This window comes from Lethenteron reissneri, chromosome 62 (genome assembly GCF_015708825.2).
Source record: "Lethenteron reissneri isolate LAM-NWPU_2019-01 chromosome 62, ASM1570882v1, whole genome shotgun sequence".
NCBI lineage: Eukaryota > Metazoa > Chordata > Hyperoartia > Petromyzontiformes > Petromyzontidae > Lethenteron > Lethenteron reissneri.
The window spans coordinates 1,645,496-1,789,674 of NC_083840.1; the positions used below are offsets into that span (position 1 = coordinate 1,645,496).

The 144,179-nt window shown below is 48.9% G+C and overlaps 2 protein-coding genes across 5 annotated transcripts; both read right to left on the bottom strand.

The window, feature by feature from the left end:
• Positions 1-12,984: 12,984 nt before the first annotated feature.
• Positions 12,985-76,438, bottom strand: TMPRSS15 (transmembrane serine protease 15). 3 transcript variants are annotated; one of them, XM_061576797.1, is made up of 25 exons: positions 75,939-76,438; positions 68,251-68,384; positions 66,665-66,771; positions 62,599-62,771; positions 61,545-61,766; positions 58,783-58,899; positions 56,614-56,722; positions 55,305-55,414; positions 51,975-52,118; positions 50,669-50,812; positions 46,928-47,027; positions 44,584-44,737; positions 41,543-41,666; positions 38,290-38,379; positions 36,450-36,581; positions 33,403-33,543; positions 32,070-32,180; positions 31,263-31,416; positions 28,718-28,813; positions 26,630-26,679; positions 23,786-23,999; positions 21,263-21,444; positions 19,850-19,945; positions 17,480-17,625; positions 12,985-16,570 (listed from the first exon to the last, which is right to left on the bottom strand). In XM_061576797.1, exons 1-25 carry the CDS (start codon positions 76,063-76,065, stop codon positions 16,409-16,411), a joined length of 3,339 nt encoding a protein of 1,112 aa, XP_061432781.1. In that variant the 5' UTR covers positions 76,066-76,438; the 3' UTR covers positions 12,985-16,408. The 3 variants fall into 3 exon arrangements, with proteins under 3 accessions (XP_061432781.1, XP_061432782.1, XP_061432780.1); XM_061576798.1 differs by having other exon boundaries at positions 66,665-66,732; positions 68,251-68,387; XM_061576796.1 differs by having other exon boundaries at positions 68,251-68,387.
• A 36,057-nt stretch (positions 76,439-112,495) lies between these two features.
• LOC133358546 (cornifelin homolog) lies at positions 112,496-121,663 on the bottom strand. 2 transcript variants are annotated; one of them, XM_061576910.1, is made up of 4 exons: positions 121,606-121,663; positions 118,822-118,939; positions 115,179-115,315; positions 112,496-113,843 (listed from the first exon to the last, which is right to left on the bottom strand). In XM_061576910.1, the coding sequence occupies exons 2-4, from the start codon at positions 118,937-118,939 to the stop codon at positions 113,697-113,699; spliced, it is 402 nt and encodes a 133-aa protein (XP_061432894.1). In that variant the 5' UTR covers positions 121,606-121,663; the 3' UTR covers positions 112,496-113,696. The 2 variants fall into 2 exon arrangements, with proteins under 2 accessions (XP_061432894.1, XP_061432895.1); XM_061576911.1 differs by lacking the exon at positions 121,606-121,663 and adding an exon at positions 119,156-119,223.
• Positions 121,664-144,179: the final 22,516 nt, after the last annotated feature.

The window sequence follows — 144,179 nt, forward strand, 5'->3', positions numbered from 1 at the left end:
CACATTTATACTGGTTGAATGGGCCTCCGCAAAAATTAGCTTAAAAGCAGATATAACTAATACTCTTCCACGATGGCTGGATATCCTGGCATAGGTGCATGCACACACATTTTACCCAACTATATGGCAGCTATAATACGTATTTTTGGGTTAGATCGTGTAAATATAACTGTGTCGTTAAACCCAACACCATCCGACACAGCCAATTAGAAAGGTTTGTCACGTAAACAGAACATGCCATTTAGTTACTCGTACAGCATGCAGGTGTGTTGGAGAGTAAATGCACAACATTTACAATCCGAGCACTACGTTCATGGATTACATTGGTCGCGAAAGGATACATATATGCCAGCTGCTGATCAAATTTAATATATTTGTACTTCTTAACATTCCTGGGTGGATAAAGGCATGGGGTGGATTTAGGGTTAATTAATTAAATGCATGCCAGGAAATCGAACAAAACTGTTTTTTTTATAGAAAACTTATTTAAAGGCCAAGGCCATCCGTGCTTTCTTGTGCAGCACACGCAGGGAAAGCAGATGAAATTCTTCTTCTATTTCATGATCGACAACTTCCTCATCGCTCTCCTCAAGCCTATTGCTGCCCTCAAAATCGTACGAGTGTGCTGAGGGTAAGCACTCAGGCTCCACTACACGAGGGAAGGGAGGCGTGCGTGGGTCACACAGAGCGGGCAGAGTGGCATCATCATCATCGCTAAAGGAATCCTCATCGTCATCCAGATCGATTCTGCTGGACAACCGGGAATGGGTGTTCAGCATCTGCTTCTTCATCATCAGGATGGATTTGACTCTCAGGAGTTCGTTAACCTTAATCACCAATTCCTCCAGCAGGCACACAGTGCGGTGGTGAATAAACGATGATGCTGGTGGTGCTGCTGTTGATGTTGGCTGGGAGGAGGTGTCGAGGCCCAGAGCCACGATGGCGTCCACAGCAGATGTTATCCTCTCTACGTGGGACCCCTTCTCTGCTGCACGTCGCTTCATGCGACCTTTTTCTTCCAACACAAAACGCAGGCGCACTTTGGCCTTGGCCTGTGCCGCCTTCACTTCCTCCTCGCGATTATTTAAATTCGTCTTCAGCTCTTCAATCCTCACCTTGGTGTTCCAGATTTCCTTCACGGCAAGTACATGCATGTCACAACGAGCAAGCTGATACTCCTCATCCTCCTCATCATGGTGAATTGGCAGTTCTATGAGAGGCAAACTGCTGGGGGTCTGTGTAACCCGGTTTTCAGTCGTCTGATTCTCCATGAATATTCTCATTTCCTTCTTGGCTGTAACTCTTAATTCTCGGCGCAAATTATTGGAGTGAAAAGAGATTTTCTCCTGTGTAGATGCCTCTAATAGCTGCTTAATCTGGGCAGCAATTCCCTTTTTTTCAATCAGAGCCTTTCGTGTCGTGGCCTTGCAGAAAGATGCCATCTTCTTTAGTCTATTCATTTCTGAAGAGAGACTCTTCTGACACTTGCTGCTTCGGTTGTGCTCCATTCTGAGATCCTCCAATTCGGATCTGAGGTTTGCCAGGACGTCCTTTAACTGGTCGAACCGTGCTGTGGCAACCACGAACTTCTTCTGGGTTTTGGAAGTACGCCTGATACGGTCACTGTCGAGGCTGTGTCTCGCTTGAGCCAACCTTTTCCCCTCAGTCAGGAGGGCAATTTCCCTATTAATGGCTGCATCCAGCTCCTGTTTCTTCTTCTGCTTTCGCATTGTCTTGCTCGATAGCTCGGCGAGCTTCCTCTCCAGTACCTTGTGGGAGGTCCAGTCTAGAAATGGAGCCATATTCTTTCTGATAGCAACGGGCTCATTCCATGGCTTGGAACGATTGTTACGCACCTCTCCACGGCTGGCCAAACCACTCTCCCCTGGGCGTAGTAGTGGAGGCATGTGGACAGGAGGCATAGGAGGAATAGAATTCAGATGAGGCTTTGGCATTTTCGAAAGACTGCTTATCATAAGACCCTCTTTCTGAATGTACTGTGAGACGCAGTAAGACGTCTTTGTCTGTCGGTGAGGTTGCCTATAGAACTCTGCTACTTCTGATGATGACGTTGGTAAAGATGTGACTGATATAATTGGAAGTAGGCGAGCCTCTACTTATCGTTCTGGCTGCAGGAAGTGATGATGTCACAGGATGCACGTGATTTCCTTGACGTGGCACACTCAGCATCACGTGGTGTGCAGCCAATTGTGACGCAACAATAGGATGTGTGATTGAATGCGTGCGTTTATGTAAATGTTTATTTTAATGTGTGTGTGCTTGCATTTTTGTAAGCGTTCTTTTGAATTATTCCTTCCAGCAAAAAATTAATCCACCATCAAAGTGCTATGAGGGATTATTTTTATTGTTTGCATATGTATGTGTGTGTTTTTGTTTGTATTTGTATGTGTCTGCGTGTGTTTGTCTATATATGTGTTTTGGCTTTACTACCCGGCTTTGCCCGCGACTTGGAATCTTGTTTTGTAATAATTTCATATTCCCTTATATTTCACTGAAAAAAAAGAGATGTGTCGCGTGGTAACACTGTGGGGTATTGTGAGTAATGCATCACGTGGTAACAATGTGGGGGTATTGCGAGTAATGTATCCCGTGGTAACACTGAGGGGGTATTGTGAGTAATGTATCACGTGGTAACACCTTGGGGGTATTGTGAGTAATGTTTAATGCGGCAACACTGTGGGGGTATTGTGAGTAATGTATTATGTTGCAACACTGTGGGTATTATAAGTAATGTATCACGTAGTAACACTGTGGGGGTATTGTGAGTAATGTATCACGTGGTAACACTATGGGGGCTTTACCCCACTTATATGTAACGTCGCGTTGACTTAGAAATTCCAGACAGAATAAGCTGTGCTAATTCCATGACGCCAGAGCTCAGTGTTCGAGAGTTTTTGCTGCTTCACACAAACAAACAGATGTATTTTCTGCATCATAATAAATATTATAACACACAAACCAAAGCGAAACGACTGGCAATTGTGATAATAGGTTTCCCCCTTCTTTTTGGCAACAAAACAGGTGTTAAGATGGTAAAACACCCAAACTGAAACCTTTGACAAGGAGGGTTACGACACATTTATAAATATCGCGATCTCAACACAAAAACGTTGATTATGAATCTTAACACCTGTTTTGTTACCAGAAAAAAGGGGAAAAACCTATTATCATATTTTGGTGCTGGCAAAGGAGGTCCCATGATACTGGCAATAATTAACAACACCAAATCTTTAACGCTCATGGGTATGACCTCCCCGTCATATGGTGGGACATGCTTCACCTAACGTCTTCAAGGGAGGACTACCGTAGGCTCACAGGGAATGGACGAACAAGGACATGGCACAGACATTAACGCGCAATGTGTACGAGTGTGAGAGTGAGTGGATGGGTGAGAGTGGGTTGGTGAGTGTGAGAGTGGGTGGGAGAGTGTGAGAGTGGGTATGTAAGCTAGGCGCTGCGGTGGTTAGGAGATGTCAACTGCCACGCCTGGCGTACAGGAGGTTGTGGGTTCGATCCTGACCCTGACGCTTGCTGCTGCTGTAGATTTGGAGTTTGCGTGTCATCTCGTGGTCCTCGTGGTCGCGTGGAATTTTTTTCCAGTTTTTCCCTCCGCATTAGAAAAGTGCGTTTCGCGTATCTGGCTGCGATACATCTCCACGTAACGATGATGATAAGCCACTTCGTTGAGCTATCGCTTGTGGCCAGGCCTCTTCTGACAAAGAGCTCCACGGCTAAGGGGCCGTCCATATATGACGTCACGCACCTGGGGGGGGGGGGTCAGACATTTGTGACGATGTGTGACGAGGGGGGGGGGGTTGAGAAATGTGACTTCACATCAAATTGCGCAACTTTAAATAAATATAGACAACACGTTCTACTTAATTAAATAGACTTTTTAATAAATGTTTTCTCCTACAACATCAGAGTGCAGCGCCACATTAAATACGCACTACAATGACAATAGTTTAAAGCGATTTGAAGCATGTTTTATTTTAAAATCGGAAATCGTTTTTTTTGGGGGGGGGGCATAGCTTTGTGACGTCGTTTTTGAGGGGGGGTCTGACTTTTGTGTCAAAAATCGTCAAAAATCGCGTGTCGTCATTTATGGACGGCCCCATATCTCTTAAAGTACGTAAGTCGAGGAGTTTATGTATTTTAATTTTCCATTCTTTACATTTACCGTACAATTTATAATTGAAACACTAGAAAATATCGATCATGCTCACGGAAAAAATGATGTCGCACGTGGCATGTTGTAATCCAGCACTGGAGGCAGCAGCAGCAGCAGCGAGGAGTTGGTGGGTCGCACGCACAGAGATGTCGCGAAACCACCCCCCGCCTCCCCCGCCATCGGGGAGGAGCCGTACCCTGGCTCGCCAGGTGAAGGCAAGTGTGGCAAAAGCGTGGACTCCCACCTGGTCAATCTGTGCGGGGTAGAGAGTTTCCCCCTTTGCACGCAACGGGTTTTTTTTCTCCTATCACGTGTGAACAGTTGCCATTAATCGGTCGATAACACCGTTATATATATATAGAGGACCGCAGAGCTTGGGGCAATTCGTTTGTAACGGCGGCTGCTCACCACCGTGTGGCTGCTGCGGCTGTCCTTCCTGGTTTCTCCCGTCTCGTCCGGATGCGGGCGAGCGATAGATTGGACAGGCGGGCGATCGAGCGGGCAAGCGAGCGGGCGGGCGGGCGAGCGATCGATCGATTGGGCGGGTGATCAATCGGGCGGGCGGGTACGCGAGCGATTGAGCGAGCGGCAGTGGCACCGCATTGCAAGTTGACTATCATTCTTTAAAAGATGTGGTCATTCAGGTTGAGGTTCACACTCTGGCGCCCACCTCTCTCGAGGCACCTTCAGTAGCTGCTGCTGCTGCCTGCAGTGGTGACTGCGGCTCAACAGAGACAAAGCCCACGCGTGAGCACGAGGACTCACGGGCCTCTTACACCACCACACACTCCCTTGTTAGACCCTTGCGTTTAGGCCAGTGTCGGAGCCCCTTGCGTGCGTGCGAGTGTGTGCGCGAGTTTTAATACGAAGAGAAGTGACGCGCTTTGAGGAGTTGACGACGTCACGCCGGTGTTTATAACGACCTGGGTTGATCAGTGGACCAATTCGTGGAGGAGTTCCACGGGACAGCGCTGAGCTTAGAGACAAGTACAATGTGTGTGTCTGTCTGTGTGTCTGTGTGTGTGTCTGTGTGTGTGTGTGCGACCCGTGGCACCTGGGTCTGCCCCGTGACCTTACCAGCAGGCGTTCGACACTCCACGTGGCCTCAAGGTGCACATGGCCTGGCACAGGCGGCGTGGTGACGTCACCGCCACTTCGTGACGAATGGCGGTTGTTGTGCGCGCGTGTGTCTGTATGTGTGTGTTTGTGGACGGTGGGCACAGTAGGGGGCAACAGGGGGTGCATCTGCCAGTCATCTCAGTCAACCCATGGCACCTGCAGGGTTTTTCCTTGACCCCTTGCCAGCGAGCATTCGACACTCCACGTGACTTCCAAGTGCACCTAGCCTGCCACAGGCGCCCTTGTGACATCACCACCACTTAGTGGCGAATGGCGGGTGTTATGGAGTGGTGGCGCAGCGGTTCGCACACTCCGCTACGAACATGGCGACCCGAGTTAGATTTCCGCTCACGGCCATCACCAGTGACGATTATCTGAACCAGTTATGGGCCTCCCATAGGTCGGCTCAACCTCAAACTGAGTAACTGGTGCGGTGTGGAAGCATCGCCACTAGGGAGACAAAGGCGGCCGCGCGTGGTGCTGGCCACCCACTCCATCGTGTGCCGTGCCGGCCTTTATAGGTGCTGCTCGCAAACAGCACTTGCCCCAACAGTCTGTTACAGGCTATACGGGGATCTTTGATTTATGGATTGGTGGCGCAGCGGTTAGCACACTCTGCTACGAACCCGAACCAAGATAAATTCCCTCTCACGGCCCAACATCTATCCAAGGGGGCAAATATTTAAACCGGATTTGGGCCACCTCCTCTAGGTCAACTCAGCCATAAATGATTACTAGGTGCGAGGTGTAAATAACCAACACCGCTGGAAAGACAAAGGTGGCTGTGTACCTCGGGGAACTAGGCCCCACACAGGGTGATTAGGTTATACGGGGGTAGAAATCTTCATATTTTGTGTGCGACTTGAGGTTGTTTTAAATGAGACTCGGATTAGCTTCGCTTTGTGTGCGCGTGGTGTTTTTCTACTCTTTATAAAAGTCATCGGATGAACTCATCGTCGCCGTGTCTTGCTGTTACACACACGGCCACAGGGTGCCCCCTCCCCCCCCCCAATCGGTGTGGTCCTCCCCCACATCCTAATTGGTGTGGTCACCCATCCCTCAATCGGTGTGGGTTTACTCTCCAACACACCGGTTCGCTGCACGAGTAACGAATTGGAATCTTTTGTTTACATGACAAACCTTACTAATTGGCTGTCGGTTGGTGGTGGTGGCGGCTTTAACAAACACGTTTATACTGGTAGGAACGAAGTGGACCAGACCACCAATAGATTAATGTGTCCGTCCGTCCGTCCGACTGTCCGTCCGTCCGTCCGTGTATCAACATCGCCCCCTACTGCAAACACTTGGCATGACCCTACAAAAACCTTTAGACTCAGTGACGCTATCCTGGTAGCAACATCGCTCCCTACTGCAAACACTTGGCATGACACATGTAACATTCCCTTATTCCCTGAGATAGCTTTTAATTAAAACTTTGAAATTAAATAAAAAAACTCACAGCGCCCTAAAGCCTACAGCTAGGCCTAAAGCCTAGAACTAGTCCTGAAACTCTCCCTTCGTATCGTACCCCCGCGTGTGTGAAAGGGAGTTATGTTTAACAATGTTACATTCCCTCATGTTTTTAAATAGAAACATTTAAATTTAAAGCTTTTACATAAATCATTAAAACATTTAAATTAAAAATTAACTCACAGCGCCCTAAAGCCTACAGCTAGGCCTAAAGCCTAGAACTAGGCCTCAATCTCTCCCTTCGTATCGTCCGATTTGGTGTAGCAACATCGCCCCCTACTGCAAACACTTGGCAGGACCCTACAAAAACCTTTTGACTCAGTGGGGCTTTCCTGGCTTAACAAGTGTAATAATAAACTTCGCTTCAAATTTACTTTACTGAAACGCAGCACGTTTTTTTTTAACACAGAGACAAGATACATTTATTAACACAGAGACAAGATACATTTAATCGCCTTATTTGTGCACGAAAAGCACGGCGCGAGGCCTAGTGCGGCAGGCTTCGCGAGACCTAGTGCGCCAGGCTTTGCGAGGCCTACTGCGGAAAAGGCTTCGCGAGGCCTACTGCAGAGAAGGCATCGCAAGGCCTACTGCAGAGAAGGCTTCGCGAGGCCTACTGCAGAGAAGGCTTCGCGAGGCCTACTGCAGGGAAGGCTTCGCGAGGCCTACTGCAGAGAAGGCTTCGCGAGGCCTACTGCAGGGAAGGCTTCGCGAGGCCTAGTGCAGAAGGCTTCGCGAGGCCTACTGCAGGAGGCTTCGCGAGGCCTAGTGCAGGAGGCTTCGCGAGGCCTACTACAGGGAAGGCATCGCATGGCCTACTGCAGAGAAGGCTTCGCGAGGCCTGCAGAGAAGGCTTCGCGAGGCCTATTGCAGAGAAGGCTTCGTGAGGCCTACTGCAGGAGGACTTCGCGAGGCCTATTGCAGAGAAGGCTTCGCGAGGCCTAGTGCAGAAGGCTTCGCGAGGCCTACTGCGACAGGCTTCGCGAGGCCTAGTGCAGGAGGCTTCGCGAGGCCTACTGCGATAGGCTTCGCGAGGCCGTCCCTCTGTCTGACAAGATGGCCGCCCGCTCCCCCTGCGATCCGTGAACTAAATGAACTAAACAAGATGGCCGTCGCATCCGGCGCAGCCAATGACATCGCCTGTTGCAATCCTTGCTCTGTGTGCGTGCGAGTCAGTGGGGAGGGGGGTGTTGACGTCATTGCTCTGTGTGCGCGCGAGTCGGTGGGGAGGGGGGTGTTGACGTCATTGCTTACCCCCCAAGCACAAATCATTTTCTTTTTAACTCCTCTATACCCGGTCGATATCCCTGTACCGGTATTAGTATTATTCCTCCCAGCCCACCCCGCAGGGTCCTGTTATTCACGCAATCTAAGCCAAAAGAACCCCTCTATTATGGACGATGCTGATTTTGATGCCAATGCCAGCTGTAAGCGATGATGACATTCGCACTTGGAGCCTTCATCAGCAAGCCGAGCGCATGGCTATTGTGGGTTTGAATGCAGTCTTAAGTGGACGCCCACCACCACAGTGGAGGAATGTCCGGCGCATCTCACAGGTGACGGATCAGATGGCCAATGGGAAAATCGGCTCCAAAAGGAGGTTCTGGTGTGAAGGAAATGGGAGTGCATTCTCCGTTCCGTCACGATGTAGTCCCGCAGATGTTCTGGCTTGGACCCGGCATGCATCCATAATGTTGCGTGGATGCACCGATGCCCGAACAGCGTGTTAGTGATTACGAGCCCATGGGCTGCACAAAAGTCGAGCAACCTTCCGTTATTATTGAGCTGATCTGGCCCATGCCTTCCAATCTCTCCAGCTCGGGTGCCTCCGTTATGACCCTCTCGAGCATAAAATTATGACTCTATCCCGAGGGGCCAATTTATCCAGCACACGGGACAGGTCATAGAAGGCATCTGACTGATCGGACTTGTCTGCATAACTCCACTGAAGTTAATCTTCGGTGGGAGTGTAAGCCATCACCACATCTCGCCTCCACGCTTATTTTGTTCAGAAACAGAGCCACTCTTTGTTGTTTGGCAGTTTCTTGCCCCGATTGGAGCACTTCATGAATACTGAATACTGGAGCCAGAACCAGTCCACCGGACCTGCTGTATTTCACAGAGGCCTGGTCCAGTTCCCGTCAAAGGAATTACAGCCTTTTCTCTGCAGTGAGTTTTCAGAAAATTCCACGTGGACAACCACAGCGGTTACCTGTTTCTGGAGGGGTACAGCCCAGAAAGCGTCAAACGCCTGTACCCCAGGGGTGGGTTTATGGCCGGCACGGGACAAAGGGGTGGGTGACCAGCACCTCGCCCGGCCGCCTTTGTCTCCCAAGTGACGATGTTAACACACCCCGCACCAGGTATTTATTTGAGGCTGAGTTGACCTAGGAGAGGCACAGGGACGGTTTAGACAACCGTCACTGGTGTTGGCCGTGAGCGGGAATCTATCTTGGGTCGTCGGGTTTGTAGGGCAATGCGTTTACCGCTTACGCGGTTGTCTGGCTTGACTACCCGAATGTGAAATTGTAAGTTGTTGCTCTGCATCTACATCAGCAGCCATATGACAATAAAACGTTTTGATTTAGCCATGTTTGTTTGTTGTAGTACAGAGTTAGCCTGATAACTCTCATCTACATTGTCTTATGGTTGTTAGTGTTTGACTTGCATCCCACTCGGATTTTTGCACACAGCGTTGATATACGGTGTTTTTTCTGGAAGACTTTGCTGTTTTTTCCAGGATTTTTCTGTTGCGTGTAGTCACTTTAAAATGTTTCTTGTTCATGTTTTTGTTTTGTTACGGTTGCACCCGAGTCAAGAGCCGCATGGCTCACAGGGTTATACCTAATAAATGAAACTGAAACTGAAGAAGGATTTGTGTGTGTACAATTGTAGTGACCGAAAAAATACCCTCAGCCATTGTGCAGCCTAACGGCTATTCACAGATAAACCAAGGTCTCCAATTGGCGGAAAGAGGCCTCTACCGGGATTGGTCGGGAGGCAGGGCTTTTGAAGTGATTGGAGGGGCCAATTTATCCAGCACCGAAGTTACCGAACACAAGATTTATGAAATATATCATGATGCAATGCTACTTTAATTAAATCTAAATCTAGAACTAATAATTCACAGCCTGCAGTAAGAGTCGCTAAATATCAAATCTTTAGGTGTTACTTAGTAATTACTAGCGGAAAGTACCCTGCGTTGCTCGGGCGAAAAAGGCAGACACACACACGTGGACTTACATACAGACATCGACCCACACACCTAGAAACACATCGACTTACACGCACACACACATGGACTTACATAGACATCGACTTTAGACACACATTTAGTTACACATACAAATCGACTCACACACACATAGACTTATACATATCGACTCGCATATACATACATAGACTCAACAACAACAACCGCCATTCGGCACTAAGTGGCGGTGACGTCACCACAACGCTTGTGCCAGGCTATGTGCACCTTGAGGGCACGTGAAGTGTCGAATTCCCACTGGTAGGAGGTGATGGGGCAGACCCAGATGCCACAGGTCGACTGACTGAGACGTATGGCTGATGCACCACCTGTGCCCCCTCCTGTGGCAACTTACTGTGCTTTAGCCACCCGGCGCTCTGCTCGTTGTTGTGAGCGTCGCTCCTCCGCCCACCGTTGTTGTTGGAGGACGATTGCCTCCAAGTGGCCAGTAGCGTCGTTCACGAGCCTCCTCCACAGAGGCCGATCTTGAGACTACTGGTACCAGTCATCGTGGAGTCCACTCAGCTGCACATCCTCCTGTAGCACATCATCCCATCTCTTCTGTAGCCCGTGCTGTGCGTGTTTAGCCCCCACGATCCAGCCGAACAAAAGCTGTTCAGGCATGCGGTGGCTGGGCATGCGGGCTACATGGGCCAGCCAACGCAGCCTTGGCTGCCGGAGGAGCTTACAGATGGGACTTTGTCTACATCTTTAAAGGATGTGAGCTCGTCACACAATCCAGCGTGGTTAGACCCAGGATGGATCGTAGGCAGGCCAGCCTAAATGTTTGTAACCGGTGAAGCTTTTCCATTAGGGGGGTCCACGTTTTGCATGCGTAGAGAAGGGAGGGAATGACTTTGGTCGAGAAGACCTGAAGCTTCGTGCGGAGCGACAGAGCATGTAGCTTGCACACAGCATTACGCAACCGATGAAAAGACAATGCCGCTGGACTGATTCAGAGTGAGACCTCTGCTGTTAAACCGGAAGCAATCATGAGCACACTGCCCAGGTATGGGAAACTCTCCACTCTCTCCACAACCGGCCCATCACCAATTGGGAGTTGTGGGGGTGGAGTGTCCGATGGTACAAAATACCCAGGCAGGTGCTTAGTTTTGGTGGGGCTGATGGCAAGGCCCCACATCCTAGTGGCAAGCTCCAGGTTCAGCAGCAACGTCTCCAACTCGTCCTCTGAGTGAGCAGCAATTAGCAGATCATGGGCATATATAACATGGTTGAGCAATAGGGAGCCATCCCTTGACCGCACCCGGGCATCGATCAGCCTCCTATTGTATCTGTAGCAGATTGAAGGCTTCACGAAGTGGTAAAAGAGATGTAACATAATGTGGGAGCCAGAGGACATCCCTGTTGCACCCAAAGGTGTAGAGGGAATGGCTCAGACTCCCGGCCATGTAGTTTGACCCGGTCGGCAAAGAATATGAAATCCTGCAGTCACTGAAGATAAGTAATGTAATAGGAAAGTGAGATTTGAAAAATTTGGTGTATTTGAACGTGAGTTGACACAATAATAAATAGCACATTTTAACGTGAGTTTACACAAGAATAAAGATGAAAGCAATGGGCAAGTTATAAGCCAAACAATTAGGTGTACGATTTGTATGGTGTGTATGGCATCGTGACGAATGCAAATTTAAAGAAATGTTTGTAGCTATGTGACGTAACAGAAAGAGGCAAAGAATATGAAATCGTGCAGTGACGAAAGCTGTAAGTGAAGAGAAGTAATGTAATAGCAAGAAGGTGATATTTACAAGAATGGGTGTATTAGAACTTGAGTTAACACAGAATAAAGATGAGATTTGAACGTGAGTTCACACAAGATAATGAAGATGTAAGTAATGGGCAATAAACCGAAAAGATTCGTTGATCGATGTATATGGTGTGTATGGCATAGTGTCAAAAGTAAAATGTATTGAAATGTTTGTAGGTACGTGACATAACCGAAATAGGCAAAGAATCTGAATTCCTGCAGTCACAAAACTTGTAAGTGAAGATAAGTAATGTAAGGTGGTATTTGCATAAAGAGGTGTATTTGAACGTGAGTTGACAGAATAATAAAGCTGAAAGTAACGGGCAAGTTAAAGGAAAAAGAAATATGTTGTGAGCACACAAACAAAAATAATTGAATATTTCCAAGGTGATTAATAAAACAACAGTTTACACTTTACACCATGGGAACCTCATTTGCCAGTAAAAATATAATTGTTTTTTACCCTTCTATCTGGCAACAAAACTGACAAAAAAAGTGTCAGTTTTGTTGCCAGATAGAAGGGTAAAAAACCAATTATCAAAACAACAGTTTTGTACGTACGTGATTTTAGCGTAAGAAGCAAGGAAATTTGTACTTACCATAGGCGTGGTGAGGCCTAGTCTCGTGCAGAGCCCCCGTCCTGGTCTATATTGGCGAGGCGGCGGAGGTGGCACTACCCCCACCCCCCTCCCCCCCCAGCATCCCCCGGCCCGTGCAACAATAATGCAGTGTAAGCAGTATAATATAATTATCTACGGACTCTATAGTATGGGGGGGGGGCGAAGAGGACATCAGAATGTGAAGAAAAATCGGCAGCGTGATGTGTATATTTATTGCATGTTAAACGCGTAAAATAAAATGTCCCCCGTGAGCTCGACCGAACGCGCATCACTTGGCAGGGTCTGCCCCCCGCCCAGGCAATTGTCGTCAGTTGGTACGGTCGATGTAGCGCAATAAGTAAATAATGAAAAAATTAATGCCACAAATGTGTTAATTAAACTACTTTAAAAAACGGAAGAGCCTATTCCCACCGCGGGGCTAAGGGCGTGCTGCCTGGCGAGAGCCAAATCCCTCGCAAGCGCACGTGCGGAGACTTTTATATATATTAAAAAAAGAAGAAAGAAAAGATGCTACAGGCCCGGCACTAGCTTAATCCGACACTGAGAGAGACTACTTGAATAATAACACTTTCTAACAAAATGTTTTTTATTTGTTTGTTCCTGGGTGGTAAGTAGTATTTCCCTAATTGCTTATGCCTGAAAAGTACAGAAAATGGCTATTATTCCCCACAAACTTTGCTTTTGTGACCAGGACAATGATATTTTGAAATTTACCTATTTTACAGAACATTCCAGATAGATTCAGTGCTGAGTAAACTTGCAGTGATTTCTAGAACATTCTAGAACGTTCCAGTAATATAAATAGTATAAATACAGGGCCTTAAGCCCACCAGTTCTGTTTAGTTCCAGCTACCCAAGTGGATACATATCAGCAATTTTCTGAGATGGCATCAAGAGGCTGCAAGCATTCGGCAGATGCATTTTACTATGTCTGTGGTCAATTTACAAAGACAAGAGCGAAAAAGTACTATGTGGAAGCATCTGATAAGATGTGTGAGGCCTACAAGGCATATTTCGGCAAGCCTGTCGGGGATCAAGGCAAACCCTGCGCACTTCATTTCACCTGTGAGCAATGCAAAAAAACAATGGAAGGTAAGATGTACAATTTTTGCTCGGAATTTGATGTTATAATTTTTTTTTTTAATTCAATTGTAAAAGTTTTTAATTTTAAAATATTTCAAAATGTTCAATGTTATTGAAAAAATATATCATACATAAAAAATGTTGCAAGAATCTCTTACACATTAGTCAATAATCTGTGGGAACCCAATGACCACTCAAGCAACTGCTACTTCTGCATGGTGGACCCTTCCAAACGTCGGACTGGCAGGAATGCACCTGCTATCACGTATCCGGACCTTCCTTCATCCATCGCCCCGGTGCCACACTGCCATGAGCGTCTCGTACCCACTCCTCCGGAGCGAGAGCAGCCGTCTTTAGAAAAGAGGAGCAAGTCAGAGAGCGAGGAAGACATTGTAGATCCAGATGACAATTTCAGAGGTGGAGCTGAGGAGAGAAACCTCAACGACTTTATCAGAGATCTTGGTCTCAACAAGTCCAATGCCGAGCTTTTGTCGTCTTGGCTCAAGCAGTGGAACTTGTTGGATGAATGTGTGCAAGTCGAAGATCAGAGGAAGCGTCACCAACCTTTTTTCAGCTTCTTCACCCGTCAAGAGTTTTGCTCTGCCTCTGCCACAATGTGACCAGTCTGTTCGAGGCAAACGGAATCGCCTGTAACCAGAATGAGTGGCGCCTCTTCGTTGACAGCTCATCCATGAGCCTCAAAGCCGTGCTGCTCCATAATGGTAACAAGTACCCGTCTCTTCCCCTGGCTCACTCGGTGCACCTCAAAGAGGATTACAACAGCATCAAGACCTTGCTGGACGCTTTGAAGTATGATGAGTACGGCTGGAAGGTCATCGTTGACTTTAAAGTGGTGGTATTCCTGATGGGTCTCCAAGGCGGTTTTACCAAGTTTCCCTGCTATCTTTGCCTTTGAGACAGCAGGGACACCAAGGCGCACTACCACAGGTGGGACTGTCCACAGCAGACTGAGTTCTCTGTGGGGAGGAACAACGTCAAGTGGGAGCCACTGGTGAACCCCCGGAAGGTGCTGATGCCACGACTGCACATCAAATTGGGTTTATGAAATAATTTGTCAGAGCTGTAGATAAGGAGTCGGCAGCCTTCAAGTACCTTCAAGACTTAATCCCTAAGCTGTCTGAGGCAAAGGTCAAAGCTGCTGTCTTCATCGGACCACAGATAAAAATCCTGGAGTGCAATGAATTCCCCAAGAAGCTCACTAGTAAGGAGAAAGCGGCTTGAAACAACTTTGTCACAGTGGTTTGTGGCTTCCTGGGCAATCACAAAGTCGAAAACTACGTGGAGCTGGTTGAGACTGGTGAAGAACTATGGCACAATGGGATGTAGGATGTCCCTCAAAGTCCATATCCTCGATGCTCATCTTGATAAATTCAAGGAGGACATAGAAGCGTACTCGGAGGAGCAAGGCGAGCGCTTCCACCAGGATGTACTGGAATTTGAACGCCGCTACCAAGGACAGTATGACGAGAACATGATAGGAGACTGCATTTGGGGGCTGATTCGTGAAAGTGATTTACGGTATAATCATAAATCTTGAAAAACTACTCACATAAATCTTTTGTCGTCATTTTTGTATTACTTTAGTATACATACGTAAATTTGTATCCATATGTTGTTTTTTTCGGACTTTATGTGAGCAAAAATACACAAATTCGCCCGTTTTCTCATGGAAAATAGGTAAATTTAAAAATATCACTGTCCTGGTCAAAAAAGCAATGTTTGTCCCGAATAATAGCCATTATCTGTACTTTTGAGGCATAAGAAATTAGGAAAGAATACTTACGACCCAGGAACAAAAATTGTGTTACATCGTGTGTTGAATGCCTTCTTTAACAATGTAGTCAGTGCAGTGCTTCAAGGGGCAGGCGGGGGTCACGTGCATTATATACAACAACAAGGAAAGGACGCGAGGCGCACAGCACCTCGACACAACTCCACGTGGCCGAGTGTCGTGCAGGGGTAGAGGAGAAACACAGGAGACGTGCCGTGTGAGTGAGTCGGTGGGAGTGGATGGGGTGTGAGTGAGTCAGTGTATGATGTGTGAGTGAGTCAGTGTATGATGTGTGAGTGAGTCAGTGTATTATGAGTGAGTGTGTGATGTGTGAGTGAGTGTATGATGTGTGAGTGAGTCAGTGTATGATGTGTGAGTGATTCAGTGTATGATGAGTGAGTGAGTCAATGTATGATGAGTGAGTGTGTGATGTGTGAGTGAGTGTATGATGTGTGAGTGAGTTAGTGTATGATGTGTGAGTGAGTCAGTGTATGATGTGTGAGTGAGTCAGTGTATTATGAATGAGTGAGTCAGTGTATGATGAGTGAGTGAGTCAGTGTATGATGTGTGAGTGAGTTGTTGATGAGTGAATGAGTCAGTGTATGATGTGTGAGTGAGTCAGTGTATGCTGTGTGAGTGAGTGTATGATGTCTGAGTGAGTCAATGTATGTTGTGTGAGTGAGTCAGTGTACGCTGAATGAGTGAGTCAGTGTATGATGAGTGAGTGAGTCAGTGTATGATGTGTGAGTGAGTCGGTGTATGATGTGTGAGTGAGTCAGTGTATTATGAGTGAGTGAGTCAGTGTATGATGAGTGAGTGAGTCAGTGTATGTGTGAGTGAGTCAATGTATGTTGTGTGAGTGAGTCAGTGTATGCTGAGTGAGTGAGTCAGTGTATGCTGAATGAGTGAGTCAGTGTATGATGAGTGAGTGAGTCATTGTATGATGTGTGAGTGAGTCGGTGTATGATGTGTGAGTGAGTCAGTGTATTATGAGTGAGTGAGTCAGTGTATGATGTGTGAGTGAGTCGGTGTATGATGTGTGAGTGAGTCAGTGTATTATGAGTGAGTGAGTCATTGTATGATGTGTGAGTGAGTCGGTGTATGATGTGTGAGTGAGTCAGTGGTAGTGAAGGAAGTCAGAGAGCCAGGCGGCGTGCGTGGAGATGCGGGCGTAGACCCCCGGGCGTCGGGGATTCCCGCAGCCGACTCCGAACGAGACGACGCCCTCCAGGAACCAGCGCCCGTCCCGCTCGCACGACAGGGGCCCCCCAGAGTCGCCCTGCAGCCCCCCACAAAGACAAAGATCCCCCGAGTAGCCTTAGCAGACTGTTGCGGTGAGTGCTGTTAGTGATCTGCGCCTAAGAAGGCTGGCACAGGGCACGGGGGGGTTGGGTGGTCAACACTACGCCCGGCCGTCTTTGTCTCCCCAGTGACGATGTTTATGCACCGCACCGGGTACTCATTTTAAGGCTGAGTCGACCTAGGGGAGGCCCATGACCGCTTCAGATAAGCGTTATCGGTGTTAGCCATGAGCGGGAATCGAACTCGTGTCGTTGGGTTCGCAGCGCAGCGCGCTAACCGCTGTCCCGCCGCTCTCCACACACATTTACACGCACGCACACTCAACACCACATGGACAACTGCATTTCTTCGGCCGCATCAGGCAATGGAGAGATACGCACTTTTAAATCATCTAGGTTGATAACAAACTTCTTTAGGACTGCTTTTCGTGTCTTAAGAATCACACGTGGACCGATAGAGTCGCACAGTGACACACACCGTTTGCTGGCCTTCATCTGCACCTCCGATTGGCGCAGTTGGCTACGTATGGTGCAAAAGAGGTTGAACGTAATCCATCATCACTCCCTGCTGAGGCCAATAACATAAGTGCCACCCTCTGTGGTAGTCTAACAGCCCCACACAAATACACACAGATCCTCACCCCCCCTCCCCATATAGCCACTAACAGACTGTTGGGGCCAAGTGCCGTTAGAGAGTTGCCCCAATTAAAACCAGCACGGCACACGAACACCACGCTCCGGCCGCCTTTGTCTCCTCCAATGCTGATGTTCAGAACACGCAGTGGTTGTGACGCCGCGGGGTCAGTTGACCGTGCGCGTGCATGAGAGGGGAGAGGGAGGGGAGAGGGAGTGGAGGGGAGGGAGGGATGCGAGGGAGGGAGGCTCACGTGGCAGTGGTCGACACCTCCCTCCTCCTCGTAGCCGGCACACACCATGTCGGCGGAGATGTTGTAGCGGTCCTGCAGCAGCGGCCGGCAGTGTTCGTTAGAGAGGAGCGGAACGGCAGCCTCCTGCAGCACGGCCGCGGGGGAGCCTGGCAGCAGACGCAGGCAACGGGGGGGGGGGGGGGGGGGGCGGATAGATTCCACGTGGAGGAGGAATCCTCGATCCCCTCTCAACAGAGTCCGCCGGAGAGGGTTGCTCAAGCTGCGGGAGTCCAAGACCACGTCCCTGCGAGTGAACGAACGATGTACGCGTGCTCACGCACGTTGATTAACTTGTGAATAACCAAAGCAATTATAACTGATATCCATTGTAACTTCTGTGAAGTGCGTCCACAGCATCGGGCCGTTGGAGTGCAGGGTCCAGTGAGCGTCACACTAGAGCAGTGGTCCTCAAGGTGTGGTCACCCGGTACCACCGGTGGGCTGTGGGGGTCCTCCAGGTGGTTCCGCGGGGACTGTGATAACAAACGCAACTTGATCCGTAAAATAATGGCAATCTATATATATAAAATCGTGCATGTCTGTCTGTCTGTGTATGTGTGTGTGGATTTCGGACCATACGCACTTTCATTGGACGGCGGTTGCCCCTGGCAACAGCTAACGACGCCTTCGCCGCTTTCATTGGACGGCGGTTGCCCCTGGCAACGAGTAGCAACTTTTCGCCGCGGGGTGGACGCCATTTTTAATAGCGCGGGGGGGGGGGGGGGGGGGGGACTGGCACCCGTACCCAGCGTTCGCCGGGTTGGAAAATCAGGCAAGGTGGGAGACTCTGCACGGTGCTAGGCCTCGACACCCAACACGCCACTCTGAGGTAAATTCATAAAAATTTCACGTCCTCTACAGAGTGGCGAGGGAGGCAGAGTGGCGAGGGAGGGAGAGTGGCGAGGGAGGGACTCAGCCTCAAAACGAGTAACTGGTGTGGCGTATTAACATCACCACTGGGGAGACAAAGGCGGCCGGGCGTGGTGGATCCAAGTCCCGGGCAAAGCCGGGTCATGACTATGTGTGTATGTGTTTATGTGTATGTCTGTGTGTCTGTATGTATGTGTGTATGTATGTGTCTGTATGTGTTTGTGTGTATGTATGTGTGTGTCTGTATGTATGTGTGTGTGTATTGTGTATGTGTTTGTGTGTATGTATGTGTGTGTTTGTATGTATGTGTATGTCTGTGTGTATGCATGTGTGTGTATGTGTGTGTATGTGTTTGTGTGTATGTGGGTGTATGTATGTGTGTGTATGTGTTTGTATGTGTTTGTGTGTTTACGCTCGCATTACACAAATGTGTTGCAGGTCTAAGGCGTTCCTCGCGCAGCATTGCCGCTTTATTATTGCAGTCGTTTACTGCCGTACGCACCCTCAAAGTCGTGTGTGTCTGCAGCAAACGCGTGTATGTGTACCTATGGACGCGCGCGCGTGTGTAGTGTAGGGGGAACGGTAGTGTAGTGCTTAGCGTGCTGTCTCTGTCTGTGTGTGTGTGTCTGTGTGTGTGTGTCTGTGTGTGTGTCTGTGTGTGTGCGTGTGTGGTGTGTGGGGAGCGGTAGTGTAGTGGTTAGCGTGCTGTCTGTGTGTCTGTCTGTGTCTGTCTGTGTGTGTCTGCGTGTGTCTATGTGTGGGTGTCTGTGTGTGTGTCTGTGCGTCTGTGTGTGTGAGGAGCGGTGGGTGTAGTGGTTAACGCTACGCTGCGCTACCAACCCGGCGAACCGAGTTCGATTCCCGCTCATGGCCACCACCGGTCAAGATTATTTGAACCTCCCATAGGTCGACTCAGCCTCAAACGAGTAACTGGTGTGGCGTATTAACATCGCCACTGGGGAGACAAAGGCGGCCGGCCGTGGTGGATACAAGTCCCGGGCGAAGCCGGGTAGTACAGCTAGTGTTTTATAAAACCTTTGGTATCGGGACATTCATTAATCTTTTACTTCATTAAAGAAGTGAAGTGAGGTCAACTACCCCAATTAAACTTCCCTAACGCTAATAATCTAAATGCACCACCTCTAAAATAAAACTGCTTTTATGTTGCGGTAATACGAATCATAGTTTTTGTTTGTATCCTGGTATTTGGAGAGAGAAGTGGAATGCGTTTTGGTCACCAGGGGTAAGGTGCTAGATGGTGGTGGTTTACCACCGCCAGTTTTGTTAAAGTCAAAGCCACAGACCCCCCCGCCCCTCACAACATAAACCGCCGGTACTCGTTACACGACGGGCTTAGTGGCCTCGTGGGTCCTCATCGGTCCTCGTCGGCCTGCCGATGTGGGACCGTGTGCGGGAGCGAGCGGTGGGTTGCCGCCCCCCCAAGCCCCCCCGCCCCCCTCACCTCCTTCGAAGGTGGATCCCCACCCCACCACCCAGCAGCGCGACCCCGCCGGGAACTCCCACGCGGGCTCCGTGAGGCATACCGGCTGCACGTGACCTACAGTCAGTGGCACGTCACACACACACCACGTGGCACGTCACACACACCACGTGGCACGTCACACACACACACCACGTGGCACGTCACACACACCACGTGGCACGTCACACACACACACCACGTGGCACGTCACACACACACCACGTGGCACATCACACACACACACACACCACGTGGCACGTCACACACACACACACCACGTGGCACGTCACACACACACACACCGCCTGGCACGTCACACACACACCACGTGGCACGTCACACACACACCACGTGGCACGTCACACACACACCATGTGGCACATCACACACACACCATGTGGCACATCACACACACCACGTGGCACGTCACACACACACATCACGTGGCACATCACACACACACCACGTGGCACGTCACACACACACACCACGTGGCACGTCACACACACACACACCGCCTGGCACGTCACACACACACCACGTGGCACGTCACACACACACCACGTGGCACGTCACACACACACCATGTGGCACATCACACACACACCATGTGGCACATCACACACACCACGTGGCACGTCACACACACACACACCACGTGGCACATCACACACACACCACGTGGCACGTCACACACACACACCACGTGGCACGTCACACACACACCACGTGGCACGTCACACACACACCACGTGGCACATCACACACACCACGTGGCACGTCACACACACACACCACGTGGCACGTTACACACACACCACGTGGCACATCACACACACACACCACGTGGCACGTCACACACACACACACCGCCTGGCACGTCACACACACACACCACGTGGCACATCACACACACACCACGTGGCACGTCACACACACACACCACGTGGCACGTCACACACACACACACCACGTAGCACGTCACACACACCACGTGGCACATCACACACACCACGTGGCACGTCACACACACACCACGTGGCACATCACACAAACACCATGTGGCACATCACACACACACCACGTGGCACATCACACACACACCACGTGGCACATCACACATCACGTGGCACATCACACACACCGCGTGGCACGTCACACACACCACGTGGCACATCACACACACACCACGTGACACATCACACACACACCATGTGGCACATCACACACACACCATGTGGCACATCACACACACATCACGTGGCAGGTCACACACACACACCACGTGGCACATCACACACACACACATCATCACACAAACCGCTTGCCACGAGAGCGCCCCCCCCCCCCCCCCCCCCCGCTAGTGAAGTGCTTCTTCCGGGGTGCCCTCACCCGTGAAGGCGATGGGCTCGGACAGCCGCAGCACGGCCACGTCGTGCCTCTTGGTGGCCTGGTTGTACCCCGAGTGGATGTGGATCTCCGCGATCGACGCCCTCACGACGGGCGGCGACGCCGCCTGCAGCCGGTCGCGGACCCCGAGGTACACAGTCCACGTGCCCGGGTCCCAGTCTTTCCTGCATCGCGCCACCAAATGTAAAAGGTGTGGGGGGCACGCGCTGGTGGGGGGCACGCGCTGGTGGGGGGCACGTGCCGGTGGGGGGTAGCATATTATAAGCCACACGCGGCGTTATGAGACACATAGGAGGCCCAGTCGGCCACAAGGGGGGCCCCCGAATGAACAGATAAACGCACAAGTACAAGCATATTCAGAAAAAACATTTTAACTAAATACGTATAAAAAAATTCCCTGCGGTCCACCATGAACGCATCTGGCTGTCGTAGTATCAACAGAGCAGCGTCAAGTTGCGCGATCCACCCCCTTTGAGGAAGTCCTAGACCGATGGGGCCGGCATGTAACAAGACGCACAACGTGTGAGTATTGTTACCTTTACATCTGCTTATTATAATATTTGAGTTGCACCGTGTATTGGGTTTGGATTCTAAACCCAATACACGGTGCAACTAAAATACGAATATATAAGTACAGATAGTCCCTGAGTTACGATGGTGCGACTTACGATATTTCGATCTTACGATGGCGATAGCGATACGACAAAATTGTAAAATATTTCAAATTTCGCGTGGCAGGTAAACGCAGCAGCGAACGATACGTTCAATGCATGTATAATACGTAGCTTTAGCGATTTCATTTTAGGGTTACCACGATATGATACGTTCATTGCACGTGAAAAGTTTTGATAGCAGATAGGACTGTTTCCTGAAAATTTTTTTTTATTAAATTGCAGTTCATATAGGTAGGCTAGGAATTTACCTTGTTTTATTTTACTGTGGAATACAGTATTGTAACTAATAAATACATACAGTATATAGTTGACACAGTACGGTACTGTAAATTGCTCTGTTTTGCTAAATTATCCCCATTCTTTAAGACTCATGGGTAGGCTAGGCCATCTTCGACTTACGATATTTTTGACTTACGATGGGGTCGCCGTAACGCATCTCCATCGTAAGTAGAGCACTACCTGTATAGCCTACACATTATTGTATACGGGATACAAAAAAAAACATCCGTATAGAAGAGTGGAATTGATGTGTGTGTGAGAGCCTCTATCAGACACGAGTGTACGTTATGGCATGGAAAGGGAGAGACAGTCAGGAGATGACAGTCCAGAGAAACCCGGGAAGGCACGTGACGAGGAGAGAATATTGAGGGGTGGCCGACAGGTGACGAGAAGTACGCTACGGGTGGTGTGAGGGCCCTAGAACCTTCCTGGGAAGATCCCGAAAGGGGCGGAGCAGAGGGCGGAGGGAGGCCCCGCTCAGGGGATCAAAACTGATCCAAGGGGGGCAATCGCGGCCGTCTACAGCAGGGGTGGGGAACGTCCGGCCCGCGAAATCATTTGGTGTGGCCCTGCCAAGGCAACCGCAGGCGGGACTCGATATTCAACAAATCTAGGAGCAAACCTGGAAAAGCAGTTGCGAGTAGCAGCAACATCATCAATACCAGCTAACATCACACGCCTCGCCAAAGAGAAGCAGTTCCAGCCCATCGCATTAGGGGCGAGTTAATTAAATGTTTGACCAAATATAACAGGCACATTTTTAAGTTGATCATTTTGTATGGCCCGCGAATGATGTTATGAATATCCAAATGGCCATTGGCAGAAAGAAGGTTCCTCAGCCCTGCTGTAGAGGAATGGGACCCGCCGTGCAACACTTCTTAGATCTTCGATCATCACGTACAGCATCGTGGGTCAGGCAGGATGATACTGACTGACCACATTATGTAGTTACCCTGTTGTGGTATCGTACCCCGTTGGACTCTAGGTAACCCGTTGTGGTTTATGCAAGGGGCCGTTTATAAATGACGTCACACGATTTTGGACGATTTTTGACCCCACCCCCCTCGTCACACGGCGTCACAAAAAGTCAGACCGCCCCTCAAATATGACGTCACAAAGCTCTGCCCCTCCCCCCAAAAACCATATTTCCATTTTGAAAATAAAACATGGTTCAAATCGCTTTAAACTATTGTCATTGTAGTGCCTATTTAATGTGGCGCTGCACTCTGATGTTGTAGGAGAAAACATTTATTTAAAAGTCTATTTAATTAAGTAAAACGTGTTGTCTATATGTATTTAATGTTGCGCATTTTGATATGATGTCACATTTCTCAAACCTCGTCACACATCGTCACAAATGTCTGACCCCCCCCCCCTAGGTGCGTGAGGTCATTTATGGACGGCCCCTAAGTGCACTGTTGAGAAATAAACGTGTCGCCTCCAAGTCAAGTTTGTGCCTCCACTGAAACCACTACACAGGCTACACAGAGGCGGGCGGGGGGGGAGTCTTTGGCTCACATCATCATCATCGCGCCGCGCGTTGCGCTCTCACCCGATGACGCAGTGGGCGGCCGTGACGAGCCAGCGGGCCGAGAGGAGCGCCGCGCCGCACAGGAACCTCTCCTGGTGGTAGAGGGCGGCTGCCCAGGGCCACGCTCCGGCCTCCGCATCGCCCCCTCCCACGATGCGCCCCGACGGGGAGAACGCCGCTGGGCCCCTCGACGTGGGGCCAGGCTCGTCCGGAACCAGCGGGCGGCGTCCACAGTCTTGTGAGAGTGTTTGTGAGAGTGTTTGTGAGTGTTTGTGAGAGTGTTTGTGAGAGTGTTTGTGTGTTTGTGAGAGTGTGAGTGTGTTTGTGAGAGTATTTGTGAGTGTGTTTGTGAGTGTGTTTGTGAGAGTATTTGTGAGTGTGTTTGTGAGTGTGTTTGTGAGTGTGTTTGTGAGAGTGTTTGTGAGTGTGTTTGTGTGTTTGTGAGAGTGTTTGTGTTTGTGAGTGTGTTTGTGAGTGTTTGTGAGAGTGTTTGTGAGAGTGTTTGTGAGAGTGTGAGAGTGTTTGTGAGAGTGTTTGTGAGTGTGTTTGTGAGAGTATTTGTGAGAGTGTTTGTGAGTGTGTATGTGAGTGTTTGTGAGTGTGTTTGTGAGTGTGTTTGTGAGAGTGTTTGTGAGAGTGTTTGTGAGTGTGTTTGTAAGTGTTTGTGAGAGTGTTTGTGAGTGTGTTTGTAAGTGTTTGTGAGAGTGTTTGTGAGAGTGTTTGTGTGAGTGTTTGTTAGTTCGCATAAATATAAACTTGTCGTTAAACCCGCCACCACCCGCCACAGCCAAAGTAAGAAACGATGACACTTATTCTTCAGTTTTTTCGGTAACGTCACGTAAAATTAAAATTAATAAAAGTAAAATAAAAATAAAATTAAAATCACGACGTTTCGGAGGCAACACAAGCTTCCGTCTTCAGGTGGAACCGTCACAGCACGACAGCTGTATCAAGTAAATGAGAAATTCCAAGATATCCGACCTTGTATATATACTGGTTGAGGGGGGAGGAGCCAGGGTAGGCCCCTGGATAGGCCCCTGATAAAGTTGGTGCGGCTGAAGCTACGGCTAGTCTACATAACAAAGGACTGAGCCTTTGTTATGTAGACTGGTTGAGAGGGGGGGGGGGGGGAGGTGCCAGAGTTGTTAATGTGCGTCTGCTGTTAATGGGACTGAACCTTTGTTATGTAGATGGTAAAAGCAAACTAGCAGGTCAGGAAGAAACAGCCTCTTGCTATGTTACTTGGTGGGTAAAACTTAAAGCATGGTTAATAACATTTTTCCAATGATTACTCAGTTTGTACCCATCATCACGGTTGAAATTATGTCTGTGTTTGTATATTTGTATGGCTTCGTGTACAAACCTTTGATAGTAGCCAGGAGCTTTGCAGAGGACCTTGGTCTCGGAAAAGACAATTTCATGAGAGCTCTCATGAGAGCTCTCATGAAATTGAAGCCATCCAAATATAGAAATACAGACATAATTTCAACCGTGATGATGGGTACAAACTGAGTAATCATTGGAAAGATGTTATTAACCATGCAAAAAAAGATTTAACTACACATATTTAGACCATCTTATTTGACAGACAACTATTCTTTAGTTACTGTACAGTTTACTGATAGACAGCCAGTTTTGTTTGATCATGTTTAGCTTCTTTTTTCACACGCTGGTTTCCTGCTTTAAGTTTTACCCACCAAGTAACATAGCAAGATGCTGTTTCTTCCTGACCTGCTATTTTGCTTGTACCATCTACATAACAAAGGCTCAGGGTCATTAGCAGCAGCCGCACATTAACAACTCTGGCACCTCCCCCCCTCTCAACCAGTCTACATAACAAAGGCTCAGTCCTTTGTTATGTAGACTAGCCGTAGCTTCAGCCGCACCAACCTTATCATAATAATAATAAAAAACTCCTATCCAGGGGCCTACCCTGGCTCCTCCCCCCTCAACCAGTATATATACAAGGTCGGATCTCTTGGAATTTTCTCATTTACTTGATACAGCAAGCGTGCTGTGACGGTTCCACCTGAAGACAGAAGCTTGTGTTAACTCCGAAACGTCGTAATTTTTATTTTATTTTTAATTTACTTTTAATTTAAATGTTTTACCTACGTGACTTTACCGAAAAAACCTAAGAATATGAATCCTTGCAGTCACGAAAGCTTCAAATCTAGAACACGATGACACTTTTTAATTGTCTGTATGGGGTGGTGGCGGGTTTAACGGCACATTTATATATTTGCGATCTAACACAAAACACGTCTATTCTGGATAATATTGGTCGCGAAAGCCTGTCACTACGATGCGTTAAAACTCGAGAATGGATATTGAGGCCGGTTCAGTGCGATCCGGTAAGGGGCCGTCCATAAATGACGTCACGCAATTTTGGACGATTTTTGACCCCCCACCCTCGTCACACGGTGTCACAAGTCAGACCCCCCGTCAAATATGACGTCACAAAGCTCCCTCCGCCCCCCAAAATATAAAACATGCTTTAAATCACTTTAAACTATTGGCATTGTAGTGCGTATTTAATGTGGCGCTGCACTCTGATGTCGTAGGAGTGTTGTTATAACAATTAGTGTTCTTATAACAAATCTATATTTATTTAAAGTTGTGCATTTTGATGTGACGTCACATTTCTCACCCCCCCCCCTCGTCACACATCGGTGCGTGACGTCATTTATGGACGGCCCCTAAGTTGTGGCCCAGCCATTGGTGGATCGTCTGCATTGGGATCCAGTGGAGGGTTCGCAGTGTTTGGGGTGCCGTGGTCTGGGTGCGGAGAGGAGTGAAGTTGGCAAGACAACTGCCTTGTGAGGGGAGAGCAGAGAGGGAATCGATGGAGAGGCTCCTGCGTACCTTTTGGGTTGCAGGAGACGTAAGCCACCCTGCCACTCTCACAGCGCTCCCTGTAAGAGACACGCTGCTCACACACTTGGCAATGCACTCGTTACTTGTCTAAAGCTTGTTCGTGCTTCACAACGCACCTCCGATCGACACGGTTGGCTACGTACGGTGCGAAAGAAGTTCAACACACACACGCGATGATGATGATGCTTGTTTCCCCGTGAAAATCCTCACCGAATCTCAACACTCTTTTTCATTATGAGACCTCCTTTGCCAGTAGCAAGATATAGTCTCGGGTGTGGACCAATCAATTTCAAGGACAGTGCATACATTATCAGTTGTCTCTTTGTTTGCATTTTGACCAAAAGTGTTGTGGTTAATGCAAACATGATCCTTGTATAAAGGTGTCAGTTTTGTTGCCAGATAAAAGGGTAAACACCTATTACTATAACTCTTTTTCAGTAGGGTCCTGCTAATTTTTTTGAAGTGGGGGAAGGGACGAGATGCTGCTGCTGCCGCTTGATCCCAATTGAGTAATTTGCAGGTACATTTTGAGCCTTGGGATGTTTAGGCCAATACTGGTTACATTGTGTGTGTGTGTTTAGCAATAATCCATGCAGAATAGGGGTACACCATACACACTCCACGTGCACAAAGACGAAATAAAAGCAAAGATCCCTTGTATAGCTATAAATAGGCTTCTGAGGCAAGTGTTGTTAGTGAGCACCTATGAAGGCCGGTACGGCAGGCGAGGGGGTGGGTGGACCAGCGCCACGACCGGCCGCTTTTGTCTTCCTCGTGTTGATGTTTACACATCGCACCGGGTACTCAATTGAGGCTCAGTTAACCTAGGGGAGGCCCAGGACCGCCGCAGATTGTCACTGGTGTTGGGTTCGTAGCACAGCACGCTAACCGCTACACCGCCATGCACACACTCATTGTTGATCTCGCCAAGGTACATAAACCAGCACGCAAACTGCGGTCATCCTCGCAGCAGCGGCTTCTGGCTGCTGCCATCGAACAAAGGCGGTGGTCACCGACCGCATCGCGCGGCGCTTTCAGATGCGCTTCGGCGGCCGTCTGGAACGTTCTCTTCTCCTCTGATGTTAAGGAAGCCAGTGGAGCTGTGCACTTTTAAATCATCGTCGTTTAGATTGACAAACTCGTCTCTTTAGAACCGATTCTTGTGTTTAGTTTGTTGTCCTTCCACCTTCCCCTGCACCTCCGATTAGCGCTGTTCGCCACGTGTGGTGCTAAAGAACTTTAACCACACACACACGTGTATGTACATACACACATACACACACGTGTACGTACATACACACACACACGTGTACGTACATACACACACACACGTGTACGTACATACACACATACACGCGTACGTACATACACACACACGTACATAGTACACACACACACGTACGTACATACACATACACGTGTACGTACATACACACATACACGCGTACGTACATACACACACACGTACGTACACACACACGTACGTACATACACATACACGCGTACGTACATAGTACACACACGCGTACGTACACACACACACGCGTACGTACATAGTACACACACGCGTACATACACACACACACGCGTACGTACATACATACATACACACGCGTACGTGCAGAAACAGAAAGGAGAACGTGCAAACGACACGCAAGACAGCGCGCGATTTGACAGAGTAAAACCCGGGGCCCCCCACCCCTTCTCACTTGCCAATCTAGACGAGGACTCGGGCTTTGTACGGCACTCGGCCTCTCCACGGCAATGTAAAGTACAATTGAATTTAATCTTTTGCTAATAACTCATGTTCATTATTAAACTAATAAGTTGCCAGATATTACAATAATTATGTTTGTGTGCAGATAAGAACTCCGGTTCATTGTTTACTATTATGTAACTAATAAGTTGGTAAATATTACAATAATAATGTTTGTGTGCAGAAAATGTTTTCATTATTAGGTTGGTGTCCACTGCGGCGTCCGTGAACGGAGAGAGGCGCGGGGGGCAGGCGGGGGGGCAGGCGGGGGGGGGGGGGGGGGGGCGGGGGGGGGGCAGGCGGGGGGGGGCGGCACGCACACGGGGCTGGCCTCGATGCCGGACGACGTCTCGCTGACGACGACGTACGGAGCGTAGCCCTCGGCCTCCGTCGTCTCGTCGTGCGTCAGGGCGTCGCTGCGGTGTGGGGGAGGGGGGGCGTGGGGGGGGAACAGAATCGGAATCATAATATTGATTCATCCATAATACACCGATGACATTGGTCGAGAAAGCCTACATGTTGAAGGCAACATGTGTTTACACTGCAGGAATCCGATGAGCTGCAAAGGTCTTTTTCACAGACGTCCAGGAGAAACGGTGAGGGGTCGGGGCGAGCTGCGTGACCGTTCCTCGCCAGGCGGTGACTTAGCCACCGCCGCCACCACCACCACCACTACCACCGCAGCCGTCGTCACCGTAATTATTTCTTCTCCGACACCGCACCCAGAGCCCCCAGCTGCCAGCCAGCACTCTCCATACCACCTCTTCCCCTGCAGCTCACAGGTGAGTTGTGCACTCCCATGTGTGTCGGCTCTCCTTTACACTCCTATCTCACCAGGGGTTGGGGAGTTCGATCCCCTAACCCACGAAAGTAGTGGTCAGCACCAAGTAGCTGGCAGGATAGGGCACGGCAGATGCGATTCACCTCCTTTCATTGCTACAAAATGAAGAAGAGAGACGGATCCGCCAATCGCGTGATCCAGCACTGCCCCCTGCACCGCCGATTCACAGACCACGGGGTTCGCACAATCCACCTCCGATTATCACGGTTTGGCTACGTGTGTGTGCGGCAGACGTTCAACTAAAAGTGTCTGTTGCACAAACCATCGGTCGCACGGCCTTCTGGCGGTGCGTAATTTTAATCGGCGTTGACTCAAATACGAGCAAAACTATGGACCGCTTTCGATTTTAAACTATTGAAACTCAACTCACTTTTATTTAGATCTTAAGTTTTCGTGACTGCAATGATTCATAAATTAAATATAATTAATTTTATTTTATACCTACGTGACTTGACCGAAAGAACTAAAGAGTATCACTTTTATTTTACCAGCTCTTTTTCAGATGCGAACCTGGCCACGAATGATAGCCCAACGAAGTGGCTCATCACGTGGACATTTGTAGCAGCCAAACACTCTGAGCGCGTGTTTATAAATGTGGAGAGAAAAACCGGAGGACCCGAAGAAAAATCCACGCAAGCACGGAGAGAGAAAGAGACACGCAAACTCCAAATATGCAGCAGGCATCAGATTCGGGATCGAACCCACGACCTCCTGTATACCAGGCGAGGTAGTTAACATCTCATAGCCACCGAGATACACGGTGTCGATATACAGTGTCTCACCAGCAGCAGCAGAATCAGACTAACTTTAATCAATGGCGGTGAACTGCTAATACATTTCGAGTTATGCATCACTTAATAATTTAGCATCGAACTTGAACCCCATTGAGTAAAGACAGAAGATCAGCAGCTCGCCAGCATTGAGTCAAGCGAGCCTGATTCTGCTGCTGATGCGACACCCAGTGTCGAAACCGGCCCCGTGTCTTTGCTCGCATTTGAATCAAGACTGCTGAAATTCAAGCATCTTCCAGAAGGCGGAATGCGGCTGACGGGATGTGTAAGACATGCTTTCATTTTTGTACTGGGAGAGGCAGACGCGTGAAGGAGGAAAGGGATCATCTGCCTATTTATTTAACGTTGAGAGACGAACTTCCACTGGCGGTGGCTATGAAATGTTAACTCCCTCGCCTGGTATACAGGAGGCCGTGAGTCCGATCCCGACCCTGACGCCTGCTGTGTATTTGGAGTTTGTGTCTCTCTCTCTCTCATCATCATCACGGCTGGGAGATGTTAACTCCCTCGCCTGGTATACAGGTCGTCGTGAGTCAGATCCCGAACCTGACGTCTGCTGCTGTATATTTGGAGATGGTGGTCTCTCTCTCCCCATGGTCGCGTGAATTTTTCTCCGGGCCCTCTGGTTTTTCCCTTCCACATTTAGAATCAACGTCACCACGCGTTTAGAGTCTTTGGCTGCTGCTATGAATTCCCACGCGATGATGATAAGCCACTTAATTGAGCTATATAATTTATGATAGCCAGGTCGCTTCTGAAAAAGAGCTGTAAAGCACAGTGGGCTTTTACTTGGTCAAATAAAAAAGTAGTTTAGTGCGTGAGAGAGTGTGCGAGTGACAAAGAAGATGTTCAGTATGTGGGGCCAAAGGCCATCCCTGTCGCAACCCAAGGTGAACAGGAAATGTCTCCGTGGCTTTATCCGGGCCTGCCCACCGTCACGAAGGCCCTTGAATGAGTTGCGAGCAGCGGGTCAGGGACCCCAACAGCAACAACCCGGGGTCCTAGCCTATCGATCCTTGACAAGGTCAAAATAAAAAGTTTCTTAGGCAGCAGCCATCCGTCCCGGCCACCCCCCCCCCCCCGGCCTCTGCCTCCCTCACCCCCCTAGCCCCCCAGTCTCTCCGCCTTCCCCCGCCCCCCCCAAGCCCCCCAAAGCCCCCCCCCCGCCCCAGTCTCCGCCTTTCCCTCCCGCCCCCCAGGCCCCCCAAACCCCCCCCCTCCCCCGTCTCTCACGGGTAGTGCAGGGAGACGCAGGTGTGGTTGGAGAGGCTCCGGCTCCACGTGTCCGCGCACGCGCTCCCCCAGGCGGCGTCGCGCTGCGTCCACAGCTGGGGCACGCCGCGGGCGGTCGCGTTGGGGGGCGGCACAGAGAGGTCCAGCAGACGGACTGGCGCACGCAGACAGACGGACACGCGGGTGTTCAAACAGACACGCGGGTGTGCAGACAGACTAGTGGGTGCGGATAGACAGCACAGCACGTGTGGCAGGGCAGCGCCGCAGTGGTGATGCACCTCACGGCATGAACCCCTGGGTTCGATTCCCGACATTGGCGGCTATATCTGTGTGGAGTTTGTATTTTCTCCTCCTGTCCTGCGATGGGGTTTCCTCTGGGTGCTCTGGTTTCCTTCCATAGCTGAAGCCACACACACTCATTGACCCACTCACTCACTCGCCCACACCCCCACCAGGGCCGTATTTGCCAATAGGCCACGGTAGGCACTGTGCATAGGGCCTACGGAAACTAAAAGGGGCCTACGAAAGAAATGTGACCATGTTTTGTTGGTTGTATGACACCAAATGTAACCAAGATATTTTCTTGAATAAATATATCCACATGGCAAGGATAAGCAACAGTGTATATAAAGAGGCAGAGTAGTGTCAATCGGTTTTTTTTGCTCATAAGTTGAGAGAAATGAACACCGGGTTAGGGTTTAGGGTTGGTCGCGAGGCACCCGTGTCCCCCCCCGCTGTGGCCCCCACCACCACCCCCACCACCCCTCGGCGTGCGATGGGGGAGTCTCGGTGCGGAGCGGCGCTCACCGCAGCCTCTCTCCTCGGATCCGTCGCCGCACTCCCAGCTGCCATTGCACACGGACGCCGCGCTCACGCAGCCGCCCACTCGGCACTGGAACTCGCCCTCCGAGCACAGGGCTAAGCGCGCACACAGAGAGCGCACACACACACAGGGAGCGCACATACACAGAGAGCGCACACACATAGAGCGCACACACACAGAGGCACACACACAGAGAGCGCACACACACAGAGCGCACACACACACACACAGAGCGCACACACACAGAGAGCGCACACACACAGAGGCACACACACAGAGAGCGCACACACACAGAGCGCACACACACACAGAGCGCACACATACACACAGAGAGTTAAGCATGCGCACACCCACACAGACCGCACACACACACAGACCGCACACACACAGAGGCACACACACACACAGAGCGCACACACACACAGAGGCACACACACAGAGAGCGCACACAGAGCGCACACACACACAGAGGCACATACACACAGAGGCACACACAGAGGCACACACACAGAGAGTGCACACACACACAGAGCGCACACACACACAGAGGCACACACACACCCAGATCGCACACACACACAGAGCGCACACACACACACAGAGCGCACACACACAGAGCACACACACACACAGAGCGCACACACACACACAGAGGCACACACACACACAGAGCGCACACACACACAGAGGCACACACACACACAGAGGCACACACCTGCAGCGCATCGCGTGGCAGCATCGGCACACGTGGCGAAGTTGCGATTCGTACGCGCGTTGACCAACTTCTTTGGCACCAGCACGTAAGCCGACCGTGCTAACAGGAGGTTGGCCGCGTACAGTGCGAAAGAAGTCCCAACATACTTATTGTATTGGGCCTTACCCGGTAAAATAACAACAATCTTTCGTTTAATAATATACCCCGAGCGTAGAATTACTCCATCCCGTGACAGCATCACACGATGCATGTTTCCAGGTCGAATGTCCCACCCCCCCCCCCCTCCTCTGGCACCCCATCGGTGCGGCTAAGATGCAAGCAGCGGCGATGGTGGGACGCGTAGCGTTAGCGGGGCCATTTATAATCGCCGCACCTCGCTTGGCCACGGACCGTGTGGCATTTAAGTCTGCGGTCCAAAGGGCCGCAGATTCTCCCCCCCCCACCTGTTCTCTAGGGGGCCTATTAATGGCCAGCGCGTCCGAGGCAATGCGCCAGTACTGATGACGATCCTGGGTTCAAGCCCAGGGTCCAGGTGTATGCGTCTCGCTGAGCTACGAGCGACCGTGGGGCATTGGGCTCGCCCGCTCGCCGCAGGAACTCACGCGGCAGGCCCAGGCGAAAGCCCGTCGTGAAGTTGGCGTGGAAGCCCCTCGCGGTGTTGGTCTCGTCGCTCAGGAAGATGACCGACATGAGGCTGGAGGGCGAGAAGAGGTCGCCTCCTGGGCCCGCGCCCGTGAAGCGGCCTGCTCACGTCCGCGATGGACGGACGCACATAGGGCAGACGGACAGACGACGATCTCCGTTCGAAGCCAGTCACGAGCTGTACGCAAGTTGAATTGAACACCGCGCGTTCCCGAGATGCTTTGTGGACGGGTTGAGCCCTCGCCTGGACCCCTGCAACGCTGCCAGTCGCTCAGCCGGGTGGCGGTGGCTACGCACGGTGGGCCTGTAATCTCAGCGCTGCGGGTCGGTGGATCTATATGTGGGCGTCAAGGAGGTGCTCGTAAACTGGTTTCGCGGGAGGTGCTTCAACAACAATGTGGACTAAACTCCATCCGTTTCGACTCCCCTCTTGCATATTGGCAGCGATACGTTCAGGATCTAAATGCCAATGGTAAAGTCTGCGAGGCACGAGAGGGCTCCGTGATAGTGTTGCTATTGGGTTGTGTGGCCACAATCTCACTGTGGCTTGTGTCTTTAATGCATCTCTATAGATCTCTGTGTGCTTCCATGGATCTTTGTGCATCTCTATGGATCTATGTGCGTCTCTGTGGGCCTTTGTGTGTCTCTTTGGATGTCTGTGCATCTCTATGGATCTGTGTTTCTCTATAGATATGTGCGCTTCCATGGATGTCTGTGCGTATCCATTAATCTCTGTGCGTCTATATGGATCTCTGTGCGTCTCTATGGATCTGTGTATCTCTATGGATCTCTGTGTATCTCTATGGATCTGTGCGTCTCAATGGATCTGTGCATCTCGATGGATCTCTGTGGGTCTCTGGTTTTACTATGGTCCAGAGTTTGGGTTGCGTGGTCACAATCGCACTGCCGTGGCTTGCTCCTTGAATTTTCCACTTAAACTTGCCAATCCCCGTCCATTCCACCCGTGTGGGATAAGAGCGTTGCGTACTCACGCGCATGCCCCTTACTCCAGGTGCTCCGATTCTCCTCCCACGTGCACATAACATTTTAGTCTATCAATAACAGAGGTTTTTCGTTTAGATCGCATAAATATAAACGTGTTGTTAATATATATAATAAAAAATATATAAAAAGTGACGACATCTACCACGTTTCTGGACTACCACTGTCGCTCATCCACAGCTTCGTTCCCTCCCTTCACCCTCCGCCCCTTATCTCCCCTAGTCTCCTGGACATCTATGAAAAATAGCTTCATAGCTCATCGGATTCCTGGAGTATAAGACGCCGTATTTTCATTCTGTCTGTTGTCCCTATTCGAGTAAAAATGCGGGGCTGACTTGCACCTGTCCTGAACATCTTTTTTCTGCCGCCTCTTTCTCTTCCCACGTTATGCTCTTTTTGTTAATCGCATTCGTTTACAAACCGTTAAAAACCTCGTTTGTTAGTTGTGCACAGGGGCGGTTTCTTCATTAGGGCGATTGGGCGACGCACCACCAATGTCATTCAACCACAGAGTCACGCTAGCCGTCACTGTCAGCCTCTGGATATAGTCCAATCAGCGTCATGTCACGTTCTGTGGAGTACCGCCTCTTTTGGGGCGATTTCACTATGGCTGAGAATCGCCCCGAGTGGTCCCATAGACTTACATTGAAAGATGTTTTTTTTCGAACGGGGGCGCTCCAATGCATTATCTATGGCTTCCGGGAGGGCTCGCCCTAACGTGCTTACGTCATCATACGTGCTTACGTCATCATATGTGCTAACGTCATCATACGTAAGCACGTTTCATCCAACAATATAATTTATCGCTACCTAGTGGAATCTTTAATAAAATAAACTTGAGTGGTTTGTTTTAATAGTGAGTATATAAACAAACAAGATGTATTGTAAGAGTCACTTTATTTTTAATTAATATTAAAGAAGTGAAGTTGCTTTTACATGCTTAAGCTGTTAATTTATTCATTGCATGGGTGGACCTTATCCTTATCAATCATCCAGACATTTCCCCCCCCTGAGAGATTTTGCAGGAGCCGCCACTGGTTGTGCAATATCCCTCAGGACACTCGGTATCTGCAGCATCGATGTTTTTGTTTTATATCGATGTTTAGGTTCGCCACGGTGGCTAGGATATGTTAACGACCTCGCCTGGTATGCAGGAGGTTGTGGGTTCGATCTGGACCCTGATGCCTGATGCATATTTGTAATTTGCATGTTTCTCTCCGCGTGGTCGCGTGGATTTTTCTCCGGGGCCTCTGATTTTTCCCCGACACTTTTAGAAACGTGCGTTTTAGAGTATTTGGCTGCTGCAAAATTTTCCACACGATAAGCCAATTAGTTGAGCTTTCATTTGTGATAGCCAGGTCGCTTCTGAAGAAGAGCGATATAGCTCAGTTGGGCCTTACCAGGTAAAATAAAAATAGTTCAGTTTAGTGTGTGAGTGCAAATGAAGATCCATAATAGTGTTTTGGGTTAGATCGCGTAAATATGAATGTCATTTAACCCGCCACCACCCGACACAGCCAATTAGTAAGGTTTGTCACGTAAACAAAACATGCCAATTCTTTATTAGTACAGCACACCTGTATGTTGGGAGAGTAAACCCACAACATTCAAAATTCTAGTCCGACGTTTTGGCAGTAATTACAACCAGTATCATCAGGCGACAGCCAGAGTTAAATATGTTATCGCTGTGCTCACACGCGCACACCTTGCAACATTCGTCGTAAAATCGCCGGGCAAAACGGCTCGAGGAGCGGTGGTCCTTACCCACAAGCAGTGGACCCTACCAACGAGCGGTGGGCCTTACCGACGAGCGGTGAGGCTTACTGACGAGCGGTGGGCCTTACCGACGAGCGGTGAGCCTTACCGACGAGCGGTGAGGCTTACTGACGAGTGGTGAGCCTTAGCGATGAGCGGCGGGCCTTACTGACGAGTGGTGAGGATTACTGACGAGTGGTGAGGCTTACTGACGAGCAGTTGGGCCTTAGCGACGAGCGGTGCGCCTTACCGATGAAGGTGGAGTTGGCCTCGTAGCCATATCCACCCCTGACCTCCACGAAGTCGAAACCCTGTTCCAGCGCAAACTCCGTGAAGTGTAGTTGGACGTTGTTGCCATCGTCGGCGATGATGAGCCACATGCCTGCGGGTGCGGGGAAACCATTCCACATTCCACAGCAGTGCGGTACTACAGTGGACTATGGATTATCGGCGCTAATAACGGGTAAGGGTTAGGGTTAGTTAGGGTTAGGGTTAGGGGATAATCCAAAAATATAAATTTTCTGCATTCTCAGTGATGACACTTTCCTGCTCCCATGCAGAAGAGTCCGCCCACTAAGTGGATGGGAGCAGAGTCACGCCAATCAAAATCAACAAAACTCCGCCCACCGTTGTAAACATATGTAACTACTGCACTTTCGAGGTGATCACGTGGATTTTGGATTAACTGGAGCACACATATTTGTTCGGTTTAAGCACTTGACTTGTAATAAACATTTCCCAGAAGAACAATGTATTACTGATTTTAGATGATTAATTTGGGCTTAAGGGAAAATCCATGAGTTATTAATGTATGTCAAAATCTCAGCTGCGTGGTAATCTGCAAATCGTATAAACCGCACGCGGATAATCTGGAGTCTACTGTATGATTATTATCATTTCACTCATTTGCTCAGGAAAATTTCACCCGAATTTCAAGACTCTCTTTTAAAAGAGGGTCCTGCCAGGTTTTCACAGCAGGGGGAGATGTTGTTGCTGCTGTTTGCAATCCCACATTGACAAATTATTCCAGGTAGCCCCGCCCACTGATCAAGTGCCAAGTAGCCCCGCCCACTGATCAAGTAGCCCCGCCCACTGATCAGGTAGCCCCGCCCACTGATCAAGTAGCCCCGCCCACTGATCAGGTAGCCCCCGCCCGCTACTCAAGTAACCCCGCCCCGTTTTAACTCAGAACTCGATTCTGACTTTTGCAAAAGCTTTTGGGGGACAATGGGACAGAATTCCTGAAACTACTGGAAGGTGTGGCAGCTATTTTGTCTGTGTTGTTCTCCCATCCCCTGCAGGCAGACCTCAACCTGGCAGAGTGTCTCCCTACTCAAAATGCCCAGAGCCAGGGGTTCACCTCAATGAGCACCTCTGAGCCCTGCGGTGGAAATTACAATCTGAACTTTTGTCCGCAGTTTACACGAACACTTGAGTTCCCGAAAATAGGACTTTGTATTTGAACACTGGCTACAGGGAACAGCTCCGCCGTACCGTATGTATGTTGAACTTCTTTTGCACTGTACATTGCCAACCGTGCCAATTGGAGGTATGGATATTGGCCACCGTCGTTCACCGCTACGTTTCACAGACGCAGTCTGCAGGAGATTCACGGCACCGGGCGATATTGCTGTTCTGTGTCATCCCAATTTTAGTAATTTGCGACGTATTTTTTCGAATTTGAAAAATAAGAATAGGTTACACCCTAGCTGGCAATAAAGCAGAAGGTGTTAAGATGTTCAAACACAAAATCAATACCTTTCGCAGGCAATCAAATCTGCATTAACCGCACATACTTGCGGTGAACATGCAAACAAACATGCCCTGATAATAATGTATGCATTGTATTTGAAACTGATTGGCCTACACCAGGGACATCCTTATTTATGGCCTAGTCTCACCGCTGTTGGACCAGAGAGCGCCAAAAAGTAAACAGTAAAGGGATATCAGAGGCAGTTCTGTGATATCCACCTCCAGGGTGTGTTCTCTTAAACTCGGACTCTGTGTGTTGCTGGTGGACTCTGTGTGGGGGGGAGGGAGAGAGGGATGGGAGGGAGAGAGGGAGGGGAGGAGGGGAGGGGGAAACTCACAGTGCGCTTCGCTGATGTAGGGGCCAGGGTAGTTGGGGGAGGTGAATGTCGAATTTGGTTCTCGGAGCCACGTAGGTCCACCACAGTCCTCTAAGGCACACACAGTCCACAGTCAACAATCAACACAGAGTCCACCAGCAAAACAGAGTCCAGCAACACACAGAGTCTGAGTTAGAGAACAGACCATGGAAGTGGATATCAAAGAACTACCTCTGAGATCCCCTTCCACAAGTAAAATTTGGCCCACAGAATGAAGGGGGTTGGAATCTCCCATCCAGCAACACACGCTCTGTGACTGAATAGTGGTCATAGCCTTACAATCATAACTGATACAGGGACTCCTTTACTTACGAACACATCGACTCACGATCTTTCAGAGATACAAACAAACCCATCCGTAAGTCCAATTGCCCGGTAGGACCGAGAGTCGTACGTTCAACTGCCACGCAATAGATTGTGCTGGTGGCATCTACATCTGCAGAACGTGAAGAACCAGCGGCATCTACAAGAGATTAGACAACTTTTAAAGTCATTCCCCGTGTTTAGTCTACAACCTGTTTGGAATTGACAGGAGTAAAGTTGTGACTTATGAACAAATCAACTGACGAACAAACGTCTGGAACCTAACTCGTAGTAGAGGAGTCCTTGCACTTTTATTTCAAGAGATAAAATTTAGCACAAATAAGTGTTGTACCGGGCTAAAGACCATCATCTCACTAGACTTGAGCACCCAGTTTAATCACAACCTAGTCCCTGTGTGAGTCTATGGGTCTCTGTGTGAGTCTATGTGTCTCTGTGTGAATCTATGGGTCTCTGTGTGAGCCTATGGGTCTCTACGTGAGTCTATGGGTCTCTGTTGGAGTCTATGGGTCTCTACGTGAGTCGATGGGTCTCTGTGTGAGTCTATGGGTCTCTGTGTGAGTCTATGGGTCTCTACGTGAGTCTATGGATCTTTGTGCGAGTATATGGGTCTCTACGTGAGTCGATGGGTCTCTGTGTGAGTCTATGGGTGTCTGTGTGAGTCTGTGGGTCTCTGTGTGAGCCTATGGGTCTCTACGTGAGTCTATGGGTCTCTGTTTGAGTTCATGGGTCTCTACGTGAGTCGATGGGTCTCTGTGTGAGTCTATGGGTGTCTGTTTGAGTCTATGGGTCTCGGTGTGAGTCTATGGGTCTCTGTGTGAGTCTATGGCTCTCTACGTGAGTCTATGGGTCTCTGTGTGAGTCTATGGGTCTATGTGTGAGTCTATGGGTCTCTACGTGAGTCTATGGGTCTCTGTGTGAGTTTATGAGTCTCTGTGTGAGCCTATGGGTCTCTACATGAGTCTATGGGTCTCTGTGTGAGTCTATGGGTCTCTGTTGGAGCCTATGGATCCCTGTGTGAGTCTATGGGTCTCTGTGTGAGTCTATGGGTCTCTGTGTGAGTCTATGGGTCTCTACATGAGTCTATGGGTCTCTGTTTGAGTCTATGGGTCTCTACGTGAGTCGATGGGTCTCTGTGTGAGTCTATGGGTGTCTGTGTGAGTCTATGGGTCTCTGTGTGAGTCTATGGGTCTCTGTGTGAGTCTATTGGGTTCTACGTGAGTCTATGGGTCTCTACGTGAGTCTATGGGTCTCTACGTGAGTCTATGGGTCTCTGTGTGAGTCTATGGGTTTCTGTGAGTCGAGTCTATGGGTCTCTACGTGAATCTATGGATATAAATGTAAGTCATTTGTGGTCAAGTTGAGACCATCGACTCACGACACTTGAGCACCTGGTTTAATGACAAACCAATCACTGTGTGCGTCTATGGGTCTCTGTGTGAGTCTGTGGGTCTCTCTGTGAGTCTATGGGTCTCTACATTAGTCTATGGGTCTCTGTGTGAGTCTATGTGTCTCTGTGTGAGTCTATGTGTCTCTGTGTGAGTCTGTGGGTCTATGCATGAGTCTATACATCTCTGTGTGAGTCTATGGGTCTCTGTGTGAGTCTATGTGTCTCTGTGTGAGTCTATGGGTCTCTATGTGAGTCTATCAACTGACAAAGCTTGAGAACTCGCGAGTCTATGGGTTTCTGTGAGTCGAGTCTATGGGTCTCTACGTGAGTTTATGGGTCTCTACGTGAGTCTATGGGTCTCTACGTGAGTCTATGGGTCTCTGTGTGAGTCTATGGGTATCTGTGTGAGTCTATGTGTCTCTATGTGAGTCTATGGGTCTCTAGGTGAGTCTATGGATCTCTGTGTGAGTCTGTGGGGCTCTGTGTGAGTCTATGGGTCTCTGTGTGAGTCTATGTGTCTCTACGTGAGTCTATGGGTCTCTATGTGAGTCTATGGATCTCTGTGTGAGTCTGTGGGGCTCTGTGTGAGTCTATGGGTCTCTGTGTGAGTCTATGGATATCAACTGACAAAGCTTGAGAACTCGGTTTAATCACAGGTGGCTGGTGAATCCTGAATTCGAACTCGAGATCTCAGTGGTGCCAGCCTCATGCTGCTGTCCGTTTCGAGGATTTGACTTCTGCTGTACACTTCTACGTGACCATGATCCACGTAGATGAGCAATCATTTGTCGCCAGGTTGATTCTGAAAAAGAGCTCTCCATCTCAGTGGCTCTTACCACGGTGGCGAGGTGGTAACTTCCTCGCCTGTTCTACAGGAGGTCGTGGGCTCAACTCCGATCCTGAAGCCAGCTGTATATTTGGAGTTTGCGTGTCTTACTTCCTGTGGTCGCGTGGTGTTTTTCCTCCGGGTCCTCAGGTATCTCGCTCCACATTTCGAATCAACGTCATGCGTTTAAGAGTCTTTAGCCGCTTTAAATTTCACTGTGATCAAGAGCCCCTTCGTTGAACAATTATTTGTGATCGCCAGGTCACTTCTGAAAAAGAGCCACGTAGCTCAGTGTGGGGCCTTACCTGGTAACAAGAACAATCGTTTACTAATCTAGATGTGAAGTTTTCGTGACTGCAGGGATCCATCCTCTTTGGTTCTTTCGGTAAAGTCACGTAGGTATAAAATATATAAATCACGACGTTTCGGGCGCAACACAAGCGTCCGTCATCAGGTGGGACAACCACAGCAAGAAACAATTTAGTTTTAGCTCAGAGTGATCCTCCGAGCCACGAGGGCCGCCATTCAAAGTTCCTTCCCAACCCTCCCAGCTCAAGAGGTCTCTATCGGCCGTCTCACCGTTAAGAAAACAAACAAAACAAATCATCAATACAGCGGCAGCCCCCTCCCTCCCCGGCTGGTCGAGCAATCCACGAGGTTCTGCGCGGGTCGCTCACTGGGCAGCAGCGGCTCCTTTGTGGGGCCGGCGTCGGGCCCCTCGGGGCACTGGGCCGCCTCCAGGGCGATGTCGTCGAGTGCCACGTGGGGGTTTCGTCTCCGCGTCTGCACCACGAACAGAACCTGCGGGAGGCACGCGGGTGGGCGGTCAGGCGGCAGTTAAACAAAGATAACGATTCCGCCCCCCCCCCTCGTATAGCCTTAACAAACTGTTGGAGCAAGTGCTGTTAGCGAGGAGCAGCACCTATGAAGGCCAGTACTTTGACACACGAGGGGCTGGGTGGCCAGCACCACGCTGCCTTTGTCTCCCCAGCGACGATGTTTACACATACCAGGTACTTGTTTGAGGCTGAGTCGACCTAGGTGAGACCCAGTACCGGTTCAGATAATCGTCACTGGTGTTGGCCGTGAGCGGGAATCGATCCCGGGTTTCCAGGTTCATAGCGCAGTGCACACTATAAACAATTTAAACTAAACATCCTCTTTACTCAGAAGCGACCTGGCTGCCACAAATGAAAGGGGAGAACAGTAAACTCCAAATATACAGCAGGCGTCAGGGGTTGGGTTTGAACTCACAAACTCCTGTATACCAAACTCTTTGGTTCTTTCGGTAAAGTCACGTAGGTAGAAAAATAATAGATCACGACGTTTCGATCGCAACACAAGCGACCGTCATCAGGTGGAACAGATACAGCAGGTGAACTGCTGACATAGGAGAAAGAGCTGCTGCAACAAGAGTTTCTAAAGGGTTTTGGTGGGCTCAACCCACGGGTAAAGGCGAGGTACTTAAAATCTGGCCACTGCGGCGCCTTGGTGGCACCACATCACCGTAGCGGCACCAAATCACCGTAGCGGCATAGGCCTCTGAACGTCCCGACAGGGCTGGGACAGTCCCAGTGGGCTGAGGAAGCCTCTTCCGTTTGTGCCAAAGCAATTACAAAACTATGACTATTTTGGTCGCCAGTTTTGAATTAGTCTGACGTCGCACCCAACTCGTGATGTACACGTGGACGCTGACATTTTTTCGCCAACAGCGCTAATCGGAGGTGCGGAGGGGAAGGACAACAAACTAAACGTGAAAAGCAGCTCTAAGGAAATGAGTTTGTCAATCTCGATGATGATCTAAAAGTGGATAGATCCAGCGGTTTCCTAATATCGAGAAGGAAGAGCATTCCAAATGGCTGCAGAAGCACATCTGAAAGTGCACGATGCAGTGACTGTGTTTGTTCGATGATTAGTACAGTTGTCTATGTATGGTGCGAAAGAAGTTCAACAGACACTATTATACACTACTATACACTACACTATGCACTACTATGCACTACACTATACACTACATTACGATACGCTACACTACACAACACCACAATTTCTTTAAAACTGCTTGTTGTGTTTAATTTGCTGTCCGTTCCCCGCACCTCCGATGGCCACGTACGGTGCGAAAGAATTCAACGTACACACACACACCACACACACACACATGACCAGACCTCCGGGCGGTCTGGTCAAGGCGTGGCCGCTATCGCTCGGCTCCGAGTTGCGCAAAGAAACCGCAGAAAAAAGCGTGGCCCAAGAAGCCGGCTGAGTTTCTGAGTTGAGCGGTTGGCGGTGGCGGCATGACGTGCTGATTAGGGAGCTGGCGAAGAACTTTGGGCTGAGTCTAACACGTCGTAGTAGCAGCCTGTTGTCTATATTTATTTAAAGTTGCGCATTTTCACGTGACGTCACACTTCTAAACCCCCGCCCCCTCGTCACACATCGTCACAAATGTCTGACCCCCCCCGCCCCCAGGTGTGTGACGTCATTTATGGACGGCCCCTAACTCCAGTAGTTTGGCGCTTGAGGATGCGCCGATCTCGGGGTTTGGCTGTGCGGCAACTTGAACGATGGGGACAGACACGGACGTGCGCTGGGCTGCAACCTGAGAATTAAAAAAAAACCGGGACCTATCATGGGAAGCAGAATATTTCACAATTTCGGAAGAGGGGAGAACTATGTGAGTGGTGTAAGGGGCCGGCCATAAATGACGTCACGCACCCTGGGGGGGGGGGGGGTAGGTAGACACTTGTGACGAGGGGGGGTGAGAGATGTGACGTCAAATCAAAATGCGCAACTTTAAATAAATATCGACAACACGTTCTACTTAATTAAATAGACTTTTAAATAAACGTTTTCTCCTGCAACGTCAGAGTGCAGCGTCAAATTAAATACGCATTACAATGGCAATAGTTTATAGCGATTTGAAGCATGTTTTATTTCTGGGGGGGGGGGGGGGCAGAGCTTTGTGAAGTCATATTTGAGGGGGGGTCAGACTTTTTGTGACGCCGTGTGACGAAGGGGGGGGGGGGATCAAAATCGTCCAAAATCGCGTGACGTCATTTATGGACGGGCCCTAATATTGCACAACTGCTAATATTCTGGGACTAATAATGTCATGGGAAGACGCAGACATTTTCTAGGACAGCCACCTCAAAACGAGGACGATCCTGGGAAAACCAAGACGGGTGGCAACCCTGAGCCGCTTTTTCCAAAGCGTGATGGTTATGGGTTGTCATTATGCATCGATTCATGATCGGTTCTCTAAACGTGCGATTCATTTGATCGAATAACGTGTGTAAGAATCGAGGTGTTTTAGATTCCTACATACATGTCATAGGTTCACGTGATCATCTCCCTGTATTTGCTAGATGCCGCTACGTTCATCACATTGTAAAAATATATATATAATCGAATCGCGTTAATTGAGTGGATTGCCGGCGAGATAATCGCTCTGCTCCTAATAGTTATCATCAGCAACCACACGACTGCCCTGTGCGTTCTCTGTATTTATGGTCGATATTTTGTGTACTTTAATGTAACCTTGTTACGCGTTTTGTTTTCACGCGTTCAAGTTACATTGTGGATTATGAATTTCTACCAAATTAAAACGCGGGAAAATGTAAAAAAAGAGAGAGAGGGAGGGAGAGCAGACCTGATTCACAGCCCCATAGGCACCTGAGCTAGAGAGAGACACAGCACTGAGGATGTGAGAAAGAGACACCTGGAAAGGGGTAGACTCATTGAGGGTGACGTGACCGGGAACCCAGACTTGCCCATGGTCGTCCATCTGAGTCCAGACGTCACGGGGAGCCTCTCCGAATGCGCTCCGGGTCTGCACCGACAGCGGACTCTGCTGGCCCTGGAACATGTAGTACCTGGCGGAGAGACGCGGTCAGCACCCTCGATCTGTTTAACACGTAGCAGTAGGCTGCCTTTGTGAGCACTATCTTCTATACAGTATATATAAAAGGGAAATTTGTGAATATGTGTGTCTGTTCGAAATGTTTAGTATACTTCCCGACATGCAACAAACTTGACATGTGGGTAGCTTCCAGACTGTACACAATGCAAAAAGTATAAAAATAGACTTTTGGATTTAAGGGGGGGGGGGGGGGGCGCAATAATGGATATATTTTGCACGGCAAGTGAGCGGTGACGTCACGTCTGTGATCTCATCCGCATCGGGCAGCGTCACGCAGTGTGCCTGCTGACGTCACGCCCCCCCCCCACCCTCCGCGTAGGCCGTGTATTAATCCAAGACAAGCATCCAATTGTCGGGCGAATCCGGGTGGTAAAGCTAGTTATTTATAAAAGGTTTTTTAGGGTTAGATTGAGTAAATATAAATGCCACTGCCACCACAGCCAGTTAGTAAAGGGTTGTCACGGAAACAAAACGTGCCAATTAGTTATTTATACTTCAGCACTAACCGGTTGCGTATTGGAGAGTAAAAAAACATTTACAATTCGAGTGCTGTGCATCATTTCGCTGGCAATTACGACAACCACCAGCGGCTTCGTCGGGCGATTTTTGCCAGAAATCGTGAAGAAGGCTTCCTCCGTTTCCGGCCTTAAATAAAGAGGGGCTAAATGTGATGTCACTGTGAGCCTATCAGGTGCGAAGATCGCAGTGGGGTTGGGGGTGGCGGTGCAGAGGCGGGGGCCCAGCGTGGCTCATCTCCGACAGGCCATCCCGGTTAATACTGCGGTTTAGCACCAGTGGCTCTTAACCTGGGGTGCACGCTGCACCCTCAGGGGGTGCGAGATTCCCTTTTTGGGGGTGCGAGACACGGCCAGCTTTTTTATTTATATATATAAGGTAAATCATCGACAACACAAACATTAAGCATGGGCACGTAAGTTGCAACTAACTTCGTTCCATCAAACCCAATGTGTTTATTAAAGTAGTGCATTTGTTTAACGATTGAGAACCAAAGGGCTGCAAGCCTGGCGGTAAATGTTAAGAAACCGCTGGTTTTGGAGTGTGCGGTATTCACCGTCAAATGTTTGCAACTCGCGCGTGCCGCCCGCTTAACTCACCGCGGATGTTAACACAGATCCCACGACGTCATTCGCACACGAGTCGCGGTCCAGATTTGCCAAATTCGAAATGCAGTTGATCATCGGTTGTCAAGGCATGCGATTATTCGGCTTTCCAACATTATCCGGTGATCCCGGGCCTGATCCGTCAAAGATAAACTAAATGGCATGCAATCGGGCAATCGTCAGAAAAACCGCTGCGAATGCTGTGACCAGCCCGGCGATCGGCAGCACCACGTGCGTGACGAAACAAGGAGCTACGCTTGAATTCAGTGTCAAATATATACAACTAGCTTTACTACCCGGCTTCTTGTCTTGGATTAATGCACGGCCTATGCGGAGGGTTGGCGGGGGGGGGTTGCGTGACGTCAGCAGGCACACTCCGTGACGCTGCCGCATGCGGGTGACATCACAGATGTGACGTCACCGCTCACTTGCCGTGCAAAATATATCCCTTATTGCGCCCCCCCCCCAAAATACAAAGTCTATTTTTATATTTTTTGCATTGTGTACAGTCTGGAAGCTACCCACATGCCAAATTTCAAGTTTGTTGCATGTCGGGAAGTATGCAAAACATTTTGAACAGACACATTCACCAATTTCCCTTTTATATATATAAATCATAAACTACACGCAACAACTTGAACAATGACAATACTGCACGTATATACATTTTCACAACTAATAACTTCGGTAACGAAAGCTGAAAATATGCAGTGCGATATGGCGGAAAGTGCGCGTAAGCCGGAGAATAAACCCACAACATTTACAATTTGAGTACCATGACATTTCGCTGAGTAATTACATCCAGCATCATCGGGTGATCTAACCCAAAATACCTCTATTATGTATAATATTGGTCGCGAAGGCCTACGACTACTACTATGTGTTAAAGTCAGCACTCGTAAGCTCATTGTTAAATGTTAGTCATTTCGGGGATAAAATCAGGATGTAATATAATTATTAATATATTATATTTACTAATTTGGCTAATTAATTCTGTGTAGCAGGGGGGTAAACAGCCTCACCAGAATCGCAGGCAGTAGGGCCCATTGCTGGACTCGAGCTCCAAACTCCACATGACAATCTCAGACATGGACATGGGCATCTTGGCCAAGATGTAATACCCTAAGCGAATGACAAAGATAAAGACACAGTTCCCCCTTATAGCCTTAACAGACTGTTAGGGCAAGTGCTGTTAGAGAACACCTATGAAGGCCGGCACGGCACATGAGGGAGTGGGTGACCAGCACCACGCCCGGCTGACCGCCTTTGTCTCCCCAATGGCGATGTTTACACAGCGCACCTTCAACAGATCACGCGGCTCTTCAGTACTCCTTGAAGGTTGATCAATCTTCTGGCCAACTTTCACATTGGCTTAAAATTCTGCAGGAATACTCGTTCCGCGTCATATATCGAAAAGGGGTGCGGCATTGCAATGTTGACGCGTTGTCCCGTCTGCCTCAATCGTCGAGCTGTGCATGTTCGTCCGGTGCGGGCCGTTGTAAACCTCCGACGATGAGATCAGCTACCATCATGGCAGCGTTCAAGGACACAGAGCCCGCCGAGGTGTTTGCACCTGCTGATAGTGTTTTGCACCTTACGCGCTCTGAATGGGTTCGAGAGCAATTGGAGGATATGTCCCTAACGGCCTTGCGGCGTCGCACGGAATTGGACCAAAAAGCTTCTGCGCCTGCTGACGGACCGCGAATGGTCCTTCAGGATGACCTGTTGATGTTGAGGGAGGATATGTTATACCGTTGTCGTCTTGTCGTCCCCACTGCTCTTCGAGGTAAATTGATTCAAGTGGTGCACGAGGATAAGTTGTTGCATCTTGGGGTCCGGAAGACGTTGCTAACACTGCAGCGTGATTATTATTGGCCGGGTATGTCAAGTGATGTGTACCACTTGGTCCAAGGGTGCATGGAGTGTGCGCGTAGGAAACCGCCGCTGAGGAAGTCCCAGCCTCCGCTGCAATCCATTTCGGTTTCACCGATTAACGAGTTTGTAGCGCTCGATATCCTTGGGCCCTTTCCGGCCACTCCAAGAGGGAATAGATTTCCTTTGGTGGGTGTTGAGTATTTCTCACGATAACCTATGGCTTGGCCGTTGCCTGACCAGTCAGCAGCTTGAATTGCTGAGGCGTTTTTGTATGGATACGTAATGGGCAAAGGGGCACCTGAGCAGCTGCTCACTGACCAGTGGCAGAATTTCTCGTCGAAGCTGCTGCGCCACGTCTGCGACGCGTTGGGCACTAAGAAAATTAGAACGTCGCCATATCATCCGCAGACAGATGGGGTGGTGGAGCGGCTGAATAGGACTCTGACATCCATGCTCTGTCAGGCAGTTAGCGTGTCGCAAACGGATTGGGATTTGCATTTTCCGAGTCCATTGGCCGCGTATGGAATGGCCCCCATGCTTCCACGGGATTTTCGCCGTTTTTTCTCATGTATGGGAGGAAAAATGTAACTGCTATAGACGCTCAATTGGGTTCGTCGAAGGAAAAGGGGAATTCCAAATTGCCTGTGCACATGCAAATTACGCTGGAACGCATTTTGGCGGCTCGGGAAGCAGCCAAATTGAACACCGTCAAAGTACAGGTGGCTAGCGAGCGAAAGTAGGGAAACGGGATCACGTACTGCCATGGTCCATAGGTGACAGGACATGGTTGCATTGCCCGCAGTTGCCAGTAGGTACGTCCTCTAAGTTGCATAAGCCTTGGCAGGGTCCCATGGAAGTGATCGAGGTCAAACGGCCGCAGTGTGTGCATGTACGAGTGGCCCATCGCCGTTGGTTTGTCCATTTGTCGTGGTTAAAACCGTTTGTTCTTCCTTGGGCTGTCTGTTGTGTCCGACGAGCCGAGGCAAGTGCTGGCAGAGGGCATACGTCAGAAGGATTGTGTCATGCCGCCCACAGCTTCCGAGCCCATGACAGCTGAAGGACTTCAAAGCCTCACCGAACGCGAGGAGTTGCCTGCTGCCGCCGAGCCTGCAACACCTGTGAAGCCGATGTTGCAACCTACTTCTCTGGGGGTTCCAGTGGTGTGCACACCCCCTGTGAAGGAGATGAAGACCGTCTCCGTCGTCGCGAACTCGGTCTAAATGCTTAAGATTCCGCTGATGGGAATGTCCCTGTGTGTTGTGTTGTTTTGCTTGAGTTATGAATTTTTTTTCTCTCCTCCATCTTGTTCCCTCTCGCCATTTTATTGTCATCCCTTGCCTTGTTAAGTGCTTTCTTGATCTTTCTTACGGATTGTTACGTAGATGACACGTTCATCATCTGGCCATATGGCTGATCAGCTCTGAACCAATTGCTCAGCCACATCTATTCCATATACCCAGCCATCAAATTCACCATGGAGGTGGAAAAGGATGGAAAGTTACCATTCTTGGATGTTTTAATCGAAAAGAGACCAGATGGCTCAATTGGACACTGTCTAAAGGAAAGCCACCCATACGGATGCCTACCTAAAACCTGACTCCCACCACCATCCATCCCAGAAGAATTCCCTCATAAAAACTCTACACCATAGAGCTCGATGTATTTTCGACCATCATCACCTAGCCAGTGAACCGAAACATGTACACCAAGCCCTCAAGATGAATGGATATTCAGACTACACAATCCGTAAAGCTATCACCCCAACGGTTGGGAAAGAACCATCTGAGGACCCAATCAAAACCATCACCTTGCAATACATAGCAGGAGTCATCAAAAATATATCCAAAATAATGAGCAAACACACGATCCAGGTTCGATTTAACACAGCACATATAATTCGTGATCTGATCCCATCTCTGAAGGATGTGCTCCCTGACAGGCAATACTCCGGCGTCTACAAAATAAATAAGCTGTGTCTGCAGCAGTAGTTACATTTGGGAAACTAAGCGACATGTCTCGGACCGTGTTCGTGAACATAAGGCAGATCTGAAACACGGGAGGACCAATACCTCTGCTGTGGCTGATCATTGATTTAATGCGGTGAGCTCACACGAAATGTGTTTCTTCAAGACGAAGGTACTTTGCAAACCCACTGGCTATCAACAAAGATTCGTTCATAAAGCCATCCAGATATATAAACACGGACACAATTTCAACCGAGAAGATGGGTACAAACTGAGCAATCATTGGAAGGACGTTCTTAACCAGTTTAATTCATAACTGGCTGTGATGTTTCCATCCTACCTTCCGATGTTAATTGTTATTTTAGGCTCTCTGACTTTATATTAACAGGTAAAAAAAAAGTTATCACACTAACACAGCCACCTTGTGCGCCGACGTGGCGGAAGCTCTGCAATCTTACATTAACGTCCTAATATCTCACATTAACATAGCTGCTGCGTTGGCAGTAGTGCGGCATTGTCATTGTTGCTGCATTGGCAGTGGTGCACTGCCCATGACCCTGTATGCCGCCCATCCCCAAACCTTTATAAACATTTTGCCTTCAGATCGAAACGCCTTCAGATCGAAACGTCGTAGTTTGTTTTATTTTCTTTGAACCTATCTACGTGACTTTACCGAAAGACCCAAATAATATCTCTCTCTCTATCTTTGCTGAAGCCCTCTTGTCGTGGCGAACAGACCTCGGACATTGGGGCATTCTAGCTCATGAACACGTCACCAGTCGCAAGGACAGCAGATGGTTCTCTGCGTGCAGGAGTAGAGCGAGCGGAAGATGAGCTGCGATCGATTCCGCGAATTTGCTTTTGCTAAAGCACGCGAGAGAGGGGAGTCGGGCAGCCGAGCGGGAGAAAGAGGGGTTTGTGAACCTGCGCCTGTGGTGTGGTCCTGTGGGGGTCCAGCGAAGCCGGGGAACCCCGGCCGGGTCTGCCGGTTCCATTTGTTGTCCTGGGGCACCAGCTGCTGCCAGTAGCACAGGCCGTCCTCAAAGGTGCAGTTTATCTTCTGGTAATCTATGGAGTAGGTTGGGGAGGTTCAATTGATCACGCGCATGAGTCATGCAGGGTGCCCGTGCAGTGGCATAACACTCGTGCCTCATGGAACCCGGGCAGGGGCCCGGGTTCGATTCCCGACTCGGGCGCCTTTCCGCGTGCAGTTTGCATGTTCTCTACCCCCTGTTTGTTGTGCAGTGTGTGTGCAAGTGCTTGATAGTGTGGGGAGCGGTAGTGTCGCGGTTAGCGCGCTGGGAATTGAACCTGACGACACGGGTTCGTTTCCCGCTCACGACCAACACCAGTGACGATTATCTGAACCGGTCCTGGGCCTCCCCTAGGTCGACTCAGCTTCAAATGAGTACCTGGTGCAATGTGTAAATATCGTCACTAGGGAGACAAAGGCGGCCGGGCGTGGTGTTGGCCACCCACCCCCTCGAGTGCCGTGCCGGCCTTTATAGGTGCTCGCTAACAGCACTTGCCCCCTACAATCTGTTAAGGCTATACGGGGGATCTTTGTCTTTTTTATATTTTATAGTGTGAGTGAATGTGCAGAGTTTGTATGTTCACTCCCCCCTGTTGTGCAGCGTGTGTGTTAGTGCTTGATAGTTTGAGTGTGTGAGTGAATGTGTAGAGTTTTTATATATATCCCCCCCCCACCCATTTTTCGTGGGTTTTCTCCATGTTCGCTGGTTTCCTCCCACAGCTGAGAATACACACGCACAATGTCACGGGTATTGGCCAGACATCCCAATACTGAAAAAAATAGTTGAGCTGCACATTACCCATGTTACGTGTTTGTTGTCCTTCCAGTGCACCTCCGATTAGAATGGTTGGCGATGTACGATACGAAAGAAGTTCCAACATACATACATACAGTACATGAGCAATCATCACGCCCTTCCTGTGAAACTAGCGCAGACTCTGGCTGTGAAACGCAGCAGTGTGGCGCCTTCCCGCGTGATCATCGCACTGCACTGTAAAGAATGACGGCGCCAATACCGAGTGTATCAAACCGCAAATCAATTGCTGCCGCCCAAACATAGAGGCCATGCCCCTGGACTGTCCACGTCAAACTTGGGACGGGTGACAGCCACAGTCACCGGTTCAAACCTGGGACAGGTAGCAGCCACATTCACTGATTCACACTTGGGATTGATTGGTGGCAGTGACAGTTACCGACCAGTGAGGACGTCCAGCCGGAATATGGTGTAGGTGGCGTTGAAGCCCTGGTTGGGGACGTTGCCCTCCAGCGAGGAGAAGACGATGGTGGCGTCGCTGTGGAGGATGCGCACGGAGCCCGGGTCGGCGAAGCCCGTGTAGCGCTCTGCTCCGCGCAGCACACACACGGCAGCAGAACAGTGGTGAGTGCAACGCCACTCAGCGCAGTACCACACCGCTCAATACAACAAGACTCACACTAACATACCACTCAATAATACACTACTCACAGTGCCATACCCCCACACACCAGCCACCTAGTTTCAACTTCCTCAGGAAGGAGTGGTATATCCTCAACAGGATCAGGACTGGTCATGGCCCATTCCTCGTCAACCTCCACCGATGGGGTATAAGACCAAGCCCCCTATGTGCCTGTGGGTGGAGAAAACCATGCACCACATCCTAGACGTCTGCCCAATCCACCAATTCAGAGGAGGCCTACTCACCCTCAACACGGCAAAATGTATCCCACAGATATAACAGCTCGACACGAGCTGGGAGTGTTCCCGGTGACTTGCGTTGTCTTTATATTGGTCGCCTTTTGGCGTTCTCTGGTCGAACGATGGTGGCGAGGCAAGGCCATGGAGAAGGCTGCTGTCTCTGGTATAGGCCAATCAGTTTCAAAGCCAATGCCAAATATTATCAGAGCCATGTTTGTTTGCATGTTTTGCCACACGTATATATGGTTAATGCAGACTTTATGCCTTTTATGTGTTTGGGTGATTTGTTTACTGTTCTTGTACTTTGCACGACTATAGTGTTTTGCAACGTTATTACCCCGTGCCCCTAACTGGACATCTGTGAAAAGAGCTTTTTAGCTCATCGCATTCCTCCAGTATAAATACTGATTCTGATTAACGCACAGTGTGACCCCGTATTGTCCAAACGTCCCCATGTAGCAGGACCTCCCCGATAGGAGTCCTGGGGCTTGGCGTGGCTGTCCTTGCTGAGTCGCTCGCTGTCGTGGTTTTGTGAGTTGTGCTGCTCAATCACCGGATAGTCGGCATAATTGGTTGTGGCACGTGTTCAGGTTGAACCGGTTCAACTTGGTTTTGGAAGATTTGGTAATGGTTAAACAGTTTGACAAAAAAGACGTGTTTAAACCAGTTAAATGTGCACATTTTCCATAAATTATACTCTTGCATGTGGCATTGTGTTCAGTAGCTAAACGCAAATGTGGAGGTCTGTTGCTGCTGGCCACAACAAGAGGGCTTCAGGAAAGACAGAGTTCGTGTTTATTACAAACTATAAACATTTTTTTTGTTTTGCCAGGTAAGGCCCACTGAGCTATTTAGCTCTTGTTTCAGAAGCTACCTGGCCACAAATGATACCTCAACCAAGTGGCTCATCATCACGTGGAAATGTAGAACACCCAAATACTATGAACGCGCGTTTCTGGAGAAAATTCCACGCGACCACGGGGAGAGAGACACGCAAACTTGGAATATACAGCATGCGTCAAGATCTAACCCACGACTTCATGTATACCAGGCGAGGTAGTTAACATCTCGCCACGGTGTCGTTTTGCTGTTGCTCCTCCTCCATTGAAAGAGCGCAGACTACAGTGGTTTGGTATATGGGTCCATATCTTGGGTTGCACGGCTAAAATCACACTGACCTGCTTCTTTAATGCATCTCTATGGATCCCTGCGTATCTATATAGATCTTTATGTGTCTCTATATATCTCTGTGTCTCTATGGATCTCTGTGTGTCTCTATGGATCTCTGTGTGCCTCTATGGATATCTGTGTGTCTCTATGGATCTCCATGTGTCTCTATGGATCTCCGTGTGTCTCTATGGATCTCTGTGTATCTCTATGGATCGCCGTGTATCTCTATGGATCTCCGTGTGTCTCTATGGATCTCTGTGTGTCTCTATGGATCTCTGTGTGTCTCTATGGATCTCCGTGTGTCTCCATGGATCTCTTGTGTGTCGTTATGGATCTCTGTGTGTCTCTATGGATATCTGTGCGTCTCTATGGCTCTCTGCGTGTCTCTATAGATCTTTGTGTGTCTCTATCGATCTCTGTGTGTCTTTATGGGTTTACTGTATGGTCCATAGCTTGGGTTGCGTGGTTACAATCACGCTACTGTGACTGGTGACTTTAACTGTCTATTCGTGAAGGAGATGTGTGCATCGGCCTGTTGTTGATGTCCTGATGCGGCTGATGGTTCCACCGCTGGTGTGTCTCTGAGGGGGAATGTCAAAGCCAGGATGTGCGACGATGTTCGGGTCCCTGATCAGGAGGCGTTTATCCTGGACGTCCGCGTTGTTCCACTCTGTTCACGATCGGCGTTCTTCCAGATCTGCGTGGGACTCTGGGATGGTGACAGCAGCAGCGCGATCCCAGAAGGGGGGCTGGGACTCGAGTTGCCAGCAAGGGACATTGGTGAAGTCTTGGTTGATGGGTAGGCTATCGCTGGCAAGCAAGCTCGCAAACTCCCTTGCACAATAAACTCACTCTCAGAATGTACGTGAGGTCTACAGCACCGGCTCATGCTAAACAACCTAGACATCAACCCCTCAAAGTCCGAGGCCATGTTTAGATAGCTTTGGCAATCTCACTTTGCCGGGAATTACACTCCACAATCATCTCACCTATCAGTCGCATACCAGCGAGTCAATGCGGTCACACACTTACCACACCCGGGCTTGTAGGCCGTATCAGGAATTGCAAAGATAGGGACGCCGCAAACACCACCGGACATAGTCCAGTGGCTACACGCCTCGGCTATTGCATCTCTCCGCTGTACGGAGTGGAACGATCGCCTTCACAAACGTCTCCAGCGTCTACAAAAAAAACGCCCTCCACGTTTAATTTCCGCTCGGTTTGCATTTTTTTTGTTTATGACGATGTTGCCGCTGCTGTTCATGATGATGCCGATGATAACGCTGACGATGACTCCGACACTGCTGCCACTGCTGCCAGTAATGATAATGATGATGCTGCTTCTTCCGTACGGCCGATGTAGACGCAGAGACGACAACAATTTCACATTCAGGTGGTCAAGCCCAGACAACCGCGTCAGTAGGAGCAGTAGCGGAGTAGCAGTACATCATCATTATCGCTGTGATGTTTGCTTCTTCATATTTGTGGGTCGGGGCATTGCGTTGTTATACGTTGTGCGATCTGTTTCTGGATGACCACAGTCGCACACTGCTTGCGAGTTTATCATTTTACATTTGCTGTTTTAAGCTGCTGCTACTGCAGCTGATGATGGTGCTGACGATGCTGCTGCTGCTGCTGATGCTGCTGCTGATGATGATAATGCTGGCGGGTTTCCAACTCACCGGTGCGCTGCTTGTCGCTGCCCAGCCCAGCGTAGGGGATGAACACGGCTCCCTCCGCCTCGAGATTAAACTCCACGAAGCGAATCTCGATGGCTTCACCCTGCGGCGCTCTGTGACACACGCGGTGACGTGCGGTGACACCTGGTGACGCGTGATGACGTGCGGTGACATGCAGTGACACGTGGTTACACATGGTGATGCGCGGTGATGCACGGTGACACCCCGCGACACGCGACAATGCGCCATGCAATCTGCGACCCAGCAGTAAGCGCGTTTGTCGTTTACCGCGGGGGCTTTCAGTGGGAATCTGGCAGTCCCCGTCCTGGTTATCATGCCGCGGTGCTCGTCAACCGCAGAGTACAACTACGCACCGCCTGCCTCGCTCGCCGCTGAAGCCTTAGACCCCGTGGTGTCATTCGAAACGAGACGGTTATTGCGCACCGACGTCACGGTCCAAATGTGTCAGGTGAGAAAAACAACACCGCAGAATATACCCCACCTTGGAATTACACATGCAGCAGCAGCAACCATCGTCACCCTACTTATCGACTCGTGCCCGCTTGCAGGCCAGGCGCTGAGTCACCTTGTGCCACACAGGGACAGCTGCCACCGGGGGGGGGTGCCCTAGGCTAGACCTCACAGCAGCAATCATTGCCCCCCCCCCCCCCCACTGGCAGACTTTCCTGAGACATCTTTTGTCGCACAGGTACAGCTGCCACTGAGGGTGCCCTCTCACACGCGCTGAGATGTGAGGACGCAAGTCACTCCTCATCACGTGTCAAGTGCTCCGAGATGCCCCAGCATTTAGGAGGGCGGGCACCTCCGATTGGCACGGTTGGCTATGCACGGTGCTTCTGAAGAAGTTTAACATACATACGTGCCTACAAACAAATTAATACGGTCATTGTTATTACATGGGGCATTCCTGTCACATGTAACTGCTCTTATCCATAACGTGATCTACACCACATATCACGCCTCCAAAGTTGCTAACCCTGATCTCCTCCACCCTGCACACACCGTGTCCCACCCATCACTACCTCCTCCTGTTCCCAACCTCCAAGTTGCTATCCCTAACTTGGCTGTGAAAGTCTTCACATCGTCTACACGTACGAACAATGCTTCAGAAATAATACATATTATAATTAGTTAATAAAATGTCATTAATACTTATAATTTGCGATATTTCTATTTATATGTTCATGGCGGCTCCGTGTCTTTGACCTCTGAGCCACCCGGGTATCCACCGGAGGCTTCGTCTCCCGCTTCTGTGCCGCTGGGTGGGAGTCGCGCGCGCGGAGTCACGCACCTCACGATCCAGTGGCACACGATGCCGATGGGGTAGCTGTCTGGGAAGTTTTTGGAATGGAAGCTTCCCGATGTCTCATTCAAGAGGAACTTGTCGTCGCACCTGGACACTAAATACACAAACACGAGAACATGCACACTAGTACCAGTTGAACACAAACAACAACAACAACAACTGACTCAATTGGGATGACCGCGGCAACAATCATCGCATCCCCTACTGGCAGAGTAATGCCCCTCTGCTCACAGGACAGGTTCATCATAATAATAACAATAGTTTACTTTTGCAACGTGCATTTCATCCAAGGATCCCGATACGCTGGAGAAGTTCTTGACCGAGAAGCTGGCCACCAACAATGTCCTTGTGCCACGCAGGGACAGCTAACATTGGGGATGCCCTCTTAGGAATGTGGCCAGATGAAAGGGGATGTCAGTCGCTAAATTCCGTGTAGGGCCCTGCGTGATGCCCTGGCTCAGTGGAGAGCGGCTCCGTCAGACAACCAACTCGTGGTGATCACTGTCGCTCACATTGTGGACCTGGGGACCTCACAGGACCCATCACGAGGCAGGAGGGGAGAGAGACTGCAGCTGCACAAAAGTTCCTGCACGCCGCTCCTGCACCGGCCTGGAGCGTCATGGCCTCCTTCCTCCTGAAACAGCTGGGGGGTCTGCAGTGCTCCAAACAACTATTCTACTTGGACCTGCAGGGCCTCCCACTGGGACAGCTGCCACCTTTCTACAGGAGCGTCCTGCAGACATGGAGCTCCCTCGTCGTCAGGAGGCTGAACCAACCGCGATCGGCCGAAGATCTGGTGTTCGAACCGATCCTCAGGAACCCGCAGACAAAGCTGCCATCCACCACTGCCACTCCCGGCATGGAGAGGCGCCTCACCAATGCGCGGCTCACCAGGATGGGAGATCTGGTGGAGCCTGGAACACGGGGCTGGTGGCTCGGACCAACAGACATGGCCGCAAAGACAGGGCTGCAGTCGCTCCGGGTGGCTGCCCGGATCCTGGCCGAAGCCAAGAGAGCCTTCTCAGTGGCAGCGGGGTGAACGCCCCCCATCGGAGTTGGGGATGACGAGGCCTCTCTCGGTCCCCCTCCACCGGAACTCTCCGCCGTGCCACTGCATCGCCAATGCCGACAAGCGAAGGCGGATCACAACCTGTGCCGGCTGGAAAACCTACCGGAGGTGGCCTTCGCAAATGTAAAGAGGAAGGTGCACTACTCCTACATGGTCCGGTTTCACCAACAGGACACCCTGAGGAACCACAAGGACCATGCCTGGAGTAAAGCCCTGCCCTGCATCTCTCCGGAGAGGCCTCGCTGGAGGCAACTCTACTCCAGCCCGACGTACAACCGCATCGGCGACCTCAGCTGGAGCATCGCCCACGGCACCATCACCACCAACGCCTCACTGGCGCCCTTCACCGACACGTCCCCAGAGTGCCGGTTCTGCGGTAAAGTGGAGACGGTGGTGCACCAATGCGTGGAGTGCAAGAGCCTGGACTTGTTGTTCAAGGTCCTCAAAAACATCCTCCTAAGGTTCAGCCTCCACTTCTCCCCGACGATCCTCATCTTTGGATACCAAAAGGGCGACGGACCCCAACATATTCAGGGGCTGGTCAACGTGCTCGTCGGCTATGCCAAGCTCGCCATTTACAGGGCGAGGAAGGTGGCCCTGGAGGGGAAACGTCCAGCCAGCAGCGTTGGCATCTTCCGCGCTCTGGTCGGAGCCAGGGTGTGGCTGGAGTTCCGCCATGCGCGGCTGACCCACGCCTTACCGGCCTTCAAGGAGCAGTGGGCTGATGGAGGAGGCCGTGTGCTCGGTTGCAGATGACGGGGAGCTCTGCATGCTGATATGAGCTACCCGTCGGAGGCCGTCGGACTGCGAGAAGGGCTGCGTGCAGAACGAGAGAGAGCGAGAGAGTGACCGAGAGAGTGACCGAGAGAGTGAGCGAGAGAGTGACCGAGAGAGTGAGCGAGAGAGTGATCGAGAGGTGGGGGTTTACATAAAGCAAAGTAAAAAAAAAATTACGAAATGATGAACGAAGAAAACTGCCGACTACACCGAGCATCTTCTTGTTTCCTCTGATCGTAAAAAAATGGAGAGGAGAGAGATGAGATGAGAGAGATGAGAGAGAGGAGGGGAGAGAGAGGAGTTCTCACCACACCCCTCCTCGTCTCCCGCATCGGCGCAGTCACGGAGGCCGTCGCAGCGCGTGGCGAGCGGCACGCAGATGCCATCCCTGCACTGGAAGAAGCTCGAAGGGTCACACAGCGGGCCTGGGGGTGGGGGGGGGGTAGAGGCGGGTGAGAGGGGGTTGGTGGCAGGGAGACAAAGATCCCGTGTTAGCCGTCAACAGACTGTTGGGGGTACATGCTGTTTGGCGATCAACTGTTAAGGGGCCGTCCATAAATGACGTCACGCACCTAGGGGGGTGGGTCGGAAATGTGACGTCACATCAAAATGCGCAACTTTAAATAAATAAACGTTTTACTTAATTAAATAGACTTTTTAATAAATGTTTTCTCCTACAACATCAGAGTGCAGCGCCACATTAAATACGCACTACAATGGCAATAGTTTAAAGCGATTTGAAGCATGTTTATTTTTTTTGGGAGGGGGAGGGGGTCAGAGCTTTGTGACGTCATATTTGAGGGGGGTCTGACTTTTTGTGACGCCGTGTGACGATGGGGGGGGGGGGTCAAAAATCGTCAAAAATCGTCCAAAATCTCGTGACGTTATTAATGGACGGCCTCTAAGACAAGCATGGCACGCGAGGGGTTTTGGCGTGTGTCAACACCGTACCAGGCTGCCTTTGTCTCCCCAGTGTTGATGCTTACATACCACACCAGGTACACATTTGAGGTGGGTTCAATCCCTACCCCGACGCCTGCAGTATATTGGGAGTTTGCGGTGTCTTTCTCTCTCCCTGTGGTGGCGTGGATTTTTCTCCAGATCCTTCAGTTTCCCCCCCTCTACATTTAGAATCAACATCCACGCGTTCGGAGTGTTTGGCTGCTCTAAATGTCCACGCCGATGACAAGCCAACTCGGTTGGGCTAATCGGAGACTTCAATTTGACTTTGTAGGGCTCTGAATGGCCTCGCTCCGTCTTACCGAAAGGAGCTGCTCACCCAATGTCTCGGATGGGATGGGGTGAGGGTGCTTCGTGGGTTGAGAAAAAAGCCTTTCTCACCCTGGAGCTCACAGGGAATGGCGCCATCAGCCCTGCTCAGGTTGAGGTGCAGACTGGCGCCCCCTTTACAGGGTGTCCCATGAATCTGGAATCGTAGGGAAAATAACGGATTCAAATGTGTTTGTTTTTGCAGGCCCAAGATGTCTCTGAGTGAGGAAGAACGAGTCCAGATAATTCAGGAACAATATTGGACAAATTGAGCACGTTCTGTGAATAACAGCGTTATTATTGCCTTTTTTGTATTATTTTTCTATGATTCCAGACTTATGGGACACCCTGAAGCCCTGCTGCTGCTCGCTGTATGTGTCTATGTTGAACTTCTTTCGCACCGTACGTGGTCAACAGCGCTAATCGGAGGTGCGGGGTGGAAGGACAACAAACCAAACGCACGAAGCAGTTCCAAAGAAGTGAGTTTGTCGCTCTAGACGGTTTAAAAGTGGACACAGCTCCAGCAGCTTCCTAACATCGGAAGAAAGAGCGTTCCAGACGGCCGCAGAAGCGGACGTGAAAGCGGGCGATACGATGACTGTCTTTGATTGACGGCTGAGCCGCTGCTGCTGGAGTTCCCGTGTTGGTTCTCGCTCCTTGACGAACTACGAAGCCAGCGGCTCCAGCTCGATTCCCCGCTCACGGTCAACACCAGTGACGATTGTCTGAACAGGTCCTGGGCCTCAGCCTCAAATAAGTACCTGGTGCAGTGTGTAAACCAAGGCCGTAGCCATGGAGTCAACATTGAGGGGGACCAAATCTTCCAGGCGGTCTGGGGTCCCCCCCCCAGAAAAAAAATCTAAATTTGAAGACGAATCTCCTGCCTAAAATATTACAAAATTCACCAACACATAGGATTGACTTTTTTATTTTTAACAATAATGTCTTATAGTTTATTGTATTACATTGCTCTGTTTTTTCTTTTTTACCTTTTCTTGTTTTATTGTATGTAATGGCAGAGATTAGGGATTAATAAAGTACAACCATAAGCACGATCACATAAACAGAAATCTATTTTATAGCAATATATTGGGGGGGATATTTTGAGCATATTTGAACATTGGGGGGGATGTGTCCCCCCCAATACATATTATAATTACGGCCTTGGTGTAAACATCTCCAGGCGGGAGACAAAGGCGGCCGGGCGTCGTGCTGGCCACCTGCCCTCTCGTGTGCCGTGCCGCCCTTCATGGGTGCTGCTACTCGCTAACAGCACTTGCCCCAACAGCCGAAAACCGCTGCTGCTGCTGCGAGGATGGTCGGAGTTCGAGTGATGATCATTTACCCTCCTTGCTGGTGGTGTCTGCAGCTCAACAGACAAACCACGCGTGATCACCAGGACTAATGAAAAATCCTTGTCGCCCCTACGTAAGGCATCTTTACCACACGCCCTCCCCGACTATGCAACAATCACTCCAGCTGTGCCAGGGTATCCATTTTGTTTAGTTTTTAATTGTGCGCGCGAGCAGCAATCCCATTCAGATCTAGAGGGCACGATTCCAAAGCGTTGATTGCCTCGCGAGGAAGGCCGAGAGAGGCCCTGTCCACAAGTCTACGTCGTAAACATACCGGATCGCACACTGCCTGTGAAGGCATGTGGCCTCGGTCGCTGTGCTATTCAGGAATGAGCCATTGCCTAAAATATGTCTGATTTGGGCCATGACGTCACTGAGCTTGGACTAGCACGTGCCACTCACGTGTCACTCACCTGCCACTCACTTGCCACCCACGTGCCACTCACCTGTCGTGCTCACAGAATCCGATGAGAGGTCACTTGCAGTGGTGGTGGCCGTCATGGTGACGGGTGTGTGAGTAGCGGTGATTGCCGTGGTGACGGGTGTGTGGGTAGTGGTGGTCGTCGTGGTGACGGGTGTGTGGATAGTGGTGGTCGTCGTGGTAATGGGTATACGGGTAGTGGTGGTCGTCATGGTGACGGGTGTGTGGGTAGTCATCAGGATGGGCACTGCACACACAGACAATCACACAGTGGGTCATGATGAAACACAATTACTATTCTGCTTGTTTCCGTAGGAAAAGCCTCACAGAGTTCCAACACTCTCTTTAAGGAGGGAAGTTCCTGCCAAGTGTTTCTCAGCAGGGGAAGATGTTGCTGCTGCGTGTAACTGAGTAATTTGCAGGTAATTTATCAGCATTGGCATGTTTTGGACAAGATCAGCTACATTGGGGGGGGGGGGGAGGATTTTTTTAGTTAAGGTAGGAAACTGGAGAACCCAGATGAAACCCACGTACAAAAAGGGGAGAATATAGGCAACACAACAAAAAAAACTGTTATCACTGAGCTATCCAAATATGAACGTGTTCTTTGCTTACACAGGAAAGCCTCGCTGAAACTCAAGGCACTTGGGATGTTTGTGCCCATCCAACTGTGGAAAAATGGGATTTGTTCTGAAGATTCGTGTAAATACTATGTCGATATAAGTGTGAAACGGGAATGGTTTGACCCATAAACCCCCCTAATCAATGGCACTGAAATGGTACAACCCATATTGCGTAACGGGTCACGAGGGGAAGAACGTTTGTGACGAAATTAACCGTGTGGACGGAGAGACACGAGGTTTTTCTCAAGGAAGAATAATTCTGATGTTTGGGCCTAAAGAGTGCCTAGAAAATGGGGGAAACTGGTGTATAATGATAATGTTAAAGTCAACACAAGTACTGTACAGATAATCGTATTGTTTATCAACTGTATTGCTATAGATATGTGTTAACTATGGTTTAGAATGTCACATCAAAAGACATGTTAATTTTGGGTAAACATCGCTGCTCAGCCTCACCACTGATGTCAACGCTCGCCAACTCGATGCTGAAACGCCCCAGTGTGCCGTGCTGCGCGTTCACGGCGTCACCGGCCAGGGCGTTCATCAGCACTTTCCGTGCCTCCAGGGCGACACTCTGCGTCACCGCAGAGTGGAAGTTGAGCAGAAAGGCCACGATCACGCTGCCATTCCTACAGCGAGAAACCCACAGCGAGAACCTCCCGGTTACATTTACTCAACACGCCCACATAATCAACAATTATTCGTGGCGGCAGCTGTAATCCAGCACTGTGGAGGCAGCAGTGAAGGTTGGTGGATCACCGGAACTCCGTCCCCTTGTGCGTCGAGGAGGAGCCGTATAGCCAGACTTTGCAGGAGAAGGTGGTGCAGCAATAAGTATAACCCGTAAAAACAAAGTTTTTCACTCTAAATCCTTTATATGCGTGGCGGCTAGAGTCCTCTCGTCCTCTGGCTTGAGATGGCTGCCACCTATGGGTCACGAACATTAATTGTCTCGCACAACGAGTCTGTGTGCAAAATGTCAGCTCCATTGGATCACGGGAAAGTGGGTTAAAACACGACGGAAAAATTTGCACGGTCGTAAGCAAGCACGCAAGCAAGCAAGCAAGCGAACTTAATATAAAGGATTTAAAAAAGAACCGTGCACTCCACCTGTTCTATCTGTTATGGGATAGAGTGTTGCCCCCTCGTATGCGTGGGTTTTTCGCGGGTGTTCCAGTCTCATTCGACACGTATAAATACTCATTCATTGGCTGATAGCACCTCAATATATACAGGGGACCGCAAAGCTTGGACAATTGTTGGTCACGCCAGCTCATTGTGTGGCCGGGCATCCGAGTCATCCTCTCTCTCTCTCTATTCCAGGGGTGGGGAACGTCCGGCCCGCAGGCCGTATAAGGCCCGCGAAATCATTTGGTCTGGCCCTTCCAAGGCAACCGCAGGCGGGACTAGAAATTCAATAAATCTAGGAGCAAACCTGGAAAAGCAGTTGCGAGTAGCAACATCGTCAATACCAGCTAACATCACATGCCTCGCCAAAGAAAATCAGTTCCAGCCATCACATTAGGGGCGAGTTAGTTAAATGTTTGACCAAATATAACAGGCTAATTTTTGAGTTGATAATTTTGTATGGCCGCGAATGATGTTATAAATATCCAAATGGCCCTTGGCAGAAAAAAAGGTTCCCCACCCCTGCTCATGCCTATGCGAGTGAACCGACGTTTTGCAGTAGCGACAGTGGCTCTACAAGTTGAAGTGAGCACAAACCGAATCGCCGCTAAAAGGGGTCGTTGTACCCTTACGTTAGCAAAATACATCAGGACTCCATTGATGTATCAGTAATAGTTGCTAACAATAATGCAGGTGGTCAACATTATTTAATGAAAATATTTTTTTGTAATTATAACATTAGTAAGTATTACGCACTGTACGCGTCTTCTGAAGTACGCCACTTTTGGCGATTTCGACGAGATTACGAATCGATATTTTATATCCATCCGACTGCTTCAGGTGTAGCCGCATGGATTTGTTTCAGATCGCCGTTGAATGCTCTGATTGGGGCAGCCCGTTCATGATATGTCGCACGGGTCTGAGATGGATTTTACGTTCTTTTATTCCTCACTCTAACGCCATCGTGTTTGTGGCTGTATCTGCATTATAATTACTATGGCAGATTAAAATTACTATATATTTTTGCGATACAGCATGCTATATTTGATGATAATCTATATTTAACTTAATTTTTTATTTAAGGTAAATATAGATGGTTTATTTTAGTGCGACTTGATGCATTTCATAATCAACGTTTTTGATGCATTTGTTGGAGAAGCGGCAGTGTTGTTGTTGTTGATGAAACCCAAATTAGGAGCTTCTTGGCTCACAAAATAAACCGAAACTAAACTGAGATGTTGGACTACCACAACCACAATCACAAACTGGATATCTCGTTAATTTTCCATTTCAGGGAGAAAGTTGTCCCACATCATTCCACGGAGTGTCCGGATCCGATCCGAGGAGGACCCAAGATCTTCCTCGGCTAAGTCAGATCCTGGTTGGAGGATTGTGGGGATCCCTGACGATGGATTTCTGCAGCAGGCTGGTATTTGCCCAGGCTTCGCGAGTGCAGTCGATTGGACTCCTACGGGGGCAGGTGGCAGGAGACGAGGTTGGAGCTGTATCGCTCCCAATTCGGGTCTCAGCGATGCCCTCAGTCAATGTGTCTGCGGTGAGGCTTGTTTTAGGTGGAGCCCGAGACTCTATACTGGTCACGTGAGATCTCACCCTGGCTAAACGCTCTTTATTAACGTTGACAACAAATAAATTAAAATCGATTCATAATATAAGTCCCGATTCGCCCGAGCAGCTTTCGAACACATGAGTCTGAAACTGAGCAATAGCGAAGGGGAGTTCACCCAGATCTGGGGCCCCCTCGTTAATGCCACTCCAGCGACCTTGAGTTTACTTGACTGACCTTAAAATGACACTTACTGCCCTCTCTCTCTCCCCTTCCTTCCCCGAATAAAGTGATCTGACACACCACGTACCGCAGAACGCTACGATATATTTTGCACGGCAACTGAGCGGTGACGTCACATCTGTGATGCTTCCCGCATGCGGCAGCGTCACGCAGTGTGCCTGCTGACGTCACGCATCCCCCCCCCCACCCTCCGCGTAGGCCGTGTATTAATCCAAGACAAGAATCCAAGTCTCGGGCGAAGCCGGGTAGTAAAGATAGTTTTAAAAAACGTTATCGTGACCACGAATCGTGGGGGGTGGGTCTAATTGTGGGATGCTATCTTCCTCGCCTGGTATACAGGAGGTCGGGGGTTCGATCCCGACTGACGCCTGCTGTCTATTTGGAGTCTGCATGTTCTTGCCAGTGGATTTTTTCACCGGGTCCTCCGGGTTTTCCCTCCACATTTTGAAGCAATGCGTGTAGACTATTTCGATTATTTTGCTGCTATAAATGTCCAAATGATAAGCCACTCGCTTTTCAAAAATAAGTTAATACCTCAGTGGCCTTTGTCTGGTAGGATGGGGATGGTTGAGTGTTGTATTTGTCTGTGTTTGGGTGATTTGTTTACCTTTCTTGTACTTTGCACTCCTATCGTGTTTTGGTTTTGTGTTTGTTGTAACGTTCTTACCCCGTGCCCCGACTGAACAGCGGCGAAATGAGCTTCATAGCTCATCGGATTCCCCCAGTGTAAATACAGATTGTGATTCTGTCTCAGAGCCGTGCGTCGCTATCATTGTCTGAGCGAATGATGGGGGTGGGGCACGTTTGCTTGGCCGACGCTGCTGCGTGCTCGCACTCGTAAGCGCTTTATAGATCTTCTGATTTAAAAAAATAGTAAACATTTTCTGCGAGACACGCGATAAGCGTCTCATCTCAAAAGCACCAGGTCTGCAACAGATCATTCATCTGCCAATGTGGGTGGCTGATGATTGTTATGCGTTCTAGCCTAGGGCACCACTAGTGGTAGCTGTCCCTGTGCGGCACACAAGGGGACATAGGAACTGGCCTGCAAGAGGCCATTAGTCTGCCAGTTGGGAGTGTGTATTGGTAGCCAATCGTGCTAATCAGCGGTACGGAGGGAAGGACATCACACTAAACACAAAGCGCAGTTCCCTTGAAATGAGTTTTCAATTCAGAATTACAAGTGCACAGCTCCAGTGACTTCCTAATATCGGAAGGAAGAGCATTCCAGACGGCCGCATAAGCGCATCTTAAAGTGCGTGATGCAGTGACCATCTTTGTTCAATGGTTGGCCAAAAGCCACTGCGAAGATGACCGGAGTTTGCGTGATGGTTTATTCTCCTTGACGACATCATCAAGGTATTGTGGTTCAACATAAGCTTTAAACAAATGAGTTTGTCAATCTAGATGATTTTAAAGTGCCTAACTCCAGTGACTTCCTAATATCGGAAGGAAGAGCGTTCCAGACGGCAGCAGAAGGGCATCCGAAAGTGCCGCGCGTTGCAGTAACCGTCTTTGTTCGATGGTTAGCGGCCATTATTTGCAGCGTGGTCTTGCAATATCGTGCGAATGAATCCCAGGTCCTACTTGAATTCCTTCACGCTTGTGAATGAGTAGAGGTGGGCGAGGCTGCTGGAGGAATAGAGAGAATCCATCTGCAAAACAAACAAACAAGGGCAGCGCACACAGGGTGGCTGTCACGACACAAACTTAGCAACTCAAACGGGACTACCCGGCTCAGAACATAGGCTGGGAATTCCACATTCCTAAGACGAGTCCAGGATACACTTAGAACGTACGTTTTTCTATTCCCACGAAGTAGTACTGATATCAGAGTTTAAACAACATCGCGGGTTGCAATCCGGGTTCACGGCACAGAGAGTGGAGGAGTTTATTAGGCAGAGTGAGAGAGAGAGCGAGTTAGTGAGAGAGTGATAGAGTGAGAAATGAGTTAGTGAGAAAGAGAGAGAAAGAGCGAGTTAGTGAGAGTGGGTGAGTTATTGATAGAGTGACAGAGTGAGATAGTTAGTGAGTGAGTGAGTTAGTCACAGAGTGAGAGAGTTCGTGAGTGAGTTAGTGACAGAGTGAGAGAGTTAGTGAGATAGTGAGAGAGCGAGTCAGGGAGACTGAGTTAGTGAGAGAGTGAGTGAGTGAGTTAGTGAGAGAGTGAATTAGTGAGAGAGCGAGTGAGCGAGTGAGAGAGTGAGTTAGTGAGTGAATTAGTGAGAGAGTTAGTGAGTTAATTAGTGAAAGAGTGAGTTAGTTAGTGAGAGAGTGAGTGAGTTAATGAGAAAGTGAGTTAGTGAGAGGGCGAGTTAGTGAGAGTGAGTGAGTTAGTGAGAGTGAGTGAGTTAGTGAGAGAGGGAGTGAGTTAGTGAGATTTGAGTGAATTAATTAGTGAGAGAGTGAGTGAGAGAGTTGAGTGAGTGAATTAGTGAGAGAGTGAGTTAGTGAGAGGGTGAGAGAGTGAGTGAGTTAGTGAGAGAGTGAGAGAGTTAGTGAAAGAGTGAGTGAGTTAGGGAGTTAGTGAGAGAGTGAGTGAGTTAATGAGACAGTGAGTTAGTGAGAGAGTGAGTGAGTTAGTGAGAGAATGAGTGAGATAGTGAGAGAGTGAGTGAGTTAGTGAAAGAGTGAGAGAATGAGTGAGTTAGTGAAAGAGTGAGAGAATGGGTGAGTTAGTGAGTTAGTGAGAGCGTTGAGTGAGTGAGAGAGTGAGTTAGTGAGAGAGTGAGAGAGTGAGAGAGTGAGTTAGTGAGTTAGTGAGTGAGTTAGTGAGAGAGTAAGTGAGTGAGTTAGTGAGTGAATTAGTGAAGAGTGAGTTAGTTAGTGAGGAAGTAAGTTAGTGAGTGAGTTAATGAGAGAGTGAGTTAGTGAGAGAGCGAGTAATTGAGAGTGGGAGTGAGTTAGTGAGAGAGTTGAGTGAATTAAATCGTGAGAGAGTGAGTGAGAGAGTTGAGTGAGTGAATTAGTGAGAGAGTGAATTAGTGAGAGGGTGAGAGAGTGAGAGAGTGAGTGAGTAGTGAGAGAGTGAGAGAGTTAGTGAAAGAGTGAGAGAGTGAGTGAGTTAGTGAGACAGTGAGTTAGTGAGAGAGTGAGTGAGTTAGTGAGAGAGTGAGTTAGTGAGAGAGTGAGAGAGTGAGTGAGTTAGTGAGTTAGTGAGTGATTTGCTCCACCAGGCTCTGGATGTCGTAGGCGAGGACTTTGAACGAGTCTGTGCTGCTGTCTCCCAGCGCCGGCATGAAATCGGCTCCGGCCGTGATGCGGAACGAACCCTCGGCTGCCCTCACGCCGCTCACCTGCGTCGACTCTTCTAGAGGCACACAGCATGCGGGTTAGCACGCACGCACACAGCCACAAGTCAACGAACCCTTAACTGGCTGTTGGGTGCAAGTGCTGTTTGCGGGTAGCACCTGTGGACGCCGCCACGGTAAACGCGTCCGGCCGCTGATGTTTACACACCGCACCAAGCACTTATTTACGGCTGAGTCGACCTCGGGGAGGACCAAGACCGATTCAGACAATCGTCACTGGTGTTGGCCGTGAGCGGGAATCGAACCCGGGTGGCCAGGTTCGTAGCGCAGCGCGCTAACCGTTTCACAACCGCTCCCCCAACACACACACATAGTCACATTGCCACACACCCATAGTCACACACACATAGCCACAACAACCGGCATTCACCATTAAGTGGCGGTGACGTCACCACGGCGCTTGTCCCAGGCTATGTGCACGTTGAGGCCACGTGAAGTGTCGAACGCCCGCTGGCAGAAGGTCACGGGGCAGACCCAGGTGCCACAGGTCGACTGACTGAGATGAGTGGCCGATGCACCACCTGTGCATCCTACTGTGCCAACTTGCTGTGCTTTAGCCACCCGGCACTCCGCTCGTTGTTGTGAGCGTCACTCCTCTGCCCTCCGTTGTTGTTGGAGGGCGACTGCCTCCAACTGCCCAGTTTTGTCCTTCACGAGCCTCCTTCACAGAGGCCGATCTTGACACTACTGGTACCAATCAACGGCAAGTCAGCTCAGCTCCACATCATTCTGTATCACATCACTCCATCTCTTCTCTAGCCCGTTTAGCCCCCTCTATCCGGCCGAACAAAAGCTGTTTAAGCATGCGGTGACTGGACATGTGGGCTACATGACACAGCTAACGTAGCCTTGCCTGCTGGAGGAGCTCACCGATGGGACGTTGTCCAGATCTTTCAAGGATTTGTGAGCTCCTCACACAATCCAGCCTGGTTAACCCCAGGGTGGATGGTAAGCAAACCAGCCTAAATGTTTCTAACCAGCGACGATGTTCCATTAGGTGGTCCACGTTTCGCAAGCATAGAGAAGGGAGGGCATGACTGGCCGAGAAGACCTGAAGATTCGTGTGGAGCGACAGTCTAGGTAGCTTCCACACAGCATTGGCATACAGAACATTGTATCTGTACCAGATGGAAATTCCTCTGGTACAGCTATCGAAGGCTTCACGATCAATGTGGTCGAAATAGATGTTAAATAATGTGGGAGCCAGAGGACATCCCTGTCGCACCCCAAGGTGAACAGGGAATGGCTCTGCTCCCGGCCACGTAATTTTACCCGGGCCTGCTCACCATCATGTAGGTCCTTAATGATCGTGAGCAGAGAGTCATGGACTCCAAAACCACGAAGAACAACCAAGAGCCCAGACCTACTGATGGTATCATAGGCCTTGACCAGGTCAATAAAGCAGAGATGTAGGTCTTGTTGGAATTCTCTACACCTCTGCTGTAGTGGATGGACAGAAAATATGCCATGTGTGCAGGACCGCCCTTTCCTAGAACCATATTGGGGCTCCGCAAGCCTCTCCTCAGTGTGCCTGGCAAGGCGATGTTGAATCATCCTTGCCTGGACCTTTCCCGGCACACTGAGGAGTGAGATGCCCCTGTAGGTGTTACAGTCTGTGCGGTCCCCCTTCTTAAATAGGGGGACCACCAGGGCATCCTTCAAATCCTGCTGAACCTGTCAAGTGGTCCAGACTGTTGTTATGTCATGTAGATAAGTCTGTGCACAAACGCCACCCTCCTTCAGCATTTCGCTTGGGAGATCATCTCTGGCCGGTGCCTTTCTTAGTCCCAGATTCTGGATCGCCTTCACTACATCCTCAACAGATGGCACCTCAGCCAGCCACCCACAGGGGGTGACTACTTCTTCCAATATTTGAGGCACCGCAGCCTGAGCAGGGTCATCCCCACTTTGCCCCATGATAGCCACACACACACATAGCCATAAACAGAACCACAGCGCTCCGGTTTATAAAAGCCGGAAAAACATTGAAACAAACTCGGGTCCAATCACAACTTTCAGACGGGATTTTATTTTTCCGGCAAGAAACTTATTCGACTTTTCTTCAATCTCAGCTGCAGTCAGGCTGAATGTTCGCTGCAGCTGCAGCTGAGAGGCCAAGCGGTGCCACAATTGGAGAGGGCACCAGCAGAGAATGGTACCCTGAGCAATCATTGGAAGGACGTTATTAACTAGTTAAGTCATAACTGGCTGTGATGTTTCCATCCTACCTTCCGATGTTAGTAGTTATTTTCGACTCTGGTGTTACATTAACAGGTTAAATGTCTCACTAACACAGCCACCGTTTATCGTTGTCTTCTATGTGGCGGTGGCTCTGCGATCTTGCATTGACATGCTAATCTCTCAAAATACAATGGCCACCTCCGCAGCTTTATCGTTGTGGAGGTAGCTCTCCAATCTTACATTTACATGCAAATTTCTCACTTAACATCACTAGCCCCAGCCACTTCGTTTATGACCCTTGGGCCACACCCATTTAAAACCTTTAAAACATTCTGCCTCAGCAGCTTTGCTGTGTTGCGATCGAAACGTCGTGATTTAATTTATTTTATTTTATAGCTTTTCATTTTATACCTACGTGACTTTACCGAAAGAACCAAAGAGTATGGATCCCTGCAGTCACGAAAACTTCAAATTTAGATAGAATGGTACCCAGGACGAGATCTGTAATTATTAGCACTGTGGGGCGACGGATTGGACGTCTCGAGTCGATTTTGTTTGGGCCGGTGAGAATTCTAGAGACCAGGATGAATCTCAATTGAAAGAGGGTGACCTGGGGCATCAATTTGCCTCTTGGGGTGTGGGGGTGGGGGTGATTCCTGTTATGTATAATCTCAATTGAGTAATTTGCAGTGTGATTTTGGCGATTTTTTTTAAACCCTGGAGTCGGCACAGAGTGGGGACGAATCTCGCTGCACGAGCGACCGACACGGGGTGCTTGTACGGGAGAAGCAAACCACGGATCATTGCTCCGGAGATATCCCTGCAGTAACCAAAAGCGCTGCTCCACAAGATTGTTGTCAATGTCAGCAGCAGAAGCGGTTTAACACGTAGGAGGCTTTCGCGACCAGTATTATCCATAATAGAGATGTATTTCTTAGTTAGATCGCGTGAATATATAAATGTGTCGTTAAACCCGCCACCACCCGACACAGCCAATTAGCAAAGTTTGTCACGTGAACAGAACTTGCCAATTCGTTACTAATACAGCACACCGGTGTGTTGGAAAGTAAATCCACAACATTTACAATCTGAGTACGACGTTTCACCAGTAATTACAACCGGCATCATCAGGCGACAGCCAGATTTGTGGAGAAATCATCCTGTTTCGTTCCTTAAATAGATGTGAAGACGTCACTTGTGAGCCCTTCACGTGCGAATGGGGGGGAGGAAATTAATGAGTTAATATAAATGACAACGGGTATAATATAAAATAAATAAAACTCACAGCTCATCGGATTTCTCCGGGATAAATGTTCTGATTATTATTGTTACGCCTTCTCGGCACTCGGTGGTTCGGAGACCGGCGGTCCCTCAGTGACGAGAGCTCAGCTGGAGGGCGAGGCCCGTTGGGTGACCCTCTGCGGACGCGTCGCGCCCGTCGATGTTCTTGTTCATGTTTTTGGTTGTTGCGGTTGCACCCGATTCAAGAGCCGAATGGCTCACAGGGCTATACCAAATAAATTAAATTGAAAAAACTGAAAATGTCTACGCGGTGCGCCGTCGACCGCCAACCGAAGACGGACGTGGTGCTAGGGAGACAAAGGCGGTCGGGCGTGGTGCTGGCTACCCGCCCCCTTCCTGTGCCGTTCTGGCCTTCATAGGTGCTCGCTAAAAAGCACTTGCTCCAACAGTCTGTTAAGGCTACACGGAGGATCTTTGCCTTTATCTTTGTGTGGCGATCCACCGACCCTCTCGCCTCCACAAGTGCTGGGTTGGATCGCAGACTGCCACGTGCAGATCCACAGCAGCCCCGCTTACAAAGCTGCCCCCTGCGTATGCGTTGCATCTTTTGGAACCTTCATCTCAAAGCACCCCCCTTCCCCCCTTCCCCTCCCCCCTCCCCTTCCGCCTCCCCTACCCCCTCCCATTCCCACTTTTCTCCCCCGTTCTATTCCCCTTCCCCAACCCCCTCCTATACTCCCTCCCCCCGCCCGCCACTGCGTCAAGTGCGCAAAGTCCTCCACCACCCTCAGCCCTTGCGATCCAACTACGGGGAACTCAATGATGACAAATGAGACTAAGGCATGATTTATTCAACTACCCTTTGCGGCAATTAAACAGGTGGTCTGATGCTGGCGAGGCTAGCCCATAAAGAAGGCTGTCTACGATGTAGGCCAATCAGTTTCAAGCACCATTCATACATTATGATTATCGGAGCATGTTTGTTTGCATGTTTTTCCACAAGTAGGTGTGGCTGATGCAGACTTAATTAATTACAAAAGGCGTCTTTCTGGTGTTTGAATATCTTAATGCAACTGTATTAGGGGCCGTCCATAAATGACGTCACGCAACTGGGGGGGGGGTCAGACATTTGTGACGATGTGTGACGAGGAGGGGGGGGGGTTGAGAAATGTGACGTCACATCAAAATGCGCAACTTTAAATAAATATAGACAACACGTTATACTTAATTAAATAGACTTTTGAATAAATGTTTTCTCCTGCAACATCGGAGTGCAGCGCCACATTAAATACGCACTACAATGACAATAGTTTAAAGCGATTTGAAGCATTTTTTATTTCTGGGGGAGGGGGGGGGACGTCATATTTGACTTTTTGTGACGCCGTGTGACGAGGTGGGGGGGGGGGGGTCAAAATTCGTCCAAAATCGCGTGACATCATTTATGGACGGCCCCTTATTGCCAGAAATGGTCAAACCTATTCTTATTTTTCATCATTTTGGATGCTGACAAAACGTAGATATAACTTGTTCGACCCGAGCTATAAGTGTTCTGAACTGAGAAAAACGACAAACCTCCACTGCCTTCATCACGCACACAACCTGCCGCTTGAGTGCGTGCTGCTGTTCGAGATGGCGGTAGCGAGGAACTGACTTCCCGCCTCTATGGTCACCTCTTGGCCGGCATCGATTTTTTTTTCAAGAATAGGTTTTTTAACCCTTTCCGGCAATAAAACAGGTGTTGTGTCCGGATGATCAACCACCACAAATAGACACACACACACCTTTTACAAAGCATCAAGTGCTGCATTCACCACAAAAATGGCTAAATCGTGCAAACCAAATCTGTTGAAACCAAGTTGAACCGGCTCAATCTGAACTGTGCCCAAACCAATGATGCCGACTGTCCGGTGATTGAGCAGCACAACTCACAAAACCACCACGACAGCGAGCGGCTTAGCCAGGACAGCCACACCAAGCCCCAAGACTCCTATCGGGGAGGTCCTGCTACATGGGGACGTTTGGACAATACGGGGTCACACTGTGCATTAATCAGTCAGTATTTATACTGAGGAATCCGATGAGCTATAAAGCTCTGTTTCACAGATGTCCAAGTTAGGGGCACGGGGTAAGAACGTTACAACAACAAACACGATAGTAGTGCAAAGTGCAATAAAAGTCAAGCTAATCGCCCAGAAACATACAAACACAACTAAAACCATCACAATCCTACCACGCAAAGCCCACTGAGGCGTTAACTTATTTTTTCAGAAGCGAACCTGGCTCTCACAAATGACAGCCCAACAAAGTGGCTTACCATCACGTGAAAATGGAAAGGCAGCCAAATGTGTACTCTTAAACGTATGTGATTGTGTCAGGAGTAGCGGAGTGGTCGTAGCATTCAGTTCAGTTCATTTATTTGGTATAGCCCTGTGAGCCATTCGGCTCTTGAATCGGGTGTAACCGCAACAAACAAAAACATGAACAAGGAACATCTTAAAGTGATGACGCCTCGTTCATAGATATCCCCGTGAGAGTCTATGGGTCTCAGTACAAGTGGATGGATCTGCATGTACACATATAGATAGACCTCTTCCAGACTTCTTCGTACGGCTGATGTTCACGCAAGACCAGCAGATGTAGCTTTACATTGAGCTGGTTGATGAGCCAGTTTTATAGCAGTTACTCATTTGTTGAAGGTGTTGGCCGTGAATATCGGAGGGTTTAGAGCTGAGGTTCTTACCCTGGGGTGTACGCTGCACCCCTGGGGGTGCGAGATGCTCGTTCTGGAGGTCCGAGACACGGGCAGATTATTTTAGAAGGTAAATCATCGAAAAGACAAATTAAGCACGGGCACGTAAGTAACAGCTTACTTTGTTCCATTAACACCGGACATTTTTTTTACGATTGAAAACCAAAGGGGTGCAGGGCTGCAGTGAAGGTTAAGAACGGCTGCTTTAGAGCATCACGAGTTGGCACCGTGCACCGCTCCTAGATTTCGAACTCAGGTCTGCCTCTGCAGTGACAAGCGGATAGTGTGATGGCCCTCAGCCTTGGGTCATCGGCGTTTGACTGCACAGCAACAACAAAAAATCCCCCTCCTTCAGAATAAAAAAAAATGTGGCTCTGCACTAACAAAAATGTTGGGCTAACTTACAGTTCGGAGAAGTTGTAAACATTTGTTGAACAGTGGCAGAGCGGCTCGGGAAGTGGCAGCCCTGCACTGCGTTCATTTAGAAGAAGTGGACCTCTGCTTCTGCGGGCCGTTCTCGATACGGAAAGGGCTGCATTGCTCTGGGACAAATCCGTATGGGTTCTGTGTCTCGTGATATAACAATTGGGATTACATTAAAACGAATTTATTATTCATTTTACCAGGTAAGCCCCCACTGAGCTGTGTAGCTCTTTTTCAGAAGCGACCTGGCCACAAATAATAGCTCAGCGAAGTGGCTTATCGTGTGGAAATGTATAGCAGCCAAATACTCTAAAACGCGTGATGTTTATTTTCAATGTGGAGGAAAAAACCGGAGGGCTCGCATAACAATCCACACAACGGGAAGAGAGACAACGATCTCCTGCATACCAGGCGAGAGAGTTAACATCTTCCTAAATTGGGGGGGGGGGGGGGTATAACATGTGTTTTCAATTAAAAAAAGTAAAATTAATTCGACTGAAGTAACACAATACTCATTGGCGTCGTAGTGGAGATAACAAATAACAAGGTAGGTATTCAGACAATAAGTCGCCTTCACATATTTGTCTCGCCACAAAAACTGCTTGTTGTTGTGTTTAGTTTGTTGTCCTTCCCCCCGCACTTCCGATTAGCACGGTTGGCTACATACGGTGCAAAAGAAGTTCAACACACATACATATTTCTACAAACAAAATATTAAATAAGTGTTGACGCAACCCATTCACCCCACGGCCCTCTGGGAGTGCGTAATTAAACCCATGGAACGAATCAACCTCCTCCTCCTCTACACTTCATTGCCTGTTACTCTGGAACTCATCTGAAGTTGCGATCTACTTCAAGCCACCTTTGTTGTGTTGGGGGGGGGGGCAGGGGGGCTGAGGGGCTGAGGGGCCATTCCCTGCCCACTCGGGGGGGTCTGCACCCCCTGGTGCCGTACCTGTAACGCCCGCCTCGGAGGCGAGCCACCCGATGGCCAGGAGACCGATCATGGCAGCGAGGAGCAGCGCGAAGAGGACGATCAGAGACACCTCCAGGGGACTGAGCAAGCCTCGGCGACAGCCCATGGTGGAGAACAAGCAGACGAAGTGGCCTCAATCTCCGCTAAACAGGCACCTGGATGTCTCCTTCGAGGTCTCTTGGAGCTTCTCTCTCTCTCGGGGAGCTTCTCTCTCGAGGTCTCATTCGGGGCTCTGGAAGACCTCTTGATGCAGGTCCTCTGGAAGGGAATCCCGGAGGAGGACTTCTCGGAAGAGGACTTCCTTGGAAAGTGTCCCTACAAGGTCCCCCTTGAAGATCTGATGAGCGCGATTGGCTATGTACGGTGCGAAAGGAGTTGTGCGCACGTACACACGTCGCGGTTATCCCCCTGGCCCTTGTTTGCTCTCACAAAGGGGACCTTGCGATGTGGCCGCAGCAGAGACGCGTCCCTGCGCTCGGTTCGGATGACTCAACACTGACGAGTGAAAGCTGTGATTTGAGGCGGCAGTCCCGTTAATCAGTAACCGGCCAGCCACCGGCGCACGCTCGGCCCGAGAAGGCGAAGAGTCCAATGTCTACCGTTAGTCGTGTTCGTCAAAACGTTTCCCACCTTTGCTGCTGATAACCTGATTGATGTTTATTTTTGGGCAATTTATATTTCGCTCGTTCATATCTCAATCCTGGTGAGGGTCGCGGTGTCATTGCTTTGAGTGGTGGAGGTCCACACCTCCCTTTCCCTGGCGACAGACTCCAGCACTACCACACTATACACTACTATACTATATACTACTATGCACTTCTACACTATATACTACTATACACTACTACACTATACACTACTATGCACTACTACACTATATACTACTATACACTACTACACTATACACTACTATGCACTACAAACTATACACCACTTCACTATACACTCTACACTATACACTACTATACACTACTACACTATACACTACTACACTATACACTACCACACTATACACTACCACACTGTACACTACTATACACTACTACACTGTACACTACTACGCTATACACTACACTAAACACTACTATACATTACTATGCACTACTACACTATACACCACTACACTATACACTACACTATACACTACTATACACTACTACACACTACGAAACTATACATTACTATCCATTACTACACTATACACTACTCTTCGCTACGACAACATACATTACTATACACTAGACTACCATACACTGTCATACACAGACTCTAGCTCTTCCTGGGGCAATTCCCAGGCGTGTGCTAAACTAAGAGCGAATTGGCAAGTTTTGTTTACTGACAACCCTTACTAATTGGGTAGTGGCGGGTTTAACGACATTTATATTTACGCGATCTAACCCAAAAATCTCATGTTGTATGTCTGTTGTATGTATATTGTATGTTTAACACGTAGGCTTTCGCGACATATATCATCCGTAATTATAGTTACGTGATCTTTATAACGAATAATATTGGTCGTGAAATCCTGCTACTAACTACTAGTACGTGTTAAACTCAGAACTAATAAACTCATCCACGGTGTTGTCCAACTGCTACCTGTTAGTCATTTTGGGATAACATCGGGGTGTTCTTTTATTATTATATTTACTAATACGGCTAATTAATGCTGTGTAGCAGCAGCGTACACAGCAAGGACATGAATGAGAATAATTGGAGACAGGCAGGGTTTAGATTTCTTGGACACGTAGTTAGAAACAAGACATATATGTGCCTTTGACTGGGAAAATGTCAGTACGTATGTATAACACCTCCGATTAGCACGTTGAGAAAAAAGTTCTACATTTCTACTTACATTTTAGTTCTTCACTCACACCGCTGCATTTTGTAATTCCCTCCCATCATCATCATCACCATCTCCCCACCGCCAGTCACCTCAAGCTCTCTGCAAGTCAACGTCTGATAACTCTCACCTGTTACAACTTTGATCGTAAGCAGTACCGCGTTGCTTGGTGTCTTTGGGGTCTTTGGTCACACCGTGCTGAGCAGCTGTTGTTGCAACGTTCTTAGCCCGTGCCCCGACTGGACGTCTGTGAAAAAGAGAATTAAAGCTCATCGGATTCCTCCAGAATAAATACTGATTCTGAAGAGAGACGAGCACATTGGAGACGTCCCGAGTGCAGAACAACGTTCCGTCTTCCAAAAGTCACAAAAGCAACATCAAGTACGAACATTAAAACATTTATATGATTCATAATTCCGTTGACTTGCGTCAGATCATCGTGTAATGTATAATGTCAGTTGTTTATCTATAACCATCCAGCACCCAGCGAGAGAGAGAGAGAGACAATAAAATAAAGTTGTTGCATCATGGGTAATTTTGCCCACGTAAATACATCAAACCTCTATATCAATAATAGAGATTGTTTTGGGGCTAGATCGCCTAAATATATAAATGTGTCGATAAAACCCGCCACCACCCGACACAACCAACTAGTGAGGGTTGTCACGTAAACAGAACATTCCAATTCGTCACTAGTACAGCACACCAGTGTGTTGGAGAGCCAAGCAACAACATTTCGATTAAAAGCTTTCGTGACTGCAGGGATTCATCTTTTTGGTTCTTTCGGTGAAGTCACGTAGACGGGAAATAATAAAATAAAATAAAACATAATAAAATAATTCTCAAGACGTTTCGGCCACAACGCAAGCAGCCGTCCTCAGGTGAAGAACAGGTCTGTCGGAAAGACAGCGTCTGAATGAACACCACCAGGCTTGGCAGCGTATATTTAAGCTGGGTTTGAGGGGGAAGAGCGCCTTGACAAAGGAATTTGCATATCAAGAGGAATTTAGCATATTTATGGGAAATGTAGATATGGGATTAGTCACTACTTGTGGAATGCGTAGGAGGTGGGCGGGGGGTTTCAAAGTCATATTATGCCCGTGCATTATGCAGGATTAGCAACATCAAAGGGAGGGAGTAGGGTTAGCATTAATAACTAAACCACCACGTAAAAAACAAAAATATAAACTACATCAGTATCATCAGTATACTAAATATACTCTCCAATAAGCTGAGCTACTAACAGTTAGTCATACATTACAATTCTACGTCGCAAAAAATATAATATGCATCCAGCTAAACTTTTTTCTCTTACATCACACGGGTCTACCCGTACTATATACTGCCATAGACAAACCCAACTTAAAATTATATACTGTATTACTATACACCACCCTATACCTTAGACTAACCATTGTAATATTACACAATGTATTATTCTACCCACCCTACTGTATATCACACTGCTGTATATTCACTATACAATTACGATACTATATATTACCTTATACATGATATTAAACATTACACTTTTATACTATTTATTATTATTATACAATCTGCTGTACACTATACCATTGACCGTCACGTGAAAGGTACTAAGAGGAAGCAACGAAATATGTCATTGGGAGAGTGGTGGGGGGAGACTTGCAGCGGAGCAAAGAATCCATTCCCTGCGGAGAATAAAAGATATATAGTCAATGTCAGTGAGTGGACTGCGGTCTGAAAGAACACCGTAAACGTGAACACAATCAGTTAAGATCCGAAATGGTTTATTACGTCCTTCCAATGATTGCTAAGCCAGAATCCATTTTCTCGGTTGAAATTGTCTCTGTGTTTGTATATGTGGATCGCCTCATGAACGAATCTCTCATGGTAGCCAAATGGCTTGCAGAGAACCTCTGTCTTGGAGAAGTCAATGTCATGTGAGCCCACTGAATTGTAACAGTGATCTGCCACGACTGAGGTGTTTGTCCTACCGTGTTTCAGGTCTGCTTTATGTTCACGGATGCGGTCCGAGACATGTCGTTTGGTTTCTCCAATGTAACTGCGACCACAGAGGCAACTTAGTTTGTAGACGCCAGGGTACTGTATGTCTGGAACCACATCTTTTACAGACGGGACCAGATCACAGATTTTATGTACTGTGTTGAATCGGACCTGGATCTTGTGCTTAATCAGGATTTTGGAGATCTTTTTTGTGACCCCAACAATGTCTCTACTATCAACTCCCCACCTACAAACTGGCTCGTTTTTTGTCTGAAATCCTGCGGCCTTTCACTGGAAAAACCACCTCTGCGGTACTAAACTCTACTGACCTGGTATCCACAATCAATGGAATTTCCCTGTCCCCAGACGACCTACTTGTCAGTAGTGTATAGTGTAGTAGTGTATAGTGTAGTAGTGTATAGTGTAGTAGTCTATAGTGTAGTAGTGTATAGTGTAGTAGTGTATAGTGTAGTAGTGCATAGTGTAGTAGTATATAGTGTAGTAGTGTATAGTGTAGTAGTATATAGTGTAGTAGTCTATAGTGTAGTAGTGTATAGTGTAGTAGTATATAGTGTAAGTAGTGTATAAACACAGACATAATTTCAACCGTGATGATGGTTACAAACTGAGTAATCATTGGAAAAATGTGATTAACCATGCAAAAAAGATTTAACTACACTTATTTGGACCATCTTATTTGACAGACCATTATTACAGGTTACTGATAGACAGCCAGTTTTGTTTTACCAGGTTTAGCTTCTTTTTTCACACTTTGTTATGTAGGCTAAGCGTAGTCACAAACCGAACCTCTCCATAATAAAGGCTCAGTCATTTGGTATGCAGTCTATTACCATCTACATGGCAGAGGCTCGGTCTCATTTGCATCATTTTGTTATGCAGTCTATTCATAGTCTCAAGCCGCACTTTACCATAATAATAAAAAGTGTGCCGTTCCTGGCCCGGAGTGGTATCTCTTGTAATCTCTCATTTACTTGATACAGCTGTCTGGCTGTGACGGTTCCACCTGAAGACGGAAGCTTTTGTTGCCTCCGAAACGTCGTGATTTTTATTTTATTTTACTTTTATTAATTTGAATTCTTTACCTACGTGATTTTACCGAAAAAAACCTCAGAATATGAATCCTTGCAGTCACGAAAGCTTCAAATCTAGAATTATGTTAGAATAAATACAGTAACGTTTGAAAAGTTGGACATTTATTTTTGTCTGTTTGTACCTTTATTTGTGCCAATTTCTTTATTAGGTAAACACATTTAAAACACATAAAACTATACACAACACTTAAAAAAGACAATGTTATACAAGAACATGCGCAAGTAAGCTATTTTAAATAATGATGATGTAGCAATTATCCGGCGTTTTTGAAAATCCGGCCACTTCCCCCCTCCCCCCCGAAGCTGCCGAATAATCGATGTTCCACTCTAACTAACCTGGGCATGTTTTGGCCGATTTGCCAGCATCATTGGGCAAATCGCCTGCAAAACGTCACGGTACCCAAATTGTAAACGTCGTGGATTTACTCCAACATACCGGTGGGCTGAAGCAGTCACTGAGTGACGCGTTGTTTACGTAACAAACCATACTGGCTGTGTCGGGTGATGGAGGGTTACGACACATTTATTATTACGCTATCTAACCCAAAAAACATTTATTATGAATGATATTGGTGTCAAACACCCCAAACAACCCCCAAACAACCTCTGTCTACTATTCAGGGTGGTCGTACACCGCTCCCTCGCGGTTGCGGCGTGGTTCACCAAAGATAAAGGTCCCCGGTGTAGCCTTCACAGACTGTTGGGGCAAGTGCTGCTAGCGAGCAGCACCTATGAAGTCCGAAACGGCACGCGATGGGGTAGGTGGCCAGCACCACGCCCGACCGCCTTTGTCTCCCTAGTGGTGATGTTTCCACACCGCAGCAGGTGCTCATTTAAGGGGCCGTCCATAAATGACGTCACGCGATTTTGGACGATTTTTGACCCCCCCCCCCAAAAAAAAATATAAAACATGCTTCAAATCGTTTTCAACTATTGTTATTGTAGTGCGTATTAGTGTGGCGCTGCACTCTGATGTTGTAGGGGAAAACATTTATTTTAAAGTCTATTGAATTAGGTAGAACGTGTTGTCTATATTTATTTAAAGTTGCGCATTTTGATGTGACGTCACATTTCTCAACCCCCCCCCCCCCCCCCATCGTCACATATCGTTACATATGTCTGACCACCACCCCTAGGTGCGTGACGTCATTTATGGATGGCCACTAAGAGCAAAGCGGTATGTAATGTTGAACTTCTTTCGCACCGTATGTAAAAACAGCAATGAAGCATACGCATTAGAGTGTCAACAAATATTGTAATGAAAATAAAACAATTGTATAATATATAAATGTATTCATTTTATTACTCGGATCACATTAGCAAATTCCCATACCCCCCGCCCCCACTGATCCCCCTCGGAATGCCCCCCCCCCCCACTGCTCCTCCTCAGAATTGACCTAACCACCCCCCGCTGACCCTCAGAATGGACTTCCCCCCCCCCTCCACTGACCCCCTCAGAATGGACCGGCCCAACGAGCATTTGCGCACAGACTGCTGCCCATATGGGCCCTAGTCCGGGCCTGCTTGCGACCCCCAGTTAATTGACCCCTAAATAGTTTTTCTCTTTGCACATTTATTTATGTTTTAGATTAATCTTACTTTACAAAAAATACATATAACGTTTTTAGAAATTTGGATGGGTGTCACAAGACATCCTATACACTCAATATCCACATAGATAGATATCCATTCCCACTTGCTGTACTGCCATTCCCGAGCAGGCCAGTAGATGGGAGCCTCGACCCTCACTACGCCACTGGTTGTTCCCAACCAGTGGCGTAGTCACGACATCATCAGTGGTGTAGTAACTACATCATCAGTGGCATAGTAACTACATTATCAGTGGCATAGTAACTACATTATCAATGGCGTAGTAACTACATCATCAGTGGCATAGTAACTACATTATCAGTGGCATAGTAACTACATTATCAGTGGCATAGTAACTACATCATCAGTGGCATAGTAACTACATTATCAGTGGCGTAGTAACTACATTATCAGTGGCGTAGTAACTACATCATCAGTGGCATAGTAACTACATTATCACTGGCGTAGTAACTACATTATCAGTGGCGTAGTAACTACATCATCAGTGGCATAGTAACTACATTATCAGTGGCGTAGTAACTTCATCATCAGTGGCGTAGTAACTACATCATCAGTGGCATAGTAACTACATTATCAGTGGCGTAGTAACTACATCATCAGTGGCGTAGTAACTACATCATCAGTGGCATAGTAACTACATTATCAGTGGCGTAGTAACTACATTATCAATGGCGTGGGAACTACATCATCAGTGGCGTAGTAACTACATTATCAGTGGCGTAGTAACTACATCATCAGTGGCATAGTAACTACATTATCAGTGGCGTAGTAACTACATCATCAGTGGCGTAGTAACTACATCATCAGTGGCATAGTAACTACATTATAAGTGGCGTAGTAACTACATCATCAGTGGCGTAGTAACTACATCATCAGTGGCATAGCAACTACATTATCAGTGGCGTAGTAACTACATTATCAATGGCGTGGGAACTACATCATCAGTGGCGTAGTAACTACATTTTCAGTGGCGTAGTAACTACATCATCAGTGGCGTAGTAACTACATCATCAGTGGCGTAGTAACTACATCATCAGTGGAGTAGTAACTACATCATCAGTGGCATAGTAACTACATTATCAGTGGCGTAGTAACTACATTATCAATGGCGTGGGAACTACATCATCAGTGGCGTAGTAACTACATTATCAGTGGCGTAGTAACTACATCATCAGTGGCATAGTAACTACATTATCAGTGGCGTAGTAACTACATTATCAATGGCGTAGTAACTACATCATCAGTGGCATAGTAACTACATTATCAGTGGCATAGTAACTACATTATCAATGGCGTAGTAACTACATCATCAGTGGCATAGTAACTACATTATCAGTGGCATAGTAACTACATTATCAGTGGCATAGTAACTACATCATCAGTGGCATAGTAACTACATTATCAGTGGCGTAGTAACTACATTATCAGTGGCGTAGTAACTACATCATCAGTGGCATAGTAACTACATTATCACTGGCGTAGTAACTACATTATCAGTGGCGTAGTAACTACATCATCAGTGGCATAGTAACTACATTATCAGTGGCGTAGTAACTTCATCATCAGTGGCGTAGTAACTACATCATCAGTGGCATAGTAACTACATTATCAGTGGCGTAGTAACTACATCATCAGTGGCGTAGTAACTACATCATCAGTGGCATAGTAACTACATTATCAGTGGCGTAGTAACTACATTATCAATGGCGTGGGAACTACATCATCAGTGGCGTAGTAACTACATTATCAGTGGCGTAGTAACTACATCATCAGTGGCATAGTAACTACATTATCAGTGGCGTAGTAACTACATCATCAGTGGCGTAGTAACTACATCATCAGTGGCATAGTAACTACATTATAAGTGGCGTAGTAACTACATCATCAGTGGCGTAGTAACTACATCATCAGTGGCATAGCAACTACATTATCAGTGGCGTAGTAACTACATTATCAATGGCGTGGGAACTACATCATCAGTGGCGTAGTAACTACATTTTCAGTGGCGTAGTAACTACATCATCAGTGGCGTAGTAACTACATCATCAGTGGCGTAGTAACTACATCATCAGTGGCGTAGTAACTACATCATCAGTGGCATAGTAACTACATTATCAGTGGCGTAGTAACTACATTATCAATGGCGTGGGAACTACATCATCAGTGGCGTAGTAACTACATTATCAGTGGCGTAGTAACTACATCATCAGTGGCATAGTAACTACATTATCAGTGGCGTAGTAACTACATCATCAGTGGCGTAGTAACTACATCATCAGTGGCATAGTAACTACATTATCAGTGGCGTAGTAACTACATCATCAGTGGCGTAGTAACTACATCATCAGTGGCATAGTAACTACATTATCAGTGGCGTAGTAACTACATTATCAGTGGCGTAGTAACTACATCATCAGTGGCATAGTAACTACATTATCACTGGCGTAGTAACTACATTATCAGTGGCGTAGTAACTACATCATCAGTGGCATAGTAACTACATTATCAGTGGCGTAGTAACTTCATCATCAGTGGCGTAGTAACTACATCATCAGTGGCATAGTAACTACATTATCAGTGGCGTAGTAACTACATCATCAGTGGCGTAGTAACTACATCATCAGTGGCATAGTAACTACATTATCAGTGGCGTAGTAACTACATTATCAATGGCGTGGGAACTACATCATCAGTGGCGTAGTAACTACATTATCAGTGGCGTAGTAACTACATCATCAGTGGCATAGTAACTACATTATCAGTGGCGTAGTAACTACATCATCAGTGGCGTAGTAACTACATCATCAGTGGCATAGTAACTACATTATAAGTGGCGTAGTAACTACATCATCAGTGGCGTAGTAACTACATCATCAGTGGCATAGCAACTACATTATCAGTGGCGTAGTAACTACATTATCAATGGCGTGGGAACTACATCATCAGTGGCGTAGTAACTACATTTTCAGTGGCGTAGTAACTACATCATCAGTGGCGTAGTAACTACATCATCAGTGGCGTAGTAACTACATCATCAGTGGCGTAGTAACTACATCATCAGTGGCATAGTAACTACATTATCAGTGGCGTAGTAACTACATTATCAATGGCGTGGGAACTACATCATCAGTGGCGTAGTAACTACATTATCAGTGGCGTAGTAACTACATCATCAGTGGCATAGTAACTACATTATGAGTGGCGTAGTAACTACATCATCAGTGGCGTAGTAACTACATCATCAGTGGCATAGTAACTACATTATCAGTGGCGTAGTAACTACATCATCAGTGGCGTAGTAACTACATCATCAGTGGCATAGTAACTACATTATCAGTGGCGTAGTAACTACATTATCAATGGCGTGGGAACTACATCATCAGTGCCGTAGTAACAACATTATCAGTGGCGTAGTAACTACATCATCAGTGGCGTAGTAACTACATCATCAGTGGCGTAGTAACTACATCATCAGTGGCATAGTAACTACATTATCAGTGGCGTAGTAACTACATCATCAGTGGCGTAGTAACTACATCATCAGTGGCATAGTAACTACATTATCAGTGGCGTAGTAACTACATCATCAGTGGCATAGTAACTACATTATCAGTGGCGTAGTAACTACATTATCAATGGCGTAGTAACTACATTATCAATGGCGTGGGAACTACATTATAAGTGGCGTAGTAACTACATCATCAGTGGCGTAGTAACTACATCATCAGTGGCATAGCAACTACATTATCAGTGGCGTAGTAACTACATTATCAATGGCGTGGGAACTACATCATCAGTGGCGTAGTAACTACATTTTCAGTGGCGTAGTAACTACATCATCAGTGGCGTAGTAACTACATCATCAGTGGCGTAGTAACTACATCATCAGTGGAGTAGTAACTACATCATCAGTGGCATAGTAACTACATTATCAGTGGCGTAGTAACTACATTATCAATGGCGTGGGAACTACATCATCAGTGGCGTAGTAACTACATTATCAGTGGCGTAGTAACTACATCATCAGTGGCATAGTAACTACATTATCAGTGGCGTAGTAACTACATTATCAATGGCGTAGTAACTACATCATCAGTGGCATAGTAACTACATTATCAGTGGCATAGTAACTACATTATCAATGGCGTAGTAACTACATCATCAGTGGCATAGTAACTACATTATCAGTGGCATAGTAACTACATTATCAGTGGCATAGTAACTACATCATCAGTGGCATAGTAACTACATTATCAGTGGCGTAGTAACTACATTATCAGTGGCGTAGTAACTACATCATCAGTGGCATAGTAACTACATTATCACTGGCGTAGTAACTACATTATCAGTGGCGTAGTAACTACATCATCAGTGGCATAGTAACTCCATCATCAGTGGCATAGTAACTACATTATCAGTGGCGTAGTAACTTCATCATCAGTGGCGTAGTAACTCCATCATCAGTGGCATAGTAACTACATTATCAGTGGCGTAGTAACTACATCATCAGTGGCGTAGTAACTACATCATCAGTGGCATAGTAACTACATTATCAGTGGCGTAGTAACTACATTATCAATGGCGTGGGAACTACATCATCAGTGGCGTAGTAACTACATTATCAGTGGCGTAGTAACTACATCATCAGTGGCATAGTAACTACATTATCAGTGGCGTAGTAACTACATCATCAGTGGCGTAGTAACTACATCATCAGTGGCATAGTAACTACATTATAAGTGGCGTAGTAACTACATCATCAGTGGCGTAGTAACTACATCATCAGTGGCATAGCAACTACATTATCAGTGGCGTAGTAACTACATTATCAATGGCGTGGGAACTACATCATCAGTGGCGTAGTAACTACATTTTCAGTGGCGTAGTAACTACATCATCAGTGGCGTAGTAACTACATCATCAGTGGCGTAGTAACTACATCATCAGTGGCGTAGTAACTACATCATCAGTGGTATAGTAACTACATTATAAGTGGCGTAGTAACTTCATTATCAATGGCGTGGGAACTACATCATCAATGGCGTAGTAACTACATTATCAGTGGCGTAGTAACTACATCATCAGTGGCATAGTAACTACATTATCAGTGGCGTAGTAACTACATCATCAGTGGCGTAGTAACTACATCATCAGTGGCATAGTAACTACATTATCAGTGGCGTAGTAACTACATCATCAGTGGCGTAGTAACTACATCATCAGTGGCATAGTAACTACATTATCAGTGGCGTAGTAACTACATTATCAGTGGCGTAGTAACTACATCATCAGTGGCATAGTAACTACATTATCACTGGCGTAGTAACTACATTATCAGTGGCGTAGTAACTACATCATCAGTGGCATAGTAACTACATTATCAGTGGCGTAGTAACTTCATCATCAGTGGCGTAGTAACTACATCATCAGTGGCATAGTAACTACATTATCAGTGGCGTAGTAACTACATCATCAGTGGCGTAGTAACTACATCATCAGTGGCATAGTAACTACATTATCAGTGGCGTAGTAACTACATTATCAATGGCGTGGGAACTACATCATCAGTGGCGTAGTAACTACATTATCAGTGGCGTAGTAACTACATCATCAGTGGCATAGTAACTACATTATCAGTGGCGTAGTAACTACATCATCAGTGGCGTAGTAACTACATCATCAGTGGCATAGTAACTACATTATAAGTGGCGTAGTAACTACATCATCAGTGGCGTAGTAACTACATCATCAGTGGCATAGCAACTACATTATCAGTGGCGTAGTAACTACATTATCAATGGCGTGGGAACTACATCATCAGTGGCGTAGTAACTACATTTTCAGTGGCGTAGTAACTACATCATCAGTGGCGTAGTAACTACATCATCAGTGGCGTAGTAACTACATCATCAGTGGCGTAGTAACTACATCATCAGTGGCATAGTAACTACATTATCAGTGGCGTAGTAACTACATTATCAATGGCGTGGGAACTACATCATCAGTGGCGTAGTAACTACATTATCAGTGGCGTAGTAACTACATCATCAGTGGCATAGTAACTACATTATGAGTGGCGTAGTAACTACATCATCAGTGGCGTAGTAACTACATCATCAGTGGCATAGTAACTACATTATCACTGGCGTAGTAACTACATCATCAGTGGCGTAGTAACTACATCATCAGTGGCATAGTAACTACATTATCAGTGGCGTAGTAACTACATTATCAATGGCGTGGGAACTACATCATCAGTGCCGTAGTAACAACATTATCAGTGGCGTAGTAACTACATCATCAGTGGCGTAGTAACTACATCATCAGTGGCGTAGTAACTACATCATCAGTGGCATAGTAACTACATTATCAGTGGCGTAGTAACTACATCATCAGTGGCGTAGTAACTACATCATCAGTGGCATAGTAACTACATTATCAGTGGCGTAGTAACTACATCATCAGTGGCATAGTAACTACATTATCAGTGGCGTAGTAACTACATTATCAATGGCGTAGTAACTACATTATCAATGGCGTGGGAACTACATTATCAGCTCAGGGGGTGCGGCAATCGGTCAGGCGGGGCCATGATATTTGATTTGTCCCTTCGCACGGTCGCACCTAGAGGCCGTTATATATCGTGGCCTCCTGTTGCCCCGTATCGCAGCATCGTTATGCTCACGGTCTCGAACATTTAACGCTGTAGGAAAACGCTCCCCGTCTTTGCAAAATGCAGCCAATTACATCAAAATTAAACATGGAACGTAAATGAAAGCATTTTTATTGGAAAGTAAACAGATTTAAACCCTCGTTTTAAAAAAAGTGTGGTAGGTATTCTTTATACACAACTGTTCTTGAAACATCTCTCATGTTGATTGTGAAGGGGTGAGGCCAAACTCGTAGCTTTGGTCACCAGGGGGGGGGGGCAAGGCACTCTCCTGCCTGCCCCCCCCCCCCCACGCTGCTCACTTCGCCACTCTTCACACATCTCATCAGCCACGCGGCCTTCTTGGAGTAGCATCGTGCCGGCAAGCAGTCGGGTACAACGCAAAAGTGATGCCTTCGCTGGAACCGATTTCAAACTTGCGGGGCTAATCTCATCGGCTTTTAGAGTCGGGCGTTAGTCGATAGCCTAGCGGGCGGGGTGCAGTTTCCGTCATTGGGGTTAAGGTGGAGAGAGGGAGGGACCCATTCTTCCACCGCGGAGATGGAGCGCTGAAATCAACTCGTGCAGGGCAACACACGATCGTGGTCCTCCCGATCCTTCCTCCTGACGCACTTTTATTGAAATAGCTACGGATGTTTTTTACCCCCATCATCACGATGTGTATGCCCCTCGGGGCGTAGCAGTCCCCACGAGCCGCCACCATGTAAACAATGTGGAGCCTATAACTATACTGTACATAATCGTTTCAGTGCCTGATTATCCTAGCAGAAAAAGTAGCGACATATGCTACGGGCCCCGCACTTTCAAAGGACCCGCGCTAAATGATTTCAAGCTATCAATTCCGATACAGTGATTCTGGACTTGCTCTGTTACTATATACTATAGTACTATACTGTTTAAGGTTAGCGATTTGTCGTATTATATGGCTGTATAGCAAATGAAAAAATACAATTACTTTACTATGCAAGTAAAAAAAATGTGTTTTAATATTTAAGTGTTTTTATATTTAGGGCCCTTTCATAACATATGCTACAGGCCCTGCACTAGCTTAATCCGGCACTGATTAGTTTAGTTGCACGGTGCATTGGGTTTAGAAAAGTGGTTCTCAACCTTTACTGCAGCCTTGCAACTCTTTGGTTCTCAATCGTAAAACAAGTACAATGTTAATAACTACATAGGGTTTGATGAAACAAAGTAGTTGTATCTTGATTTGAAGGTTTCATGACTGCAGGAATCCATACTCTTTGGTTCTTTCGGTAAAGTCATGTAGGTAGAAATAAAATAAAACAAATCACAACGTTTCGATCGCAACACAAGCAATCTTTATCAGGTGGAACAACCACAGCAAGAAAAAATGCTGAAGTAGGCGAGAGAGCTGCCGTGGCAAGAGGTTATATAGGTAAGACAGGGGGAGGGGTAAGGGGGGGGAGAGGGGGGTGTAGAGCAGGGGAAGGGGGGCTGCGTGAGTGCTTGGGGGAGAAGAAGTGAGGCTGGGGGGAAGTAGGCGGGGCTAGAAGTGGGAAGCTGAGTGTGGGACACGGGGGAAAAGTAACTCGGAAAAATCTACTAGTACCCAGCGGGTATGATGGAAACAACTACAACCAGTTAAGGCTTTACCTGGTTAATAACATCCTTCCAATGATTGCTCAATTTGTATCCATCTTCTCGGTTGTGGGTTTGTCTATGTTTATTTATTAGGATGGCTTCATGAACAAACCTTTGATAGTTGCCCGAAGGCTTGCAGAGTACCTTCTACAAACAAAATGAAGGTACCCCCATGGTTCCCCCTTATCACCAGTAATAGTAAATGTTTTCATGGATACATTTGAAACAGATGCCATTTAGACAGCCACCCTACGTCCTTCATTGTGGAAGAGATACGTAGATGACACTTTCGTCACTTGGCCACATGGCCTGCCAGCATTGAACCAATTTCTCAACCATATCAATTTTATACACCCATCCATCAAATTCACACTGGAAGTGGAGAAGGATGGTAAGCTACTATTCTGGATGTTTTGTTTGAGAAGAGACTTGACGGCTTATTGGGACACTCTGTCTACAGGAAAGCCACCCAGACAGATTCCTATCTGAAATCTGATTCCCACCACCATCCGGCCCAGAAGAATTACATAATCAAAATATTACACCATAGGGCCCACTGCATTTCCGACCAACACCACCAAGCCAGTGAACTGGAACACGTACACCTGGCCCTCAAGATTAATGAGTACTCGGACCGCATTATTCGCAAAGCTGTTTCTCCAACCATGGACAAACAATCCCCTGAGAAGCCAATCAAAACCATCACTTTACCATACATAGCAGGTGTTACCAAAAATATTTTCAAAATCGTAAACAAACACAAGATCCAGGTCCGATTCAATACAGTACACATAATCCGTGATCTAATCCCATCTGTGAAGGAGGTCATTCCTGACATGCAATATCCTGGAGTCTACAAACTGAGTTGTACCTGCGGTAGCAGTTATATTGGGGACACGAAACGACATGTCTTGGACTGTGTTCGCGAACACAAGGCAGATCTGAAACACGGCAGAACTATTGTTATAACGCTGTGGGCTCGCATGATATTGTTTTTTTCGAGACCAAGGTACTCTGCAAGCCTTCGGGCAACTATCAAATGTTTGTTCATGAAGCCATCCAGATATATAAACATAGACATAACTTCAACCGAGAAGATGGATACAAATTGAGCAATCATTTGAAGGATGTTATTAACCAGGTAAAGCCTTAACTGGTTGTGGTTGTTTCCATCATATCCGCCGGGTACTAGTAGTACTTTCCCCCCGTGTCCCACACTCAGCTTCCCACTTCTCACCCCGCCAACTTCCCCCCAGCCTCACTTCTTCTCCCCCAAGCACTCACGCAGCCCCCCTTCCCCTGCTCTGCACCCCCCTCTCTCTCTCCCCCCTTTCCCCTCCCCCTGTCTTACCTATATAACCTCTTGCCACGGCAGCCCTCTCGCCTACTTCAGCATTTTTTCTTGCTGTGGTTGTTTCACCTGATGAAGATTGCTTGTGTTGTGATCGAAACGTCGTGATTTGTTTCATTTTATGTTATTTCTACTTACGTGACTTTACCGAAAGAACCATAGAATAAAGTGGTTGTTCTTACGTGTCCGTGCTTAATTTGTGTTTTCGATTATTTACTTTAAAAAAATATATACACCCCGAGAAAGGGCATCTCGCACCCACAAGGGGTGCGTGCAGCCCAGGTTAAGTTCCTCTGGTTTAGAGGAAGACAGTCTCACAGAGTATAAAAATAAAGATTTAAAGGTAACAATACTCACAATTAATTTATCGTGCGTCTTGCTTCCATGCGCCTGTCAGTTAGCAAAACATCCTGGTGGTGTTCAGTCACAAACACCAGCAGTAGCGCTACTAGATGTTTACGCTGTGTGTATTTTCGGAAATATAATTTTATTTGTAACAGTGTTTTTTGTTTGCCATTCATGGTTAATTGTTGGAATATAATCCTGCCACATCACCCCCCCCCCCCCCATAGTCATGCCCCTGGATGTGTGTGTCAGTGCGTTCGCACGCGTCCTCCCCTCGGACACCCGAGTTCGATTCCAGCTCACGGCCAATACTGGTGACGATTATCTGAACCGGTCCTGGGCCTCCCCTAGGTTGACTCACCCTCAAATTAGTACCTGGTGTGGGCTGTAAAAAACATTTCCACTAGGGGAGACAAAGGCGGCCGGGCGTGGTGCTGTCCACCAACCCCCTTGTGTGCCGAGCCGGCCTTCATTAGGTGCTCGCAAACAGCACTTGCCCCGACAGTCTGTTAAGGCTACGCGGGGGCTCTTTATCTTTGTGTGTCTGTGGGTACATCCTCCCTGTACGGGGTAGCTCGGCGTGAGTCTAAGGGCACAGAAGTTCTACGTCCGTGGTTTATTTTGAGTGTCACATCGACTCTGAGCAGGTGATGTTCACCTCAGCAATGTAATGGTTGTGGGGGGTGGGGGATATTGGTTGACTCGGCGGTGTTGCATTGCAGCTGTGCTGCGTTTAGTTGAACTCCGGGGGGGTGATCGTGTTCCCGTGTTTACTTGAGGGGGGGGGGGTGCGTGCAGACGCGAGGCGACATCGGAGCGCGATGACGACCGAGACACGCGTCACTACTACAGGGGAACCTCTTCCTCCTCCTCTTTTTTCTCCTCCTCCTTATCTTCAACAGAGATCCCCCAGTAGCGTATAATAGCAAGCAACTCGACACGTCCTGTGCCAATAATAATAATAATAGCAAGGGTGTGTGGCCTTCTAAGGAATTGGGTCTGATGGGTGACGTTTGGGGCAATGGGGACTCTTCAGTGCGCATCAGAGAGGCCACAGAGACAGAGTGGTGCATCGTCTTCTTCGCATGGCTGACGTTGATGTAAACCAGTGGTTCTTAACCTTTACTGCAGCCTTGTTGCCCCTTTGGTTGTCAAGCGTTTTTTTATATAATGTTAATCGATATACATGGGATTTGATGAAACAAAGTAGTTGTATGAAAAATAAGGTTTTATCCCTTTCTGGCCATAAAACATGTGTTAAGATGTTCAAACACCAACTATTATCAGATCATATTTTGTTTGCATGTTCACCGCAAAAGTACGTGTGGTTAATGCAGACTTGATGCCTTGTAAACATCTTAACACCTGTTGCATTGCCAGAAAGGGTAACATCTTTTTCTATTTTTCATACTTTGATACTGACAAAAAAGGCCCCATGAAAAAAAAGTTGTACTCATGTGCCCGTGCTTAATTTGTGTTTTCGATTATTTGCCTTAAAAAAAAACTGGCCATGCCGCGCAGCCCCAGAAAGGGCATCTTGCACCCCCATAGGGTGCGTGCAGCCCAGAGCAACAACTGTGATTGTGCGTTGTGGCGGTTGAGTCATATTTAAACTATTACTATGGTTATTTTACCAGGTAAGGCCCAAATAAACTCATTTCTTTAGCACTGCTTTTTGTGTTGTCAGTTTGTTGTCCTTCCCCCCGCACCTCCGAATATCACGGTTGGCTACGTATGGCGCGAAAGAAATTCAATAAACATACACGACACTATACACTACTATACACTACACACTATGTTACAATACACTACACATACACAGCACTACTATACACTACATTGTACACAGGACGACACACTACACTGCTATACACTGCACTACTATACACAACACCGCTATACTAAATTGAAAACTCATTTCATTAGAACTGCTTTCTGTTTAGTTTGTTGTTATTACCCCCGAACTTCCGATTAACACGGTTGGTCTACGTACGGTACGAAATAATGTTCACATACACTACACTATAAATTACTACACACTACACTATTATACACTACACTATACATTACATTGCTATACACTACACCGCAGTACTAATATTGAAAATTCATTTCATGAGAATTGATTTGCACCTCCGATTAGCACGGTTGGCTACGTACGGTGCGAAATAAGTTCAACATACCTGCACACACGCATACGTACGAACCCTCTCTGCTGCCTCCACAGTGCTGGATTACAGGCCACGTGCCGCGTAGCCACCACCGCCACCCGGCTAATGGTAACCCGATTCGTGAGATTAGATCGTGGAGAATATTTGGCTGCTGCTGTTATATTTCCTACATGATGATGATGATGAGTTACTTTCGTTGAGATATCATTACGGGTGGCCACGTCGCTTCTGAAAAAAAGAGGCTCATAGCTCAGTGGGGTTTACCTGGTAAGATAAAAATAGTTTATTTGAATAAGGATAGTTTATTTTTATTTGTACTTTTTAAATGATGTGTTTACATGTCCTGTACTTTGCACTCCCCTCATGTTTTTGTATTGTGTTTATTGTTGTTGTTGTTGTTGTTATAACGTTCGGAACCCGTGCCCCTTACTTGGACACCCGCGAAGAAAAGTGCTTTCCTCCCAGTTCCAAAAATAAACATTCTGATTCTGACGGATCGATTTCGCCACGAGGCAGTGAAGGCCTGCCTCTTGCGTGGCTTTGTGGGCCCTCTGAATTAACGTGGCGGGCGGATAGTGTTCGGCCCGCGAGTCCAGTGGGGTTCCCCCATCCCTCCCCTCCCGCCTCCCGTTGTGTTTGACGGGCTGACGATTGGCTGCCCACTCGCAAACTGCGTGTCCGTCGTGGCTTTAGTTTAGGCACGGGGTCCATTGTTCTGCCACTTGTTTGATCGGTGTCGGTGTTTGGAGGTGGAGGTAAATGAATTGTAACGCCGCTCGGTTTGTACAGATGGCAGGGCACGCCATTCAGCAAGCGGACACCGTGTCAATGTTTGGGCTGGCAGGGTTCTTGGCGGTCGTGGTGACGCTGCGGCGGTGACAACTCGCGTCTGCTCACAGCGCAGAAGGGGTGACCCATGGGTTCGATCCCCCGGACTCAGGCGCCTTTCTGTGTGGAGTTTGTATGTTCTCCGCCCTGTTCTGCAGAGTGAGGGGGTTAGCGCGCTGCGCTATGAACCTGGCGACCCGGGTTCGATTCCTGCTTAGGGCCAACGCCAGTGGCGATTATCTGAACCGGTCCTGCGCCTCTCCTAGGTCGACTCAGCCTCAAATGAGTACCTAGTGCAGTGTAAACATTGCCACTAGGGAGACAAAGGTGGTCGTGCGTGGTGCTGGCCACCCACCCACCCCCTCGTGTACTGTTGCGGCCTTTATAGGTGCTTGCTAACAGCACTTGCCCCTACAGTCTGCTATGGCTATACGGTGGATCTTTATCTTTGTTTATGTATGCAGTATGCAGCTTGCTGTATGTTCTCCCCCTGTGTTGGCATGGGTTTCCTCCGGGGGTCTCCGGTTTCCAGCAAATATAAAAAAAAACCACCCAAACTCAACAACAACCTCCATTCGCCACTGACGTCACCACGACGCTTGTGCCAGGCTATGTGCATGTTGAGGCCACGTGAAGTGTCACGGGACAGACCCAGGTGCCACGGGTCGGCTGACTGAGATGACTGGCTGATGTACCACCTGTGTCCCCGACTGTGCCAACTTTTGCTGTGCTTTAGACACCTCCGTTGTTGTTGGAGGGCGACTGCCTCCAACTGCCCAGTAGCGTCCTTCACGAGCCTCCTCCACAGAGGCCGATCTTGACCTGCTGGTACCCAGGATGGATCATAGGCAGGCCAGCCTAAATGTTTGGAACCGGCGAAGATGTTCCATTAGGGGGGTCCACGTTTCGCAAGCGTAGAGTAGGGAGGGAATGACCAAGGCCAAGAAGACCTAAAGATTCGTGCGGAGCGACAGACCCAGGTAGCTTCCATACAGCATTACACAACCAATGAAAATATAATGCCGCTCGACTGATTCGGAGTGAGACCTCTGCTGTCAAACAGGAGCCGGTCATGCGCACACTGCCCAGGTATGGGAAACTCTGCACTCTCTCTACAACTGTCCTATCACCAATTGGGAGTTGTGGTGGTAGAGTGTCTGATGGTACATAATACCCAGGCAGGTGCTTAGTTTTGGTGGGGCTGATGTTAGGGCACCACCTCTTAGTGGCAAGCTCCAGGTTCAGGAGCAGCGCCTCCAACTCCTCCTTTGAGTGAGCAGCAATTACCAGATCATCTGCATATATAACATGGTTGAACAATAGGGAGACATCCCTTTACCGCACCCGGACATTGATCAGCCTCCCATCGTATCAGATGGAAATTTCTCCAGTACAGCCATCGAAGGCTTCACGAACTACGTGGTCGAAAAAAACGTTAAATAATGTGGGAGCCAGAGGATGTTTCTGTCGCACTCCAACTCCCGACCACGTAGTTTTACGTGAAGGTACTTAGTGATCGTGAGCAGAGGGTCAGGGACTCCAAAAGCACGAAGAATAACCCAGAGCCCAGGCCTACTGATGGTATCATAGGCCTTGACCAGGTCAATAAAGCAGAGATGTAGGTGTTGTGGGAGTTCCCTACACCTCTGCTGTAGCAGACGGACAAAAATATGGCATCTGTGCGTTGTTAAGGACCTTTCCCGGCACACTGAGGAGTGAGATGCCCCTGTAGGTGAAACCGCCCCTGGACATCTTAACACCTGCTTAATTGCCAGAAAGGCTAAAACCTATTCTTATTTTTCATCACTTTTGATACTGCCAAAAATGCCCCGTAGATATAACTGCTCGACTAGAGATATAAGTGTTCTGATAATTGCATTGTCTTTGTACTGTTCGCGTTATCTGGTCTAACGCTGGTGGTTATACAAGGCCATAAAGAAGTCTGTCTCTGGTGTAGGCCAATGAGTTTCAAGGACAATGCAAACATTATTATCAGAGCATGTTTGTTTGAATGTTCACCACAAGTATGTGTGGTTAATGCAGATCGATGCCTTTCAAAATGTATCTATTTAGTGTTTGAACATCTTAATACACAACTCCTGTTTTATTGCCAGAAAGGGTAAAACATATGTTTTTTCATACTTTGATACTGGAACAAAAGGTCCCATAGATATGTTACAAATCACATTTGCAACGTGGCTGTATCCAGCACTAATTTTCTGCTTCGAGATTTTTTTTTAAGGAAAATGTTTAGGGAGGAAACAAAGGTTGTTGAAAAACAATGGTGACCGCAACGGCGATGATGTACGCCAGGCGTTAGCAATGTGATAATTGTGTTTGCAATTATCGTTAATCCATCCCCAGGTCACCAACTCGTTCTGTCACGTGCGTCACAGCACCACGCGGGTTATTTGCACGCGGCTGGGGTATTTAGTTGAATATACAACGCGGTGGGGCGTCGAGATGAGGGGGGAGTTATTTACATAAATGCGGAGTAGACAATGATAATGCGGGCTCGTAACTGGAAAACAATTAAACGCCGCTCGTGTTGGTGTGCGTGCATTGTTGCGTGCGTATATGTGTGTGTGTTGTTTGATTTGTCTGGGGAGCGGTAGAGTAGTCATTCGCGTGCTGCGCAACGAACCCGGCATCCCGAGTAGGGCGCCATGGTAGCTCGGAGATGTTAACTACCTCGCCTGGTATACAGGGGTTCGTGGGTTCGATCCCGACCCTGATGCCTGCTGTATATTTGGGGTTTGCATTTCCTCACCGTGGATTTTTCTCCGGGTCCTCTAGTTTTTCCCTCCACATTTAGAATCAACATTATGTGTTTAGAGTATTTGACTGCTATACATTTCCACGTGATGGCGATAAGCCACATTGTTGAGCAATAATGTATGGTCAGGTCGCTTCTGAAACAGAGCTACATAGCTCAGTGGGCCTTACCTAGTATTCGGATTCCAAAGAACACAGGATGAGATGTTACTATCCTTTGTGCAAGCACTTCCAAGAGTTCATGAACAGTGAGCCTGGTGAAATTTGGGGAGCGCATCGTCAGTAGTGACCCTTTGGTTCCTAGGGTGTTTCGGCCTTTCATACTATACACCCTCCCCAAAGGCGGCCAGCGACAGGGTGATCAATCCTACGCTTGCGTCCCATTCCCAATTAGTCATAGGAGTTGCCTTGTTGTTGGTAGCCAACATCCCATGGGACTATGCATGGCAGGGGCGTCCTCCTCCCTGAGTCAAGCATTGTTGACTGCATACCTCCTGGCCCTCTCACTTTGGGGCCCAGCTGGGGTCTTTCCTCTTCATCCAGAGCCACTGACTGCTGCCTTCTGCCGCCTCCGATACAGCTTTGATTGCCGAACGCTGGCTCTGGCCCTTAATTCCCAGGTCTCTAAGCAGTCTGGTTGTAGATGTTGCCACAAAACCTCTGCAGCCCACCTCCACTGGTCGGACTTCTGTGTTCCAGCCATGATGCCGTGCTTCGGCAGCTAGATCGGCATAGCGCAGATGTTTTCGCTCATAAGCCTCATCTACTGAGTCCTCCCAGGGTACTGTGAGCTCAATGATGAAGACCTTCTTGAGCGAACGGGACCAGAGCACCACGTCAGGTCTTAGGGTGGTGGTTGCGATCTCCGGAGGAAACACAAGTTGCCGGCCAATGTCAGCTAGCATTTTCCAGTCGCGGGCCAAGCGCAGCTGGTCTCGCTCTATTGGTGTAGAGCCGCTCTTCGGGACAAAGGTCGTCCGTAAGGGGTGTGATGCTGCTGGGGGTGGTAGGGAGTAGTAAAATAAACATTGTTTATAGGTTGCATAGTTTCATTCGATTCCCGATCACGGCCTACACCAGTGACGATCATTTGAACCGGTCCTGGGCCTCTCCTAGGTCGACTCAGCCTCAAATGGATACCCGGCGCTGTGTTATTAACATCGCCACTGAGGATACAAATGAGGCAGGGCGTGGCTCTGATTACTCCACCCCTTGCGTGACGTGCCGCACCTTCATAGGTGCTACTCGCTTACAGAACTTGCCCCTACAGTCTGTTCAGACAAATAATATATCCATTGTAATTTATATGAAGACATTAACCCCCGCCCCCTCTGGTCTTGCCACCTGATTGGCTCACAAGTGACTACATCACATTTATCCCTCTAAGACCGATACAGGAAGAGGATTTCTCCATAACTCCGGCTGTCGCCTGATGAGGCTGGTTCTAGTAATTACCGGCGAAACGTCAAGATACTCGAATTGTAAATGTTGTGGGTTTACTCTCCAACACATTGAGCTAGTAACGAATTGGCACATTTTGTTTACGTGAAAAACCTTACTAGTTGGCTGTGTTGGGTGGTGGCTGGTCTAATGACACATTCATATTTACGCAATTTAACCCCAAAACATCTGTTATGGATATACGGGGATCTTTTTCTTCATAGGTGTGCTACTCGCTAACAGGACTTACCCCAAAAAGTGTGATAAACGCATGGGCTGTATTATCCAATAGGGCTTACGAAAACTAAAGGGCCTACAAAAAAATGTTGTGACCAATCTTAATTTTAGAACTTTTGTGACTGCAGTAAATGATTATTTGGTTCTTTCGGTTAAGTCACGTCTAAAGATAAAATAATAAATTAAATTAAATAATAGCATACGACGTTTCGATTGCAACACAAGCAATCATCATCAGGTATAATGAAATAGCGACATAAAATCTAACCAGAAAACTATAGACAGACATATTAGCAGACAGATATCACCAAGATACATAGAGGGAGCAACACAGGAACCAGAGAGGGGTGATCATCTCTGTGGGGTGGCCTTAAATAGACAGAGGGGGGAGGAGGCAGAGAGAGGGAGGGGGTTAGGGAAAACATTTGCATATCAATGAGTGGTCCAAAAAACAAGGTTCTGCAAGTGCGATGACACGGCAAGCAAGTCTGAAAATCAGAAGGACAAACTAAAATTCAATAACCTAGCAAAATATCGAAATGTAATGTAATACAACACAGAGAGTCGGTCAACACACAATTAACGCATAGCCTGGTTGATTACGTATTTAAAAGATTGCTAAGTTAGAATTTAAGTGTGAACATTCCAAAGAGAAGACACAGGCAGAGAGAAGAGAGAGAGAAAAAAGGATAAGCTCAAAACTTCCCCGTAGAAGTGGTTCAATCTTAATTTTAGAACTTTCGTGACTGCAGTAAATGATTATTAATAATCATTTAGAACTTTCGTGACTGCAGTAAATGATTTTTAATAATCATTTACTGCAGTCACGAAAGTTCTAAAATTAAGATTGAACCACTTCTACGGGGAAGTTTTGAGCTTATCCTTTTTTCTCTCTCTCTTCTCTCTGCCTGTGTCTTCTCTTTGGAATGTTCACACTTAAATTCTAACTTAGCAATCTTTTAAATACGTAATCAACCAGGCTATGCGTTAATTGTGTGTTGACCGACTCTCTGTGTTGTATTACATTACATTTCGATATTTTGCTAGGTTATTGAATTTTAGTTTGTCCTTCTGATTTTCAGACTTGCTTGCCGTGTCATCGCACTTGCAGAACCTTGTTTTTTGGACCACTCATTGATATGCAAATGTTTTCCCTAACCCCCTCCCTCTCTCTGCCTCCTCCCCCCTCTGTCTATTTAAGGCCACCCCACAGAGATGATCACCCCTCTCTGGTTCCTGTGTTGCTCCCTCTATGTATCTTGGTGATATCTGTCTGCTAATATGTCTGTCTATAGTTTTCTGGTTAGATTTTATGTCGCTATTTCATTATACCTGATGATGATTGCTTGTGTTGCAATCGAAACGTCGTATGCTATTATTTAATTTAATTTATTATTTTATCTTTAGACGTGACTTAACCGAAAGAACCAAATAATCAATGTTGTGACCGTGGTTTTTTTTGCATGATAAAAAATGTAACCAAGATATCGTCTTGAATAAATATATTTATAAATAGCAAGGATAGACACAGTGTATATACAAAAAGGCGGTCAAGTCAATCGTTTTTTTTATAAGATGAGATAAATTAACACATTTTTCCAAAAAAATGTATTGCAAAATTCGCAACAACAACTTAAAAAGGTGTTTTTCACACATTCTCATTCTCAATAGAGAGCAATGCAAGGGAAGACACGCGTTGTTGTCCTTTGGTTGATCGAGACAGTTTTTTTTTATATATCACCTTTGGCTTCGAAAAATAACGTTCCCCTTCACAATTCGTTCCCAAGATGGCAAGATACATCCTTAGGGCAATGTAAACAATCAGAAAAGGGTAGTAACACCTTATCACTGAAAAGGGTAGTAACACCTTATCACTGAAGGTCTACGAAACAGAAGTGTCTAGGGCCTACAAGAACCTTAATCCGGCCCTGCTACAGGCTATACGTGGGAATCTTTGTGGTTGAAGCGCCAGGTATTGCACGCTGTGTGTGTGTGGGCGCGCATGGATCATCTGTTCACAGTGGCCGTGTCCCCCCGCCCCCCTCCTCACCTGTCCGCAGGTGAGGAGGGAGGAGGGTGTTTGGACCATCGCGTTGTGTGGCTCTGTTTAAACGCCACAGCTGGGGCGTATCAGCACGTGTTCAACACACGTCTGGGTATAAACCACGCTGTTTTAATGTAACGCTATTATTATAATTAATTATTTTGTATTTAGCTTGTTCACCCAGGAAAGCCTCAGAGTCTCGGGAGGGTCCTGCCAAGCTTTCGTAGTCGGGGGACGATGTTGCTGCTGCTGCTGTGTGATCCCAGTTGAGTAATTTGCAGGTAATGTTTACCGGTTACAATGTACGTGTCTTTTTTAGCTACGGAAGGAAACCGGAGAACTTAGAGGAAATCCATGCATAAGAAGGAGAGAACAAAACTCTCCATTCACTCACTCACTCACACCACCCAATTACATGCAAAGACAAAGACCCTCGTGTCGCCTTAACAGACTATTAGCGAGCACGTATGAAGGCCGACACGGCACGCGAGGGGGTGGGTGGCCAACACCACACCGTACGCGAGGCAATTTTCGGAATAACTTAATCCGCAACGCGACGTACGCCCTGGCACCGCAACCCAATGGCGCTGCCTGCAGCCAGTGCGGTACAATAACTACGGTTGCGTGCTGCACTCTATACACCAGCGCGCCTTTCCCTTTGTCTCCACATCACAACTCCGGTGCAGTTGCAAGTGTATGGGGACTAAATAAAAAAGAAACGTATTCCTGTCTTTGCTCTGCTAACTGTTGGTCATCTAATATACAAACTTATAGCCCATATTTTCAACCTGTCCATCAAAGAAGCATCGGTACCTCTAAAATGGAAACATTCATATGTTTTTTTAACACGTAGGCTTTCGCGACCAATATTATTCATAATCAACGTTTTTGGGTGTAGATCGCGTTATTTATAAATGTGTCGTAACCCTCCACCACCCGACACGGCCAATCAGTAAAAAAGTGTCAAGTGTACCACCGAAACGTCGTACTCAAATTGTAAATGTTGTGGTTTCACGCTTCAACACACCGGTGGGCTAAAGCAGTGAACTATTTGTCTTTTGTCAACGTGACACTTTTTTACTGATTGGCCGTGTCGGGTGGTAGAGGGTTACGACACATTTATAAATAGCGCGATCTAAACCCAAAAACGTTGATTATGAATTCATATGTTTGTCCACTTCACAAAGGGGGCCCTAAAGATGAACCACCGACCTATCTCAGTTTTGTCCCCGTTGATGAAATTTTTTGAAAAATGATTTAACTACCAAATTATCAGTTTCCTGTCCGATAACAATCTCTTACATCGAAACCAATCTGGGTTCCGAAAAAAATACAGTACCAAATCTGCTGCATTAGACTCTCTAAATCACATTTACAGTATCATTGATAATAAGCAGTACTGCGCCAGTCTTTTTCTTGACTTGTCCAAAGCTTTCGATACAGTCTACCAAAACACCCTGCTTCGTAAACTAAGTTGCCTCCGTTTCTCCAAACACGCAGTGGAATGGTAAAAAAAATTATATCTCTTCTCGCACCCAGACTATATTCATAGATGGTTGGTGGTCAAACAGTGTTAAGATAACAAAAGGAGTTCCACAGGGTTCCATCCTCGGTCCCTCTTGTTCTCTCTTTATGTCAATGACTTGGGCACTGACCTGTATCATTCCAGGATAAATCTGTTTGCAAATGAAACGATATTGATGACTGCTGGCAGCTCTACGGATGACGTGATTGCTAAGCTCCAGGGTGATTTCAACAAACTACAACATCGGCTAGTTGCTCTTAAACTAGTCCTGAATACCTCCAAAACCAAGGTGCTATGCTTCTCACCAGGACTAAAGCAGGAAGTTATTTTCCCCCAATTACATTCCTTAAAAAATTATCAAATAGAGCAAGTCAAGATCTATAAGTATCTAGGGGTCATCTTTGATTCAAAACTGAATTCCAAGATCACATTGATTATATTGGTAAAAAGACAAAATAAAAAAAAAATTCTGTATCGACCAAAGCACTGCTTCCCCCCCATGTTCCGTTTGGAATTGATAAAAGCTACCATACTGCCTCTACTTGATTACTGTGACATCGTGTATAAATCAGCCCCCAGTACTGTACTGAAGAAGCTTGACCCAATCTATCACTCGGCCTTAAGATTTGCATTGAAATGCCCATATAGGACCCACCACTGCGATCTCTACATTGAGTCAAACTTAACATATCTTAATGATCGACGGCTTGTGCATCAGAATGTATTTATTCACGATGTACTTAAACATTTTTTTGCAGACTACCTGCTGGATATCCTCACTGTTTCGAAGAACAAATGTGACCTAAGGTCTTCAATCATTTACCAGCGTCACATTCCAAATTGCCGTAAAAATACTGCAGGAAGGTCCTTTGCTGTTGATGCCCCCAGGGTCTGGAATACTATCGCCAATAAACTGCAACTTGGATCACTACCTGTGAGATCTGCACTCAAAACTGCTCTTGAGGAGCAGTACACCCCCCGTTGCCACTGCTGTGCAGAATGGCCTGAAAGCAAATGCACTGCTCCGGATGTCCGCTGCAAAGTATGATCTTGAGTTTTGATTATAGTGTGTTGATCTTTAAAGGTGCATTGAAAAAATGTGATACTTCTGCTGATACCCCTGCTGTTATGGAGTGACTCATGCTGCCAGCTATGGCTGCTAAAGTTTGGTCGTACATGTAATGTATACCGCTTATTGTTAAATTTGAATCACAGTTCCTATGATCACTGTTACATTGTTTTTTTAGCTTTATTTTGGTGATATTCGAAAACGTATGGTTAAGCCATGTTTGTTTGTTGAAGTACGGAGTTAGCCTGATAATTTTATCTAAATTGTCTTATGGTTGTTATTGTTCGACTTGCCTCCCATTGGGATTTTTGCACATAACGTTGATATACGGTACTTTTTCTGGAATATTTTCCTGGTTTTTCCTGGATGCTTCTGTTGCGCGTCGTCACTTTAATATGTTCTTTGTTCATGTTTTTGTTTGTTGCGGTTGCACCCGAGTCAAGAACCTCATGGTTCACAGCGCAACCGGTTATGCTGGAGAGCGATCCGCAAAACGTCTCATCGTTAGTGCCACAAGGTCGAAAGATGGGGTAGAGGCAGCAGGATGTCACAGCTACAACGTCTCAAACAAAAGTGCAAACGGTGATAACATAAAACATTTAACTGAAGGAATCAGTAATGCGGAATAATGAATAGTTACCTCAAAAAATGTATGCAATGTTTATAGACAGTGAGGGAACAAAGTATTTGATCTCCTGCTGATTTTGTACGTTTGCCCATTGACAAAGAAATGATCAGTCTATAATTTTAATGGTAGGTTTATTTGAACAGTGAGAGACAGAATAACAACAACAAAATCCAGAAAAACGCATGTCAAAAATGTTATAAATGGATTTGCATTTTAATGAGGGAAATAAGTATTTCACCCCCTCTCAATCAGAAAGATTTCTGGCTCCCAGGTGTTTTTTATACAGGTAACGAGCTGAGATTAGCAGCACACTCTTAAAGGGAGTGCTCCTAATCTCAGCTTGTTACCTGTATAAAAGACGCCTGTTCACAGAAGCAATCAATCAGATTCCAAACTCTCCACCATGGCCAAGACCAAAGAGGATGTCAGGAACAAGATTGTAGACCTACACAAGGCTGGAATGGGCTACAAGACCATCGCCAAACAGCTTGGTGAGAAGGTGACAACAGTTGGTGCGATTATTCGCAAATGGAAGAAACACAAAAGAACTGTCAATCTCCCTCGGCCTGGGGCTTCATGCAAGATCTCACCTTGTGGAGTTGCAATGATCATGAGAACGGTGAGGAATCAACCCAGAACTACACGGGAGGATCTTGTCAATGATCTCAAGGCAGCTGGGACCATAGTCGCCAAGAAAACAGTTGGTAACACACTACGCCGTGAAGGACTGAAATCCTGCAGCGCCCACAAGGTCCCCCTGCTCAAGAAAGCACATATACATGCCCATCTGAAGTTTGCCAATGAACATCCGAATGATTCAGAGGCATTGAAAATGCGTCGTGGATGGATATTCCAGCATGACAATGACCCAAAACACACGACCAAGGCAACAAAGTAGTGGCTCAAGAAGAAGCACATTAAGGTCCTGGAGTGGCCTAGCCAGTCTCCAGACCTTAATCCCATAGAAAATCTGTGGAGGGAGCTGAAGGTTCGAGTTGCCAAACGTCAGCCTCGAAACCTTAATGACTTGGAGAAGATCTGCAAAGAGGAGTGGGACAAAATCCCTCCTGAGATGTGTACAAACCTGGTGGCCAACTACAAGAAACGTCTGACCTCTGTGATTGCCAACAATGGTTTTGCCACCAAGTACCAAGTCATGTTTTTCAGAGGTGTAAAATACTTATTTCCTTAATTAAAATGCAAATTAATTTAGAACATTTTTGCTATGCATTTTCTGGATTTTGTTGTTGTTATTCTGTCTCTCACTGTTCAAATAAACTTACCATTAAAATTATAGACTGATCATGTCTTTGTCAGTGGGCAAACGTACAAAATCAGCAGGGGATCAAATACTTTTTTCCCTCACTGTATATAAAAAAAAGTCTTAAAGTCTTAAAGTCACTTTATTGTCAAATGTGTTACATGCATGACATACAACACAGATGAAATTACAGTCCTCTCTCTTGGTCCCACGGTGCAACCAAGCAATTAAAAAATTAATCACAATTAACAGACATAAATAAACAATAAACAATCGGCGATCAACACAAGATAAATAATCAAAAATGTAATAAACTTAACATAAACAACAGTCAAGAATTTTTAAAATGTAAAATATTATTTAAATAAAGTATTTAAAGAAATAAGATATTTAAACCAGTGTGGTAGTGCGATGTAGTGCAATGTGCAGTCCAGAGATCAGGATGTACGAGTGAATGTGTGTGTGGGGGATGGGGTCAGGGGGCAAAGGGGGGTGGGTGGGCAGAGGGGGGGAGTGATGGTAGAGCAGGGAGGGAGTTGAGTCTCCTGACAGCCTGGTGAAAGAAACTGTCTTTGAGCCTGCTGGTCCTGGCTGGAAGACTCCGCAGTCTCCTCCCTGACGGCAGCAGGCTGAAGAGGCTGTGAGATGGGTGGGATCACCTGCAATCTTGATTGCTTTGCTGGTGATGCGGGTGTTATAAAAGTCCAGAAGAGGGGGGAGAGAGACACCAATGATCCTCTCAGCTGCTCTCACTATGCGCTGCAGAGTCTTGCGGCAGGACACGGTGCAGGTGCCGTACCACACGGTGATGCAGCTCGTCAAGATGCTCTCAACGGTGCCTCTGTAGAAGGTGTGCATGATGGTGGGGCGGGGCTCCTGCTCTTCTCAGTTTGCGGAGAAAATACAGGCGCTGTTGGGCTTTTTAGGCCAGTGATGCAGTGTTGTGACTCCACGACAGGTCTTCAGAGATGTGCACACCCAGGAACTTGGTGCATCTCACCCTCTCCACTGCAGCACCGTTGATGGTTAGCGGAGTATGCTGGGTGTGCACTCTCCTGAAGTCCACGACAATCTCCTTCGTCTTCTCAACATTCAGGTGGAGATTGTTGTCCTTGCACCACGTGGCCAGCCTGATCACCTCACTCCTGTAGTTTGCCTCATCACCGTTTTTGATGGCACCCACCACAGTTGTGTCATCCGCAAACTTAATAAAGAGGTTGGAGCTGAATGATGGTGTGCAGTCGTGGGTCAGCAAAGTGAAGAGGAGGGGACTCAGCACACATCCTTGGGGGACCCCTGTGTTCAGTGTGATGGTGCTGGAGGTGTTGCTGCCAACTCGAACTGCCTGTGGTCTCCCTATCAGGAAGTCCAATAGCCAGTTGCACAGGGAGGTGTTGAGCCCCAAGTGGTCTAGTTTGTGGATGAGCTGCTGGGGAATGATTGTGTTGAATGCTGAGCTAAAGTCGATAAACAGCATTCTGACGTAGGAGTCTTTAGTCTCCAGATGGGTGAGAGCTGAGTGGAGGGTAGCGGAGATGGCGTCATCGGTTGAGCGGTTAGACCGATACGCAAACTGGAAAGGGTCCAGGGCGGGGGGAAGGACAGACTTGATGTGTTGTAGGACTAGCCGCTCGAAGCACTTCATAAGGATGGGAGTGAGTGCGACCGGGCGGTAGTCATTGTGGCAGGAGGGAGATGACTTCTTCGGGACCGGGATGATGGTGGTAGCTTAGAGGCACGTGGGTACAACAGCCTGTCTCAGCGAGGTGTTAAAGATGTCGGTGAAGACATCTGTGAGCTCCTCCGCACAGTCTCTCAGGACACGACCCGGAATGTTGTCAGGGCCCTGGGCTTTCCTTGGGTTCGTCCTTCTGAGGGATCTCCTCACGCTATCTGGGGATAGCGTCAGCACCTGATCACCGGGAGGTGGTGGAGTCTTCTGTGCTGGGGTGCTGTTGTCTGCCTCAAAGCGAGCGAAAAAGTCCTTCAGCTGGTTCAGCAGAGAGGTGGAGCTGTCACAGGTCTGCGGAGAGGGTTTATAGTCCATGATGGTCTGCATCCCTCGCCACAGGTTCCTGGTGTCTCTGCTGTCATTGAAGCGGTCGGCGATCCTCCTGGAGTACTGCCTCTTCGCCAATCTGATGCCTCGCGACAGGTTGGCCCTGGCTGTCTTCAGGCCCATCTCCTCGCCAGCTTTGAAGGCGGCGTTCCGAGACCTCAGGAGCCTGTGGACTTCCCCTGTCAGCCATGGCTTCTGGTTGGCCCGAATGGAGATGGTTCTGGTGACCGTGACATCCTCCATGCACTTCCTCATGTAGGAAGTGACGGTCTCCGTGTACTCCTGGAGGTCTACGGTGTTGTTGTAGGTGGCTGCCTTTCTGAACATGTTCCAGTCGGTGGTGGAGAAGCAGTCCTGGAGTGCCTCTGAAGACCCCTCAGGCCACACGCATATCCGCTTTATAACTAGTTTGGTGACTTTAACCAGCGGCCTGTACGCTGACGTTAGCAGAACAGTGGTGTGATCTGAGGCCCCAAGGTGGGGGAGGGGACGGGCTTTGTAGGCACCTTAGTGTGTAATGTAGACATTGTCCAGGATATTGTTTCCTCGTGTGGGAAAGTTGATGTGTCCCTGGAGTTGTGGAAACACGATCTTGGGGTTGGCATGGTTGAAATCCCCAGCCAGAATGAGGAAGGCATCTGGGTGGGCTGTCTGCTGGTCACCGATGTGCTGATGGAGTTCATACAGTGCCTCGTTCCTGTTGTTTTCGGAGCCAGAGGGGATGTATAGTGCCACCAGCAATATGGCACTAAATTCCCTCGGCAGGTAGAATGGCCGGCATTTAATTACCATAAACTCCACCGATGATGAGCAGTGTTGGCAGACCACAACAGCGTCGCGGCACCAGGCATCGGTGATGTAAACACAGAGTCCCCCGCCGCGAGTCTTCCCCCCCTCGACGAGCGCTCTGTCCGCCCGGTAACATGTTAGCCCGGCTAACTGAATGGCATGGTCCGGGACGCTGTCGTTAAGCCATGTCTCCACAAACACAAGGACACAGCACTCACTCACAGTCCTGGAAGTTATACGAAGAAGGCGGATATAGTCCAGTTTGTTTTCCAGCAAGCGTACGTTGGCCAGTGTGATGGTAGGGATAGCCGGCCGGTGAGGGCTAGCCGCTCGCCTAGCCTCGATACCTCCGCGCTTTCCCCTCTTCTGCTTCCTCATACACCGCCTGTGGCGCTTCCACTGTAGGCTGGTTGCAGTAGTAGGGGTCGGTGGTAGAGCAGGCCTCTGGAGCAGACCGCAGTCGCGTAGCTCTTCCGCGTCTGCTGGGTTTATATCCATGAGTGTGGTTCTGCCGATGGCGAGCAGAAATTCGCGAGAGTATGTGCGCCTTACGTTTAATCGACGTGATGATGACGAACAAATGCACGTAGATGGATAACACAAAAAACATAAAAACACCGATCTGATGGGAGAGAGAGGAGCCGCTGCATGTAGGGTGTGTAGTGTGTGGGGTAATACGCCTACGTGGGGCACGAGGCCTTTTTGTCCTGGTACCCACACGTGCTTCGTCTGTTGAGCTGCAGACACAACCAGCAGCAACAGTGCCTCTAGAGGTAGGCACTTGTCTCTCCACCTCAACCTAAGCAGGGCTGATGATGGAATTTCCCGTTAGCTCCAAGATGAGAAAGGCCTTTCTTTCACCCCACGTAGGCCTCTTACCCATCTTAACCTACATATTGGGTGATGAGCTCCTTTAGGTAAGACAGAGCAAGGCCATTCAGAACTGTACAAGTGACATTGAAGTCAATCCGTAATTGCACAGGAATAAGTCAGATCATTGGGCAGATCAAGACAGATCATTGCACAGCTCCTGGACACTTCTGCTCAATGCTTCTGCCGCGTGTATTCTCCCTGTACTGGTGGAACGCCGAGTAAATCTGCACCCTGTGGACTGAATGAGCGACTAAGGCCTAGTAGGGTGTGGGGTAAGAGTCCTAAGTGGGGTAAATGCTTCATGTTGTCCTGGTGCTCACGCGTGTCTTAGTCCATTAAGCTGCAGACACCAGCAGCAGCAGGGCCCTCTTGAAGAGGGCGCCAGTCTGCACCTCAATCTGATCAGCGCTGATGACCACATATCCTGTTAGCTCCAGGATAAGAAAGGCTTTTCACTCCACGTAGGCCTCTTACCCTGCCCTGCCACCTTCAACCGTGAGTCCACCCCCACACCGCACCCACAAAAGCCACAAGACATCCTGCATTGAGTACTCGCCGATGGGTGGCTAACCTGGTGACATGAATGTCCCATTTAAATATTATGAATAACTTTGGCCATCAAAATGCGGAACTCCCATGGCTGGCTCAAAGCCGCTGAATCGAGATGCGTATACCGCCGTGTAGCTCTTTTTCGAGTGGGGAAGATGCTTATGTTTTACATTTGTACATTTGTTGTGTCGTGGATATAATGAAACCGCTGCCAATTGGAATTTCCAGCATTGGCTCAAGGCAGAACCAATATGAAACTAATATGTTGTTGTTGTATTACCTAGTTAAGGCCCACTGAGCTATATATAGCTCTTCTTCAAGAAGCAACCTGGCTCTCTCAAATGATCACTCAACGAAGTGGCTTTTCATCACGTGGAAATGTATCGGTGGACCCGGAGAAAACCAATTTTAATTTTACCAGGTAATGCCCACTGAGCTATATAGCTCTTTTTCAGAAGCGACCTGGCCACAAATGATAGCTCACGAATGTGGTTTTTCATTAGGAAATGTATGTCAACCAAATACTCTAACCGGATGTTTTTAAATGTGGAGGGAAAAACTGCAGGACCTGGAGAAAATGTAACTCGACCACGGGGAGAGAGGTAAACAAACTCCAGATATACAGCTGGTGTCAGGGTCGTGATCGAACCAACGACCTCCTGTATTCCATGCGAGGTTGTTAACATTCTCCTAGCCACTGTCGTGTCCATGGCTGGTGTCAGTATGGCGGGGCACATGGTCGCAACAACACACAGAGCCAAATTGGCTTGTCATCGCGTCACAGGTGTAGTGCCATAAGAGGAGAGGGGCTGCTCTGGTATCCTAGGCAGATAAGCCTTGGCGCCAGGCGCTAGGATCCCAACCCCCCAGCCAGTTAAGCCCCTTGGCGCCACCAACGGGGGGGGGGGGGGCTGTGTGTGCTCTGTGGGATATCTGGGGGCGCACACAACCCCACCCCTCGTTGGGGACGAGGCATAAAAGGGCAGCTCCCTGGCCGATCGGGGCCAGTTGTAGCTCAAGACCCAAGACCCAAGACCAGCCAGCTTAGGACCCTGGACCCCCTCGTCCGCTTGTCCTTGTAAGGGCCGGGACGCTGTGCGGGCCAGTGGTGGGACTCTGGGACTCCCGGCTCTATGTCCTTGTAAGGGCGAGTTCCGAGGAAGCCAGAGTCCAGACCCGCACCTTGGCTGGGTCGGGTCAGATTAGCCTCCCCTAGGGTAATTGTAGCCGGAGGACCCCAGAGCGAGCCAGAGTAGTGTATCTAGGCGGTGTACCTAGGCTGTGTACCTAGGCTGTAACAGAGTATGAAGACTGAATGGAGTGTTGTATTGTAATAAAGAAGTTCCCTCTACAAGTGTCTCCGGAACCCATTACACAGGCAAGGAGCGTGCCATGTAGACTATTGGTGGTTCTCAATCCGGTGTGGTACGCGGCGGACCCCCGGGAGGTAACGCGTGGCAATGCTTTTTTGCGTGTGCATCTCAGTGTATCACGGCCACGGGCTGCGTGGTTGTCACCACCGTGAAGGAAGTCCCGCGGTTCTTCTGGTGTCGCAGATCACGCGCGATCTGACACGTGGTGTGTGATCTATAAATGCGTTAAATTGTTATACATGAGAGTCATTGTTGAATAATCACATATGAATCTGCCAATAATAAAATAAATACGACAACATTTTCACCCATATGGTAACCTAGAACGATGTGAAAGACCTTTCTAAACTCATTGATCGTAAACAATGTTGGTTTCCAAGAGTAACCGGCGATCACGAACAAATTACGTCATGCACGCAGAGCGTCCGTTAATTTTATTTTGCATTTGCTTGCAGTTACTTAGCTAGTTAGGATATACCTCACAAGAATGGACAATTGGTTCAAATATTTATGTTTATTATTCATTTCATTTATTTCTCAGAACCACGTTGGGTCAGGCAAGGGGGGTACACTCGGTTAAAACTAAATTCAACAAGGGGGATAGAGTAGCCAACAAAGTTGAGAACCACTGCTGTAGACAACCAAACGATAAGTCTAACCTTCATGTATCCGTGTCTTCACATAAAAAAAACAAATTAGAGTTGTTTTTACTCAAACCATCGGCCCATATCCTTTTATGAGTGCATAATTTCTGCAACGTTGATTTAAATATAAGCAAAAAAAAATCTACATTGGTTTCAACATTCAGTGTCCCATCAGCAAAAAATCAGGCTCCATGGGTTGTGTACAAATATTTGTATTTTTTATGTGATATATGAAGGAGAAGCATTGCCTGCTTATCTATCTTGTTATTTACGTGTATTTTTGTGTATATGTGTGTATGTGTGTGTATGTATGTGTATGTATGTTTGTGTATGTGTGTATGTATATGTGGGGAGCGGTGATGTTGCCGTTAGTACGCTGCGCTACGAACCCCGAGACACGGGTTCAAATCCGGCGCACGGCCAACACCAGTGACGATTATCTGAACCGGTCCTGGGCCTCCCCTAGGTCGACTCAGCCTCAAATTAGTAGCTGGCGCAATGTGTAAACATGGCCACTAGGGAGACAAAGGCGGCCGGGCGTGGTGTTGGCCACCCACCCCCTCGTGTGATGTTCCGGCCTTCATAGGTGCTCGCTAACAGCACTTGCCCCTTCAGTCTGTTAAGGCTATACGGGGGATATTTTTTGTATGTGTATGTATATGGGTATATGTGTGTATGTATGTGTATATATTTTTCGATTTAAAGCTTTCGTGACTGCAGGGATTCATCTTCTTGGTTCTTTCGGTGAAGTCACGTAGAAGGGAAATAATAAAATAATAAAAATAAAGCATAATAAAAGAATTCTCACGACGTTTCGGCCACAACGGCTGCTTGCGTTGTGGCCGAAACGTCGTCAGAATTATTTTATTATGTTTTATTTTTTATTATTTTTTATTTTATTATTTCCCTTCTACGTGACTTTATGTGTATATATTTTTGCGTGTGCATCTCAGTGTATCACGGCCACGGGCTGCGTGGTTGTCACCATCGTGACGGAAGTCCCGCGGTTCTTCTGGTGTCGCAGTTCGCGCGCCATCTGACACGTGGTGCAGTGATTGCAGCACCACAGGCTCACGAAGTCGTCACACACGGTGCCCTGCATCGCAACAACAACAACAACAATGACTGCCGCCGTTCACCACTGAGTGACGGGTGATGTCACCACGGTGCTTGTGCCATGCTTAGGTACACTTTGAGGCCACGTGTCGAAGGCCCCACTGGCAGAAGGTCACACGGACAGACCCAGGTGCTGTGGGTTAACTTCCTCAAATCGCTGATAGTTGCAACTCCTGCAATCGCCACTGTGACAACTCTGTGCGTTTTAGCCACCCGGCGCTCCGCTCATTGTTGTGAACATTGCTCCTCCGCCCTCAGTTGTTGCTGGAGAGCGACTGCCTCCAACTGCCCAGTAGCAGCGTCCTTCACGAGCCTCCTCCAAGTCTGATCAGGTGCCCATCCCCCTGTACGACATTAGCCCATCTCCTCCCTCGCCCATACGACACCCGTTAGCCTCCTATATCCGGCCAAACGGAAGCTACTTGGGCATGCCGTGGCTGACCCAGTCATCGACGCCTCGCCTGCCGAAGGAGATCACTGATGAGAATGTGTCCAAATTTTGTATAATCTGTGAGCTCATGGTTGCGCTTTGGCCGTCTATTTGTGTACGAAAACGTGGCAGCACGATGGCGAGATGTTAACTACCTCGCCTGGTACACAGGAGGTCTCGGGTTCGACCCTGACGCCAGCTGTATATTTGGAGTTTGCGTATCTCTCTCCATGGTCACGTAGATTTTTATCTGGGTTTTCCCGTTTTCCCCTCCATATTTAGAAACACGCGTTTAGATTATTTGACTGCTATAAATTTCCACGCAATGACAAGCCACTTCGTTGAGCTATCATACGTGGTGGCCAGGCCGTTTCAGTGGGCCTTACCTTATCAACAATAGTTGAATAGTTCAGTTTTATTCTATCCATTTTACCAATTTTCAACCGGGTATAACCCTAATAGCAACATCGATTTATGCCCGACGTTTAATTTGGACAGCTGCCACCGGGGGTGGGGAGGGGGGACGCCCCCCTTTAAAATGTGTTAATGATGAGGTGCAAGTCGCTCTAAGACATGCCCGCATTAAGGAGGGTGGCTCGATATCAAATGCAAAATCATCGTCGTCATCTTCGGCGATGTCACCATCGTCGTCGTCATTGTTGTCATCGTCGACGTCGTCATTGTCGTTATCGTCGTCATCATCGTCGTCGTCGTTGTTATTGTCATCATCGTGATAATTGTCGTTATCATCGTCATTGTCATCATCATCATCGTCGTCATTGACATTATCATCATCATCGTTGTTGTCATCGTCGTTATAGTCATCATCATCTTCGTCATTGTCGTCGTCATCGTCGTCATCAACATCATCGTCGTTATAAATACCTCGATATGGTGCCTCTCTCGAATGCCAGTCCGCAACGCCATTAAGGCTCCGGGCAGCATCGGGACACAGAAGCACTCGCCGAAATCCGACGCCACCTTGCACTGCAGCAGTGGCAGGCAGAATAACCCGCAGATGCCTGTCGCAACATGGAGTAGCAGTGGGAGAAATTATCAATCTAAAACGAATCTATTAAACTATTTTCATTTTACCAGGTAAGGCTGCGGCTGAGCTATGTAGTAGCTCTTTTATCAGAAACGACCTGGCTATCACAAATGATCGTGCAACGAAGTGGCGGCTTGTCATCATCACGTGGACATTTATAGCAGCAGCAGTCAAATACTCTGAACGCGTGATGTTGATTCTCAATGTGGAGAAAGAAAGAGACGTGCGACATATAACAATAGGGGGTTTCTACCTTTTTTCTGGCAACGAAGATGAAACCTTTTTACAAGGAATCATGTGTGCATTAACCACAATACTTGTGGTCAAAATGCAAACAAAAAATACACTCTTTGATACTGGCAAAGGAGGTCTAATGATGTAGATGCTTGCCCCAAGCCCTCATTAATTTTATAGTGCATTGTCTTTGAGCTGTACGCCTTTTAGGATCCTCTGGTCTAGCACCAATTGAGACGAGGCTCAAAAGAAAGCCATCTCTGGTGTGGACCAATCAGTTTCAAGGACAATGCATATATTATTAGAGTGTGTTTTTTGTTTGCATTTTGACCACAAGTGTTGTGGTTAATGCACACATGATTCCTTGTAAAAAGGTTTCAGTTTTTTTGCCAGAAAAAAGAGGAAAAACCCTATTATTACCCTTTGATACTGGCAAAAGAGATCTAATGATGTAGACGTGCAACACTCCAAATACATACAGGTGTCGGGATCGAACTCACAACCTCCTGTATACCAGGCGAGGTAGTTAACATTTTTCCACCACTAAGGTCTTGGACTTGTCTGCCGTGATTATACCAGGTTGTCAAGTTATTGTTATTTGTCATTATCATTAGAGTCGTGTACCCAGAGAAGCATCACTGAGAGTGTCAGAACTCATTTCAGAAGGGTCCTGTTATTATTTATTTTTGCAGAAGGGGCCGATGGTACGATGTGTTATACAAATTTCGTGATTTCCTGGTAATTGTTTGAGCATGAGGATGCGAGTTATATTTTGTGTCTTTTTTTCTTTAGCTATGGAAATAAACCAGAGAACCCAGTACAGGAGAAGATTGTACAAACTCGACACAACAAAAACAGCAGCCATCATTCACGACGACGTGAAGGTGACATCACTATCACGCTCGACCGAGGCCAAATTGACGTTGGGGCCTTGTAAAGTGTTGAAGCCTCATTAACAGAAGGTCATGGGGCAGACCCAGGTGTTGAGGGCTAATTGCCTGAGATGGCTGACAGATGCATCACCTCTACTTTCCACCGGCCCTCTGCCCGTTGTTATGAGCGTTGCTACTCTGTCCTCCATTGTTGCTGGTGGGTGACTGCCTCCAACTACCCAATAGCAGCGTCCTTCACGAGCCTCCTCCACAGAGGCTGATATTGACACCGCTGGGACCATTCTTCATCTGAAAATCCAATCAGCTCCACATCTTTCTGAACGACATCAGCCCATCGTTTCTCGAGCCTATGCAGTGCCCATTTAGCCCCCTATATGAGGTCAAACAGAAGCTGCTTGGGTATGCGGTGGTTGGGCATGTGGGCTGCATGACCCAGCCATTGCGGCTTCGCCTGTCAGGGGCAGCTCAGTGATGGGTCTATGTCGAGATCTTTCAAGGATCTGTGAGCTCCTCACACAATCCAATCTGGTTAAACCCAGAATGAATTGTAGGCAGGCCAGCCTTATTGGTTAAAACCGGTGCAGATGTTGCTTTAAAGGGCTCCACATTTCACAGGCACAGAGAGGGGAGGGGATAACTGTGGCCGAGAAGACCCGGAGCTTTGTGTGAATCGACAGGCCAGGTAGCTTCCACGCAGCGTTACGCAGCTGATGCAAATATAATGCCGCTCGACTGCTTCGAAGTTAGACTGGAACTACTGCCAAACTAGAGCTGGTCATAAGCACACTGCTCGAAGTATGGGAACATCTCAACTCTATCCACAACTGCCTCATCACTCGTGCAGAGGTTGAGGGGGGTGGAGTATTTGATGACATAAAATACCCAGGCAAGTGTCGTATTTTAGTGGGGCTCATGTGGTGCATCGGCCAGTCATTTCAGTCAGTCAATCCATGGCACCTGGGTCTGTTCTGTGACCTCTTCACGTGGCCTTAACGTGCACATAACCTAGCACAAGCGCCGTGGTGATGTCACCACCACTTAGTGTCGAATTGGCGGTTGTTGTTGAACTTCTTTCGCACCGGACGCAGCTAATTGGAGGCAGTGGCTGCGAACACGCTATGAAAGCAATGGCTGTTCATTCATAACAACAACTCATTAGGATCGGCCTCCCCCCCCCAATGACATTGCTCACAGCAGACCTCGGTGATTGCCAACACAGTCTGTTCTTCTATAATGCGGTAGAAGTTGCGTTCCCAAAGGACACCGCATTATGGAAACATCGCGTTGCAACAAATAATAAAGGGGGTAAAGCACAGCCTGCGATAATGTGTGAGTTGCGTAACGCACGCCAAACAAAGACAGAGGTGTCGTGGTTCGTGTCTAGAAGCATCCAGCAACATCCCGCATTGTGTGATGCTACGCTGAGGCAGCCGTATGACCGCTTATTCCTACTTGCACGATGTAGTTCCGTTCGCTCAATCGCGTTATATCCAATTCGCGATCTGAAATAAGCGGCATTAATGTAGAACAGATTGCACATGTATATGCAACAAACACATACACATGTGCATTGTGTGTAAGTATGTCTGGGGGAACGGTAGTGTAGTGGTTAGTGCACTGTGCTACTGTGCTACAATCCCGGCGACCCGAGTTCGATTCCCGCTCACGGCCACCAACACCAGTGACGATTATTTAAACCAGTCCTGGGCCTCCCTTAGGTCGACTCAGCCTCAAATGAGTACCTGGTGTGTTGTGTAAACATTGCCACTAGGGAGACAAAGGCGGTCGGGCGTGCCAGCCTTCATAGGTGCTGTTCGCTAACAGCACTTGCCCAAGGGTCTGTTAAGGCTACACGGGGGATTTTTGTCGCTTTGACGGCAGTGACCCATGGTCCTGGTGGCTTGTGGTGGCCGGGAAACTCACGAATGGAAAAACTAAGAATAGGTTTTACCCTTTCTAGCAACAAAACAGGAGGTGTCATGAAGGTGTTCAAACACCAAATAAGATACCTTTTGCAAGGCATCAAGTCTGCATTGATGCTTTTTATAGATAGTTCCTGCAACTTAGGAGCGAGAATCAACAAGTCATGAAACGAATACTGGATACTCAACACTCCCCCCCACCCCCCATGAACTGGCTTTGGAACCATACAACCACATACAGAATAGCTGAATGAAACAAGATCACAGAGCGATACAACAGGCCTATACAAACATATAATTGCCACGGTTAGCTATGTACGGTGTGAAAGAAGATGCCTTTTGAAAGGAATAAAATCTGAAGACCAATTATTTTTTTTCATCATTTTGTATACTGGACAACACCAAAAAAGATGCCATAGATACAAACTCACAGATCTCCGTATCCTGGAAGCAATCCATCATGTTGGATGACCACTGGGCCTGCCCCTGTGCATTCGCCATTTGCACCACGGGCTGCGCCACCAGCACGGGGTGCTGCGTCACGATCATCTGCAACATAGCAAAGGAGCAGACGTAACATTACAAACGATGATGACAATAATCATAATGTAGTAGATTCAACTAATTCTCAGACGTCCTCCTTGGAGGCAACACATTTATTGATACAAACACAAAGGGGTAACTGCCCCTTTACCAGATAACAACCTGTGGTGGTGGACCACCAGGCTCACTACACGAGTTACACTGGGAGTAGCTACAACGGACCGGAGCCCGGCTTGGGTCCAGGTCCACGTGTTGGTGACTCTTCTTGGATGTAGAAGGTAAAATGTAGATGTTCAGGATTAACAATAGGAACTAAGAACTCCGGTCCTTCTGGGGACCCGGCTGATATTCTCACTGGTCGTGGCTGGCCCCGCCCTTGGCCACGACCACCTTCTCGAATCCTCTAGCAGGATCTCGCCCCGACACGTGACCACCCCTAGCCCCCACTTGGGGCCCCTGTTTAGATCTTACTCGTCACGTGCCTTCCAGGGTCAACCAGAGTGCCATGGACTTTATTCACCCCACTCATGGCCGGCACTCTCACACCCCCTCCTATAGGGGACAGCACTGCACGCCGAGCGGGGTGCCACTCAGCGCTCTCTATCAGCGCTCACCGAGCCCCTCTAAGGCTGGTACTAACACCCACATGTACGGGGTATCCGCGATGTCAATACATCGCACGCCGTGCCTCGCTAGAGCCGGCATTATCCAGTGACAGCTAATAATGTCGCTATATACGTGATGTCCGCAATGTAAGTACATCGCACGCCGTGCCTCTCTAGGGCCGGCACCACACAGTGACATCCGCGATGTCACTAAAATAATAATACTTATTCTATTAGACCGCACACTCCGGTTAGCACGGTTGGGCACGTACAGTGCGAAACTTTTACATACATACACTACACTCTACACTACAATACACTACACTACTATACGCTACATTATACACTACTAGGCACTACATTGTACACTACACTATACACTACTATACACAGCATATCTATACAAAACATATATACACAACACTATACCAAACACCACTATACTAAATTGAAAACTCGTTTTTTTCGAACTGCTTTTTATGTTTAGTTTTTGCCCTTCGATTAGCACGGTTGTCTACGTATGGTGCGAAAGAAGTTCAGCATATGTACTATATATACGTAGACCAATATCCTCAGCAAGAATGAGAAGAACACCTTGCACTCCCGGACTTATATAAGTATTACCCAGCTATTGGATACAAATTCAATCAAACAACTGGGTGAATGCGGCAGCTCGAGATACCCGAAAAAACTGGGAAGGGGATCCGCTAGGTCCATGGCGACTAAGAGGACTAAACCTCTTCCTCCTTCCCAGACCCACCAAATGTAAGCACGAATCACCTGGAGACTGATGTTGTACCCCCCCCCCCCCCTTATGTGTCCGGCTACACTTGGTTTCTGGGGGACCTCGTTCAGTATACAGGAGGTCGTGGGTTCGATCCCGACCCTGATGCCTGCTGTCTATTTGGGAGTTTGCGGTGTTCCCCCTCTCTTCACGTGGTCGTGTCGATTTTTCCCCGGGTCCTCCGGTATTTCCCTCCACATTTAGAATATATGTATGTTGAACTTTTTTCGCACTGTATGCAAGCATCTGTGCTAATCAACATACGTTTAGAGTATTTGGATGCTATACATTTCCACTTCGTCGAGCTATCATTTGTGGTCGCTTCTGAAAAAGAGCTATAGTATCGCTCAGTGGTGCCTTAAGCTGGAAAAATAAAAAAACATGTTTAATATAGATTTGAAGTTTTCGTGACTGCAGGGATCCATACTCTTTGGTTCTTTCGGTAAAGTCACGTAGGTATAAAATAAAATAAATTAAATCATGACGTTTCGGGCGCAACACAAGCGACCGTCATCAGGTAGGACAACCACTCTCACTCTACAGACAGGAGGAGATCATACAAACTCCACTCACTCTCACTCTACAGACAGGAGGAGATCATACAAACTCCACTCACTCTCACTCTACAGACAGGAGGAGATCATACAAACTCCACTCACTCTCACTCTACAGACAGGGAGACATCATACAAACTCCACTCACTCGCACTCTACAGACAGGGAGACATCATACAAACTCCACTCACTCTTCAGAGCAGGAAGGAGAACACAAAAATGCGCCCGGGTCGGGAATCGAACCTCGGTGTTTAGTTTGACTTGTATATTTTGTTAGGTGATTTGTTTACCTTTCCTATACCCTTGCACTGCTATCGTGTTTGTGTGTCGTGTTTGTTGTTGTAACCTTCTCACCCGCCCCTATTGGGCATATGTGGGGCAAAAAGTGCTTCGTAGCTCATCGGATTCCTCCCGCAGCACCAATCTACGATTCCGATTCAGTTCCTTCGCCGTGAGACGCAAAAAAAAAAGAGAGAGGGGGAGCAAAGAGAGGGAAGAGGTAAGAAGGAGGAGAGCAGAGCGTGAAATCTTTCATTTAAAAAGGGGGGGGGGGCACATAAAGCAAAGCATTGAAAAAAAAACGAAATGATGAACGAAGCAAAAGTGCCGACTACACCGAGCATCTTCTTGATTCCTCTGATCGTAAAAAAAAAGAGACGCGACCACTACCACTGCCAGCGACGCCGACGCGCGTCGATGCGACGAGCGGCGTGGCCGCAGAGCCCTCACCTTGGGGACGGCGTTTCGCGTGCAGAGCCTCCTTCACGCGCCCTCCCGCTCGCTGCTGACAAGGCGGGCAGAGGAACAACGTTACACGTTATAAACCCACGGACCACAACACGAGAGAGCGAGAGAGAGAGCTCAGATTAAACACGCACGGAACAATAGCCACGCGCAATTTTGCTCGTCAAACAGAATCGCGTGTTCTCGGGCACACGAACGGGATACACGGCAGCAGGGCGTGTCCACTCAGGGCCATTGCTAAGGCGAGGGCCGGGTGTGGCTCTGTATGCACGTGTGTGTGTGTGTGATGCACTTCTTTCGCGCCGTACGTAGCCAGCCGTGCTAATCGGAGGTGCGGGGGAAGGACAACAAACTGACACACAAAAAGCAGTTCTAAAGAAAATTAGTTTTTAAATTAGTATAGTGGGGTTGTGTAGTGTATAGTGGTATAGTGTAGTGTATAGTGCAGTGTATAGTAATGTAGTGGATAGTGTAGCGTATAGTAGTGTTTAATAGTGTATAATGTAGTGTATAGTAATGTAGTGGATAGTGTAGTGTATAGTGGTGTATAATAGTGTATAGTGTAGTATATATGGAACTTATTTCGCGCCGTACATAGACAACCATGCTAACCGGAGGTATTGGGGGGGGGGACAACAAACGAAGCGCAAAAAGCAGTTCTAAAGAAATTAGTTTGTTAATCTAGATTAGTTTGTTAATCTAGATTAGTTTGTTAATCTAGATTATTTAAAAGTGCACAGCTCCAGTGGCTTCATAATATCGATAAGAAAGAGTGTCCCAGACGGCTGCAGAGCGTATCTGAAAACCGCGCGATGTAGTGACCGTCTATCCCAAGGGCGTCGAGGAGGAGCCGTACCCTGCCTCGCCAGGAGAAGGCGGTACGACACACACGTGGACTACATCTGTTCCATTTGTGCGGGATAGAGCGTTTCCCCCTCGCGTGCGTGGGATTTATCCGTGTGCTCCGGGTCCAGCTCACCGGCTCTCTAGCTCGTGCGTGGTTCCTCGCACCTCTGAGTCGTCCTCTCGCTTGGTAGAGTGCAGAAAGGTACGGCCGTGCGCGTTACCCAGTTGGACTTTGTTCGCACCGTACGTAGCCAACCGTGCTAATCGGAGATGCGGCGGACGTACAAGAATCTTAACACACAACAAGCAGTTCTGAAGAAGTGGTTGTTCTATCTAGATTTAAAAGTGCATGGCTCCCATTGGCTTCCTAACAACGTGGACGCCGCGGTGGCTAGGAGATGTTAACTACCTCGCCTGGTATACAGGAGGTCGTGGGTTCAATCCCGACCCTGACCAGCTGTATATTTGGAGTTTGCGTGTCTCTCTCTCCCATCGTCGCGTGGATTCACAGTAGGGTGAGGGAGGGTGGCGATGATTGCCACTGTGTGGTCGAGCCTAGGAGCACCCCCAGTGGTAGCTGCCCCTCTGTGACACAAGGCGATCAGCGCGAAGGAAGGCACTGCTGGTGTTGTTTGACTGACACCAGTCTGCGGTGGTTTCACAGAGCAGGGGCGATGTTGCTGCTGTGCGACATACCGAGCGAGTCATGGGCTAGGATCCTCTTTTTGAATGCCATTACAGACATGATCTTAAATAAGGGGATGGTTTGCGTGGGGAAGAAAGCACGTATTTTACATAAAAAGTACTGGGGTTTTTTTACATGGAGAGACCGATTTATGGAGGAGACATTGTCTGCGAATGTATTGTTTGTTTAATACTTAGTAGTGGCAGGCTTTCGTGACGAATATTATCTACAAGAGAGGGTTTTTTTGGGTTAGATCGCGTAAAATTATAAATGCGTCGTTTAAATCCGCCACCACCACCCGACACAGCCAACTAGTAAGGTTTTTTTACGTAAACAAAACGTGTCCAATCGTTACTAGTCCAGCACTCACCAGTTGTGTGTTGGAGAGTAAACCCACTGTAACATTTACAATTCGAGTACGGCGCCATTGAGGCTGATGGCGAGAGTGAGATGCGGGATCACGAACCTGTGCCTGGGGTTGCGCTCTGCTGATCTCGCTGATGCTGTTGTGGTGGTGGTCGTGGTGGTCTCGTTTCAAGCTGCGCCTCTGTCTAAATATGAGCCCATCACTTCTCCCCCCCCCCCCCCCAACTAGCCCACACCCCCCTCCCCCCCACGAGCCCACACCCTCTGCCATCCCTGCCCCCACTAGCCCCCCAGCCCTACTAGGCCAAACCCTCTCGGATCACGTGGATCTCCACGTGAATCCACCCATGCTTCTCTAAACCGAGTCGAAGAATGTCGATGCGAGCCTCAGGCTGAATTCTATCACCACTCTTGGGCACGCGATCAACAGGCGAGGATCAGACCTGTATAGGCCCAGTCCACCCGAACGGCTGTGACCATCCCCCCAGTGTTGAATGGAACACAGTAACGTGTCCCCATCGGGCATCCCTGTCGACAGAGAGCTCTTGACCGGACGGTGCTTCTATCATCTCCTGACGACAGCACACCGTCCATTGTGGTGTCATGTAGTGTATAGTGTAGTCTATGGGTCCCTAAGTGAGTCTTTAGATCTCTATGTGAGTCTATGGGTCCCTAAGTGAGTCTTTAGATCTCTTCGTGAGCCTGTGGGTCTCTATGGGAGTCTATGGGTCTCTATGTGAGTCTCTGGGTCCCTAAGTGAGTCGTTAGATCTCTTCGTGAGTCCATGAATCGCTATATGAGTCTATGGGTTTCTTTGTGAATCAATGGGTTTCTAAACGAATCTATACATCTATATGTCAGTCTATGGGTCTCTATGTGAGCCTATGGGTCTCTATACGAGCTTATGGCTCTCTATGTCAGTCTATGGGTCTCTATGTGAGCCTATAGGTCTCTATGTGAGTCCATGGTTCTCTATGCGAGCCTATGGATCTCAATGTAAGCCTATGGGTCTCTATGCGAGCCGTTGTGTCTCTATGCGAGGCTATGGCTCTCTATGTCAGTCTATGGGTTTATATGTGAGCCTATACAGTGAGGGAAAAAAGTATTTCATCCCCTGCTGAATTTGTACGTTTGCCCACTGACAAAGAAATGAGCAGTCTATAATTTTAATGGTAGGTTTATTTGAACAGTGAGAGACAGAATAACAACAACAAAAATCCAGAAAAACGCATGTCAAAAATGTTATAAATTGATTTGCATTTTAACGAAGGAAATAAGTATTTGACCCCTCTGCAAAACATGACTTAGTACTTGGTGGAAAAACCCTTGTTTGCAATCACAGAGGTCAGACGTTTCTTGTAGTTGGCCACCAGGTTTGCACACATCTCAGGAGGGATTTTGTCCCACTCCTCTTTGCAGATCTTCTCCAAGTCATTAAGGTTTCGAGGCTGACGTTTGGCAACTCGAACCTTTAGCTCCCTCCACAGATTTTCTATGGGATTAAGGTCTGGAGACTGGCTAGGCCACTCCAGGACCATAATGTGCTTCTTCTTGAGCCACTCCTTTGTTGCCTTGGCCGTGTGTTTTGTGCCATTGTCATGCTGGAATACCCATCCACGACCCATTTTCAATGCCCTGGCTGAGGGAAGGAGGTTCTCGCCCAAGATTTGACGGTACATGGCCCCGTCCATCGTCACTTTGATGCGGTGAAGTTGTCCTGTCCCCGTAGCAGAAAAACACCCCCAAAGCATAATGTTTCCACCTCCATGTTTGACGGTGGGGATGGTGTTCTTGGGGTCAAAGGCAGCATTCCTCTACCTCCAAACACGGCGAGTTGAGTTGATGCCAAAGAGCTCCATTTTGGTCTCATCTGACCACAACACTTTCACCCAGTTGTCCTCTGAATTATTCAGATGTTCATTGCCAAACTTCAGACGGGCATGTATATGTGCTTTCTTGAGCAGGGGGACCTTGCGGGCACTGCAGAATTTCAGTCCTTCACTGCGTAGTGTGTTACCAACTGTTTTCTTGGTGACTATGGTCCCAGCTGCCTTGAGATCATTGACAAGATCCTCCCGCGTAGTTCTGGGCTGATTCCTCACCATTCTCATGATCATTGCAACTCCACGAGGTGAGATATTGCATGGAGCCCCAGGCCGCGGGAGGTTGACAGTTCTTTTGTGTTTCTTCCATTTGCGAATAATCGCACCAACTATTGTCACCTTCTCACCAAGCTGCTTGGCGATGGTCTTGTAGCCCATTCCAGCCTTGTGTAGATCTACAATACTGTCCCTGACATCCTTGGAGAGCTCTTTGGTTTTGGCCATGGTGGAGAGTTTGGAATCTGATTGATTGATTGCTTCTGTGAACAGGTATCTTTTATACAGGTGTAGGACTCCTACTCGGGTTGTCTTTCCATTCTGTTTATTCACACTTTAGAGTTCACCTCCTCATCGTCACCGCTCCGTGTCTCCCTGTTCGCTCCGTTCCACCGTCCGTCATTAACGACACTCCCTGTCTCTCCGTTCGCTCGCTCCGCTCCGCGATTCCGCTCCGCTCTCTCTTCCGTCTCTCCCAAGGTCCGTACACTCCGCTGCTACCCTACTCTGCAACCCTCAGATGCATGGCTACGACTGCTACCGCACACCGTGTTCTCTCTATCTACTGCTACCATACTCTCTGTCCTCTCTATCACTGTTACCATACTCTCTGCTCTCTCTATCACTGTTACCGTACTCTCTGCTCTCTCTATCACTATTACCGTACTCTCTGCTCTCTCTATCACCGTTACCCCTATCATATCTTCCTACTTACTCCTGCTCCTCTCTTCCCCGGGCACCACCACTCCAGCTCCAACCAAGACTCCCGTCTCTATGTTACGCTGTGCCTTTTATCCTCGCACCAACTAGTCCCAATCAATTATCTCACCCCCGCTTTACCACTCGCCCCCAGGCCCCCAGCCTCACGTGACCTTGTTATTCCTGCCTGAGCGGCGCCAGTCATTAAGCACTCACCCTCCTAACCAATCACTGGCCTGTGTCCCCCGGTTACCCCTAACACCTGTCGCGCCTCTTAACGGCGTCTCCCTCACGCCCCAACAACAACAACACCGTCCTCAGATACCCCCCACAGTACACTGCTCGCTTGCATAGCAACAGCACAAGAGAACGCGTGGCACGCCATATTTCAAGTGCCACACAGGTAACGAGCTGAGATTAGGAGCACACTCTTAAAGGGAGTGCTCCTGATAGGGAGAACACGGCGTGGGGTAGCAGTCATAGCCATACATCTGTAGGGTATAGAGTAGGGTAGCAGCGGAGTATACGGACCCTGGGAGAGACGGAGAGAGAGCGGAGCGGAATCGTGGAGTGACGGACGGTGGAACGGAGCGAACGGAGAGACACGGAGCGGTGACGATGAGGAGGTGAACTCTAAGTGTGAATAAACGGAACGGAAAGACATCCGGAGTACGAGTCCTACACCTGTGAAGTACCGGTGAAGACACTTGACGCCGAGGTGGAGGCACACGGATATTTATTCAACACAGCTCGTATGTGACATACAGCACTGGAGGGGGTATCGGCCCCCTCACCCGACTAGCTAAGGATACTCTTCCTAGCTAAGTCCTAGCCTGCCTCACAGTCCTCCACTACTGGGCTAGGGGAGGCTACTTGGCCCGACACTGGTAAGTCGGGCCGGTACCCGGAGTCCCAGACCAGCTCTTAGAAGAGCACCGGCTCTGGCTTTCGGGACCACGCCGCTGGCTCGGTCCTGTTCGGCCCTGACAAGGACATCGAACGAGGGGAGTCCAGGGCTCTATCTAAGACGTCTTCAGTCTTCTTAGTTAACTATAACATAACTGCCCCCGAGCCCATATAACGTCCCCTTTTATACCCAACCCTCCTTGAGGGGTGGGGCCCCGGGGGATCATAACGCCAAACCAGCCCCCCCCAGGGTGTCTGGCTCGGACGTCGCAGAGGGCATCTCCCTGTGCACACACGTAGCCCCGCCCACTGTGTTTCTTTCCCATAGACTGCCATACATAACGGCCCTCTCTCTAACATCCCTACATCACTCCCCCCTGCATAGCTCGCAGCCGTCCCGGCTGCCAACATACAGAATGACAATAAAAATGAATTTTTACCGTAACCGCGCGTGTGCCTCACTAATTTTCAACAATAACAAGAACGGCAACAAGAACACAACAAAAAAAATGCAACAGCAAGAAGAGAAAACAACCCGACGCACCCCCCCTTGAATAAATACGAATTCCGTAAGAAAAAACAAGCTATATACAATTTGCAGGAAACCCACCATACACACAACACACAATGAACACAACCTATATACATGAAAACTGGCTAACCCACTCGAACTTTACGAATCTTCAGCTCACTGTTTCAACGCGCCTCAGAGGGTCTCAACCTCCGAGCCGTCAGGTCAAGCCGTCAGCCACAGCATGACGGGACCACCCTCCCTGAGCCATGTGAGCGCACAGCCCACAAGGCTAGACATACCACGGAGTGTTTTAATCTCCGGGCTGTCAGGTCAAGCCGTCAGCCATAGCATGACGGGACCACCCTCCCTGAGCCATGTGAGCGCACAGCCCACAAGGCTGGACATACCACGGAGTGTTTTAATCTCCGGGCTGTCAGGTCAAGCGTCAGACACAGCCTGACGGGACCACACTCCCTGAGCCATGTGAGCACACAGCCCACTAGGCTAGACATACCACGGAGTGTTTTAATCTCCGGGCTGTCAGGTCAAGCCGTCAGACACAGCATGACGGGACCACACTCTCTGAGCCATGTGAGCACACAGCCCACTAGGCTAGACATACCACGGAGTGTTTTAATCTCCGGGCTGTCAGGTCAAGCCATCAGCCATTGCATGACGGGACCACAACGCTCATGTTAAACACGCAACACTCACAGGGCCATCCTGGTCAGGATCTGCGCCCCAAGATAAGTGACAGCCAGCACCACAATTCCAAATCCCTGGCAGCATGTCACCATCGCAATTTAACACCATCACAACACATACACCTCACATCCCGTATCCGTACCCCTCATCTCCGAGACTCGCATTGCAGCAATGCAGCTGTACCAACCGAGTGGAGAGAGCGACGCAATTAACGGAAACGCACCCCCGATCCATGTAGAACACAAGGAGCATTCCCGCACAAAAGACATCCTACCATCACAACACATACACCTCACTTCCCGCATCCGTACACCTCATCTCCGAGACTCGCATTGCAGCAATGCAGCTGTACCAACCGAGTGGAGAGAGCAACGCAATTAACGGAAACGCACCCCCGATCCATGTAGAACACGAGGAGCATTCCCGCACAAAAGACATCCTCTGTGCAACAACGGACAGGAACCAACCAGTGGGTTTGAACAACCCGTACCTGTAATTTCAAAATCCCCTTCAACATTAACCAAATAACACTCGCACAAGGCAAAATGCAAAAAGAACAGAGGGAAAAACCGTCCGCGAGGAACACAAAACCGGAGAGTGAAACTGAAAAAGTTCCTCCCAGCAGTGTCTCCATAGTCGGAACCCTCTCTTCAATCACGGACCCCTCTCGCTCTCACCCCCGATGCCCTCCCCCGCTCTTCTTACTTCAATGGGGGGAGGGAGGCCCGTAATCACAGGGCTGCAGTGGTACGCCGCCAGGCCGGCACACAAGGCCCACAAGGCCGGCACACAAGGCGCAAAGCACACAAGGCGCAAAAGGCAGGAACGCCGGCACGTTGAAGTGGCGTGAAACGCCGGCATGGTGCAAATGGCGGGAACGCCGACACCGCCGAAACGGTGCGAACGCCACAGCCAATTTCGCCTTCACTCACCAACACCCGGCCACTCCCTTGCCACCAGCAGCTGGTCGAGTTGACGGGCGACGTCGTTCCAACTCGCCGTCGATGGCGAGCAGCCCGGGCCCGCAGCCTCTGATGGAGTGCAGCTGTCGTTGTTGATTCCCGCGGGCGGATGTCACCTCCACTCGGCTGTGCGTCGGTACGAGCGGCCGATGGGATCGCCTCTCGCGGTGGTGATGACGTCGCGGCTTCAGCGACGGCGATGCCGGAGTGGATGTGTAGGCTGGCCACGCCCCGAACAGCTGCAGCGTCGATGGCGGGAGATTCAAACTCGGGCTGCTCCGAAATGGCGGGAAGGCGCCCTGGTCGTTGGGCCGCCTCAGCCCGTGTTGAACCACCGGCCCCCAGCCGCGCGACGGTCTCCAGCGCGGCGGCAGCGGCACACAGCAGCCCCGCCAGCCTCCCGTGAGCCAGCCGCAACGCGTCCGGCCGTGGTCCTTCCTCACTCAGATGCCCCGGTAAGGAGACATCAGGCCCCGGCTGCACCATGGCTTGTGTAGCCGTCTCGGGCTAGACGATCTCGGCAGTATCTTCCTCTTTCGGTACTTTGGGCCGCGCTGTCTTCCGCGTGTCCATGTTCGAGTTTTACTTCTGACACCAGTTGAAGTACCGGTGAAGACACTTGACGCCGAGGTGGAGGCACACGGATATTTATTCAACACAGCTCGTATGTGACATACAGCACTGGAGGGGGTATCGGCCCCCTCACCCGACTAGCTAAGGATACTCTTCCTAGCTAAGTCCTAGCCTGCCTCACAGTCCTCCACTACTGGGCTAGGGGAGGCTACTTGGCCCAACACTGGTAAGTCGGGCCGGTACCCGGAGTCCCAGACCAGCTCTTAGAAGAGCACCGGCTCTGGCTTTCGGGACCACGCCGCTGGCTCGGTCCTGTTCGGCCCTGACAAGGACATCGAACGAGGGGAGTCCAGGGCTCTATCTAAGACGTCTTCAGTCTTCTTAGTTAACTATAACATAACTGCCCCCGAGCCCATATAACGTCCCCTTTTATACCCAACCCTCTTTGAGGGGTGGGGCCCCGGGGGATCATAACGCCAAACCAGCCCCCCCCAGGGTGTCTGGCTCGGACGTCGCAGAGGGCATCTCCCTGTGCACACACGTAGCCCCGCCCACTGTGTTTCTTTCCCATAGACTGCCATACATAACGGCCCTCTCTCTAACATCCCTACACCTGTATAAAAGACACCTGGGAGCCAGAAATCTTTCTGATTGAGAGGTGGTAAAATACTTATTTCCCTCATTAAAATGCAAATCAATTTATAACATTTTTGACATGCGTTTTTCTGTATGTTGTTGTTGTTATTCTGTCTCTCACTGTTCAAATAAACCGACCATAAAAATTATACACTGATGATTTCTTTGTCAGTGGGCAAACGTACAAAATCAGCAGGGGATCAAATACTTTTTTTCCTCACTGTAGGTCTCGATGTAAGCCTATGCTTCTGTATGTGAGATTTGTGACGTCACATTTGAGGGGGGTCTGACTTTTTGTGGCGTCGTGTGACGAAAGGGGGGCGGTCATAAATCATCCAAAATCGCGTGACGTCATTTATGGTTGGCCCCATAGCTCCCAGTGGCTTCCTAACAACGTGGGGGCCGCGGTGGCGAGATGTTAACTGCCTCGCCCGGTATACAGGAGGTCGTGGGTTCGATCCGGACCCTGACGCCTGCTGCTGCTGTATACTTGGAGTTTGTGTGTCTCTCTCTCATCATCATCACGGTGGCTAGGAGATGTTAACTACCTCGCCTGGTGTACAGGAGGTCGTGGGTTCGATCCGGACCCTGACGCCTGCTGCTGCTGTATATGTGGAGTTTGTGTGTCTCTCTCTCTCTCCACGTGGTCGCGTGGGTTTTTCTCCGGGTCCTCCAGTGATTTCCTTCATATTTAGAATCAACGTCTCTACCCGTTTAGAGTATTTCTCTGCTGCTATAAATGTCCACACGATGATAATGATGATGAGCCACTTCGTTGAGCTGTCATTTGTGATCGCCAGGTTGCTTCTGCAGTGGGCCTTAACCTGGTAAAATGAAAATAAAATTATTTCGTTTGTGCTCTGGACCAGAGAGACAGAGAGAGCTAAGCTTCCCGAGATATTATTCTGCTTCTTTACCCCAGCAATTTAAGCCTCACTGCGTCTCGAGGCTTTTTTTTCTTACATGAGGGGGCGATGTTGCTTCTGCTGCTGTGTAATCCCAGTTAAGTTTTCTGCAGGAAATATTTGATAACGCTGTGGATGTGTAGTGGGTTCGAATTAGGTGCACACACGCAGCTTGGAGGCAACACTATTTATTAAACGGTAAGTAATATAACACTGTACATGAGGTGGTGACCACCTTCCTCAACTCACTAACACTCTGGAACACGACACAGACTGGACCAGGCAGGCAACGGCCTGCCTGGCCCAGGACGACGACTCGGGCCTTGACGACCGATGATGTCTTCACTTTGGAGTACAGTACAACAGCCTCGCTCTGCATTCACACCACGCTTATATCTGCTTTGGCGTGGCCGGCTCCGCCCAGGCGTGGCTGGCTCTCTCCAGGCCACGCCTCCCTTCCCAGGCCACGCCTCCCTTCCCCCTTCTCTGGGAAGGTCCGGATCCCTCCACCACGTGACCCCCCAGGCACCCCCTTGGGGCCCCCAGCCCTCGTACGGGCCGACACAGTAGTGACCATTCTATGTCACTACAGATGTATTGGCGCAAGCCGGTTACACACTCGCTATGGGGGAGCGACAGAGCAGGGGTTAGTGGCGCTGCGCTACGAACCCGGCGACACGAGTTCCAGCCAACACCAGTGACAATCATTTGAACCGGTCCTGGGCCTCCCCTAGGTCGACTCTGCCTCAAATGAGTACCTGGTGTGGTGTGTAAACATCGCCACTGGGGAGACAAAGGCGGCCGGGCGTGGTGTTGGCCACCCACCCCCTCGTGCGCCATGCCGGGCTTCATAGGTACTCGCTAACAGCACTTTCCCCAACAGTCTTTTAAGGCTATAAGGAGGGATCTTTATCTTTGTTTAGCTATGGGAGGAAACTGAAAAATCGGAGGGGGAATGTACAAGCTCCAAAGACAGTGATCGCCGGTATAGGCTAAACAGACTGTAGGGGCAAGTCCTGTTAGCGAGCGCCTATGAAGGCCGGGACGGCACACGAGGGCGTGGGTGGCCAACACCACGCCCGGCCGCCTTTGTCTCCCCAGTGACGATGTTTGGACATCACATCAGGTACTCACTTGAGGCTGAGTCGACAGGACCGGTTCACATAATCGTCACCGGTGTTGGCCGTGAGTGGGAATCGAACCCCGGGTTTCCAGGTTCTGAGCGCAGTGCGCTAACCGCTACACGACCGCTCCCCACTCACTCCACTCACTCATGCACATTCTCGACCTCACAACTCTGTAGAACAAGGGGAAAACATTCGAACTCCATCCACTCAATGTCATACCCACACTCTGCAGAACAGTGGTAGAACGTACAAACAACAACAATAATAACAGCCGCCATTCGCCACGAAGTGGCGGTGACGTCGCCACATGCGCCTATACCAGGCCAGGTGCATTTTGAGGCCACGTGAAATGTCGAAGGCTCGCTACTGAAAGGTTACGGGAGTGAAGTACCCGTCGAGGACGCTTGACAACGGAGTTGAGGCACACGTATATTTATTTAACAAGTTGCCAGTACAGGACAGCCCTAGAGGGGGTAGCGGCCCCCTCACCCGTATAACTCAGGGAATACCCCTAGCTATCCATAGCCTATCCCCTGAGTCCTCCACTAAGAGCTAGGGGAGGCTGTCTGGCCCGACACTGGTAATCGGGCTCGGTACCCGGAGTCCCAGAGCACTGGCTCTGGTTCACGGGACCACGCCACTGGCTCGAGCCTGATCCCGTGGGGCCCTGATAAGGGCGGCGATCAGGGGGAGTCCAGGGCTCTAGCTACGACGTCTTCCGACTTCTTAGCTTAACTATAACATAACTGACTAAGCCCATATAACGACCCCTTTTTATACCCAACCCTCCTTGAGGGGTGGGGCCCCGGGGGATCGTAACGCCGAACCAGCCCCCCCCCAGGGTGTCTGGCTCGGACGTCGCAGAGGGCATCTCCCTGTGCACACACGTAGCCCCGCCCACTGTGTTTCTTTCCCATAGGCTGCCATGCATAACGGCCCTCTCTCCAACATCCCTACATCACTCCCCCCCGCATAGCTCGCAGCCGTCCCGGCTGCAACAATTTCAACAAATGAATCTTTACCCCTTGCCTCCCCCCGTGTGTGCCCCATTTTTTTCATTTAACAGAACGAGAATTGAACAACAACACTAACAATGCCCCTAAAGGGAGAACAAACCGACGCGCCCCCCCCCCCGAATAAATACGAAATCCGTAGAGGCAAGATATGTACATTTCCCGGAACCCTCAGCGCACGCACAACACGCACACAAGACGCACACACACACACAGCCATAATACAACAACGCGCCAAGAGCGCCACACGAACGCAGCGTCCAGTAACAATAGCACACGAAAGTGTACCAGAAAACGCAAAAAAAAAAAAAAAAAAAAAATTTTCTTCTTGTTCGCGTTCCAGTGTTTTTATAAGAGTCTGCGCATTTTAGCGCGCGTCCTTGCCGCAGGCCCGTCACAAGGGCCAACCTCAGATGGCGGACCATTCGGTGGCCGCTGTCCCATCCGAGGCGAGTCCGCAATTGGAGTGGCGGGACCCTCGGCATCCCCCGTGAGGGATGTGCGCGAGCCCGTCATTCCGGGAGAACCTGGGGGCGGGGCAACCGGCAAGACGTCAGGTGAGATCAACAGAGGCGGACCCTCCGGGTCGGTCGACCCCTCACATGCTTGGCCCTGCGCGTGTGGAGCAGAGTCCCGCACCGCAACGAAGGGTTTTAGTCTAGAGGGGTGAACGAACCACCGGCGCCTCCCCCACTTGATACGAACGCACTGCGGTCGCAAAACCTCGACCACCTCGACGGGGCCCCGCCATGGCCGTACCAGTTTCGAGGAGGTCGCAAGCGGTACCTGGGGACAGTGCAGCCATGCCCTGTCCCCTGGCTTCCACTGCAGCACGTGCGCGCGCGCGAGTCTGAGGCGCTCATTCGCCTTTTGGCGCATGCGGGAATTGAGCATGGCAGCATCCCGCGCCTCAGTTAGCTTTTGAAGGTTAAATTTAACGTGCTCGTCCAATTTAATTTTACCTAGAGGCGCGGGGATCTGCAGCTGTGCCCGAACAGGTGGGTCATGTTCGCGACCATACATGAGAAAGAAGGGTGAAAATCCCGTGGCAGCATGGGGGGCCAATCGATATGCTGCCAGGACCCCTTGAATTTGCAAGTCCCAATTGGTCTGTGACTCCGAAACCAGGTGCGACAACATAGACGTGATGGTACGATGCAGACGCTCGACCATCCCGTCAGTTTGTGGGTGATAGGGAGAGGTACGAATCTTCTTTGTACCTAGGAGATCACAGACTTGTTTGAGGAGGTTCCCGGAAAAATTTTTACCCTGGTCGGTCAGCAGCCGCTCCGGAGCACCTTTGTCCATGACGTAGCCTTGGACAAAGGCGTCCACGATGGCTGCTGCCGACTGATTTGCCAGGGGCCAGGCCATAGGCCAGCGTGTGAAGTATTCGACCCCTGTTAGCAAATATCTATTGCCCCTAGGGGTGGCGGGAAACGGCCCCAGGATATCCAACGCTACGAGTTCGTTCACCCTGGAGACTGTGATGGACTGCAACGGCGGGTTCGACTCCCGAGCTGGTGGTTTGCGTTGCGCACACCGGGGGCATGCTGCCAGGAGATCCGTGACATCCCGTGTCATGCCCGGCCAAAAAAAATCCAGCTGGAGCGAGGCGAGGGTCTTTTGGGTACCCAGGTGGAGGAGGCGCTCATGAGCAGCCCACACCACCTTACCCCGTAACCCCGCAGGAACTACCAGCCGGTGACGGTGGGATTTACCGTCCCAATGCATGAGCAAGCCCGCGTGTATTTCCCAATTGTCGGCATCACCCGTCCCACACCCCCTCTCCCTGGCGCGACGACGCAGCGCGAGGAGGGAGGCGTCCTCCATCTGGAGGCGTCCCCACTCAATCACAGGCAACCCAAGCAGGGAATCCCTTCCCTGTTTCCCGATCTCATCGGGGAGCGATGTGTCAACATCGGCGGCGGCCGCCAGGACTGGAACCGTCATGTCCCCAGCTGGCTTGCAACGCCCCGACCCCAGGAGGCATGCGCATTCGGAGGTGGTTGGCATGCGCGACAGAGCGTCCGCATTTGTGTGGCGAATGCCCTTACGATAGGTGGTGTCAAAATCGAAATCCTGGAGGACCTCCAGCCATCGGGACAATTGTCCCGATGGCTGTTGAACCTTCAGGGCGTACTGCAGTGCCGCATGATCCGTACGGACAGTGAAATGCTGACCGTACAGATATGGGCGGTACTGTTGGATGAAGAAAACAATTGCCAACAGTTCTCTACGGGTGACACAATATTTTTGCTCCGCTGGAGACAACACCCGACTGCCGTACGCAACCACCCGTTCCACGCCATCAACCACCTGGGAAAGCACGCCTCCGATACCTGTGTTGCTCGCGTCGGTGTCGAGCAAAAACGGCCTCGAAAAATCGGGGTAAGTCAAAGGAGGAGCCTTCACCAATGCATCCCGAAGGGAGCAGAAAGCTACTTCCTCCTCCCGACCCCAGTGGAACCGAACCCCTTTTGATGTCAAAGCATGTAGGGGTTTGGCAATTGTAGCAAAATTAGCGACGAACCGTCGGTAATATGAAGCGAAGCCAATAAAACTCCTCACCTCCCCCACCGAGGTCGGAATTGGCCAGGAGCTGACACACTGCGTTTTGGCGGGATCGGTAGCAATACCCGAGCGCCCCACGATGTGCCCCAAATAACGCACTGACTCGCGAAACAAATAGCATTTTTGGGGCTTAAATTTCAAATTAGCAGCCCGCATCCTTTGGAAAACCGCCCGCAGCCTCTGGAGATGTTCGTCAAAGGTTCTTCCAAAAACAATTACGTCATCCAAATAAATCAGGCACGATTCCCATTGCAATCCAGCCAAAACCAATTCCATCAACCGCTGGAAGGTTGCCGGCGCTGAGTGTAAGCCCATCGGCAACCGGTTGAATTGGAACAGGCCGTGCGGTGTACGGAAAGCGGTTTTAGGCTTCGAATCATCGTCCAGAGGAAGCTGCCAGAATCCCGAAAGTAAATCTAGTGTGGAGAAGAATCGCGCTCCCGCCAAGGCGTCCAGCGATTCGTCCATCCGTGGGAGCGGGTATGCGTCGGCAACCGAAACCTTATTAAGGCGACGGAAATCTACGCAAAACCGCAACGAGCCATCCTGTTTCTTAACCAGGACAATCGGTGCTCCCCAAGGGCTGGTAGAGGGAGAGATAATGTCGGCGGCTAACATGTCATCGACAGCCGATTTGACATGGTCCTTTTCGGCGGGACTCAACCGAAAAGGATTTTGGCGAATAGGCGCGCTGTCACCCGTGTCAATATGGTGACGCAGCAGGTGAGTACAACCCAAATCGTATTTATTCCGACTGAAAACGTCGGAAAATTCCTTTAGCAGCGATCTAAGCCGTTGGCGCTCTAAATTGGACAGGTTCGTCGATCCCGCACAAAGCGCGTCGAGCCACCCTTCATCGCCGTCCGAATGCGGGTGCGTCCGAGCAGCAGTGTCAATGTGGTTCACGGCAGGTTCCTCGCAGGGCACCGGCGTCGCGTGAGCGAGCACAGTCCCTTGGGGAACCACTACTGTCTGCGACCCGACATTGAGGACCGCGATGAAGGGATCCTCGTCCCCCCTTACGATGGTCTGGGCCGGAATTAAATGAGGCCCATTAACCCCGGCCCTAGACGGCCCCAGCACAACACCCTGATCCCCAACACCCTTAGCGAAGGGCCTACGAAGTTTAAGAGGTACCAGCATTTGTGCCCCCGGCGGCACACGCACTGTTTTTACGACGAACGCCGGTACCGTCGCGAACGCCGTCCGAGTCGCTACAGGGGAAGGCAGGAACGCCATACGTCGCCCCGACGGAAGCTCAATGCATCCTTGGTCGATCAAAATACGAATTGGCATCCTGCCCAAGAAGTCCGTCCCCAGCAGGCACGGAACTGCCAGTGAGGAGGAGACAAAAATCGGCCCCGACAATTTGATGTCCCCGATAGAAATTTGCGCTCGAATCTGTCCCACGATGCCGAGAGAGCCCCCGTTAGCGGCATAGAAAGGGACATTAACCGGTAGCAAAGGACGGCTCTGCACCGGTAGAATATTGTAAATTAGTTCCGAAATAATTGTCGCCGATGCCCCTGTATCGACTATGATGCGTACCTCCACCCCATCAATGTAACCGACCACGGCCGACGATCCCGACGCCGCGGCCACCACGCGATGGGCCAACACGGACCACCGCTCGGGCTCGATTTGAGTCCCCGCAGTGATCCGCGCCGGTCCATCGCAGCGCCCCACCGGCCCCCCGTTCGTTACGGTGCGAGAGTGTGCGACAGGTGGGTGCGTTGGCCAAACATGTGAGGTGCCGCGACTCGCCGGATCATGGTGCTGGAGCTTGGGAGGAGGAAGAGGAGGGCCGGCGTCCTGTCGAGGCGTCGTCCCCCGCTGTCGAGGAGAACGGCACCCCGAGGCGACATGGCCCCGGATGCCGCAGTTGAAGCACCGCGGGAGCGCCGATGGAGACGATGGACGGTCGAAACGCCTCGGCCTGTCCCGACCCGGCCGCGCCCCCGTCGTCTGTTGCCGTCGATGGTCGACGGCATAAAGTTCTTCTGACGGAAGGGTGGCTGCAGCCACCGCACGCCCAGCCGATGCCCTGTTTGCCTTTCGCCGCTGCTGCAGAAGGTTGGCATGGAGGAGTCGCGCAGCCTGGAGGGAGGTCATTTCTGCATCCCCTTGTGCGATGACGACGATGTCGAGGTCGTCCGCCAAGAGGAGGATCTTCTCCGCGACCATTGCGTCCACGCCGTCGTCGTCCATGCGGGGAAAGGCTGTTTTTGCCAGCGCCAGAAGACTTGTCCGGAAAGCCAGAGGTGACTCTTTTTCACCCCGCCTGCGATCGTAGAACTGCTGACGGCATTCGGCTGAAGGTCCATAGACCCCGGCCAGCAGCTGTAGCGCCATTGGTAGTGTAGCCCGCTTCTCTTTTGGCGCCGACGTGAGTGCGGCGAGCGCGTCCCCATCGAGGAGCGCCGGCAGCGCGCAAAGGGCCTCCTCGTCGGACCACCGCGCCATCTCCTGATGGGCGAGGAAGCGTCGCCGGAAGCCGCCCCAGTCACCCTCCGCACCGATGAATTCCTTCAGCGGGGGCAGCCTTTGGTGAAGCGCAGCGGTCGATGTGGACTCCCGCAGGTTGCTTTCACCTCCCTTTGGCGGTGCCTCGGCGCGACTGGCCGATGGCATCGCCTGTCGCGGCAGCGATGACGCATCCTTCGGCTGCGATGACGCTGCAGCCCCGGCGACGGCGATGTCGGAGCCGATGTCTAAGCTGGCCACGCCCCGAACAGCCGCGGCGTCCATGGCGGGAAATTCAAATTGTGAAGTCGCTGAAATGGCGGGAAAGTGCTCCGGCCGCCGGTTCTCCTCGCCCTGCGGTGGACCACCAGCCCCCAACCGCGTAATGCCTTCCAGTGTGGCGGCAGCGGCATAAAGTAGCTCCGCCAGCCGTTCGTGAGCCAGTCGTAGTGCATCTGGCTGCGGCCCCTCTCCATGCTGACGTCCCGGTGAGAAGGCGCCAGGCTCCGGCTGCACCCCATCTTGTTGCTCTGTCTCGGGCTCGGCGATCTCCGCGGCCTCCTCCTCTTGTGGTACCCTGGTCCGAGCTGTATGGCGCGTTTCCATTTTTACCACTTCTGACGCCAGATGAAGTACCCGTCGAGGACGCTTGACAACGGAGTTGAGGCACACGTATATTTATTTAACAAGTTGCCAGTACAGGACAGCCCTAGAGGGGGTAGCGGCCCCCTCACCCGTATAACTCAGGGAATACCCCTAGCTATCCATAGCCTATCCCCTGAGTCCTCCACTAAGAGCTAGGGGAGGCTGTCTGGCCCGACACTGGTAATCGGGCTCGGTACCCGGAGTCCCAGAGCACTGGCTCTGGTTCACGGGACCACGCCACTGGCTCGAGCCTGATCCCGTGGGGCCCTGATAAGGGCGGCGATCAGGGGGAGTCCAGGGCTCTAGCTACGACGTCTTCCGACTTCTTAGCTTAACTATAACATAACTGACTAAGCCCATATAACGACCCCTTTTTATACCCAACCCTCCTTGAGGGGTGGGGCCCCGGGGGATCGTAACGCCGAACCAGCCCCCCCCCAGGGTGTCTGGCTCGGACGTCGCAGAGGGCATCTCCCTGTGCACACACGTAGCCCCGCCCACTGTGTTTCTTTCCCATAGGCTGCCATGCATAACGGCCCTCTCTCCAACATCCCTACAGGAGCAACCCAGGTGCCAAGGGTTGATCGACTGAGATGACTGGCAGATGCACCATCTGTGCCCCCGATGAGCCACCTGGCGCTCCGCTCGTTGTTGTGAGCGTCGCTCCTCCGCTCTCCGTTGTTGTTGGAGGGCAACTGCCTTCAACTGCCCAGTAGCGTCCTTCACGAGCCTCCTATATAGAGTCCGATCTTGACGCCGCTGGTACCGGTCATCGGCAAATCCACTCTGCTCTACATCCTCCCGTACCGCATCATCTCCATCTCTTCTCCATCCCGGGTCGTGCCAGTTAGACCCCTCGATCCGGCCAAACAGAAGCTGCTTGAGCGTGCTGTGGCTGGGCATGCGGGCTACATGAACAATCAAACTCCACTCGCTCACACTGCAAAACAGGAGGCGGAAGAAATGACCTCCAAACATTCACACTGCAGAACAGGGGACAGAACATATCACCTCCATACACTCACCCACACTCTGCAGAACTGGGGGGAGAACATTGAAAAAACTCAATGCTGAAATGCGCCTTAGTCGGGAATCAAACCCAAGCTCGCGGAGGAGAGTGGCCTCCCTGAGAATCGCGAGGAGTCGCCGCTGCGCTCCGTGAAGTCGTCACCCACACGGAGGCTGCCGCACTGATCACAGTGCTCGCTATGTGACCCCTAGTGGGGGGCGGGCGCAGCTGCACACTGGTGGGGGAGGGCGTGTGGGGAGAACCCAGCCTCCATTCCCATCGCGGGCACCTCGCGTTGACTATGAACCAACGCTCCGTTCTTGAAAGATGAATTGTCACATGCATCCTAGGGGGCCGTCCATAAATGACGTCACGCACCTGTGGGGGGAGGGTCAGACATTTGTGACGATGTGTGACGAGGGGGGGGGGGGTTGAGAAATGTGACGTCACATCAAAATGCGCAACTTCAAATAAATATAGACAACACGTTCTACTTATTTAAATAGACTTAAAAAAAATGTTTCTCCTATAACATCAGAGTGCAGCGCCACATTAAATATGCACTACATTGACCATAGTTTAAAGCGATTTGAAGCATGTTTTATTTGGGGGGGGGGCAGAGCTTTGTGACGTCATATTTGAGGGGGGGTCTGACTTTTTGTGACGGCGTGTGACGAAGGGGGGGGGGTCAAAAATCGCGTGACGTCATTTATGGACGGCCCCCTAGTTAAATTCGTAGTGTCACTGCGTGTCTCATCACGTGTCCGTGAATCGTCGACGTGAGATGGAGTGGCCCCAGGGATCGGCAACCAGAGCACCAACCAAGAAGAGGCGTTCTTGCTTCGATTCGGTAACAAAAAACATTGGCTCGGTATTTGACAACAACCCGCAACGCAACGTGGTGGTGGTTCCCTAATAAATAAATAACTGTCCATAAAGAGCCGAATGCGGGACTCGGGAGTCCCCCCACCCCCCCCCCCGGTCACTCAGTGGCCACAGTCCCCTCCTCCTCATTCCACGGGCAGCCGCCACGTGGCGTTGCTGCACCGTCTGTTGCTGCTCTTCCTTCTTCTTGTCGTCGTCGTCGTGCGGCCAGTGCCGGATTATCCTAGGAGCTAAAGTAGCTGCATATGTAGTAGCTACTACACGTGTAGTAGCTACGGGCCCCGCACTTTCAAGGGCCCCGCGCTAAACGCTTTCAAGCTGTCAATTCCGGTTCAGTGATTTTGCACTTGTTCTATTACTATAGTACTATATTGCCTTCAACTTTTATGAACGACTGGGTATTTAAGGTTAGCGATTTGTCATATTATCTGGCTATATAGCAAATGAAAAAATACAATTAATTTACGATGTAAGTAAAACATTTGTGTTTTAATATTTACGTGTTTTTAATTTATTTAGGGCCCCTTTATAACATATGCTACAGGCCCCGCACTAGCTTAATCCGGCACTGCGTACGGCTGCTGACGTAGATGATGCAATAATGTCACAGTCAGGATGTTAGCTCAGACAATCACAGCGTCAGGAGCAGCAGAGTGTATCACCATCGCTGTGATGTCTCTTTCTTCGTTTTTTGGATCGGGGCATTGCCTCGTTACACGTTGCACGGTCTGGTTCTGGATGACCACAGTCGCACTCTACTACTGGAGATTTTTAAATTATACGTTTGTGCAATGGACGCGGTTCAGCATTGACCATGAGCTTCGTGGCAGATCAAACCCCAGGGATCTTCTTCGTCGGGTCTTTCACGATGCCGTGTTAGTTTGTGAGTTCTTTTAAACTCCCTTCAACTCTCCAAGCTTCATCGGGAGGTTGAACTTGCATCGTTGAAGGTTAAGCGCATGGGGTCCAAAATGGGGCTTGCGTGGCTTCAAGCGACGACGAAGGGTGCTATTGAGGTCCTGATGAATGGGAAGCGCGCGACTGTTATCCTCCATTCGCAGGGCACTTCCCAGAGGGTTGCAGCGTTGCGGCGGATGGGTGAGGGGGGGAAGACGTGGTGATAGCACGGGCAGTCAAGGTGTTGGGGTCGACTTGAGGGTTCCAGTGATACACCATCGCATTGCAGTGTTCAGTTGGACATCAACAAGTTGAGTGTGCTGCTGCTTCATGTTGCACGAGATGGCAGCAGCAGCAGAAGCAGCAGCAATGAGCTCAGCAACGAGATTATGATGATTACGATATCAGTGTACGAGACATCTGTTAAAAAAGCGCTTGATAGGCTCATTGGATTCCTCCAGTATAAATACATGTTCTGATTCTCAGTGTCGATGTCTGCTGCTGGCCAAGAACAGAGGAAGGGCTTCAACAGAGAAGAGAGTTCGTGTGGTTTGGCGTCACGGTTGCTATGACATGTTAACTACCTCGCCTGGTATATAGGACACCGTGGGTTCGATCCCGACCCTGACACCTGCTGTATATTTAGGGTTTGCGTGTCTCTCTCCTCATGGTCGCGTGGATTTTTATCCAGTTCATCTGGGTTTTCCCTACCCATTTAGAATCAATGTCACGCGTTTAGAGTATTTGGCTGCTGTAAATTTCTACGTGATGATAAGCCACTTCGTTGAGCTATCATTTGTGGTGACCAAGTCGCTTCCGAAAAAGAGCTACATAGCTCAGTGGGCCTTACCTGGTAAAGTATAAACATAGATTCGTTTTGCTGTTCCTCTTCCTCAGTTGAAGGAACTCAGACCACACTGGGTTTACTGTGAGGTCCCTAGCTTGGGTTGCATGTCCACGATCGTGCCGTGGCCTTGTCTTTGATGTATCTCTATGCGTCTCTTTGGGTTTATGATATGGGTCTATAGTTTGGGTTGCAAGGCAGCAATCGCACTACCGTGGCTCGTGTCTTAAACGTTCCATTCATGGATGAGATGTGCTCATCACGCCTGTTGATGTTCTGATGCGGTTTGATGGTTAGGCCACCATTATGCCTGAGCAATGTCAATTGCAGGAGGTGCGATGCTTGGGTCTCGAATGAGGTGTTTGTTCTGGATATCCGCGTTGTTCCACTCTGTCCGCGTTCTTCCGCACTGGTTGAGATTCTAGGATGGTGACAGTGCGAACCCAGAATCAGAATATGTATTTATCCTGGACGACTCCGATGAGCTATGAAGTTATTTTTTCACAGATCGGGTCTTTGAGTCATCCACACAGCTGGTTACGAAAATACACGTATCCCGGAAGAGTCGGTGGCGAAGTGATATGGCTGAAGGGCTTAAACCCTATTAAACCAATCTAAACTATTAAACTAAATATTTGTTAGAATGTTAACAGATAAGGCCCACACTGAGCTATGTGGCTCTTTTTCAGAAGTGAACTGGCTATCACAATTGATAGCTCAACAAAGTGGCTTATCACGTGGAAATGTATAGCAGCCAAATACTCTAAATGGACCCGGAGAAAAAACCACGCCACCACAGGGTTAGAGACATGCAAACTCCAAATATACAGCAGGCATATTCTTAGGTTTTTTCGGTAAAGTCATGTAGGTAAAAATTTAAAATTAATAAAAGTAAAATAAAAATAAAAATCACGACGTTTCGGAGGCAACTAACCAGCGGGGTGGTGGCTTAGCGGTCGTTTACAATGCTCACTTGAAAATTAAAGAGCACTATCTACCAATGACTCCCGCCACCTTCGAGGTCCAGTCCGTATCCCTTACTACTAACAACGAGTGCTTTTCCATCATTTCCATCTAGCGCCCTCCAGATGGCAGATTCAACACCTTCTTAAATGAGTTTTCGGAATTCCTATATCTGATTCCTAACCCATCTCACAGGCTCGTGCTTACAAGTGACTTTAATTGCCCCTGGCAATACCCCAGCTT

Bases quoted from the DNA above. Each gene is read 5' to 3' on its own strand.
- TMPRSS15 (XM_061576796.1), bottom strand. From the start codon at position 76,065: ATGGGCTGTCGCCGAGGCTTGCTCAGTCCCCTGGAGGTGTCTCTGATC. The intron at 52,119-55,304 runs GTGAGTTGGAAA...TGCGCGGAGCAG, and splicing joins CAGCGACAAGCAGCGCACCG to AGCGCTACACGGGCTTCGCC. The intron at 47,028-50,668 runs GTTCACAAACCC...TCATTCGCTTAG, and splicing joins GGACCACACCACAGGCGCAG to GGTATTACATCTTGGCCAAG.
- LOC133358546 (XM_061576910.1), bottom strand. From the start codon at position 118,939: ATGATCGTGACGCAGCACCCCGTGCTGGTGGCGCAGCCCGTGGTGCAA. The intron at 115,316-118,821 runs GTGAGTTTGTAT...ATGTTGCGACAG, and splicing joins CTTCCAGGATACGGAGATCT to GCATCTGCGGGTTATTCTGC. The intron at 113,844-115,178 runs GTATTTATAACG...GTTGCGATGCAG, and splicing joins GAGAGAGGCACCATATCGAG to GGCACCGTGTGTGACGACTT.